This window comes from Mesoplodon densirostris, chromosome 10 (assembly GCF_025265405.1).
Source record: "Mesoplodon densirostris isolate mMesDen1 chromosome 10, mMesDen1 primary haplotype, whole genome shotgun sequence".
Lineage (NCBI taxonomy): Eukaryota > Metazoa > Chordata > Mammalia > Artiodactyla > Ziphiidae > Mesoplodon > Mesoplodon densirostris.
Genome location: NC_082670.1, coordinates 710958 through 855136, shown reverse-complemented (window position 1 = coordinate 855136; position 144179 = coordinate 710958). Strand labels below are relative to the sequence as shown.

The 144179-nt window shown below is 46.2% G+C and overlaps 3 long non-coding RNA genes and 3 pseudogenes across 3 annotated transcripts; 4 read left to right on the top strand and 2 right to left on the bottom strand.

Moving 5' to 3' along the window:
- The first annotated feature begins 63881 nt into the window (after positions 1-63881).
- On the top strand, positions 63882-69889 carry LOC132497274 (phosphoethanolamine/phosphocholine phosphatase-like; annotated as a pseudogene).
- Positions 69890-71705: 1816 nt separating this feature from the next.
- LOC132498036 (uncharacterized) lies at positions 71706-84351 on the top strand. Its single transcript, XR_009533664.1, has 3 exons — positions 71706-71793; positions 79612-79806; positions 84279-84351. It is a non-coding gene; the product is annotated as an uncharacterized LOC132498036 (long non-coding RNA).
- Positions 84352-84379: 28 nt separating this feature from the next.
- On the bottom strand, positions 84380-86993 carry LOC132498037 (uncharacterized). The gene is made up of 3 exons (XR_009533665.1): positions 86870-86993; positions 84912-84988; positions 84380-84497 (listed from the first exon to the last, which is right to left on the bottom strand). It is a non-coding gene; the product is annotated as an uncharacterized LOC132498037 (long non-coding RNA).
- A 6407-nt stretch (positions 86994-93400) lies between these two features.
- Positions 93401-100177, top strand: LOC132498031 (probable ATP-dependent RNA helicase DDX28; annotated as a pseudogene).
- A 1174-nt stretch (positions 100178-101351) lies between these two features.
- Positions 101352-103063, top strand: LOC132497273 (dipeptidase 2-like; annotated as a pseudogene).
- An 18997-nt stretch (positions 103064-122060) lies between these two features.
- LOC132498034 (uncharacterized) lies at positions 122061-139679 on the bottom strand. Its single transcript, XR_009533662.1, has 3 exons — positions 139502-139679; positions 138258-138354; positions 122061-122255 (listed from the first exon to the last, which is right to left on the bottom strand). It is a non-coding gene; the product is annotated as an uncharacterized LOC132498034 (long non-coding RNA).
- Between the last annotated feature and the right edge of the window lie 4500 nt (positions 139680-144179).

Genomic DNA, 144179 nt, shown 5'->3' with positions numbered 1-144179 from the left:
TCCAGAAGGAAGTCATATGCCATTTCCTATAATGAATTCATCACTATCAACCAACCTACACCCAGGACACGATTTTTACATGTGATCACAAACTTAAAGGGTAGAATTGAAAATGTCTTGGTTTATTACAATTTATGTGGTTTGGGATTTTCTTAAGATCGTAGCAGGCATAGACACAGACACTGCAGAGTGTTGTGGTCTGGAAAACACAAGCAGTTGAGCCCAGAGGAAAAAGGTCAAATACTCTCAGTGTCAGTTATTGACATTGAGCAAGTCATCTGCATGCCCCGACAGTTGCAGCAAGTAACTTATGGAGAACACTTCTCTTTTCAGGTATTTTTATTTCAGGATTCTTCGTGTGGTACATGATTTTCCAGCACAGTTCTGAGTTTTGTCACTGGAAAAGTTTGTGTTCTTCATTCTGAGGCCACCCTACAGGATGGATGAGCTGGGCCACCAAGTGTGTTTCTGGATTCCACTGTAGGAGCCCAAGTTCTTAATGAATTGCCTACTTCATAGCTTTCCTCTATCCTAGAACCAGAGGATGGCCTTCAATGAAGAGGCAAGAGGAGCCTTTTAGTAAAATGGAAAAATGTTAATTATATAATGTTAAGTGACAAAAAGCTGGTTACAAACATAGTATATACAGTCTGATATGATTTTATATGAATAGAATACTACAAAGACATATACCAAAATGTTAAAAGTTGGTATATTTTCTTCATGAAGTTTTATAGTTTATGTTTTATTCCTAGGTCTATGATCCATTCTGGGTTAGCTTTGGCATTGGGTATGAGGTATGGGTCGAGACTCATCTTTTTGTATATGGATGTAAATTATCCCAACACTGTTTGCTGAAAAGACTCTTCTTTCTCCATCAACTGTTTATGCACCTTTGTCAATTGTCAACTGACTATATTTGTATAGTTCCATTTCTGGATGGACTCTCTATTCTAATCCATTGATCTACTTATCTATCTCTAGATCAATACCACACCATCTTAATTACTGTAGCTTTATAGTAGTTCTTGGAATCAGATAGTGTGAGTCCTCCATCTTTATTGTTCTCATCTATTTATTTTAGTTTTGCTAAAATATTTCAGATATTAGGTATTTACAGACATCATGACTTTTCTTCTATTTTATTATGTAATGACACCACAAGCTACTATAACCCATAACAACGTTAATTCCTCTAGTTCTTGGTTCCACCTTCATATTTTCTAGGAGCTATTACTTTTTAGTCTTTTTTGTTTCTTTCTCTCATTAGGATCCCTACCTCCCTTCTAGAAGAAAACAGTGCTACAAAGCAGTCACCTGCCGTTACCCATCACACCTCTTCCCATTGCTTCTCATCACATGATATTGCATCCCAGAAAGCCTCAGCTAAGCACCTACCCCAGAGAGTACGGAAGGAGAATGTGATTTCTGATAACATATGAGTTTTAATTCCACCATAAGAGAATAACTGGGCCACCTTCTCTTTGCTGATATTTTGTTCTTGCATGAAATTCAATACATTAATCCTTTAGAAATCAAATCCCAATTTTATCTCTGAACTGCACTGTGGTCCTAAACACATTCTTTCAGCATCCAACTAAACTTAAGAGAATTGTACTTCCCTTGAATCCTGGCTTCAGATTAATAAACCACAAAATGTACCTCATAGATGTCAAATGACAAATACCCATTAATGTGACTGTGGTTTCAGAAAAAAAAAAAGCAACGGTGTAATTAATCACAGTCTATTTCTGGCATCACGGTAAGTCACATAGGGCAAGCACATAGAACTAGGTCCTTAAAAAAGGTCAAGAAAAACCACATATCCAGAATAAAAGAATGATCAGAAGTGTGCTGAATCATGTTGCAGTTAAAAGAGGGACTGGGGAAAATTTTTCGCTCTTGTTAATATGCTTAAAAGTTTAAATATGAAAAAAGGAAACAAAGAGGAGAGAGAGGAAGGAAAACCAAGCAGATGTGCATTAAGGAAGTTACTTTTTGAAACGTGCAAGGTGTCCCTCTGAGAGATAGCCGATCTGGAAGACTAGGCACAACGTTCTAGGGAAATCATGCCCCTCCTGTGTGAAGGAGTCATTCATCAGTGGGAATGTCCCCACTGTGCTCCACTTCTTAAAAATTCAGAAGGTAGAAAGTACAGACAAAATTGTGTAACCCTTCCACCTCCAGAGCTATCTCAGGCAATAATTTGACTTAGGAATCATGTCTTGCAGTAACTGTGATTTAGTCCCAATAATAGTAGGTGGCATTTGTAGAGTATTTACTATGTCCCTGGCACCTAAGCATAATACATGTATTAATTCATTTAATCCACACACTAACACCCCTTCAATGTGGATAATAATAGTAATAGTATCCACATTTAAGGGGTGTTAGTGGGGGGATTAAATGAATTAATACTAGAGAGTCACTGTGTGTCCCTGAGAAACCAAAAAAATGTGACAAACCTGGTACCAGTTGATTTTAGGACCACAGCGGTTTGCAAGGGAGAACTGGCTGGAGGAGATGAGTCAGAGGGCAGAGGTCACCTGAATATGAAGGTGCAGACTAGGGGTGGACATGGAGAGAAACAACAAAACTTGGCTAAAGATTGGGGTTAGGGAGCAAAGGAGGGAACACTGAAAGCCAGGTTTGAGACTTCTAGCTTGGGCACTGTTATGGGTTGAACTGTATTCCCCTCAAATTCATGTGTTAAAGTCTTAATGTCCAGAACCTCAAAATATAAACTTATTTGGAGACAGAATCTTTACAGAGGTTATCCAGTTAAAATGAAGTCACTAGGGTGGGCCCTTGTTCAACATGACTGCAGTCCTCCTAAAAAAGGGAGATTTGGAGACAGACAGGCACACAAGGAGGATCCATGTGAAGATGAAGGCAAGGACCAGGTATACCAACGATTGTCAGCCAGCCACAAGAAGCCCTCAGAATGAACCAGCCCTGCTGATACCTTGATCTCAGACTTGTGGCCTCTAGAGCTGTGAGAGAATAAATTTCTGCCTTTTTTTCTTTAAAAAAAGCAGAAAAAAAGAGCTATGTTCTGAAGTAACAAGAATTCACAGACAGGCCTCAGAGACTTGTTTTTTCTTCAAAAGAAACATAAAAGCAAAAAACCACCTTCAGAGATATGGCCAAGCCAATGTGAGAATCAACATTCAAACGAGAAAGAAAGGAACCTCCCCATGAGGACCCTTGTGTTAAATTTTATGGAAAGATCTAGAATTGTTACCTATACTCAAGTACTATTAGCAGACTCCAGTTTCATTTCTTGTTTTAAAAATATTTATTTATTTACTTATTTATTTGGTTGCATTGGGTCTTAGTTGCAGCAGGAGGGCTCCTTAGTCGTGGCTCCAGGGCTCCTTAGTTGCGGCATGCATGTGGGATGTAGCTCCCTGACCAGGGATCAAACCCGGGCCCCCTGCATTGGGAGTGCCGAGTCTTCCCCACTGTGCCACCTGGAAATCCAGTTTCATTTCTTACAGTAAGTAAGGGAAGTTACAAAGTTGCTCAGGAAGAAACATCCAGATTTATAGGATAACTGACAATACATACACAATGATTTGGAGTTGGGGATAACTCTGATTAAAACAAAAATGTTTTGTAAACGAGGAGTTGGACAAACATCAAAGAGGGTGCCTTACAACCTACGGAATGGGAGAAGATATTTACAAATGATACATCAAATGAGGGGTTAATATCCAAAATATACAAAGAACTGATACAACTCAGTATCAAAAAAAATCCAACTAAAAAGTGTGCAGAGAATCTGAACAGACATTTTTCTTTTTTTTTTTACAACTTTATTGGAGTATAATTGCTTCACAACGGTGTGTTAGTTTCTGCTTTATAACAAAGGGAATCAGTTATACATATACATCTGTTCCCATATCCCTTCCCTCTTGCATCTCCCTCCCTCCCACCCTCCCTATCCCACCCCTCCAGACATTTTTCCAAAGAAGACATACAGATGGCAAATGGGCACATGAAAAGATGCTCAACGTCACTAATCATCAGGGAAATGCAAGTCAGAAGTACAATGAGATATCATCTCACACCTGTCAGAAAGGCTGTTATCAAAAAGATAACAAATAACAAGTGTTGGCCAGGATGTGGAGAAAAGGGAGCCCTCATATGCACTATTGGTGGGATTGTAAATTGGTGCAGCCACTATTGAAAAACATATGGAGTTTCCTCAAAATTAAAAACAGAACTACCATATGATCCAGCAATTCCACATCTGGGTATTTACCTGAAAAAAACACCAAAACTCTAATTCAAAAAGGTATGGGCCCTGATGTTCTTGGCAGCACTATTTACAACAGCCAAGATATGGAAGCCACCCAAGTGTCCATTAATAGATGAGTGGATAAAGAAGACGTGAGATGCATATAGATATTATGTACATATATATATATTTGTATATATAACATGGAATATTACTTAGCCACAACAAAGAATGACATCTTGCCATTGGGAACACACATAGATGGAAGACTTAGACAGTAATATGCTAAGTGAAATAAGTCAGACAGAGAAAGACAAATATTGTATGATTTTTCTTATATGTGGAATCTAAAAAAACTAAATAAACAGAACAAAACAGAAACAGACTCACAGAACAGACAACAAACTAGTGGTTGCTGGGGAAGTGTGCTAAATGGGTACAGGGGATTAATAGGTACAAACGTCCAGTTATAATAAAAACAACTCATAAGGATATAATGTACAGCATAGAGAATATAATCAATAATATTGTAATAACTTTGTATGATTACAGATGGTAACTAGGCTTGTAGTGGTGATAATTTCATAATGCATAAAAATATCAAATCACTATGTTGCATACCTGAAACTAATAAAATATTTTAAGTCAATTATATTTCAATAAGAAAAAGTGATATAAAAATCTTAAAAATAATAATAAAGAGATGCCGTAAAGCTTGTTCCTTTCCCACAGTCATCTGGCTCCCTCTAGAGGAAACTTTGCCACTCAAAAGTAATGGAGAAACTTGTTACGGCTTCACCCACATTAGCTGACCTATCTTTGTGTCAAGTCCTGCCCAGAGCTGTGGGGAAAAGTAGTCACTGAATATGGTCTGTGGGCTGAAATTCAGATGAAGCTTTCAGAACAGGTGTCACCTCCTTTGTAAAGCCTTCCTGGGTCTCCCCACATGGTTTATCACTCGCTCATGTGTGTTGATGTGTTGTGGCATGGAATATATAATAATTTGTACATGTCTGTCTTTCCCTCTAGACAATAGACTACTTGAGTATATCTTTCCTTCCTTGTTCATTGTGTCTTCTTGGCACCTAGGCACAGTGTCTGGCACTTAGGAAGTAAGTGTTCAATAAATCAATGTTTATTCACTTAATAAATGATGACATGCTAGCTAATTCATTCAGTCTCCTGTCTACCACACACAGATAAAGGATTGGCACTTCCAAGGTTAATATCATGTATATCAGGGGACTTGTTTCTGATCTGAAAGAATGAATATATTTGGGAATATAAGCCTTTTACAACAGAGGTAGTTTAAGAGAGTCGAGGCATTAGATTTCCTGGAAGAAATGAAATATTAACTGGAGAGCCAAAATTCCAACTTATATGGTAAAATGCAAGTATCCTTTGTCATGTATAAGGACAGATATCAAAACTTTCCTGCCCTGTGGGAAGAAAATATAGGGCAGGAAAATTCTGATATGCAACTTACTGAGAAAGCCAGGAGGGGCGTAGGGTAGTCAAGGGCAGCAGGAAGGAACTGAGGGTAAGGACGCATCACTTAGTGGGTCTGATGGGGACAGAAAAAGCACAGGCCCTCCAAAGGGAGTCACAAATGTGTGCTGTGAGGAAATGGTGCAACAGATGATGTGTGAGAAGCAGAGTGAAGGACTTCAGAGTCCACCTGACCCAGGCCTGTCGTTGATGAGGATGCTCTGAGGAGAGTGTGACTGACTCAGAATCACACAGCTGCAGGGTCTCAGAGCCCCCATCTCCAAATCTTACCCTCAGATTCGGGAATACCAATGTGAGAACTCTGACCTCTTTCATGCTGCAACAACCAGCCCTGTGGACACGTCCAGGGATTCTGTCTAAAGTTTGTCTGAGGCCATGGGCCAGAGGGAGGCAAATCCATTAGCAGCCACCAGGCAGGCAGAGCTGGAAAGAGTCACCAGAAACCTGCAGTAGCTGGACTGTAAGGGCCCTCAGACCATAGAAAGAGGTCAAGGAAGCTATTTTGGGGTTGGTTATGATACTGGGTCTCGGATTTGGGTTCAGCTCCAACATTGCTTGTGGCTTATCAGCTGGCTGACCTCCACAAAGGAACTCACAACCACTCGCTTCACTCTCTTCTTCTCTGGGAAAATGAGCCCAGTGACTGTGCGCTCGGCCTGCAGCTTGACCATTCATTCAGCAGCAGGTTGACCGTGGGCATGTCAGTTACCACTCTGTTCCACAATTTCTCCAACTATAAAACTGGGCCAATAAAGGTATGTGCTCACAGAATAGATGTGATGGTTATACAAGTTTGCACACCTAATGAGCCAAGAAGAGTGTGTGGTGCACAGTAACTCCTCAGGCAGGTCAGCCTTTGCTCGCTATTCCTGTCAGCTTTCCTTTAGGGTCGACGATACACAAGGTGGTGCCTGGAAAGTGGAAGGTGTGAGCATTTAAATGTGATAGCTTTGGAAAATCACCCAGAAGAGGGCCTGGCCTCTGGTACTCAATAAATCATGGTGCTTTAATTGTTGCTGAACAATAGGGACATATGATTGCAAAATGTCATTCCAACCTTCAAATCCCATATTTGGGTTTGAATTCATTTTCAGAACTCGCTTCTTAGACACCTCTGCTCCTTGAATCCATCACCCAACAAATGTTTGCTGAAGCTTACACTGTGCCACGTTAACCTTCAGCATTGGGAAAACAGTTGTGAAAAGGACAGATGCAAATCTTATCCCCTAAAATCCATAGTTTGGTGGGAAAGAGAAATATTAAAGAAATGATTACAAATTGATTTTGTGATAATATTAAAGACTATTGGTCTGAGATTGGGTGTTACCCTCCTTCTAATCTATGTAAATCAACCTGTTACTACTGTTTAATGGATGTTGGCAGAAGGCTTGAGACTCCTGGACCAGGGACAAAGGACTGTATCACTCGCAGCACAGCAAGCAGCTTGAGTCCGTTCCCTTTGCCCTCGGTTCCCACACAGGTGACGCAAGGGGCTGGAAGAGATACTGTACACACAGTGGTTTGCACCACGGCTGAGGAACACGGAGTTCAGGGAATCCACTGCTTTTACAGCAAGTAGTGAGCAAACCTGCTCTTTGTCTGGGGAACATTGTTACATCTCTCAAGGTTACCAGCTATATAAACAATGCTGAGAAATGGCTAAAGGAACAGTCAGGGCCTTGTACCCTGGCATTCCCAGAAAGGTGTTTAAGGGGGCAAGAGGCCCACAGACGACTACCTCTTCCAACAAAGACATAAAAGACAAAAAATAGTACCCATAATCCTATTTTCTTTTTTTGGTTTTATCTTTCTAGAATCTATGTTCATATACACTTTTTAGAGTTGCAACCATGGCATATGTTAATGTTCTGCTTGATTCATTTAACTTTATATCATAAACAGTTCCCATGCTTCTACACAGTTTTCACATGACCCTGTACACCTCACTATGCTGCTGGGCCATAATGGTTACAGGTTTAGTTTGTTTCCACTTTTGTCCTTAGCTTGTCTTTTTGAAAAGCAAGGTCAAGCCCTAAGCCCAGTAAGGAGAACACATTGGAGGGGTTGGAGAAGACTCCACACCCATGTTTGCCTTCTAGACCTGCACGTGCCTTCCTCTGCCTCCCATCCTGCCATACCATTTGGCATCTTCACCCCAGGTACACAAGAACTCCTAGAGCCTTCAGGTACCCTTTACTCAGAGAAGAAAATATCTGGTTCACTGCATCACACTGTAGCACTAACTTCAACTGCTCTCCTGCATCTATGTAGAAGGGTTTCATTCGAAAAGAAAACATCAAGGGTAGAGGCAGTGACACAGCTAGAGAAGAGACTCGTTAGTATTGGGCTTATGGTCCTAGTTAGGACGCTTTAGGGAAACACGTGCTTCCCCTGGATCATGAATGACACGTCCGTGCATGGTGGCCTTTGGGGTCGGTTGAGGTCTTACAGCAAGATTCCTCATCAGTTTTTCCATCTCTGAAATCTACAGTTCTTACCAACATTTTTTTTTCTCTAAAATTGTTGTCTGCTTTATGTGAGTAAGACTGATTTTTTTTAGGGTTCTAGCAGAAAACAGGTGATTAGGATATTTTTAAATTAGAATATATAAGAAGAGTTTAATAAAGGAGCCTATTTATAAGTGTGGACAGGGAATAGGGAAACCACAAAGAAAAGTGAAGTTTACTCCTGCCCTTGTGACAGGGAAACACTTAACCACTTCTAAGTATACTGAGAGCCCAGAACCCAGGAAGAGAGGTGAGCAATGACAGCTGCACAAACACGGCTGGGCCTGAAGGGAAGCTCCTTCCCTCTTCACTTCTGGTCTCCCCCAGGATCCCCACAAGCTGACCCCAACAGGAAATCAGAGGGCGGGGCCATTGTGTGGTCCACTCTGGTCTGCCTTCCACTGCACCAGTCAGGGTGGAGAATGGGTCTGGAAGAACAAAGGAAGACATCTGGCACAAAATTCTTAAGGAAACACTAAGTTTCTCAAAGGGCAGATCATATTCTAAATGCGTACCCTGCTAGAGTTATGGAACACAGAAATGTTTCTCATCTGTAAATGGCGATAATAATAGTATGACTGGAATGAGGCTAAGGTCACTGCAGGAAGACCAGCTCTAAAAAGAGAAAAGATACTGGAAGAGGTTCGGATTGATGGGTAGGTGGCAGAACGTGTGTGGGAGATTTAGAGGTACTTTCCCTAGCGGTGCTCTCCCTAGTTCACCTTGCTTGATGGCGCAGACGCAGTTATAGCAGCTGCTGCCTCTGCAGAGCCACTGTGGAGGAAAAGGCAGCAGAGGCTACATGAAGCAGCCTCCTCTGGTTAATCTTTCCCAGTTACCCTTGCCCAGTTCCTCTTAGCTTCAGTTCTTGGAAACACCTTTCTCTCCACTGCTTTGTAATTGCCAATAGGAGGCTCCGAGCTACCCCGAAGTTTGTTCAGAATCTGTTTGCCCAACCAACCCTCCAGCTGTGGGCCACCCGGGGAGGGACAAGAACAAAACAGAGAGCACTCCTCTCCCCCATCTCCAGAGTCTGGGTCCCTGGCTTCCCACTCCTCATTTTTTTTAAATTTTTTTAAATGAAAGCTTATTTATTTATTTATTTATTTTTGGCTGCGTTGGGTCTTCGTTTGTGTGCGAGGGCTTTTCTCTAGTTGCGTCGAGCGGGGGCCACTCTTCATCACGGTGTGCGGGCCTCTCACTATCGCGGCCTCTCTTGTTGTGGAGCACAAGCTCCAGACGCGCAGACTCAGTAGTTGTGGCTCACGGACCTAGTTGCTCCGTGGCATGTGGGATCTTCCCAGACCAGGGCTCGAACCCGTGTCCCCTGCATTGGCAGGCAGTTTCTCAACCACTGCGCCACCAGGGAAGGCCCCCACTCCTCTTGAACTGATTCTTCAGGTGAGAGTGCAGAAGAGGTGGGCTTCAGGCAGCCTCTCCTGGAAGCAGGAAGTTGACTTTGAGAAGGAAACCTGGTGGTTGGTGAGGAGAGTGGTTCCTCCTTCACTACTAGGTTCTCTAGGCATACCTGTGTCACCAGGAAGGAGTAGGTAAGGCCCAAGTTGGGAGGACAGGCCAGAATCAAAGTCCTACATCCGTGTCTTGATCAACATTGCTATTGCCTTATGCACATTCTATGAATTAAGTGGCTAAGAGATACGCATTGTAATTCTCCCTAAATGCAGTTTCAATGGTACCCAATTACAAAAGGTGTGCCGGGGTGAAGAGGAGCAGTGGTAGGATTTCTGAGTCAACAGCATCTGAAAGTAAGGCCAAGGTCCCTTGCCAGTGTCTGTGGCCTGCACTTTCTAAATTTTTAATTGGATGGGATATAGACATCCTCTTCTCTGCCTTTGCGGAAGGCCATCTGTCACTTCCACTGAAGCAAACCTCATTACCTTCCAAGCAGCCTACTCCTCTGCTAACAGTTCTTTTTTTTAAAAAAACACTTTATCGAGGTATGATTGACATACAAAAAGCTGTACGTATTTAATGTAAACAACTTGATGAGTTTGGTATAAGTATACATCCGTGGCTGTCACCAGTCTGTGCCATTACATACCTGTTACCTCCAAAAGTGTCCTCTCGTCCTCTTATTAATATTGCTATTGTTAGAGAATGTTATTAGCCTGATATTAGGCTAAATAGTTGAAGCACTGTCTGATGGAATGTTCATGTCCAAATAAACTTCTCTACATCATTAAGGGGTTTTAGAAAATTATAAGGTTCTGATATCTTGAATTCAGCCTTGGTTAAAAATTAGAACGAGGTTTGATGCCTCAAACTTCAATAACAGGGACCTTAGAGGGAGCAGTTGCTTTGAGATTGTCAAGTACTTAACTAACCATGAGCCTGTGCTTAGAAAGATAAGTCTAGCAAATATTTACATACCCTTTACAATAAATTTTAAGTTAAATCTATACTTACTATGTATGCTGTCATTACAAAATGCATTTATCAGTTTGTTTAGATAGGGCAAAATCTTTTAGATAATGTTGAAGGGTTTGGGGTTTTTGTTAATTGTTCCACCTTGAGACCATGGATATTTATCACAGGAAATGTATCTGTTAGAGGGTTTTGTTGTAGAAAACTAGGATGCCCACTTCAGTTTGCCATTTGTTTGCCCCCGAGGTTTGGTCTAGTCCCCTAACTTTGCAGTGACTAGCCTGTTCATTGTCACCTTGCTGATCTGATGTGATGACCTAAGTGCTGAAGGACTGTATAGACCCTCATGGGGCTATCAATGTAACTAAGGGCTTTCTTCCTGACAAAAGTATTTTATAAATATAATAAAGTAACCATAGTAGATTATTTTTATAAGAAAATGTTGAATATCAATTTTCCTCAACAGACTAGCATATATATAAATTTTAATATCCTTTAAAATTGATCAATTGTCGGGCCTTCCCTGGTGGCGCAGTGGTTGAGAATCTGCCTGCTAATGCAGGAGACACGGGTTCGAACCCTGGGCTGGGAGGATCCCACATGCCGTGGAGCGGCTAGGCCTGTGAGCCACAACTACTGAGCCTGCGTGTCTGGAGCCTGTGCTCTGCAACAAGAGAGACCGCAATAGTGAGAGGCCCGCGCACTGCGATGAAGAGTGGCCCCCGCTTGCCACAACTGGAGAAAACCCTCGCACAGAAACGAAGACCCAACACAGCAAAAATAAATAAATTAATTAATAAACTCCTGCCCCCAACATCTTCTTAAAAAAAAATTGATCAATTGTTAGTAGAAAAGCCCATATTATTTATTACATCACCTTTGCATTTTTAATTTAGGTCTATATAGATGTACAACATTCAATGTACATTTTCAGGGACTGTTAAATGTTGACCTTTTTCCTAGTAAATATTCCACCTTTGTCTGGAATTTCACTCATAATATGCTAGAACCACATGATACTTCAGCAGATCATAGCATAATATCTTAAACCATAAATGACTATTTTCTCAATAAAAATAAGTGCTAATAAATATTGTGTCTTTGGTGTTGAATGGCAGTTAGTCTTCCCTCGCCAAAAAAAAAAAAAAAAAAAAAACTTGAAATTTTGCTTTCTGATACCAAGACTGAACTTTGCTGAGATTACTGTTTCACTCACCAAAGGTATCGTAAGAATACTCAGGGGAGTTTTTTTTTCTTAGTGTAGCTTTCATAAAGGAATTGAAAGAAATGTGGAAATTGAAACACAGTTCAGCCAGGTGTCTCACAGCCAGTACTGTGTATGAATTTGATTGCATTCTAAGCCAGTCAATTACATTATATATTTCATATTTTCTTGTATTTTATTTATGCTAAGAGGCCTTATGCCTTTACAGAGCAGATTTTTTATATTGATCTACATAGTAAAAATAAATTACAGACCCATTAACCTTTAAAACAGGAGACTGTTTCAAGTACACTAATCCAAGTACCCAAGTACTTTCTTTTGGCACACCTTTTGGGTTTTTTCTTACTGAAAATTTGATTTAAAAATAAACTTCTGTAGAACATTTGCCCCATAGCTCCAATTCCTGCTTCTATATGGATCTCTCCCTACAGGGGTCTAATCTCTCACTTATACTCAGATGTAGCATGGTGCCCATCCACAGGCCAGCTGCCTATGAATTTACTGATAGCCTCTCACACTCAACATGTCCAGATGTTAGCACATCTTCTCACAGAAGCTGCCTTCTACAGGCCTGTAGCTATCACCCTGGCATTTCTCTGGATATACCTTTCTTTTTCTTGCCTGGAATGTTTCCCCATCCTCTATTCCCGTGTAAGATAATCTGCTTCCCATTATTGTTCATGTCCTGGCAGAGGCTGAATGACATCACAAATGATATTGGATAGGGGGTTAGGTAGGCTAGATGATGAGTAAGGCCTCTGCCAACCCCTACATTCTGAGTGCCTAGATCTCCTGATCCCCTGAAATGAGATGCTCTCCTGGCCTCACTGTTAGATCTAAGAAGACTTGTGTCCTCCTCATTCTGCTTCTAACACCGCATAAATGACCCCTTCTCGTATTTAGCGCCTGTTGTATGTGGAGCTACAGTGAAATTATGTTTGAAATTGAAAAGTGAAATAGCATTTGAAAATTGCATAGAAATATTGCTAGTATTTGTGAAGATCGTTGAAGTTTTTAGACACTGAGGAACTTTAGCAATTGTTTTGCTGTTTTGCTTGCTCACTTCTTTTTAAAAGAGATATTGCTCATTCTAGTCTAGATCGCTCCCATCCTTTCTGTGCTCCTACATGAAATCCTAAGGGACCACGGACATACATGCTCATCTTTCTCATTTCTGGACTTCCGATACGTTCATAGTACTGAACAACTTGGTACTCTTTCAGAAATTTTCCTGCTTGAAGATGGGACAATACAATGAAAGTCATAACTTTTCTCTTATATCCCCCTAGTGTCCACTCCCACATCCAGGCAGTGATGCTATGGGTTTTTGAATGGCCACTGAGACACAAAAACTGATTTTTGCCTTTGTAGTGGGATATTCCCTAGTTTAGTTAGTTATTGTCATTCATTCATTCACTTATTCATGCAATAAACATTCATCGAGTGCCTGCTGTGTGAATAATACTGTGCTGAATTTGTCTCCAAGGGCCTTATCATTTAATAAGTAAGACATATAAATGTCTTTTGTGTTGCAGGAAAAAAAAAAAACGTGCCCAGAGCACAGAGGAAATGTACAAAGGAAGCTGTAAATTCTACCTGTGAGAAGAAGGATAGTTTTATGGGAGTATCACAGAAACTTTAGCTGAATCTTGAAAGACACGTGCTTTCAAGCATGGGCAAATGGGAGCAGAGGATTCCATCAAAGAGGGCAGCTTGAGCAAAGGCACCACACGCAGAGCCACAAAGACTTTCCAATGTGTGGGTGCACGTGTGCAGGCAATGCAGACAGGCAGAGATGAGGCTGGGGAGAGGTTGGCAGTTTCAGATCACGGAGCTCCTTGTGTGATATGCCAAGAGTTAAGATTTTACCCTGTGAGCAGATGGGAGTGGCACGATCAGATTGATTAAGAATAGAGGAAGAAACAAGGATGATGCAAAGGTATATAGCTGGGATGAATACCTTTTGGGGAGGCAGGAAGGATAAGTGAGTTTAGAGGGAGAATTATACAGTCTGTCTTGGACAAAGCCAACGTGCCTGTGGGACACAGATGTGGGGGTGTCCAGGAGGCAATGACTGGGAGAGAGGTCTGGAGATGAGTTCAAGAGTACATCCTCAAGGGAGGACGAGGCCGTGAAGAGGAGGTGAAAAGACAAAACAGAAGGAGAGGGAAGAAAAAGACAGGGAAAAGGAAGGGAGAAAAGAGGAGAGAAACAAGGAGAGAAATAGGACAGAAACGAGGAACATTGTCATTTAAGAAACTGTTAGAAAAAAGGGGTAATAGGAAGGAAAGACCAGAGATGAAGGAGAAGTAAGGAATGTATGACCAACAGCAAGTAAATCAGAATATTTAAATGTTTTAATGCAAATGTCATTGGCTTTGCTGTTGGAGAGAATTGACCAATGCAAATCAGTGTGCCAGCAGGATTTGCAGGAATGGAAGAGAGAATGGTGTGCCCCAGCCCTAGTTCCACTCTGATCCCTCTGGGCCATGAGGGCGAATTGGAGGAAGAAGCATATGGCCAGCTGAAGGGCTCAAAGGAAAAGGGCAGGGCAGGGATCCAAAACAACAGGCCGAGTGTGGTACAGTGAACCCATAAAAGTTGTTGGACACTGAACTGCTGGCTGGGACTTGGCCCACTCAACCAATGTGTGCAACTCTGTCTTCATCAACAGATTCTGCCTAATCAAGAGCACATCTGATAAAAGAGCTACCTTAACAGGGACTGCAACCATTACCTATGGCCCAGTGCCTTGGACCTGTGCCATCCTGGGTGGGTTCTATTGTCATTTGCTGCTGAGTATAACCTTGGTGCAATAAATCCCCCAAGTTCAGCAGTCTGCCCAGAAAAAAAAGTGATTGGGTGATGGAGATGTAGGGAATTTCCCCCCTAGGGGCTTGGTCTAAAAAGAAAGGTAAGGACAGCATATGGTAAAGTAAAATGATGCAAGGGGGTGGAGGGAGAACAAAAACTAGGGTCCAGAGGAGGTTTTGTTTTATTTGTTTGCTTTTTTGTTTTTTAAATTATGGAAAGAAGAAGTTTGGAGTAAGCTCTTATTGTCCCTAAAAGTCTGAAGTCTGTAGAAATTAGAAGTCTGACTAAGTAGTCGCTAGAATGGCTGCAGGGTTCTTGGTGACCAGGGGAAAGAACAATTCAGGAGTATGGGTAAAGAGGGTATATTATGAGATGGAAGAGAAAAGGTCCCAACCATTACTTGGGAATAAACAGCATTTAGAAGGGTTCCCCAATATTACATTAGATTTTATTAAAATATTTAATGCAGCAAGGCCATTTTGAGATGAAAGTAAAATTAAGAATGAACTGGAAAAAAAAAAAGAATGAACCAGAATTTCCACTGGTTCTGGAGAACCCTTGTTTCTGTAGTCTACACTCCCTATTCCCTACCACAGACCCCTATCTTGTGAGTTATTCTAAAATATGCCTTTACTGAGCTGAGGAAGCTGGTCATATCTCTAAGGCCCCTTCCAGCATCCACATCTGTGATCCTGTGGGTCACATGCAGTTTAATAACACTTTTTTTGTGTTTTTTTTTTTGGCTGCCTCAGGTCTTTGTTGCTGTGCGGGCTTTCTCTAGTTGTGGCGAGCGGGGGCCACTCTTCGTTGCGGTGTGTGGACTTCTCATTGAGGTTGCTTCTCTTGTTGTGGAACACGGGCTCTAGGTGTGTGGGCTTCAGTAGTTGCAGCACATGGGCTTAGTAGTTCTGGCTCACGGGCTCTAGAGTGCAGGCTCAGTAGTCGTGGTGCACGGGCTTAGTTGCTCCACGGCATGTGGGTTCTTCCCGGACCAGGGCTCGAACCCATGACCCCTGTATTGGCAGGCGGATTCTTAACGTGCCACCAGGGAAGTCCCCTCACATGCGGTTTAGAATAGACATGCCTAGGGGCCCTGGCTGCATGGGATTCTGTCATGGACAACCCATAGACTTCGTGCTTCACAATTTCTTGCTGTTTTAGCTTTAAAAAAAAAACTCTATTGATTTATACAGTTGCAGAAATAATGAACAATGATGGGATAAAACATTTAAACAATAAAAAAATAACTTGATTGATATGAAGATCTCTTTTTACCATGTCTAAACCAACTTCCCTGTTCAGATGTAAACAGTCCCATGTTTTCAGTCCATTCTCTGAATTCACATCAATGTACATATAGGTATTTATACAAATCTATTTCTGGTAGTTGAGGTTTTTAAAACAAATGTGTTCATACCATATGTATCTTTCTGTAAAATTTTCCACATATAATTATATGAAAGAAATATTTCCATAATGTTAGTGTTGACCATCAGCATTTATCACCTCAAGAAGCCCCCAGGAAGATGCATGGACTTCCCAAGACCTCAGAATGGGACCTCATGCTCCAGTGTTGGACACTTGCTGTCCACGCACCTGTCCATCCTTGCCCCCCTTCCCATGCCCAGCCCCTGTCCACGTCCATCCCTGTCTGTGCCCGTCTCCCTGTGGCCTTGTTCCCCACAGGAAACCCTCCTTTCTAGGCTCCAAATGGCCACACTTTCCCACCTCAACACCAACACTCTTTCTAATTAAGTTTGCGGGTTTCTCCCCCAGTGAAGATGAGGGTGAATACCTTACACTGGTGTTTTCAGCAGTGGGGACTTTGCTTCCCTTCTCTTCTGGGCCAGGGTCAGGCTGGACCTGAGGTGGCAGAACTGGGCCCTTCCTCTTCACCAACATCAACCCCAGCTCCACACCCCTTGTCTGGCCTCAGGGCTGACCCAGGACCCTCCCTGGGCTCCCCCACCTGCTCATTCTCAGTTGGTGTCCTTAATCCACCTGTGCTGACGGGTGAAGGCTCCTTCCAGATGCTCCCAAAATGCTTCACCTCAACATCCTTCCCGGGGTCAGCCCCATGTCATGCAGGGATGTCCCACCATCACTAATCCCCCACCTTCAGGGCAGAAGTAGGCATCAGGCCTGCTGCATGCACTGCTGTGCATCCTGCTGTATACACACGCGTGACCCTGTCCTAGGATGTAGGGAGGCATGACTGACCACAGGGTGGACATCAGGCCCTGGCTCACCAGGCAAGGGCAGCTGTGTTCTCCATTATCAGAGACTTTCTCACCCAGCCTGATGATGACCTGGGCTTTCAGGCAGTCAGTGTAGAGTGTGTACAGGGAGCCCTGGTGATGCTCCCACAGCCCCAGGGAGAGCACCTCGTCATGGTCCTAGGAAAGACGGGGAAGTCAGCCAGCAGTGTCCCCTCCCAACACCCACTGAGTTGCAACAAGAAACAAAAGACACCTCCATGCAGAAAGACAATGTCTCTAGCCTGACTGCTGTCCTGAGGAAGGTCAGTCAGCAAGGACGGCCCTCAGCTGGTGTCTGGGAACTGGGTTGCAGTAGTTGGTTGAATGGGGGCCCCCAAAAGTTATGTCTATGTCCTGACCCCCAGAACCTGGGAATGGGACCGTATTTGGAAATATGATCTTTGCAGATATAATTAAGGATCTCGAGATGAGGTCATCCTGCATGAGGGTGGCCCTAAGTCCAATGACTGTGTCCTTAAGAGACAGGAGAGGAGACACAGAGGAGAAGCCTCATGAAGACAGAGGCAGGGACTGGAGAGATGCATCCACAAGCCCAGGGACACCTGGGGCCCCCAGAAGCCAGAAGAGGCAGGAAGGACCCTCCCCTGGAGCTTCTGGAGGGAGCTCAGCTCTGGGACATCTTGATCTCAGACGTCTGGTCTCCAGGACTGGGTCTCCAGGTTTCTGCTGTTCTCAGCCTTTGTTTGTGGTCATTTGTTATGTAATAGGAAGCTAATACAGCTGGTGAGCAGCTCCCTGCCCTGATCTGGTGAGCAGCTCCCTGCCCTGATCCAAACCCTCACTCTGATTAGGGGCAGCCCTCTGCGTCTACACTGTTTGCACAAACCATGTGGTTCATGCTGAACACCAGCTCCCCTCCTGGGCACCGTCATTTTGGAGGGTGAGGGCAGACAACACCATGTGGCCAGCCCCAGCTGTGGGCCAAGTCTCTAATGAGCTTCCCTGGGGGGAAATGTCATGGTTTTACCCTTTGTGGCTGGGGGAAGAGGCACTCTTGTGACCCTCGTGGGAAGAAGCGGGCGGGAGGAAGCCGGCACACGGATGCCCCGGTTCATCCCTTCTGTGCACCGTGACCCATCTCAGCTGTGAGCACACTAGTGTGTGAGCCTTCCAGCAAGTCCCCGAAGGTGAGGGCGGCCCTGCCCACCCCAACCCTTCCCTCCACATCTAGTAGATGAAGAACCTCTTCTCCTTGCCATTCCGGGGGCCGTTCCGGGAGCTGCTTGGGGTTTCTGTGGGCTGGTCCCCTGCCTATGCTGCCACTCCTCCACAAGAGCGACCAGAAGGAGCTGTGGGCTCTGTAGCCTGAAGGCCCACATCCTGATGTTCTCAGGAAAGAATTCAGGGGGTTTCATAGCAGTGTCTGCCGGCAGCTCTGCATCTGCACTGACATTTACATCTTCCGTGTAAACACACAGAGAGCCTTCCTTGACCTCATGCCCCCTGCTGACCATTCTGCATGCCAGCCACAGGCCCCAGCACAGGAGTCAGACCAACCACCTGTCTCCGTCTCCTCGTCTATACGGGGATGGTGGTCTCTGCCCACGGAGTGACTGGAGGGCTCACCTACAGCCACAGCACCGGCTCCGTGGACAGTGTGGCCCTTCATGGGCCTGGACCCCCAGTGCCCAACACCACCTGACACAGAATCATGACACGGTGACACTGGATGCCAGGCATCCAGTCAGAAGGGGCCCAGAGACAACACCTGGCACCAAATCAGATGTACTTTTTCATGGGCAGTGGACATATTGGATATTAAGACTTTGCTTTGTGTCTAGCAAACAAACTGAGCCACTGGAAGCTGATCTGAGCTGTGGACATGAAACCCATGTGCAGGGCAAGAGCTCCCGCTGGACACTGGCTCCTAAGCTTCCTCACAGGTGATAACCACACCAGTGCTTCCTGCCCATCCTCTCCAGGCCTCTCTGGTGTGCACTGCTGGACCCCCACTCCACAGGCTCCCTGACCTAGAGCTTGAAGCACCGACAGGATGAGAATGGTCACTGCACCAACCCTGCTCAGCTCCTCCTGCCTGGTGATCAGGACAGGGAAGGCCAGTGGAGTCCAAGGACTGGCATAGGCAAAGCTCAATGCATCCCCTCCACGGGGAACCCCTGCTCGCTCAGACCCACCACCTGTACCTCCCAGTGTCCGCATCCCACCAACCCACATTACTGGTGTGGACATCACATATACAAGCTGCCACGTGTCCTCTTCCCACATGGGATGCTCCCCTGACATCCCTGTTTCTCCCTGATGTTGGCCTAGGCCCCACGTATTCTGGCAGGAAGGAGGCAGATGAGGAGGCTGGCCTGTCCTGCCTGCCTCTCAGAGGCCCAGACACAGGGCTTGGGGGTTTCTGGGTCTTGAGGTCCAGATGCTTTCAAGTGTGGGACGAACCTGGCAGTGTCCACTAGAGTCTTCCCTCTCCATCATTCAGGAAACAGGAGGATCCAGAAGACCAAGACCATCCCAGGTTCTGCTGGAAATATGCTGGGATTTGCTCTCCTGACCCTAAAGATGGACTTGTGAGTCACCTGCAGACGGTGTTCTGCGAGATTTCCACAAGACCTCTTTCTACCCTGTTCTGAGCAAATTACTAGTCCATCCATGCTGCCATCACCCCATGAGCAGACTAGGAAGCTGAGGCTCCGAGAAGCCAAGTAATCGAGCCAGAAGCACAGATGTGGGACCCCAGAGCGGGGTCTGCACCCACTGCCTGCCCAGGGGGACGGCCTGCTCCAGCAGGTTCCACACTTGTTCCCTTCAACCCCCTCCTGGGACCAGCTCACAGAGCCTCCTCTTAGGGGGATTTACTTTGCAAACCCTCCCTTCAGCGAGATTCCTGTTACAAAACCTTCCTTTAATGGGATTCATCTCAATCCTGTTTTGGGGGTCACCTGGGAGGCTTGTTACTCTGAAGCGGTTTCAGCCTCATGTCACCAGGGCAGCTTCCCTGGCTCACATTCACCTCCCGCCCATCCACTCCCAGCTCAGACCCAGAAAGGTCCCCTCGGGCTCCAAGCCCCATGGCTCTGCCTGGGTGTCCATTCCCCTCCTGCCTGGTCCTTCCCTCCCATGTCCCCTGCAGGGTCATCAGGAGCTCCCACCTGCCCCAGGCAAGCTGTCCACTCTGTCCTGGGGAGGCCTTTTTGGTGTCAGGTGGAAGAAACAAGAGGTATCCATGGGGCATCCCTCACACAGCATAGCGGTCAGCACCCGCCTACTGACCTCATCTCTCTGATGAGCCCAGCTTGGGGTTCAGGGGGCCCCACAGCATCTCCTGGTTCTCCCCTCATCCCAGTGCTGCCCACAGGGTCGTCGCTAAGTAACTCTGTGTTGGCTGCACTGAAAGGACGCTCATTCACATGACCCTCCCAGCGCACGGGGCTCTTGTGATCAGGCTTCTCTCAGGATAAAGAGTTCACTTGGACAAACACCCAGCAGCCCACAGGGCTCTCATGGGCAGGTTCCTCCCAGGATACAGAGCTCACCTGGGCAGGCACTCAGCGGGGCTCAGCACCCAGCAACCCTGCACATAGACTTCATTGCGGAGCACCCCCAGCCTGCCTGTTGGTCAGAGCTGACCCTGAGCCCCTCAGAGCAGGACGTGAACTAACAAACAGAAGCTCCGACAGGTCTGTAACCCTGGGCTTCACTCTGTGTGGCCTCCCTCCACTGGGTCTTCCAGAGGCTTCCACTACACCTGGGGAACTGGGCCTCTATCTCCACCCACCACCCCTCCTCTCCCTGACTCCTGGATTCCTCTCATGAGGAGAGGGTCTTCTTGAAGTTGCCTCTCACTCATGGGCCAGATAAAATGATTAAAAAACAAGCCAGAGCTGCAGCCCAATGTCCACCCTGATCCTCAGGGTCCCACACCTGTCCTTGGACCGGGCCAGTGCAGCAAGGTCCATTTCTGCAATTATGAGCCCCTGATGAGTGAGGATTGGCTGACCTGGGCAGCCTGACTCGGCAGGCCAGCCCTCCCCAGGTGTGCCTGGGTTGAGGTCTATATAAACACCACTCCAGGCAGCAAGAGTACCTGCAGCTGTGTCTGACGCCTTATTCTCTGCCCCACCAGCAGCCGCAGTGCTGGGATGGTGGGAGAGAGTGAGGGGCCGTGGCCTTGTGGGTGACCTCATCTGAGTGGGGCTCTGCTGGACCTTCTGCAGGAATTGCCACATACTAAGGAAGAGGATCTGTTGCCCATACCTGCTGTTGGAAGTTCTCCTCAGGCAGAGGTGAGGAAGGAAAAAAGCAGTGGGGGCCGGGACAGGAGGGGTAGCTCATGTAGGGAAGTGGAAAGCTTCCAGAAGAGCGCCCAGGGCCACGACCATCCTGCCTGGCCTGCAGGCACCAACTCGGCATGTGTGCTGTGACTGGGATGGCTCCAAGCCCTTTCCTGCAACCTGTAAGGTCCTTGCACACATTGAGGTGTTTTACCTGGGAAGGGTGGGAAAAGTTCAGCAGCAGTTGGCCTGGGGCTCAGCTCACGTTTGCTTATTCAGAGATGCCTCCCCACAGTCCCCTAGCTTTCCAATGAGGACGCTCATTGGGGGGGGGCTGCTGGCTGCACGTGAGAAAGACCCCACCTCTGACCAACTTCAGAGTTGTTTACCACTGGAGCAAGTGCCCTGATAGGGTTTTCATCTCTGTAACTAGTGGGTTCTTAATTAGCAACGTGAATGGTGTCATCAAAGCTCCTGAATCAGGTTGGAAATACTTATCCCCAACACGTACAGGCGTAAAAACCTGGGGAGGCCGTGTGCAGCCGGCACCCTTAGGGCTGGGCTTACAACTGACCCCTTAACGTTCTGGTGTCCAGCCACTGCTTTAGGATTTCTGGGGCCCAATGCTGACTCTAAGGGGTCTGCAATCCAGCCTCTGTTGGCCTTTAATGAGACCCGCACTTCCAGGATCCTACAGAGCAGGGTCGGTGTGACCGTTCTGTGGCTTCTGTAACAAATGACCACAAGCTGGGTTGGGTGGCTTAAGACAATAGGAATTCATCCTCCCCCCAGGCCTGGAGACCAGACATCTGATATCAAGGTGTCGCAGGGCTGAAGTCCCTCCAGAGGCTCCAGGATAGGGTTCTTCCTGCCTTTTCCAGCTTCTGGGGGCTCCAGGCGTCCCCAGGCTTGCGGCTGCATCCCTCCCATCTCTGCCTTCATCTTCATGTGGCTTCTCCTCTGTGTCTGTGTCTCTCCTCTTTTGTCTCTCATAAGGACTCTCTCAGTTGGATTGAGGGCCACCCTAACCCAAGATGACCTCACCTTGAAATCCTTAACTACATATACAAAGACGCTTTTCCCAGATATGGTCCTGTTCACGTGTTCTGGGGGGACACATCTTTTGGGACCATGACCCTCATTTTAGGAGATTACCAAGGTCCCGTATAGACTGGCACAGACAGCAGCCATGTGGGTGGGGGTCTGGGCAGAGTGAGGACCCTGGAATCACCTGGAAAGGATGAAGTCCTGGCTGCATTAGGTGAGCTCTTCCACCACGGGGCCCATGGAAACAGCCACTCCACTCTGTCCGTGGAAAGGGACCCAGTGCCGAGTCCAGAAATGGTTACCTTGCAAAGCTGTCTCTTCTGGGATTTCATCATCAACAGCATCATGTAACTAATAACTACGGGCTTGGGGGAATTGTTTTCTGGCACGTGATGACAGCAATGTCACTTTAGGCTCATCCAGCCTAGAATAGGGACGTCTGAAGGAGAAGAGTTTGGGAGATTGCGAAGCTTGGTTTTCAAGGAAACTGAGCAGGTTTGTCAAGGTTGTCAAGGAAACTTCTCCCTTAAACTGAAGGCAGAGCTGAGGGAGCTGAACTCCAGGGATCTTTTAAAGGGGCTGCTCTGAAGCACCATCACCTGAGTGGTGGTCTCAGCGTGAGCTGAGGTTTGAGAAAAGTGTGATGAGATTAAGCCTGACTTTCTGTGACAGCTGGGGAGGGCTTTGTAAAGCACCTTGGCTTTTAAGGCAAAGGTTTGTTGCTGGAACAAAGTGTCTCCCAAAAATGGGCCGAAGCTCAAGACGTCTCTGTCCCCTTCTTGTGAGAGTCCAGGGCAGGTGGGTGTCAGGGCCCAGGCTCTGTCCCCCTTGTTTCTCCTCCCTGCTTCCAGGTGAGGGCTCCAACAAGCAGGGTGGGGTGACCAGGTGGGCATCATGCCCACCGTCCTAGGATGCAGGCTGGACAGGGCCCTCACCACCTCCACCCCTTCCCCTTGGTAACACGAGACACTGCGTCCCAGCTCTAAGGGGTGGGAAGGCTAGGAGGTGCAGGGTAGCTGTGAACAGGAAAAAGGGAAATGGTTTCTGACAGCTCCATGGCTCTGCTGTGAGGGTCACCTGGACGGTAGCGCAGAGACTCTGGGTCCTGTGAAGCTTTGATGCTTTGTGGTTCTGGAAATCCTATAGGAGACGGTCCACAGCAGGTGCAGCTAATGCCCTGAGTGGAGGTGGTGAAGCCAAAGATCTTCAGTTCAGACTGAAGGTGCCGATGTGGGCGTACATACAGGACAAAACCATCTCGTGTGAATGGACTTCAGGCACGTTTAACATGAATGCAGTCATGTTAATGCCTAGCATCTTCTATCTTGTGCCTCCCATCAGGGACCCCCTCCTCAGTTCCTGGGGCTCCTGTAAGTCAGGTACAGGGGGATGGAAAGTGGGCTCTGTCCAGTGTGAGCCCTGAGTTACCCTGCGTGTCAGTCTGCTCAGGACCGCTGCAACAAACACCACAGACTGGGCAGCTTGAATAACAGGCCTATCTCCCAGTCCTGGATGCTGTCGGAGATCAAGGTGTGTGCAGGCTGGCTTCTGAGGCCTCTCTTCTTGGCTCGTAGACAGCCATCTTCTCCCCAGGTCCTCACATGGTCTCCCTCTGTGCCTATCTGTGTCCTAATCTCTTCTTGTAGGACATCAGTCCTATTGGATTAGGATCCAGCCTAGTGACCTCATTTTTACCTTGATCACCTCTTTAAAAATCCCATCTCCAAATACAGCCACGTCCTGGGGTCCTGGGGGTTAGGGATTCAGCATGTGGATTTGGGGGGACGTGGCTGAGCCTGTACCATCCTCCTTAGGAACCAAGGGTGCCTTGGTCCTTCCTTCCCTCAAGTCACACGAGGTGATGTAATGGCTCAAGGAGAGGCCACTCATGCAGAGTTTGTGTCCCAGCTGAGGAACACTTCTCTGCTCTCTTTGATCAGGCCGTGGCAGTGCCAGTCCCCTCCTGAGGTGAGCAGTTCTGGGGTTTCCTGCCGTGTCTCCTGGCCTGCTGAGGTGCTCATTGTCAGGGAACCCAGGAGCCAGCAGCTTAGTGGGGATGCCGGGGACCCTCAGGGCCTTGGCAGATGTCTCTCCCGGCAGATACCCTAGCGAAAGTGGGGAAACATTTGGGGGATTACAGGTGGGAGAGAGTCACAGTCTCGTTTGTGCTTCAGGAAGACCACGTTGGGGTGGGATGTGAGATGCACCGTGGGGGCAGGGAGCTTTGTCAGGCCTGATGGAGGAACCAGGCACAAGATCGGGCTTAGGCCAGGGCTGTGGGTGTTGAGGGGAATTAGTGTGGGAACTGGCCACAGACTGTTGTCGAAATATCAGCTTCCCTGTGCACTGAGGCCGAGCAGAAATACAGAGACAGGGATTTTGGAGGAAGAGAGAGATGGTTTTATTTTTCTGCCAGGCAGAAGGGAAGACACAGCTGGCTAGCACCTCAAGAACTTGGCACCCCTCCTTGAGAATCAGGGAAGATTTTATATGTGGGGCTCTCGCAGTCCGGGGTATAGGATGAGGATCAAAGTAGTGAAGGTCTTGCATTCCTCCTTTCCTTTGCATTATTTCAAAACAGTCACAGTTGGCATCAGACCGCCCGGTAATTGGGGTCCAGCAGTCTGGTAATTGCATATGTTTGTCTCTGGTTTATCGGCCTATGAACTTGTTTCTGAAATGAAAAATTAGGGGGTGATTTGTTAGGAGGGGCATATAGAATGTAAGTGCTGGACATAATAAGGTTAGGGAGTGAGAGGCAGGGGATGTAACACACAGAGTCAAGGGTGATGGGTGCCGAATGTAAATTACATAGTGTTAGGGAGTGAGGTGTTAGGGAACAGTTCCCTGCATTTGTAAAGTACAAATCTAGTTACTACAAATGAGTGACAAAGTAAAACAAGGAGTGATGAGCTCTTTCAGGCCAGGTTGTGTTTCTTCTCTAGCCTGTTCGCTGTTCCCTTTGTTTTCCTTGTTCTCAGGGGAGGGAAAACTTCATTTCTATTTTTGCTGCAAGAAGACTCTGGAGGAGCAGATGACAGTCACTGGGGCGCAAGGAGGGTGGGAGCCTGGGAGACCCCAGTGTTACCGAACGAAAGTGGGTCCGCTTGCCCGAGTGCAGTAAAGCCAGTCTACTGACACCGGGTGTGGTGAAGGAAAGTGCAGCTCTAATTGTACAAGTGCCAATACTAGGAGGCCAGGTGGCTTGTGCTCTAAAACCCCGAACTCCCTGAAGGATTTCAGCAAAGCAATTTTAAAGGCCAAGTGAAGGAGGGGGGTCGCAGGGTATGTGATCAGCTGGTGCACAATTCTCTGGCTGATGGTGAGGTAACAGGCGGTAAACATTGTAAATTCTTAGGCCCCAGAAGCTCCGGGGCTACCTGTTCATGATCATCAAGCAGTTAATTTCTTCCACTCGGTGGTGGAGGAAGCGTGCGTCAGACACTGTTATCCGGGTACTTCAGAGAGGACCTACATCAGAGGACGTGGGGGAGGGCTCTGTCCTGGGAAGGCCCCATAGGGTCCTGCTCGGTTATACCCGGTGCCTGGGCTCAGCAACCTGGGAAGGTGGGGCTGCTCCTGGGTGTGGGGAGCTGCGGGATCCCAGTCCTCTGAGGGGCCTGTTAGCTCCCAAGGTGAAATGGGGGTGCAGTGGCTGGACAGAGGCGTCTGGCCTGGGGGAGGGGTCCAGGCTGGAAATGTCACTGGAATCATCGCAGGGAGGGAGAGGGAAGGCAAAGTGGGGGCAGATGGGTCACAGCAGACTACGTGCAGGTGACTGCGGTCCTGTTGGAAGCAACTCAGAGCCAGAAAGGAGTGGCCGTCAGGGGCTCAGCTCCATCCTCTTGTTCCTTTGTAAAACCGCTGTGTCAGAGTTTGAGACACCGCCAGGGGACGTCCGGGCCCAGTGCTGCCGTGGCTTCATCAAAGGGGTCCAGGGGGAACGCAGGACCACTGCAGGCCCCGCCCATGTCCTCACTGGGAATGAACCCCACTGGGGCTCCTGGGATCACAGACTTGAGGGAACCTCTGTCCTCAGAACTGGTCTTCCTCCCTCCTCTCACCTGCTGGTCAGAGGCCCAGGAACCCCCAACCTGGCTCCACCACCAGGGCCTGGATTCAGAGGCCCAGGAACCCCCAACCTGGCTCCACCCCCAGGGCCTAGATTCTGGGACAGCTTAGGGGTAAGCAAGACCCTCATGCTCCTTTATCTGCCTGCGGGTGAGAATGTCTTAAATGCTGCAATTGACTGATTATGGAGGGCTGAGTGTTTCCAGCAGGTATGGGTGGAAAGATGGGGCGTGAAGTTCCTAGGTCTGCAGGGTCTTCCCAGCGTGAAGATGTGTGTGTTTCTCCCGGCCAGTCAGCAACCTCCCAGGAAGCCCAGATCCAGGATTATGAGGGCAGAGACTCTCCCCTTGCTTATCTGTAACTTCCCATGCCCACAGCAAGGAGCCTGGCTCCCACCATCTGCCATTTATCTGTGCATTGCTCCTTTCCAGGTTACGTGTGCAGAGGTTTCAGAATTGTTAGCTACTACACCCTGGAAGGAACTTCATAAAATAAAGCCCACTGTTTATATATGGGCCATTTTCCTTTAGTCTACAGATTCCATTCATTTCCAAAGGTAACGTAGGTCAGCAGCTTTTACCCCATCCCCTACAGTGAGTTGTTTCCATATATTTCTAACACAGTTAGACTCTGTGACATTATGTATTCCATCCTGCAACACTCCTACATCCTAAATAACTAAATCTGAATAGATTATGATTGGCCCCTTGGGCTATGCACATCTTTGGGCTTAGACAAATGTATAGTGACAGGTATCCACCCTAGAGTATCACGTGGACTACTTCAAACCCCCCACCCCATGATCTGCTATCATCTATGTAGGTTTGTCTTTCCCAGAATGTCATCAATTGGGTCATACTGTGTGCAGCCTGCTCAGACTGGATTATTTCACTTAGCAATATATACTGAAGATTTATCCATGTCTTTCCATAGGTTGATGGTGCATTCCTTTCTGCTGAGTAGTATTCCACTGCATGTGTATGGGAGGAAAAACAATTTTCCCTCTACTTTTCTACGTTCTTAGTTGAGGCCCCCTGCCCCTGTAATAAAAGACAGATTACCAGGAGACAAGCAGAAGTTTAATAACATGTATACCTTCTGAATCCAGGGGGGATACCACGGAAACTGAGTCACTCCCTGAAATGACCAAAACCAACCCCTTAGATACTGTCTTCAGCTAAAAACAGAAGAAAGATACTAGGTAAGGGGGGAAGGCCCGTTATGGCAGGTTATCATGCAAAGAACAGTAAACCAGAGTATGATTGTTTGCACATTAAAGTCAGGACTTCTCCATTGAAAAGAGTTACTTAAGATTTACTTATCCTTCTATTTTTGGTGCAAAGAGGGGCATACCCTTATAAATGGAGATTTCTCTATTGTAAATGTCCTTCATAAAATGGCAATCTCAGTTTTCTGAGATTTTTTAAAAAATAAATTTATTATTTTATTTTTGGCTGTATTGGGTCTTCGTTGCTGCGTGCAGGCTTTTCTCTGGTTGTGGTGAGCAGGGGCTACTCTTCATTGCGGTGTGTGGGCTTCTCATTGTGGTGGCTTTTCTTGTCAGGGAGCACAGGCTCTAGGCGTGCAGGCTTCAGTAGTTGTTGCTTGCGGGCTCTAGAGTGCAGGCTCAGTAGTTGTGGCACACCGGCTTAGTTGCTCTGCGGCATGTGGGATCTTCCCGGACCAGGGCTCGAACCCATGTTCCCTTCATTGGCAGGCGAACTCTTAACCACTGAGCCACCAGGGAATCCTTTTTTTTTTTTTTTTTAAAGCAGACAAATAATCCTTATGCCAGGGAGACATATTTTGGGGTGGCATATTCTACTCGCCTTGACATGGATGTACCCCAATTTGCTTATGCATTCATCTTTTGAAGGATATCCTGATTTCTTCAAGTTTTTAGCCATTATGAAAGTGCGGCTGTGCATAATTGCATCCTTGTTTGCATTTGGACATAGATTTTCAAAGCAGTTGCCTAAATACTGGAAGCATGATTGTTAGATCCCAACGTGAGACTTGTTTAGCTTTGGAAAAAACTGCCAAATTATCTTACAAAGTGGCTGCACATGCATCCCCCCAGCAAAGAGGGAGAGTTCCTTTTGTTCCTCACCCTCTAGCAATTGGTATTGTCCTATTTTTGGAGCTTAGCAGTCCTAACAGGTGTGCTGTGATATCTCATGATTTTAATTTGTGATTCCCTAATGGTGTATGATGTTGAGCGTGTTTCTGTATGACTTTCACTCTCTGTGTATCTTTTTCGGCGGGACGTCTGTTCAGATCATGCTGTCATGTTCATGCTGAGAGGAGCCCCGTCTCCTCAGGACCCGCTGGGGCTTTGGCTTCTGGGACATGCGGGGCTGAGTCCACACTGATGGCCGGGCTTTGGGACAACCCGGGGTTGAGTCCACACTCACAGAAGCTGGGTCTCCTCAGGACCTGCTGGGGCTTTGGCTTCTGGAACACGCTGGGCTGAGTCCACACTGATGGCCGGGCTTCGGGACAACCCGGGGTCAAGTCCACACTAACAGAAGCCGGGTCTCCTCAGGACCCGCTGGGGCTTCAGCTTTGGGACACTGGGGGGTCCAGTTCATGCTGACAGGAGCCTGGTCTCCTCAGGACCTGCCGGGAGGCGATGTCGCTGAGGGAAAAGGTGAGGAAAAGTGGGGAGAATGTTCCTGTGCGTTTTTGACCGCTGAGGGTGTCTGTCTTCAGAGGACCCAGGAGAGGAGGGGCTTGGTGTGGAAAACTGGGTTTTGGGGCCCTTTTAGACAGAGTGCAGTGTTGTTCTTTGGTGTGTGGTGTCTAGTTTTCCCAGCACCGTTTACTGAGGTGACCGTCCTTTCCCTGGTGTATGTTCTTGGCTCCTTTCTTGTGAAGGAACTGACCACATACCTGTGGGTTTATTCCTGGGCTCTCTGCTCTGTTCCTCTGGTCTGTGGGCCTGTTTTTGTGCCAATTCCACACGTTTTTGGGACTGTAGTTTCATAATGAAGTGTGAAGTCGGGGAGCAAGATGCCTCCAGCCCATTCTCCTGCCTCAGGGTCGCTTTGGCTCTTCTGGGTCCTTTGTGGCTCCACACACAACTTACAATAGTTTGTTCTGTTTCTATGGAAAATGTCATTGGACTTTTGGTAGGGATTGCATTGAATGTGTACATTAATTTGGCTAGGATGTATATATTTTTTTAATTAAAAATATTTGGGGCCACACCATGTGGCATGCAGGATGTGGGATCTTAATTCCCCAACCAGGGATGGAACCCATGCCCCCTGCAGTGGGAGAGCAGAGTCCCAACCCCTGGACGGCCAGGGAAGTCCCACCTTAGAATTCATATTTTCACAGTATTCTTTTCACTCATGAGCACGGGGTATCTTCCCATTTATTTTTGTCTGTTCAGTTTCCTTTATCAGTGTCTCCCAGTTTTCAGTGTGCAGGTCCTTCACGTCCTTGGTGAAATTTACTCCTAGTTATCTTTTTGGATGCAATTGTAAGTGGGATTTTTTTTTAAAAAATCTTTTTCTGATGGTTCATTATCAGTGTATAAAATCACAAATGATTTTTGTGCATTGATTTTTCTTTTTTTTGTATCCTGCAGCTTTACTGAATTCATTTTTTAGTTGTAACAGTCTTTTGGTGGTTGAATGTGGAAAACTAGAATTCAGAAATCCCACTGTTTCAGCTACATCCAGGTCATCCACAGCACCCAAGACATAGTGGCTCCCAATATAATCTTCCTGTGGTGCCTCTTATAGTATGTGGACTCCTACAAGGGTGATTAGGATCATCACTGTGGGTGAACTGGATCTGGGTAGGGGTTGGCCTCTATAACAGAGTTTGATGTCTGCATTTCTGGTGTGGTATGACATGGTTATTTTGATAAGTATTTTATTTTCTGATAAATTTCAAGTGTATAAAAACTTTAAATAGCAGTATAAAGTTTTCCACATTCATAAAATACTCCAGGTTGTTTTTACTCAACTTTCACCAGCTGCCCCAGCTTTGTGGAAATGTATTTTTCCATTCGAATCCACTTTTCTTTTCTTGGAACCATCACTGGGGCTTTTCCTCACTTTAAAAACTTTACTGGATTTAAAGTGTACAAGATGAGCATGATCTGAGTGGTTTTTCTATATGGCTTCTTTCACTTAGGATGTTTTCAGTATATATCCACATTGTAACATTGATCATTATTTCATTCACTTTTTCCATTGTGATTAAAAACACATAACATTTACCATTTAAGCCATTTTTTTTTTTAAATTTTGCGGTATGCGGGCCTCTCACTGTTGTGGCCTCTCCCGGTGCAGAGCACAGGCTCCAGACGCGCAGGCTCAGCGGCCATGGCTCACGGGCCCAGCCGCCCCACGGCATGTGGGACCTTCCCGGACAGGGGCACGAACCCATGTCCCCTGCATCGGCAGGCGGACTCTCAACCACTGCACCACCAGGGAAGCCCTTTAAAAGCTTTTTTAAAAAAATATTTAATTTTTTATTTTTTGGCTGTGTCAGGTCTTTGTTGCTGCACGCAGGCTATCTCTAGTTGTGGCGAGTGGGGGCTACTCTTTGTTGCCATGTGCAGGCTTCTCATTGTGGTGGCTTCTCTTGTTGCGGTGCACGAGCTCTAGGCGCACGGGTTTCAGTAGTTGTGACATGAGGCCTCAGTAGATCTGGCTCATGGGCTTAGTTGCTCTGCGGCACGTGGGATCTTCCAGGACCAGCTCTTGAACCCGTGTCCCCTGTACTGGCAGGCGGATTTTTAACCCCTGTGCCACGAGGGAAGCCCCATTTAAACCATTTGTAAGTATACAGTTGTATGGCATTAACTGCATCCACATTGTTGTAAAAATATACTCACCATCCATCTCCGGAACTTTATTTTCCCCATGTGAAAACGTAGCCATTAAACACTCACTCACCTCAACCCCTGGCAACCTTATTCTACTTTGTCTTTGAGTTTGACTTATCTGGATACCTCATACTAGTGGAATCATAGAACGTTTGTCCTTTTTGTGTCTGGCTGGTTTCACTTAGTATAATGACTTCAAGGTTCATCCACATTGTAGCATGAGTAAGAATTACCTTAGTTTTAAAGGTTGAGTCATATTCCATTGTGTATATACTACACTGTACTTATCCATTCATCTGTTGAAGGATGTGTTGTGTTGCTTCCACCTTTTGGCTAGTGTGAATAATGTTGCTATGAATATGGGGTACAAATGTCTGTTCCAGTCCTTGCTTTCTAATATATTCTGGGTGTACACCCTGGAGTGGAATCAAGGGATCACACATTTTCCTAGTTTTTGAGGAGCCACCATACAGTTTTCCACAGCAGCTGTATAATTTTACTTTATTCCTTTATATGACAGAATAATGCAGCTTATGGATCTACCTTATTTTGCTTATCCATTTACCTGCTGATGGACATTTAAATCTTTTCTACCTTGGGCTATTGTGAACAGTGCTGCTATGAATAATTGGTGTACAAGTTTTTGTTTGAACGCCTGTTTTCCATTTTTTTGGTATATATCTAGGAGTGGAGTTGTTGAACCACATGGTAATTATATTTTATATTTTTAAGTAAATGTAAAGGTTTGTACGCATAGACTGCACCATTGTGCATCTCCACAAGTAACTTTTAAGGGTTCCAATTTCTCTGCATTGCTGCCATTTGTTATTTTTATTTATATATTTTAAAATTGATTTTAAAGTTTATTTTTATTCTAGTGCGTGTGAAGGGGCATCACACTGTGGCTTTCATTTGCATTTTCATCATGACTACTGACGTTTGACATCTTTCCATGTCCTTGTTGACCGTTTGTATGTCTTGCCTGGAGAGCAGTCCATGCAGCCATTTGTCTGTTTCAAAAATGTTGTTGTCTTTGTGTTGATGAGTTGGAAAAGTCCTGGGTATATTCTAGGTAAAGAGTCTTATCAGATATAGAATGTGCCAATATTGTCTTCCATTCTGTGGGCTGTCTTCTTCTTTTCTGGATAGCCTCTTTTGATGCATAAAGGTTTGTAATTTTGAGGAAATCCAATTTATCTATTTTTTTCTTTCATTTCTTATGCTTTACTGTCAAATCTAAGAAACCATTGCTAAATTCATGGTCAGGAAGATTTAATTCCTTGGCTTATTTGAGAGTTCATACAGTCATCCCTCGGTAACCACTAGGCCAGGCTTTAGGCCTAGGTTTGAGTCAGTGTGAGGGTTCGGGGGTCACAGTTTAGGGTTAGGGGTCATTGTTGGAGCATCCTGGTAGAGGGCTGTGGCTAAAGGGTCGGGGGTTAGAGTTTAGGGGTCGGGGCAAGGGTCTAGGGGTCTGGGGCTAGGGTTGTTAGGGGGTTACGGTTAGAGGTTAGGGTTCTTGGGGTAAAGGTTAGAGTTAGGTTTAAGCACAATTGGCCCTCATTGCCCTCCCCTCTCTTTCTCTCTGAAGCCTCCAGAATGGATAGGACTTGCCCAGGGTCAAACAGGAGTCAGGGAGCTGAGGTCAATAACTGGTTTTCTGGCATCCCTTCCCCCAGTCCTGGGCTCTGAGAGAAGAATGAAATGTCTGTTCTTGTCTCGGACTGTTTCTTATCCAACTCAACCTCTGTCAAGGATTGGGGAGGGTGTCAGAAGTCATGCATGGTTTCCTTCTGCCCTCCTACCTGGGAAGGGTGATGCTGGCCCTACTCTGCCTGGGCAACCCCAGGTTCCAGCACAGCCAAGACAGGAGGGAACTCAGCGGACACGTGTGGATTTATACAGGACTGGGGGCAGTGACCTGCCAGCCCCCAGATGCCGCCTTCTTAAGGGCTGATGGGGCCCTCCTGGCCCTGGAGGCATCCTTTGTTCCATCTGAGTGGGCATGAATAGATGATCAAGTCTCAGGCAAGACAGCCTTTAACCTCTGACTATCCAGGCAGGCATCTGTGGTCCTCTAGCTCAGTCCAGCCTGGGCATTGTCAGGCCCTCATGTACACTTACGGAGCTGACCATGATGCTGGGCAATTCAAGAGCTACCTGGGCAGTGTAGACATTTCTTTGAGAAGTTTCAACTACTAACATGCATGTGGCTGAGAAAAAGGCCTCCCGCTCACAGCCTCATAGGCTGCCAAGAGAAGTAATAATCCTCTAAACATTGGATTGTGTCCCTGACACAACACCCATACAGTAGACCATGGCCCTGCAATCCTTTGTCCTTTCAGTCGTTAGAAACTTTTGACATGCATATTCATTAAGGATCAAAGATATGGGAGCACCTGGACCGCCCAGTGGGAGGTTTACACTGACACTGCCTTTGTCTTGGAGAGCCATATGCATCCATGTGGCCTCTGGAAGCCTGCCAATTATGGGTTCCATGGCATGGAATAATTCTTGAGCCTCCCGTTACTTCATTGCACAAGAGTTTCCTTACCACCCTAGCATTTGGTTTCTTCCCTTAGAAAAGGAGAGAGAAGAAACTGGAAAAGGAGCAGTATTGTTTTTCAGGGATCGGTAGTTAATATGGCCAGGGAGATGGCATAACTCACGGGATCCCACATCTCAGGGGCAGGAATGAGGTCTGTGTGTGTTCTGAGGGCACATGGGCTGTTCTGGGCCAGCCTCTGAGATGTGAGGACCTGATGCCCAAGGAAAGAGACTTGAGTTTACCACCACCAATGATCCTGACTTTTCAGCAAGTGAAAGAACTTCTTGCAGTCTTGGGAGGGACAGTGAGAGCACTGGATGAGTAGCTGCAGCCCCTGACCCTAAGTGAACCCCTTTCTTCCTTTTGTGTCAGATTCTGTGCTGTGCAGTGAGCTGTCATTGACTTAGAATCTGTTGCTTTCTCCCAGCCAACATCTGTTCTCAGGCCCAAGTGCCTCAGTTTTCCTTTGGGAATTACATCTCACCTGCTTCCAGTCCAAACAGTTGCAGAAGGATGACCCCATGTTCCACCCAGCTCGAAGAAGGGTTTACAACCCACATCTAGCCAGTCCCATTTTCCATCTTCTGGTGTTGGGTCAAGGATGAGAATGCAACCCAAGCCAGATCAAAGGCATTTAAAACCATGACTTTTTGGAATCCAAGAAAAGGAGAAACTCTTTCTCGGAAAATGGATGGTGAGTGGTTGTCAGCCTAGAACTGCTGTTGGCCAAAGGGGAGTGAGAGAGCCTGTGCCTGTGAATGGGGTCCCCCAAAGGCACTGAGCAGGACAAAGGTTTGGAGAGAAGCAAGGTCACACTGAGACAGTGTGAGCCGCTGGACCTGCCAGGTCCAAACCCATTCTTCAACTTGTCACTTGCAAGTATTAATGTATTTCTACCCTTACAATAAATACTAATTTATTTTACTTCCGTAAGTGTGTCCAGTCGCTGGGAAAAGAAAAAGTCCTGGTTGATACATCTGAGTCAATAATCCCTGACCCTTCCTCAGGTGTCCTCACTGGGTAGGCGTGGCTGGGGGAGGTGAAGACACTGGGTGGGGTCATATACTAGGGGAGCTGCCAAACAGCTCTGTCCCTGTTCCTTCCCTGTCCCAGGAGAGGAAAAGCCTGGAACAGTGATAGGATAACCAGTAGGGGAAGAGGTTCCTCAGTGATTAATTGGCCTTTTTGTGTTTTCCTTAATTTAGGGTCCATTTTGGTAATGTGTTTTTACAAAGAAATCCCCCTTTTCCTCTAGATTTCCAGTTTGTTACAGTAGATTTCTCTTATTTGACGTTCACTTTTTCCTGTCTAATTTTTTTACAGAATCATGACAAATAATGAACAAATACTGATACTTTACTATTAACTGAAGTTCCTATTCACGTTCCCTTTTTTATACCTTTCCTTGTTCCAGGGTCTCAAAGGACATGGGGTCATCATGTCTGTTTAGTCTCTTCTGGGCTCTGACAGTTGCTCAGACTCTCCTTGTTTCCATGACCTTGACAGTGTGGAGGAGGACTGGTCAGGTATTTTATAGACTGCCGGGCACTGGGATTTGCTTGGTGTTTTTGTCGTGGTTAGACTTGGCTTTGAAAAAGCAGATCACAGAGGTGAAGTGCTTCCTCTTCACTATATATCAAGAGGACAGGCTCTTAAGGAAACTTCTCACTTATATTCTTAACTTTGGTCACCTAGCTGAAGTAGTGTTTGTCAAGTTTTCCCACAGGTTATTTTTTTCCCCATGTCCATCCTGTGTGTCTTATTTAGGAGGAAGTCATAATGCAGAAGCCACACTTGAGGAGAGAGGTGTTACAGCTGAGTGTCTATATGAATTGTTTAGAAGCTTTGTGCATAGGAGATTTCTATTTAACACCATTCATCGAAAACTATGTAATTTCTTTTTACCAGTTTGGACACGTGAATGATTACTGTAAACTTTTGTTTATAATCCAGCACTACATTATTAGACTGCTTAGTTCATTCTTGCTTTGGCTGTTGAGAGCTTTTTCCATTTGCTCCTGTTTTCATTTTACATAATTTTCCTTTTGTGGGTTTTTAAAATTTTGGGTACTTCTTTACTTTCTGATATTTTAAGATTATGCTGCTTCATATATTTACTGTCTCAGTCCTAGCATCAGCCCTTTCTTCAAAGAGCCCTTGTTCCTTTTATTAGAGAATGGTATTAAAAACTTACATGTGGGAGCTCAATATGCTCAGCTGACAGTACATAGAAATACATGCATGTATCCCAGCCTATGCATATACACATAATTATAAAGATATCCATGTGGAACTATGTGTAGGCTAAAGATAGTTTATACCGATGTCTCCAACCGGATCTGTTATGACATGGATATCGTAACCTTTTCCCTTTGTTTGACTGTAACATCCCACTCCAGTGGTAAGAAACCTGGCTTCCACCATTTGTCATTTATTAAATTCAGTGCTTGTTCCATTCGATTACTGATATAGTAGTTTCAGTACTGTTAGCTACTACCCCTCATGGGAAAGAACTTAGAGTCCACTGTGTATGTATGGCACATTTTGTCTTTGGTCTACAGATTCTGTACATCTCCAAAGTTAACTTAGGTCAGCCCATTTGTCCCACTACCAACAGTGAGTTTTTCCATACATTTCTGAAACAGTTAGATTCTTTGTTACATTCTGTATTCCAGGCTTTGACACTCCCATATCCTAAGTAGCTAAGTTTGAATAGATTGTAAATTACTTGTTGTGTTGTAAAAATCTGTGGGTGTAGACAAATGCATAGTGACAGGTATTCACCACTAAAGTATCATATGGACTATTTCTACCACATATTCCTGAAACTGTTTACCAGTGTCAGTTTTACCTTTTCTAGAATGTCATATAAATGAGGTCATACAGTGTGTAGCACTTCAGACTGGATTCTTTCACTTAGCAATGTACGTGTTAGTTGCATCTATATCTAACTATATATATTTGCATGGGTTGATGATCCATTCCTTTATATCTCTGAATACTATTGCACTGCATGTGTATGAGAGGAAAAATAATTTTCCCTCTACACTTCTATGTTCTTTATTGAGATCTCCCTTGTAATGAAAAAGAGACGAACTGGAGAAAACAATCAGAAGTTTAATATATCCCATGCGTACCTCCTGTATACTTGAAAGATACCCAGGAAAACTGAGTCACTCCCTGAAATGGCCCAAGCCATTACCTTAAATGCTATCTTCTGCTGAGAACAAAAGAAAGATGTTAGGGAATGGAGGAAGCCATTTAAGGGATGTTATTAGTCAAAGCCCAGTAAACAAGGGTATGGTTGTTACACAGATTTACATCCAGGCCTATTTCATTGACAAGCTTTGTGTTTTTTTTTTAAACATTTATTTATTTGGCTGCACTGGGTCTTAGTTGCAGCCTGTGTAATCTTTAGTGGCGGCATGCAGGCCCTTAATTGCAGCATGTGGGATCTAGTTCCCTGACCAGGGATTGAACCCTGGTCCCCTGCATTGGGAGTGTGGAGTCTTAACCACTGGACCAGCAGGGAAGTCCCAGCAAACTTTTCTTGATATTTAGTCATCTTTCAATTCCTGGTCCAAAGAGGGACATACCCTTACAAATGGAGATATCCTTAATAAATGGAAATTTACCTCCTAAAAGGGCATTTTCTACTTTATTTATTTATTTATTTATTTGCGGTACATGGGCATCTCACTGTTGTGGCCTCTCCCGTTGCGGAGCACAGGCTCTGGACGTGCAGGCTCAGCGGCCATGGCTCATGGGGCCAACCACTCCGCGGCATGTGGGATCTTCCCACACTAGGGCACGAACCCGTGTCCCCTGCATCGGCAGGCAGACTCTCAACCACTGTGCCACCAGGGAAGCCATCTACTTAGTTTTGAAAGATTCTCCTGGGTCTGCTGTTTCTTAAATTAACCAGTCCAAAATAATCCTTTTGTCAAATGGGCATATTTTGGGATGGTGTATTCTGCTCCCCTTGACATGTATGTGCCCTAATTTGCTTATGAATTCATCTACAGAAGGACATCCTGATATCTTAAGTTTTTAGCCATTATGAATAGAGCTGCTGTGCATTACTTGATGCTAGTTTCGGTTTGAACACAGTTTTTCAAAGCAGTTGTCTAAATACAAGAGGTACACTTCTTGGATCCTAAGGTGAGACTTTTTAGATTTGGAAAAAACTGCCAAACTGTCTTCCAAAGTTGGTTGTACATGCATTCCACCAGCATCTTGAGTATATTCTTGTATGCTTATTTACTGCCTGTTTATCTTCCTGGGCTAGGTGTGTGTTTCAATCTTTACTAAATTTTAATTTTAATGGCGCTGGTGGCATAATTTGAGTACAAATCCTTTAACAGATATGTGTTTTGGAAATAGTTTCTTGCAGTTTGTGGTTTGTCTTCCTGTTTTCTGAATAAGGTCACCAGACCCAAAGTCATGTAGATTATCTTTTTTTGTCTAGGATTTATATAGTTTGGTAATTTAAATTTGTCTATGGGCAATTTTGAGTGAATTTTGGTTTAAGTTGTAATGTTTGTGTCTACATTCATTTCATTACATATGGTTTGTAATTAATTGCTCCTTAACCAATTTTAGAGAAGATACAGTGAGACACTTGGCTCCATTTCAGTTTGGATTTCCAAACTTAGTATATACAGCAGAACTGCCTTCCGGACGAGGCCTCTGGGTTTGTGAGTGCGGCACTCCCGGCACTTTTCTCACGTCCCACAGGGGGCGCCAAACCCACCTGTCTGACCCTGGGGGCACAGGTGCACCCTGCCCACAGACTTTGCTCTGTGACAAGCAGACGGGAGCTTTGTCTCCTGTCAGGGCTTAGGTTTCTGGAACATGAGGCATTGTCCACACTGACAGGAGCTAGGTTTTCTCAGGAGCCACTGGTGAGGAGACTCCGCAAGAGGAAAAAATGAGCAAGTGTGGAGAATCTTCCTGTGCAACTGACTGCTGGCTGGGTGGGTGCATCTTCAGGGGACTCAGGAGAGGAAGAGTTTAATGTGGAATACTGTGTGCTTTTAGTTAGCTTTATATGCAGTGTAGATGGTGACCACTGTCGTTCTTTGGAGTCCGGTGTCTAGTTTTCCAGGCACTGGTTGTTGATGGCTTTAGGTAGAATAAACATTTTTTTACAACTTTATTGGAGTATAATTGCTTTACAATGGTGTGTTAGTTTCTGCTTTATAACAAAGTGAATCGGTAAAACATATACATATGTTCCCATATCTCTTCCCTCTTGCGTCTCCCTCCCTCCCACCCTCCCTATCCCACCCCTCTAGGTGGTCACAAAGCACCAAGCTGATCTCCCTGTGCTATGCGGCTGCTTCCCACTAGCAATCTATTTTACGTTTGGTAGTGTATATATGTCCAAGCCACTCTCTCACTTTGTCACAGCTCACCCTTCCCCCTCCCCATATCCTCAAGTCCATTCTCTAGTAGGTCTGTGTCTTTATTCCTGTCTTAACCCTAGGTTCTTCATGACATTTTTTCCCTTAAATTCCATATATATGTGTCAGCATATGGTATTTGTCTTTCCCTGTCTGACTTACTTCACTCTGTATGACAGATTCTAGGTCCATCCACCTCATTACGAATAGCTCAATTTCGTTTCTTTTGGGGCCCGAGTAATAGTCCATTGTATATATGAGCCACATCTTCTTTATCCATTCATCCGATGATGGACACTTAGGTTGATTCCATCTCCGGGCTCTTGTAAATAGAGCTGCAGTGAACATTTTGGTACATGACTCTTTTTGGATTATGGTTTTCTCAGGGTATATGCCGAGTAGTTGGATTGCTGGGTCATATGGTAGTTCCATTTGTAGTTTTTTAAGGAACCTCCATACTGTTCGCCATAGTGGCTGTGCCAACTCACATTCCCACCAGCAGTGCAAGAGTGTTCCCTTTTCACCACATCCTCTGCAGCATTTACTGTGTCTAGATTTTTTGATGATGGCCATTCTGACTGGTGTGAGGTGATATCTCACTGTAGTTTTGATTTGCATTTCTCTAATCATTAATGATGTTGAGCATTCTTTCGTGTGTTTGTTGGCAGTCTGTATATCTTCTTTGGAGAAATGTCTGTTTAGGTCTTCTGCCCATTTTTGGATTGGGTTGTTTGGTTTTTTGTCATTGAGCTGCATGAGCTGCTTGTAAATTCTGGAGATTAATCCTTTGTCAGTTGCTTCATTTGCAAATATTTTCTCCCATTCTGAGGGTTGTCTTTTCATCTTGTTTATGGTTTCCTTTGCTGTGCAAAAGCTTTGAAGTTTCATTAGGTCCCATTTGTTTGTTTTTGTTTTTATTTCCATTTCTCTAGGAGGTGGGTCAGAAAGGATCTTGATGTGATTTATGTCATAGAGTGTTCTGCCTATGTTTTTCCCCTAAGAGTTTGATAGTGTCTGGCCTTACATTTAGGTCTTTAGTCCATTTTGAGCTTATTTTTGTGTATGGTGTTAGGGAGTGATCTAATCTCCTACTTTTACACGTACCTGTCCAGTTTTCCCAGCACCACTTATTGAAGAGGCTGTCCTTTCTCCACTGTACATTCCTGCCACTTTATCAAAGATAAGGTGACCATATGTGCGTGGGTCTGTTATTATAGGTCTTTTCCTTCTCTTGTGTTTCTTGCCTAGAGAAGATCCTTTAGCATTTGTTGTAAAGCTGGTTTGGTGGTGCTGAACTCTCTCAGCTTTTGCTTGTCTGTGAAGGTTTTAATTTCTCCATCCAATCTGAATGAGATCCTTGCTGGGTAGAGTAATCTTGGCTGTAGGTTGTTCTCCTTCATCACTTTAAATATGTCCTGCCAGTCCCTTCCGGCTTGCAGAGTTTCTGCTGAAAGATCAGCTGTTAACCTTATGGGGATTCCCTTGTGTGTTATTTGTTGTTTTTCCCTTGCTGCTTTTAATATGTTTTCTTTGCATTTAATTTTTGACAGTTTGATTAATATGTGTCTTGGCATGTTTCTCCTTGGATTTATCCTGTATGGTACTCTCTGTGCTTCCTGGACTTGATTAACTATTTCCTTTCCCGTATTAGGGAAGTTTTCAACTATAATCTCTTCAAATATTTTCTCAGTCCCTTTCCTTTTCTCTTCTTCTTCTGGAACCCCTATAATTCAAATGTTGGTGCGTTTAATGTTGTCCCAGAGGTCTCTGAGACTGTCCTCAGTTCTTTTCATTCTTTTTTCTCTATTCTGCTCTGCAGTAGTTATTTCCACTATTTTATCTTCCAGGTCACTTATCTGTTCTTCTGCCTCAGTTATTCTGCTATTGATCCATTCTAGAGTATTTTTAATTTCATTTATTGTGCTGTTCATCGTTGCTTGTTTCATCTTTAGTTCTTCTAGGTCCTTGTTAAATGTTTCTTGCATTTTCTCTATTGTATTTCCAAGATTTGGGATCATCTTTACTATCATTATTCTGAATTCTTTTTCAGGGAGACTGCCTATTTCCTCTTCATTTGTTAGGTCTGGTGGGTTTTCATCTTGCTCCTTCATCTGCTGTGTGTTTTTCTGTCTTCTCATTTTGCTTCTCTTACTGTGTTTGGGGGTCTCCTTTTTGCAGGCTGCAGGTTCGTAGTTCCCGTCGTTTTTGGTGTCTGTCCCCAGTGGCTAAAGTTGGTTCAGTGGGTTGTGTAGGCTTCCTGGTGGAGGGTGCCTGTGTTCTGGTGGATGAGGCTGGATCTTGTCTTTCTGGTGGGCAGGTCCACGTCTGGTGGTGTGTTTTGGGGTGTCTTGGACTTATTATGATTTTAGGCAGCCTCTCTGCTCATGGGTGGGGTTGTGTTCCTGTCTTGCTAGTTGTTTGGCATAGGGAGTCCAGCACTGTAGCTTGCTGGTCATTGAGATAAGCTGGGTGTTGGTGTTGAGATGGAGATCTCTGGGAGATTTTCGCCGTTGGATATTACGTGGAGCTCGGAGGTCTCTTTTGGACCCGTGTCCTGAAGTTGGCTCTCCCACCTCAGAGGCACAGCACTGACTCCTGGCTGCAGCACCAAGAGCCTTTCATCCACACGGCTCAGAATAAAAGGGAGAAAAAGTAGAAAGAAAGAAAGAAAGAAAGAAAGAAAGAAAGAGGATAAAAGAAAATAAAGTAAGGTCAAATAAAATAAAGTTATTAAAATAAAGAATTATTAAGAAAAAAAATTTTTAAGTAAAAAAAACAAAAAACAAAAAAAAAACGGGCGGATAGAACCCTAGGACAAATGGTGAAAGCAAAGGTATACAGACAAAAATCTCACACAGAAGCATACACGTACACACTCACAAAAAGAGGGAAAGGGGAAAAAAATAAATAAATCTTGCTCTCAAAGTCCACCTCCTCAATTTGGGATGATTCGTTGTCTATTCAGGTATTCCACAGACGCAGGGTACATCAAGTTGATTGCGGAGCTTTAATCCGCTGCTTCTGAGGCTGCTGGGAGAGATTCCCCTTTCTCTTCTTTGTTCGCACAGCTCCCGGGGCTCAGCTTTGGATTCGGCCCCGCCTCTGCGTGTAGGTCGCCGGAGGCCGTCTGTTCTTCGCTCAGACAGGACGGGGTTAAAGGAGCCGCTGATTCGGGCGCTCTGGCTCCCTCAGGCCGCGGGGGAGGGAGGGGCACGGAGGCGGGGCGAGCGTGCGTCGGCGGAGGCCGGCGTGACGTTGCGTCAGCACGAGGCGCGCCCGTGCGTTCTCCCGGGGACGTTGTCTGTGGAGCCCGGGACCGTGGCGGTGGCGGGTAGCACAGGCTCCCGGGAGGGGAGGTGTGGAGAGTGACCTGCGCTCGCACAGGGGCTTCTTGGTGGCGGCGGCAGCAGCCCCAGCGTCCCACGCCCGTCTCTGGGGTCCGCGCTTTCAGCCGCGCCTCGCGCCCGTCTCTGGAGCTCCTCCTTTCAGCAGCGCTCTGAATCCCCTCTCCTCACGCACCAGGAAACAAAGAGGGAAGGAAAAGTTTCCTGCCTCTTCGGCAGCTCCAGACTTTTCCCCGGACTCCCTCCCGGCCGGCCGTGGCGCACTAACTCCCTTCAGGCTGTGTTCACGCCGCCAGTGCGCTCTGACTGAAGCCCGAGCCTCAGCTCCCAGCCCCGCCCGCCCCGGTCGGTGAGGAGAAAAGCCTCTCGGGGTTGGTGAGTGGCGGTCGGCACCGGTCCTCTGTGCGGGAATCTCTCTGCTTTGCCCTCCGTACCCCTGTGGCTGCGGTCTCCTCCGCGGCTCCGAAGCTTTCCCCCTCCGCCACCCGCAGTCTCCGCCCGCGAAGGGGCTCCTAGTGTGTGGAAACCGTTTCTCCTTCACGGCTCCCTCCCACTGGTGCAGGTCCCGGCCCTATCCTTTCGTCTCTGTTTATTCTGTTTTCTTTTGCCCTACCCAGGTATGTGGGGAGTTTCTTTTCTTTTTCTTTTTTTTTTTTTTTTTCGGTACACGGGCCTCTCACTGTTGTGGCCTCTCCCGTTGCGGAGCACAGGCTCCGGACGCGCAGGCTCAGCGGCCATGGCTCACGGGCCTAGCCGCTCCGCGGCATGTGGGATCTTCCCGGCCCGGGGCAGGAACCCGTGTCCCCTGCATCGGCAGGCGGACTCTGAACCACTGCGCCACCAGGGAAGCCCCGTGGGGAGTTTCTTGCCTTTTGGGAGGTCTGAGGTCTTCTGCCAGCGTTCGGTAGGTGTTCTGTAGGGGTGGTTCCCCGTGTAGCTGTATTTCTGATGTATCTGTGGAGAGGAAGGTGATCTGCGTGTCGTACTCTTCCGCCACCTTCCCCCTCTCCCAAACATTTTAAAATAGTAATTTTTCTGACGCATGAGCATGGAATACTGTTTTCTATTGTGTCTTCAGTTTCTTTACCAGTGCTTTATAGTTTTTTGAGTATAGGTCTTTCGTGTCCTTGGTTAAATTTATTGCTAAATAGTTCGTTCTTTTGGATGGAGTTGTAAATGGGATTGTTTTCTTAATGTTTCTTGTTGGTGGTTCATTATTAGTGTATAGAAACGAAACTGATTTGTGTATATTGAGTGCATATTTTGCAACTTTACTGAATTTATTTTTTAACATATTTTTTGAAGTAATGTGAAAAATTGCAATACTAAAATCTCACCGTTTCTACTGCCCCCCAGGTGATCCACAGGACCCACGACATGGTAGCTACTACTACACTCTTCCCACGGTGCCTCTTAATACCGTGCGGACTCCTACAAGGGAAATAAGTATCACAACTTTGGTTGAACGTGGTCTGGGTAAGTCTTGGCCTCTATAAGAAAAATTTGATGTCTGTTTTCTCTGATTTTCTGGCATGATCCTGACATGGTTGTCTAGAAAAGTAACTTACTTTCCAGTAATTTAAAATGTACAGAAAAGTTGCAATAATGTCAAAAAGTACTCACATTTGCCACTTGACACAAAATGCTCAGTGTGTTTTGCCCAAGGCACCAGCACATAACCCCTAAATGAAGAAATCCTGATGTCCACATTATAATTTAATACTCAGCCCCACTTCAACCTTCACCTACTGTCCGAACGGTATGAAAATGTCTTTTTCCATCCTGATCCAGTTTTCTTTTTCTGGAACCATGACTGAGTTTCTCCCTCATTTGGACAACCTTGATGGATTTGAAGCAGACAAGATGAGCATGGGATCTAGGGGGCCTTTTCTATATGGCTTTTTTCACTAAGAATGTTTTTAACGTTCATTTTTGTAACAAATATCAGCGCTACACTTTTTTTTTTCATTGTCATTAAAAATACAAAACACGACTTTAGCATTTAATTCACTTTATGTATACAGTTTTGTGGTATTAACTACCTTCATTTAGTTGCACAAACAAGTTAACTAACCTGTGTACCTCCTCTGTGCGTGGCAGATACCCAGGAAATTGAGTAACACCCTGAAACGGCCCAAGACATCACCTTAAATACCGTATTCATCTAAAAGGGGAAAAAAGGAAGGCTATAGTTGTTTTTGTCTACATTCATTTGATAGTATATGGTTTCCAATTGATGTTGTATGACTAGTTGTGGAGAAGTCATGGGATAGGTGGCTTCATTTCAGTTTGAATTTCCAAATTTAGTGGATTCTGCAGGCTTGTGACAAGGTTTACAAACTTCATATTGGTTCAGGACATCCCATGGTGTAACTGGTATTCATGGTTTGTTCAACAGTTAAAGTTCTGTGTGATATGAGTTCATCCTGGAGTAATCCAGGTTAGTTTCTGTTATACATTTGTCCCAGGGTGAAAGGACAAGAGAACTAAGACCTAATTTATAAAAGTGCCTTCAAACTAATTGGTACTGAAGTATAGTTAACCTACAATGTTGTGTTAATTTCTGCTGCACAGCAAAGTGATTCATATATACGTACATACATATGTACATATTTTTCATATTCTTTTCCATTATGGTTCATTACAGGGTATTGAATACAGTTCCCTGTGCTGTACAGGAAGACCTTATGTATCCATCCTATATCTAATAATTTGCATCTACTAATACCAAACTCCCAATCCATCCCTCTCCCCTGTCTTCCCCTTGATAACCACAAGTCTGTTTTCTATATTTGTGAGTCTGTTTTTGTTCTGTAGATAGGTTCATTTGGGTCTCAGTTTATAATCCACATATAAGTGATATCATATGGTATAGGTTGTTCTCTGTCTGTCTTACTTCACTTTATACGATAATCTCTAGGTCCATCCATGTAGCTGCAAGTGGCATTATTTCATTCTGTTTCATGGCTGAGTAATATTCCGTTGTATATATGTACCACATCTTCTATATCCATTCATCTGCTGAGGGACATTCAGGTTGCTTCCAAGTCTTGGCTATTGTGAATAGTGCTGCTGTGAATGCTGGGGTGCATGTATCTTTTTGAATTATAGTTTTGTCTGGATATGTGCCCAGGAGTGGGATTGCTGGGTCATATGGTAATTCTAGTTTGAGTTTTTGAGGAACCTCCATACTGTTTTCCATAGTGGCTGCATCAATTTACATTCCCACCAGTAGTGTATGTAGTAGGGTTCCCTTTTCTCCACACCCCTTCCAGCATTTCTTTCTAGACATTTTAATGATGGCCATTCTGACCACTATGAGGTGATAGCTCACTGTAGTTTTGATTTGCGTTCTCTAATAATTAGCGATGTGGAGCATCTTTTCATGTGCCTATTGGCTATCTGTATGTCTTTGGAGAAATGTCTGTTTAGACCTTCTGCTTATTTTTTGATTTTTTTTTCTTTTTTGAGCTGTATGAGCCGTTTGTATATTTTAGAATTAAGACCTTGTTGGTCGCATCATTTGCAGGTATTTTCTCCCAAACAGTTAGCACAGGTAGTGGAACAACTGGATACCCATATGCAGAAGAGTAAAGTTGGACCCTTACCTCCCCCCACCCCATATACAAAATCAACACAAAATGAACCAAAAGCCTAGGTGCAAGAGCCAAAATTATAAAACTCGTAGAAGAAAACATGAGAGTAGATCTTCATGACCTTGGATTTGGTCATGATATCTTAGATCTACCAAAAGCACAAGCAACAAAAGACAAAATAGATGAATTAGACTTCCTCAGAATGAAAAGGAGTTGTGTATAAAAGGAGCAAGGAATAAGATAATCCACCATCCAAAATGGCGCAGGATGTTTGCAAACCATGTATCTGATAAAGGACTGTATGTAGCCCACCGGCCAAGCCCCCGGTGGTCCGGTGGAGTGTCTGTGCGGCCCCTCCCGTCCTCGGTGATCAGGGAATTTCAGGCCCCACGGCACCCGAGGGGTGGTCACTGGTCATCCTCGGCACCCTCAAGGAGTGAGTGAGTGCTGGATGGTTTTGAGCCCCGATGCACTCCCATTACTGCCCTCAAAGGCTGAAGCCTTCAGCATGCCTCCAGAAGGACACAGAGTATTTGCAAGTCTTTGAGAGCCAAGAGAACAGTCTTCACTTTTCTGAAAAGGGCATCTTACTGTCTCACAGCATGACCATTTTCAATCTGGCTCTCGGGGTGCCCTCCCACCTTCTTTATTTCTCTGAGAGTGGCCATGGTGGTTTGGCTGTCCCCAGTCCCCACACCAGGTGACAAGGCCAGTGGGGCCAGATCCTGGTGGCCCTTAGCTTCGTTGGAGATTAACCCAGACCCTCGGCCTGTGATTGAACGGGCATGCCCCTGCTTCTCCCCATCACCGATTCTCATCTCTTCCTCTGTCTCTTTTCCTCTTGCTTTTCAGTCTCAGATTTACCTGATGGTCACCACTCACAGCTCCCGCAGAGCCCAGAGATTTCTCCTTGAAGGAAAGGTTCTGGAAAATCAGAGGGATAAATAAAGGATGCAGCTGCTTCCCGCCTTGTGCTGACACCCAAGAGGGTGAGGAGAGTGAGTGTTTTCTCATTAGAATTTTAAATCCTGCAAGTAATAGATCATTGGGGGTGGGGGGCATCCAGTGTTTTCCTGCTCATTCTCATGATGTCATTCCTGAATTTTTATGTGGTAAGTAATTTATATTATTTATCAGTAATTTGATTATTGATATAATCAAATTATTATCAAATTATCCTGATAGGGATATCCATTTAAAACATGTTAGAGGTAACTCCAAGGGATTTACAACAAACAAGGACACAGAACCCGTTCTCCAGACACTGAGAGATTCCTACCCTGAGCCGCAGTCCCCTGGAGGGCGGAGTGGCCATGACTCTCCTCCCACAGGTGAGCCTACACAGGCACATCCCACGTGGGACCACTGCATCGCAGAATCTTAGAGTGGCCAATGGCAGGCAGCTGGCCAGAGATGCGGACAAGAGAAAACTGCCCAACAGCCTGGGACAACCCCGGGGTGAGGCCTTAGGAAGGGCCAGTGTGAGAGCCTCAGAGATAACCTGAAGAGAGTTCAGGCTGTTAAGGACATCGTCAGAGATGCACTTAGGGACATATTCAGGGCCTTAGTTGTGGACAGGATCAGGGCATTATTTAGTGACAGCTGAGACTATAGGGGACAGCATCAGGGCCTAAGTTAGGGACAGTGTCAGTGCTTCCGTTAGAGAGAACGTGAGAGCCTTAGCTCGACACAGTTTGGGCTGTTACTTAGGGGTCTCTTCAGGGCCTTAGAGCCAGCATCGTAGCCATAATTAGAACCAGTGTGAGGGCGTTAGGTAGGGCCAAAACTGTGGTGTTAGTTAGGGAAAGAGGTCATTAGTTACAGACAGTGTCAGGGTTTTAGGTGGGGACGGCGGCAAGTCCTTAGTTAAGAAGAGTGTCAGGGCCTCACTTAGGGGCAGCGTCAGGACGTTAGGGAGAGTCGGGACATGAGAATTTCAGATTCTGAGGTAGAGACAGCATCCGGGCCTTAGTTAGGAAGAGGGTCAGGGCCTTGGTGAGGGACAGGGTCAGGACAACGGTGAGGGACATCTAAGACTATTAGGGACATCGTCCAGGCCTTAGATTGGGCCAGCGTCAGGGCTGTGGTGTCGACCAGTGTCAGGGCATTAATGAGGGACAAAATGAGGGTGTTAGTTAGGAAAAGAGTCAGGTCATTAGTTACAGACAGTTTTAGGGCCTCAGGTAGAATGGGCATCAAGGCCTTAGTTGGGAAGAGCATCAGGGCCTCAGTTAGGTTCAGCATCAGGACGTTCGTTAGGGCCAGCAACGGGGCCTTAGTTAGGGACAGTGTTGTGAGGCCCTCAGAGATCACTTGAGGGCCTTCGTAAGAGACAGTTCAGGCCGTTAGTTAGGGACACTTCAGAGACTTTCTTGGGGATATATTCAGGGCCTTAGTAATAGAATCAGCGTGTTATTTTGTCACCGCTTAGGCACTAAAGGACAGCATCAAAGCCTCAGGGAGGGTGTCAGCGTCCTGGGGATAGTGTTAGGGACTTTGTAAGTTATAGCTTAGGCCATGAGCTAGGGACAGTGTCAGGGGCTTATTAAGGGCAGTGTCAGAGACTTCATGAGGGACATCTTCAGTGCCTTAGTTATGGACAGGATCAGGTCCATACTTGGGACCAGTGTCAGGCCGTTATTTAGGGGCAGTGTCAGGGCCTTCTGTAGAAACAGCAGCATACAGGTGTGAATGTCCATGTTGCCTTGCACAGATGCTTTCTAGGAATTGAAAGCAATGAGGAATGAACAAGTAGCAACAAGGTGCAGGATTTTGCCAAAGAATCATTTTTTTTAACATCTTTATTGGAGTCTAATTGCTTTACAATGGTGTGTTAGTTTCTGCTTTATAACAAAGTGAATCAGTTATACATATACATACGTCCCCATATCTCTTCCCTCTTGCGTCTCCCTCCCTCCCACCCTCCTTATCCCACCCCTCTAGGTAGGTGGTCACAAAGCACCAAGCTGATCTCCCTGTGCTACGCGGCTGCTTCCCACTAGCTAGCTATTTTACGTTTGGTAGTGTATATATGTCCAAGCCACTCTCTCACTTTGTCACAGCTCACCCTTCCCCCTCCCCATATCCTCAAGTCCATTCTCTAGTAGGTCTGTGTCTTTATCCCTGTGTTAACCCTAGGTTCTTCATGACATTTTTTTTCTTAAATTCCATATATATGTGTCAGCATACGGTATTTGTCTTTCTCTTTGGGACTTACTTCACTCTGTATGACAGACTCGAGGTCCATCCACCTCATTACAAATAGCTCAATTTCATTTCTTTTTGTGGCTGAGTAATATTCCATTGTATATATGTGCCACGTCTTCTTTATCCATTCATCCGATGATGGACACTTAGATTGTTTCCATCTCCGGGCTATTGTAAATAGAGCTGCAATGAACATTCTGGTACATGACTGTTTTTGAATTACGGTTTTCTCAGGGTATATGCCCAACAGTTGGATTGCTGGGTCATATGGTAGTTCCATTTGTAGTTTTTTAAGGAACCTCCATCCTGTTCTCCATAGTGGCTGTGCCAATTCACTTTCCTACCAGCAGTGCAAGAGTTTTCCCTTCTCTCCACATCCTCTGCAGCATTTACTGTTTCTGGATTTTTTTTTTTTTTTGCGGTATGCGGGCCTCTCACTGTTGTGGCCTCCCCCGTTGCGGAGCACAGGCTCCGGACGCGCAGGCTCCGGACGCGCAGGCTCAGCGGCCATGGCTCACGGGCCCAGCCGCTCCGCGGCATATGGGATCCTCCCAGACCGGGGCACGAACCCGTATCCCCTGCATCGGCAGGCGGACTCTCAACCACTTGCGCCACCAGGGAGGCCCTGTTTCTGGATTTTTTGATGGTGGCCATTCTGACTGGTGTGAGATGATATCTCATTGTAGTTTTGATTTGCATTTCTCTAAAGATTAATGATGTTGAGCATAGTTTCATGTGTTTGCTGGCAGTCTGTATATCTTCATTGAAGAAATGTCTATTTTGGTCTTTAACTAAGACCGTAATGCTGATCCTACACAGGCCCTGATGCTGCTCCTAAGTTATGCACTGACAGTGTCTCCGGCTAAGGGCCTGATGCTAGGCCTCACTCGGGCCCTGTCGCTCTCCCTACGTCAGGCTCTGACGCTGTCCCTACCTGAAGCCGTGACACTGGTTCTAAACAAGGCCCCGATATTCTCAGTAACTAAGATATTGACACTATACCTGGGTCACTTCCTGACAGTACACCTAGATCATAACTTATCCTTGTCTTTAGCTAAAGTCGAGCCTCTCACGGCAACTAAAGCCCTGATGCTATGCATAACTCAGGCCCTCAATTTAGCCCCAAGGCCGTGATACTGTCCTTAATTAAGGCCTACGTGGTGGTCCAACGTCAGGGCCTGATACTGTCCGTAACAAAGTCCCTAACACTATTCCTGACTCAGGCCCTGACAGTGTTCCTAACAGAAGGCCCTGACGCCAGTCCTAGCCAAAACTCTGACACTGTCCCTAGTAAAGGCTCTGATGGTAGTCATAACCAAGGCCCTGACACTGTCCCTAATCAGGGCCTGAGACTACGGCTAGCTCAGTCCGTGATACGTTACCAAACCAAGGCTCTGATGCTCGTCCTCAGTAAGGCCCTGGCACTGGCCTATCTTACGCCCTGACACTGCACCTAACACAGACACTGACACTGTTCCTAAGAGAGGCACTGATTCCACTCCTAACTCAGGCCCTGACGCTGTCCCTCACTAAGGCCCTGACACGACTTCTACCTCAGGCCCTGACTTTATACCTCACGAAGGCTCTGAGGCTAACCCAAACTAAGGCACTGACAGTGACCCAAATTAAGGCCTTGACGCTATTCCTAACTAAGGCCCTAGCCCTAGCCGTAGCCCTAGCCAAAGCCCTATCCGTAGCTCTAGCCCAAGCCCTTGTGCCAGCCTCAGCCTCTGATTCTACAGAGGCCCTCATGATCCTACTAGGCCTTGCCTGACACTGTCCTTAAGTAATGCCTTGACACTACTAATAACTCAGGCTGTGATACTGTCCCTAACTAAGTCCCTGACAGTATCCCTGACTCATTGCCTGACCCTCCTCCTAACTCTGGCCCTGCCATTATACATAACAAGGGCTCGAACACTCGTCCTTACAAAGGAACTGACACTGTCCCTCACTACGGCCCTGACACTACTTCTAACTCAGGCTTTAACATTATACCTAACAAAGGCTGTGATGCTAACCCTAACTAAGGCCCTGACAGTGACCCTAACTAAGGCCTTGACACTATTCCTAACTAAGGCCCTAGCCCTAACCATAGCCCTAGCCCTCCCCTACCCGATCCCCAGCCCCAGCCCCAGCCCCAGCTCCTGCCCCAGCTCCTACAGAGGCCTTTATGCTCCTCCTAGTCCTTGCCCTGACACTCTCCTTAACTAAGGCCTTGACACTGCTACTAACTCAGGCCGTGATACTGTCCCTAACTAAGTCCCTGACAGTGTCCCTGACTAATTTCCTGACTCTCCTCCTAAGTCTGGCCCTGCCATTATACATAACAAGGGCTCGAACGCTCGTCCTTTCCAAGGACCTGACACTGTCCCTCACTAAGGCCCTGACACTACTTCAAACTCAAGCTCTGACATTATACGTAAGAAAGGCTGTGATGCTAATCCTAACTAAGGCCTTGACACTATTCCTAACTAAGGCCCTAGCCCTAACCCTAGCCCTCCCCTATCCGATCCCCATCCCCATCCCCATCCCCATCCCCATCCCCATCCCCATCCCCATCCCCAGTCCCTGATGCTGATCCTACAGAGGCCCTTATGCTCCTCCTAGGTCTTGCCCTGACACTGTCCCTACCAAAGGCCATGATACTGGTCCCAAAGAAGGCCCAGGTGCTCTCGATAACTAAGGCCTTCCAAGTGTCCCTTGCTCCGTTCCTGACTTTATCCCTAGTCCGTAGTTAATGTCCTGCCTCTTACCCTACCTGAAGCCCTAATACTGTGCCTAATTAATGCCCTGACTAGTCATCACTAAGGCCCTGACACTGTTTGTAAGTAAGGCCTGGAAGGTGTCCCTAATGCAGGCCCTGCTGCCGGCAATAACTAAAGGCCTAACACTATCCTGAGCTAATATACTGACCCATCTTGAACCAAGGTCCTGACACTATCCCTAAGTGAGCCCTGATGCTGGCCCTAAATAAAGCCGTGAGGCTGTCCCTAACACAGGCCCTGAAGCTATCCGTCACTGAGGCCTTGACCCTCCACCTAACTCAGGCCCTGATCATGTCTTTAACTAAGACCGTAATGCTGATCCTACAGAGGCCCTGATGCTGCTCCTGAGTCATGCCCTGACAGTGTCCCCAGCTAAGGACCTGATGCTAGGCCTCACTCGGGCCCTGTCGCTCTCCCTACGTCAGGCTGTGACGCTGTCCCTACCTGAAGCGTACCCTGACACTGGTTCTAAAGAAGGCTCCGATATTCTCAGTAACTAATGTGTTGACACTCTACCTGGGTCATGTCCTGACAGTATACCTAGATCATAACTTATCCCTGTCTTTAGCTAAAGTCGAGCCTTTTATGGCAACTAAAGCCCTGATGCTATACTTAACTCTGGCCCTGAATTTAGCCCCAAGGCCGTGATACTGTCCCTAACTAAGGCACTGATATTGTCCCTAAGTAAGGGCAGTACTCTCTTCCTAACTCTGGCCCTGCAATTATATCTAACAAACCTCTGACGTTCGTCCTAACCAAGGCCCTGACACTGTCCCTCACTAAGACCCTGACACTACTTCTAACTCAGGCCCTGACATTATACCTAACGAAGGCTCTGATGCTAACCCTAACTAAGGCCCTGACAGTGACCCTGACTAAGGCCTTGACACTATTCCTAAGTAAGCCCCTAGCCCTAGCCCTAGCCCCAGCCCCAGCCCCAGCCCCAGTCCCAGTCCCAGCTCCTGCCCCAGCTCCTACAGAGGCCTTTATGCTCCTCCTAGTCCTTGCCCTGACAGTGTCCTTAACTAAGGCCTTGACACTGCTACTAACTCAGGCCGTGATACTGTCCCTAACTAAGTCCCTGACAGTGTCCCTGACTAATTTCCTGACTCTCCTCCTAAGTCTGGCCCTGCCATTATACATAACAAGGGCTCGAACGCTCGTCCTTACCAAGGACCTGACACTGTCCCTCACTAAGGCCCTGACACTACTTCAAACTCAAGCTCTGACATTATACGTAAGAAAGGCTGTGATCCTAATCCTAACTAAGGCCCTGACAGTGACCCTAACTAAGGCCTTGACACTATTCCTAACTAACGCCCTAGCCCTAACCCTAGCCCTAGCCCTCCGCTACCCGATCCCCATCCCCATCCCCAGTCCCTGATGCTGACCCTACAGAGGCCCTTATGCTCCTCCTAGGTCTTGCCCTGACACTGTCCCTACCAAAGGCCATGATACTGGTCTAAGGAAGGCCCAGGTGCTCTCGATAACTAAGGCCTTCAAAGTGTCCCTTGCTCCGTTCCTGACTTTATCCCTAGTCCGTAGTTAATGTCCTGCCTCTTACCCTACCTGAAGCCCTAATACTGTGCCTAATTAATGCCCTGACTAGTCATCACTAAGGCCCTGACACTGTTTGTAAGTAAGGCCTGGAAGGTGTCCCTAATGCAGGCCCTGCTGCCGGCAATAACTAAAGGCCTAACACTATCCTGAGCTAATATACTGACCCATCTCGAACCAAGGTCCTGACACTATCCCTAAGTGAGCCCTGATGCTGGCCCTAAATAAAGCCGTGAGGCTGTCCCTAACACAGGCCCTGAAGCTATCCGTCACTGAGGCCTTGACACTCCACCTAACTGAGGCCCTGATCATGTCTTTAACTAAGACCGTAATGCTGATCCTACAGAGGCCCTGATGCTGCTCCTGAGTCATGCCCTGACAGTGTCCCCAGTTAAGGACCTGATGCTAGGCCTCACTCGGGCCCTGTCGCTCTCCCTACATCAGGCTCTGACGCTGTCCCTACCTGAAGCGTACCCTGACACTGGTTCTAAAGAAGGCCCCGATATTCTCAGTAACTAATGTGTTGACACTCTACCTGGGTCATGTCCTGACAGTATACCTAGATCATAACTTATCCCTGTCTTTAGCTAAAGTCGAGCCTCTTATGGCAACTAAAGCCCTGATGCTATACTTACCTCAGGCCCTGAATTTAGCCCCAAGGCCGTGATACTGTCCTTAACTAAGGCACTGATATTGTCCCTAAGTAAGGGCAGTACTCTCTTCCTAACGCTGGCCCTGCAATTATATATAACAAAGGCTCTGACATCGTCCTAACCAAGGCCCTGACACTGTCCCTCACTAAGGCCCTGACACTACTTCTAACTCAGGCCCTGACATTATACCTCACGAAGGCTCTGATGCTAACCCTAACTAAGGCCCTGACAGTGACCCTAACTAAGGCCTTGACACTATTCCTAACTAAGGCCCTAGCCGTAACCCTAGCCCTAGCCCTCCCCTACCCGATCCCCATCCCCATCCCCATCCCCATCCCCAGTCCCGGATGCTGATCCTACAGAGGCCCTTATGCTCCTCCTAGGTCTTGCCCTGACACTGTCCCTACCAAAGGCCGTGATACTGTTCCCAAAGAAGGCCCAGGTGCTCTCGATAACTAAGGCCTTCCAAGTGTCCCTTGCTCCGTTCCTGACTTTATCCCTAGTCCATAGTTAATGTCCTGCCTCTTACCCTACCTGAAGCCCTAATGCTGTGCCTAACTAAGGCCCTGAGTAGTCATCACTAAGGCCCTGACACTGTTTGTAAGTAAGGCCTGGAAGGTGTCCCTAATGCAGGCCCTGCTGCCGGCAATAACTAAAGGCCTAACACTATCCTGAGCTAATATACTGACCCATCTCGAACCAAGGTCCTGACACTATCCCTAAGTGAGCCCTGATGCTGGCCCTAAATAAAGCCGTGAGGCTGTCCCTAACACAGGCCCTGAAGCTATCCGTCACTGAGGCCTTGACACTCCACCTAACTGAGGCCCTGATCATGTCTTTAACTAAGACCGTAATGCTGATCCTACAGAGGCCCTGATGCTGCTCCTGAGTCATGCCCTGACAGTGTCCCCAGCTGAGGGCCTGATGCTAGGCCTCACTTGGGCCCTGTCGCTCTCCTTACGTCAGGCTCTGACGCTGTCCCTACCTGAAACCCTGACACTGGTTCTAAACAAGGCCCCGATACTCTCAGTAAGTAAGGTGTTGACAGTATACCTGCGTCATGTCCTGACAGTATACCTAGATCATAACTTATCCCTGTCTTTAGCTAAAGTCGAGCCTCTTATGCCAACTAAAGCCCTGATGCTGTGCTTACCTCAGGCCCTGAATTTAGCCCCAAGTCTGTGACACTGTTCCTAACTAAGGCCCTGAATAGTCCTGTTAAGGCCCTGACACTGTCTGTAAGTAAGGCCCGGAAGCTGTCCCTCATGTAGGCCCTGCTGACAGTAATAACTAAAGGCCTGACACTATACTGAGCTAATATACTGACCCATGTCTAACCAAGGTCCTGACACTATTCCTAAGTCAGCCCTGACGCTGTCCCCAAATAAAGCCGTGAGGTTGTCGCTAACATAGGCTCTGAAGCTATCCATAACTGAGGCCCTGATGCTCTCCCTAACTCAGGCTCTGATCATGTCTTAAGATCGTAATGCTGATTCTACAGAGGCCCTGATGCTGCTCCTGAGTCATGCCCTGACAGTGTCCCTAGCTAAGGGCCTGACGCTAGGCCTCAGTCATTCTCTGACCGTCTCTCTGTCAGGCTCTGATGCTGTCCCTACCTGAAGCCCTGACACTCGTTCTGAACAAGTCCCTGATACTCTTAGTAACTAAAGTTTGACACTATCCCTAGGTTATTTCCTGATACTATACCTAGACCTTAACCTAACCGTTTCTTTATCTAAAGTTGAGCTTCTTATGCCAACTAAAGCCCTGATGCTGTGCCTAACTGAGGCCCTGACTTTAGTCCCAAGGCCGTGACACTGTCCCTAACTAAGGCCTAGATGCTCATCCTAAGTCAGGGCCTCATACTGTCCCTACCTAGGGCCCTGACACTATTCCTAACTGAGGCCCTGACACAATCCCTAACAAAGTCCTTGACACTACTGCTAACTCAGGCCCTGACAGTGTCCCTAAATAACGCCCTGATACTACTCCTAACTCAGGCCATTGCATTGTTCCTAACTAAGGCTCTGATACTACTCTTAACTCAGGCCCTGACATGATACCTAACAAAGACTCTGATGATAGTCCTAACCAAGGCCCTGACACACACTGTCCCTATCTAAGGCCTTGACATTGCTCCTAACTCAGGCCCTCACACGATTACTAACAAAGGCTCTGTTGCTAGTCCTAACTAAGGACCTGACACTGTCCCCAACTAAGGCCCTGACACTACTCCTAACTCAGGCCTTGACATGATACCTAACAAAGGCTGTGATGCTAGTCCGAACTAAGGCCCAACACTGTCTCTAACTAAAGCCTTGACACTACTCCTAAGTCAAGGGTTTTAGTTAGGTCCTGTTTCAGCGCCTTAGTTAGGAATAGCGTCAGAACCTTTGTTAGGTATCGTGTCAGGGTCTAAGTTAGGAGTACTGTCAGGGCCTTAGTTAGGTACAGTGTCAGGGGCTGAGTTAGGAGTACCGTGAAGGCCTTGGTGAGGACAGTGTCAGGGCCTTAGTTAGGACTATTCAGGTTCTTAGGTAGGGACAGAGTTAGGGCTTCAGGTAGGCTAATTATTACTTACTTAATAAGTAAGCCTTGTTAGGTATCGGGTCAGGGCCTAAGTTAGGAGTACTGTCAGGGTCTTAGTTAGGGACAGTGTGAGGGCCTTGGTTAGGACTAGCATCTGAGCCTTTGTTAGGGAGAGTGTCAGGGTCTTAGTTAGGACTAACGTCAGGACCTTCTGTTAGGTACACTGTCAGGGCCTGAGTTAGGATTAGTGTTAGGGCCTTTGTTAGGGACAGTATCAGGCCCTGACGTTCGACCAGCATCTAGGCCTTAGTTAGGGACAGTGTCAAGGCCTTGGGACTAAGTCAGGGCCTGAGTTACGCACAGCATCAGGCCTTTAGTTGGCATAAGAGGCTCGACTTTAGCTAAAGACAGGGTTACGTTAAGGTATAGGTATAGTGTCAGGAAATGACCTGGGGATAGTGTGAATACCACAGTTACTGAGAGTATCAGGTCCTTGTTTAGAACCAGTGTCAGGGGTTCAGGTAGGGATCGCCTGGGAGCCTGTCTTAGGGAGAGTGACAGGGCCTGAGTGAGGCCTAGCATCAGGCCCTTAGCTAGGGACACTCTCAGGGCATGACTTAGGAGCAGCATCGGGGCCTTTGTAGGATGAGCATTAGGGTCTTAGTTAAAGACATGATCAGGGCCTGAGTTAGGAGTACGTTCAGGGCCTTAGGTAGGGAGAGTGTCAGGGCCTTAGTTAAGACTAGCATCAGAGCCTTTGTTAGGTATCGTCTCAGGGCCTGAGTTATGAGTAGTGTCAGGGCCTTAGTTAGGGACACGGTCATGGCCTGAGGTAGGTGTAGTGTCAGGGCCTTAGGTAGAGACAGTATCAGGGCCTGAGTTAGTGGTAGTGTCCAGGCCTTAGTTAAGGACAGTGTCAGAGCCTTAGGTACGATTAGCATCAGAGCCTTTGTTAGGTATCGTGTTAGGGCCTGAATTAGGAGTCGCACAAGGCCCTTCATTGGGGACAGTGTTAGGGCCTGAGTTAGGAGTGGCATCAGTGCCTTTGTTAGGAACAGTGTCAGGGCCTTAGTTAGGACTAGCATCAGAGCCTTTGTTAGGAATCGTTTGAGGGCCTGAGTTAGGAGTAGTGTCAGGGCCTTAGTTAGGGACAGTGTCAGTGCCTTAGTTAGGAACAGCATCAGAGCCTTTTTTAGGTATCGTGTCATGGCCTGAGTTATTAGTCATCTCAGGCCTTACTTAGGGACAGTGTCATTGCCTTGGTTAGGACTAGCATCAGAGCCTTTGTTAGGGACAGTGTCAGGGTCTTAGTTAGGACTGGGGTCAGGGCCTTCTGTTAGGTACTGTCAGGGACTGAGTTAGCCATAGTGCTAGGTCCTTAGATGGGGACAGTATCAGGTCCTGACTTTGGACCAGCATCTAGGTCTTAGTTTGGGACAGTGTCAGGGCCTTGGTTAGGAGTAGCATCAGAGCCTTCTGTTAGGTACAGTGTCAGGGCCTGAGTTAGGAATAGTGTTAGGGCCTTTGTTAGGGACAGTATCAGGCCCTGACGTTGGACCAGCATCTAGGCCTTAGTTAGGGACAGTGTCATGGCCTTGGGGCTAAATTCACGGCCTGATTTAGGTACAGCATCAGGGCTTTAGTCGGCATAAGAGGCTCGACTTTAGCTAAAGATAGAGTTAGGTTAATATCTAGGTATAGTGTCAGGAAATGACCTGGGGATAGTGTCAATACCATAGTTACTGAGAGTACCAGGGGCCTTGTTTAGAACCAGTGTTAGGGCTTCAGGTAGGGACAGCGTCAGAGCCTGATGTAAGGAGAGTGACGGCCTGAGTGAGGCCTAGCATCAGGCCCTTAGCTAGGGACATTCTCAGGGCATGACTTAGGAGCAGCATTAGGGCCTTTGTAGGATGAGCATTAGGGTCTTTGTTAAAGACATGATCAGGGCCTGAGTTAGTAGTAGGTTCAGGGCCTTAGGTAGGGAGAGTGTCAGGGCCTTAGTTAAGACTAGCATGAGAGCCTTTGTTAGGCATCATGTCAGGGCCTGTGTTATGTGTAGTGTCAGGGTCTTTGTTAGGGACAGTGTCTGACCTGAGTTAGGAGTAGTGTGAAGGCTTTAGTTGGGCCAGTGTCAGGGCCTGAGTTAGGAGTAGTCAGTGACTTAGTTAGGGACAGCATTAGGGCTTCAGTTAGGATAAGAGGCAGGACATTATCTACAGATCGAGTCAGGTTATAGGCTAGGGAAAATGTTAGGAAATGAGCGAGGGATAGTTTGAAGGCCTTAGTTATTCAGAGCATCAGGGCCTTATTTAGGACCAGCGTCAGGGCCTTATCTAGGGAAAGTGTCAGGCCAGGCTTAGGAGCAGCACAATTGCCTCTGTAGGATGAGCATCAGGGTCTTTGTTAAAGACATTCTCAGGGCCTGTGTTAGGGACAGCCTCAGGGCCTCACTTAGGGACAGCATCAAGGCTTACATCAGGAGAGTTCTAGGACGTTATTAAGACATTTGTTAGAATATATTCTCAGGATAGTGTCAGGACTTTAGATATTGACGGCAGCAGGGCCTTAGTTAGGGCCAGTGTCAGGGCCTGAGTTAGGTGTAGTGTCAGGGCCTTAGTGAGGGACAGCGTCAGGGCCTTAGTTAGGACTAGTGTCAGAGCCTGAGTTAGGAGTAGTGTCAGGGCCTTAGGACTAGCGTCAGGGCCTTCTGTTACGTACAGTGTCAGAACCTGAGTTAGGAATAGTGTTAGGGCCTTAGTTAGGAACAGTCTCAAGCCCTGACCTAGGAGAAGCATCTAGGCCTTAATTAAGGACAGTGTCACGGACTTGGGACTAAATTCAGGGCCTGAGTTAGGCGCAGCATCAGGGCTTTAGTTATCATCAGAGGGAGGACATTAGCTAGTGACAGGGTCAGATTAACATCTAGGGGTCGTGTCACGACGTTAGTTACTGAGAGTACCAGGGCCATTTTTAGAACTAATGTCAGGGCTTCAGGTAAGGACAGCGTGAGAGCCTGACTTAGGGAGAGTGACAGGGCCTGAGTGAGGCTTAGCGTCAGGCCCTTAGCTGGGGACACTGTCAGGTCATGACTTCAGAGCAGCATCAGGGCCTTTGTAGGATCAGTATTAGGGTCTTAGTTAAAGACATGTTCAGGTCCTGAGTTAGGAGCAGGTTCAGGGCCTTAGTTACGGAGAGTGTCAAGGCCTTAGTTAGGCGTAGCATCAGAGCCTTTGTTAGGTATCGTGTCAGGGCCTGAGTTAGGACTAGTCAGGGCCTTAGTTAGGGACAGCATTAGGGCTTCAGGTAGGATCAGAGGCAGGACATTAGCTGTGGATCGAGTCAGGTTAAGGGCTAGGGATAATGTCAGTAAATGAGCAAGGGATGGTTTGAGGGCTTTAGTTACTCAGAGCATCAGGGCCTTATTTAGAAGCAGCGTCAGGGCCTTATCGAGGGACAGTGTCCGGGAAAGGCTTAGTCGCACCACAAGTGCCTCTGTGGGATCAGCATCAGGGTGTGGGTTAAAGATAGTATCGGGGTGTCTGTTACGGACAGCCTCGGGGCCTCACTTAGGGACAGCGTCAAGGTTCACTTAGGGAGAGTTTCAGGACTTCAGTAAGAGATGGGTCAGGATATAAGCTTAGGATTGTGTCAGGATATAGATATTGACAGCAGCAAGTCTTTATATAGGGACAGGGTCAGGGCCTGAGATAGGAGTAGCATCGGTGCTTTTGTTAGGGTTAGGGTTAGGGTTATGGATAGAGGTTTTGGGTTAGAGGTTTAGGGTTAGGGTTAGGTGTTAGGGTTAGGGTTATGGATAGAGGTTTTGGGTTAGAGGTTTAGGGTTAGGGTTAGGTGTTAGGGTTAGGGTTAGCGTCAGTGTTAGTTATGGGTAGGGTTAGTTAGGGTTAGGGTTGGGGTAGGGTTAGGTTTAGTGTTAGGGTTAGGGATTAAGGTTTAGGGTTTAGGGTTAGGTTTACGGTTTTAGGGTTTTAGGCTTTCAGGGTTAGGGTTTAGGGTTAGGGTGAGGGTTAGGGTTATGGATAGAGGTTTTGGGTTAGAGGTTTAGGGTTCGGGGTTAGGGTTAGGGTTAGCGTTAGGGTTAGATATGTGTAGGGTTAGTTAGGGTTAGGGTTGGGGTAGGGTTAGGTTTAGGGTTAGGGATTTAGGTTTAGGGTTTAGGGTCAGGGTCAAGACTAGGGTTTTGGGGTTAGGGTTTATGGGTTACGGTGAGGGTTAGGGTAAGAGGGTAGGCTTAGGGTTAGCATATGGGTTACGGTACAGGTTAGGGTATGGCTACGGCTTAGGCTTAGGGTATGTGTTAGGGTACAGGTTAGGTTTAGGGTATGGATTAGGGTTAGGATACAGGTTAGGGTACAGTTTAAGGTTAGGGCACAGTTTAGGGTTGGGGTATGGGTTAGGGTCAGGGTCAGGTTAGGGTTAGGGTTTCGGGTTTCGGGTTTCGGGTTAGGGTTAGGGTTAGCGAACGGGTAAGGTTTATGGTAAAGTTGAGTGTTAGGGTAGCTTTAAGGTTAGGTTTAGGGTTAGGGTAAGGTTTAGGGTTAGGGTTATGGGTTAGGGTTAAGGTTAGGGTTAGTGTTAGTGTTGGGTTAGGGTCAGGTTCAGGGTTAGGGTTAGGTTAGGGTTAGGGTATGGGTTTGGGTGTAGGTTAGGTTATGGTTTAGTGTTAGCGTACGGGTTAGGGTTAGGGTATGGGTTAGGGTATGGTATGCCTTAGTTTCAGGATTCGGGTATGGGTTAGAGTACGGTACGTGTTAGTGTTAGGGTCTGGGTTAGGGTACAGGTTAGGGTATGGGTTAGGGTACGGGCTAGGGCTAGGGTACAGTTTAGGGTGTGGAACAAGGGTGTCCTGAAGGGAGTGGCTTGGGGTCAGGAGGCGGTGGAGACTGTGTTTCGTGGGAGAGTCTTGCTCACCTGTGACATTTCGTTCTCGGGGTCAGCACGGCCGTGCGGATCCACCATCTGCCCATTTCTCTGTTCCTTCATCGCTCACTCATTCACTTGCTCATTCATTCATTTTCCCTCTCGATCCATGACTTGAGCAGTTACTAAGGGTGTACTGTCTGCAGCAAAACACAGGACGCAGAGGGCCCGAGAGATCTGGCTGTCGGTAAGACTAAGGCCTGCTCAGCGTGTCACTCACAGTGAGCCCGGGAGTGAACTGTGCACCACCAGGGCAGGGGCTCCAGGGGGACGAGAAGACCATGGAACTGGGGTGCCGCCGCTTCCCGCCTCTTCTCCCTCAGGCTCCCTGGCCTGCCTGCATCCCTGTGGCACAGCTCTGTGTTTGGTCACCCTTTGTGTGGTATAGGCCTGGAGGAGATGGTCAGTGTCCTCATGGGAGGATCCTGCTGCCCACAGAGTACCTGGGACTCTGAATCCAAGTTCAGCAAGGGGAATACTCTGGAACTTTCTGACCCTCCAGGCCCCAAAAGCCTGGGAGCTTGGCTGGGCTCCCATACCCACTTATGCAGTCTCCCTGGATCCCCCATCCCACCACAGTGAGGATCCAGAAGGTGCTATGTGAGGCCCTTTCCAGTCTGGGCAGCACCAGGGCCCTGGGGCTCTTCCAGGCCCAGAGCATCTCTGAGTGTGTTCCAGTGTAGTGAAAAATTGACAGTTTTCACACAGTGTAGAACAGGCCTGGCTGTTATTTATGGTTTGTGTTGTGTGTGATTTTTTATGGTCTTGGAGAGTCCTATCATTTTTTTTAATGCATCAGCACATTTTCCCACAGCACGTGCTTGAGTCCACAGGCTCAGGGGGTATTCCCTGGGTTCTCTGGTCAGGAAGGCCCAGTCAGACTGGAGGGGAGACTGACCACACCCAAGGCCTGGTCCTTGTCAGGCAGAGGGCAGGAGAGAGTCCAGTTGAGGCAGGATTGAGGCTCATTCCAGGGAGGGTCATCCTGACTGTGGTCTAAAGAGATGCTGCTGCTTCTGGGAATATTTTTTTCTAGAGGAGAAAAACAGATGTTGTATAGAGCATGACTTGGACTAACAGGCAAAGGCAAGTCCGTGCAGGCCTGCAAGAGGGGGATCATGTCTCCCAGATCTTCATGGACTGTAGACCCAGCACCTCCGCAATCAGCCCCAGGTGGAGCAGCATTAAGACATAGAAGAAGTGGACTTGGGTCAGACTGCAGCTTTGTGACTGTGCACAGAGATGGCTGACTGTTTCCCAACTCCAGGGTTCTAGAACTGGGGCCTCTGGAGGGCATAGGCATTCAGGAATATGGCGAAGTGCTTATGGAAGAGTAGATAGCAAAATGTAAGCCTCAGCGCAGAGCAAGATACCATGCAAGATAACACAAGACCTCCTGTCAGGAAGTAGCACAGACATGACCTGCAACTGACACTGAGACTTGCTTCTCCCACGAGCGGCTGGGGCAGCGGAAGGCTCGGCTGAGGCAGCTGAGCAGGCTGGGTCTGTACCCCACGACTGGGCAGGGCAGAGCGTGCTTGAGCCTTCAACGAGCCTCAGTGACAGGTGCAGGGCCGTGACCATCTTTATTTCCCAGGGACCATCTTCTGTCTCCTCGTTCTTGGGGAGGCTGAAACAAAAACAAACGTTGTGAAATTTCCTGAGCTTTTGTGTGTATGTGTGTGTATTATATGAGTGTGCGCAAGCATGTGCATGTGTGTGCTGTCTGTGCACAGGTCTGTGTACATCCGAGGGCATGTGAGTGTGTTTATGTGCAGGCAGGCACATGTGTGTATGCACGTGTTTTTGCATGCGCAGCACGTGTGGTTGTATGCCTGTGTGTGACTGCAGTCCATCTTTGCATGTGTGTGTGTACATGTGTGTGAATGCAGGTATGCTTGGGCGTGTACGTGCACATGTGTGTGTACAGATGCATACTGTGGGGGGATGAGGAAGGCACGGGGTTGTTGCTTTCTGGTGCTGCCTTCCCCCACCCTCCCTTTTGCTGTTGCCTCAGCACTTTGTGGTGAAGTGTAGAGACTCAAAAGGAGGACCACTACCCGCTACCGTGAGTGATATGCCTGCTCATCCTCATGGTCATCCATCTGTCCAGTAAACATCCCTGAGCCTGTGCCATGTGCTGGGGCCTGGGGTCCACAGTGAAGCAGGCGCATGCTCTCAGCTCTGCTCAGCCCAGCCGTGCACGGGACAGAGAAGCTGCAGGCCAGGTGTGTCTGTGGAGGGAGAGGTTACCTCTGGCTGGTGGGTCAGCGGAGGTGGCAGCTGAGCTGAACTGAAGGAGCGGGATGGACGGAGCTCGCTCTAGAGGAGGGTGGGGGCAGGGGGCAGGGGAAGGGGCTGGGTTCCTGGCTCGCGGGGAGGACGCATCGCAGAGGGGCTGCAAGGGTGGCCCGACAGCTAGCTTTGACTTCGTTTTATAGACAGAACAGTTTTGGAACCAGAGTGACAGGATTAGGCCCACATTTTTCCTCTGGTGGCGGCTGAGGGGTTTGATGGCAGAAGAGAGGAGATGGGCCGAGGAACAGGGGTGACGGTGGGGGCTGTGCCTCCGCCAGGCTTCCAGCCTCTTTGTGGTGGTCCCTTGGGTCCACAAGGTTAGCACACACCTTGCGTGAGGCCGGAATGTGGCTTCCTCTTCATTCCCTCTTTCCCAGAAGTAAACGCAACACAGTTTGGAGTTGGTGAGACTGAGGGGGCCATCTTTCAGGAAAGGCAAGCATCAGCGTTGGCTGGGGTGCCCACCCGGGGACAAGGGGGACCCTTAGCCAGACCCGCAGACCCCGGGGAAGGACACGGTGTGCTCAGAGAGGCAGGGATAGTCAGGAAAGCCAGGTGTGCAGAGAAGGCTCGGCCAAGGGGGCCCTGGGGGCTCAGAGACTCAGGAAGTGAGGGGAGGGGCGGCCAGACAGCCGTGAACTAGGCCCAGGGGTCGACGGACCAACGGTCTTGCTGTGTGCAGGGTGGACACACAGGGCCAGAGGCTCTTCTGTAGGGAACGTCTCCTGGCTGCAGTGGGCTCTGGAAATAGTCTGCGGGTTGCCACACCTTCTGGGGGCTCTCTGGCCCAGGCCCAAGCTGGGAGCTGCCTGTCCAGCCTACCCTGGCTCCACCTCCAGACTGCGCAAGCCTGGGCGGGCAGGACGGGCTCCTCGTGCCTCGGTTGCCATGACCTGTAACGTTTCCTTTCCAGTTTCCAGATTCATTGTAAGTATATATGTACAGCTTTTTGCGTTGTCTTGGGCCACCCGTTGGCTTAGGGAAGAACTGCCCTAGTAGGTTGGCCTGCAAGGTGTGCTACTTCAGAGCCTCCATCTGACATACTCTTCCCTGTCCGAAATGCAAACACAGCACACACTCCCTGCCTGGTTTGGGAATGATGACACCTCACCTCTCGCCCCTCCTACCCTGTCCTGCCCACACTCCAACCTCAAGGACACTTCGGTTCCCCATCTGACTCCCGACCCCTCCAGCTGGCTGGGGACAGGCAGCCTCATGACACAGTGTGCACAAAGGTTTCTGGCCGGGCCATGAGGATGGGGACCAGGTCCCACCTGTGCCAATGAAGCAGGCGTCTCACCTGGATTAGTCTCCAGGCTGTTGAAGGTGGACTGAAGGTCAGACAGTCCAGAGGCCAAGGGCCCCAGAGGAGGGGGCTGTGGGCACAGGTAGACCAGGAGCAGCTGCCCATCTGGTCAGGAGAGTCCAACAACCCAGGGCTTTCTGGTTCCTGGGGGGAGGAGAGGGCAGAGGCAGTGGGGGCCCAAAGACACGTCTTGCTTCACCTCTGGATGGAGCCACTCAGGTGAGCCCAGGTTTTGAGGGATGAGTTAAAGGATGCAGGCTAGAGGGTCAGGGTTAGAGGATCAGGTTAGACGGTCTGAGTCAGGGTCAGGGTAAGGGTTGGGAGTTTACAGGTCAAGGTCGAGTATCTAGGGGCTAGGGGTTAGGAGCCTTAGGGTTTAGGATTAGAGATTAGGAGGTTAGGGTTAGGGAGTGAACAGTAGAGATTTGGGCGTTAGGGTTAGTGGGTTAGTGTTAAGCACAGCTGACCCACGGCCCCCCTAACCCCACACGTCTGAGTCCTGTAGGGTGGACAGGACTTGCCCAGGGTCACTCACGAGTGGGGGTTCACCTGGACCGCTGGTTATCTACCCCCATCCTGGAACCTGATGGCAGAAGAATGAAATGTCTGCTCTGGTCACTGACTGCTTCAAATCCAACTCAACCTCAGTCAACGGCTGTTAGGGCCTCAGAAGCCCACAGGGTTTCCTCCTACCATCTGAACTGGAGAGAGTAGTGCTGGCCCCACTTGGCCTGGGCAGCCCGGGTCCAGCAGAGGCCTGACTGAGCTCACTCCATGGTCATGTTATGAATTTATACAGAACTTGGTGCAGCGACCTACCAGCCCCCAGGTGCTGCCTCCTGAGGGCTGCTGGGGCCCTCCTGGGACTGCAGGCATCCTTTGTCCCATCTGAGTGGGCATCAATAGACATCAAGTCTCCGGACAGCCCTTGACCTCTGACCATCCAGGCAGTCACCTATGGTCCTCCAGCTCAGGCCAGTCTGGTCCCTGTCAAGCCCCTGTGGCCAATTGCTGAGCTGACCTTGCTGCTGGCAATTGAACAGCTACCTGGGCAGCACAGACAGCCCTTTGGGATGTTTCAGTTACTAACATGCATGTGGTTGAGAAAAGGGCCTCCCCCTCACAGGCCCATAGCCTTCCAAGTGAGGTAATAACCGTCTAAACATTTGAGTGTGTCCCTGACACAACAACCATACAGCAGACCATGGCCTTGCAATCCTTTGGGATTCCAGCTGTAACAAACTTTTGATATTCATACTCATTAAGAGTCAAAGATACGGGAGCAACTGGGTCACCCAGTGGATAGTTTCACACTGAGGCCGCATGGTCCTGGAGATCCACATGCACCCATGTGGTCTCTGAAAGCTGCCAATGACGGATTCCATGATACGGCATAATCCTTGAGCCTCCCACTGATTCATTGAGCAAGAATTTGCTAACCACCATAGCATTTAGTCTCTGCTCTTTGTAAAGGAGGGAGGAGGCTGGATAAATGAGCAGTATTGTTCTTGGGGGATGGGTGAGTCATGTGGCCAGGGGGCAGGGGTGACTCCTGGGCTCCCGCCACCAGAGACATCAAGGAGGGCTGTGCCTTTTGCAAGAGGAAGAGGTTCTTGCTGTTGTGGACGGACAGCAAGAGCACTGGATGGGTGGCTGCAGCCCCTGACCCTAAATCAGCCCCTTCCTTCCTTGGCCTTCAGATCCCACAGCTGTGCAGTGGGCCGTCAGTGATGTGGAATCTGCCTCTTTCCCCTATCCAGCATCTGTTCTCATGCCAAAGTCCAGAACCTCAGCTTTCCTTTGGGAACTTCTTACCTGTTTCCAGTCCAAACAGTTCCACACGGCTGACGCTGTGTTCCACCCACCTTGAAGATGGGCATATGATCCACATCTAGCCAATCCCATGTTCCATCCTGTGAGTGCTCTGATGGGTTCAAGGACGATGCTATGATCCAAACCAGGCCAATGACGTTAATTTTATTTTATTTTTTCGCCATACTGTGCACGCAGGATTTTAGTTCCCTGACCAAGGATTGAACCTGTGCCCCCTACATTGGGAGCTCAGAGTGTTAACCACTGGACCACCAGGGAAGTCCCATCCCCTCATTTTCAAAACTGCTATGGATTTAAAGCACACAAGATGGTTGTGATATGAGTGGCCTTTTCAGTATGACTTCTTTGACTTAGAATGTTTTCAATGTTTATCCATGTTGTAACATGTATTATGTGTTTCATTCATTTTTTTATTGTGGTTAAAAATACATAACATGGGGATGGGGGGCAAGTGGAGGGAACGGCCCAGATGCACACCATTCACGGACCCTCTGGACTGGAAGGACTCGTGAGAGCCGGAGCCCAGAAATCCGGGGATGGATAAGATGCAGCGTCCCCTCCAATTCCCATAAGCGCCCCTTGCTCCATCCTGCACCCAAATACCTCAGCTAGGCCCTCACCCCACTCTTGACACTCCAGACTCAACCGGGACAGACCTCTGCAGCCGCCGCTCCCCACCCTGCAGGAGAAGCTCAGAGGTCCTGTCCCCCTTTCCTCTGAGGGACTCTTTTTGGTGACCACAAAAGGATTTGGTCGCTCAGGACAAAGCTGGTAGAGGACAGTGGGATGGCTGTGCCCGGCGCGCCACGCTTCCTCCTGACCTTCGACTTGGACGAGAGTATCGTGGACGAAAACAGCGACGACTCCGTCGTGCACGTGCCGCGGCGGGCCAGCGGCTGCCTGAGAGCCTGCGTGCCACCTAGCGCGAGGGCTTCTACAACGAATACATGCAGCGCGTCTTCCAGTACCTGGGCGAGCAGGGCGTGCGGCCGCGGGACCTGCGTGCCATCTACGAGGCCATCCCCCTGTCGCGCGGCACGGGCGGGCTGCTGCAGTTTGTGGCCAAGCAGGGTGCCTGCTTTGAGGTTATTTTCATCTCAGACGCCAACACCTTTGGCGTGGAGAGTGCGCTGCGCGCCGCCGGCCACCACGGCCTGTTCTGCCGCATCTTCAGCAACCCGTTGGGGCCCGACCCTTGGGGGCTGCTGGCGCTGCAGCCCTTCCACGCACACAGCTGCGCTCGCTGCCCCGCCAACATGTGCCAGCACAAGGTGCTCAGCGACTATCTGCGCGAGCAGGCCCACGACGGCGTGCCCTTCGAGCGCCTTTTCTACGTGAGCGACGGCGCCAACGACTTCTGCCCCATGGGGCTGCTGGCAGGTGGCGACGTGGCCTTCCCGCGCCGCCACTACCCCATGCACCGCCTTATGCAGGAGGCGCAGAAGGCCGAGCCCAGCTCCTTCCCCGCCAGGGTGGTGCCCTGGGAAACCTCCACCGAAGTGCGCCTACACCTGCATCAGGTGCTGAGGATGTGGCCTGCAGGGGCCACCCGGGCGGGGAGGGGGTGGGGCGGTGGGGGTTGGGAAAGAGAAAGCTAGTTTTATTATTCCCTTTCCCTTTCGTTTTGGTATATCCCTCCGGGATTTCCCGGAATCCCAGGTTGGTCCATTTGGGGACTGGAGGAGGGAGTTGGAAGCTGTCCCCATCTGTGCAGTTAACCCAGCTCGGCTGCCTCCCCCAGTTCCACTGCAAGCGAATTCTGGAGTCTGGCCGCAGCAGCGTGGCACGCATATCTGAGCAAGCGGCAGTGTTTCCACAAACCTTGTCCTCTCAGTTGGGAGGACGGGGTTCCCTGTCAGGGTAGAGAAGGAACATGTCCCGCCGCGTTGCGGTTAACTGTTGCCTTGGGCTGCATGGCCTCCCTCCTCCAGTCTTCTGTCCAGAGGACCCAGGCCCCGAAATGTTTCCCCCACACCTCCCCGCACCAGACTCCCCACGGAGAGAGGTGGCGCTCCTTGCTGATGGTCCCAGGCCTAGATCTTGCTTTACCTACTGTGGCTGTATACTACACTCCTTGCCTCCCCCAACCCCACCCTGTTAGCATCCCCACAGGATAGATAAAAAGCTCGAGGGAACGGTCACCTCCTGTTGGTGGAAAGAGGTAGCACACTGTCCCGGGGCTCGGGTCTGGCCAGCCAGGGACCTCACAGAGCCCGAAGATGTCTCCTTGCACCCCAGCCTCGTCTATGCAGCAAGAAAGCAGGGACTTAACCAAAGTCGCCCCACTGACTGGGCCCTTTTGAGCCCCCCTCCTCCCGTATGGAACAGAAAGCCATGATGCTGTAAAGCAGAGCCAGTGGAAACCCAAGGCCCACCTCCTTCTTTTGGAGTTTCAGAGCTGTGAAGGAGGTGAAGGGGCAGAGGTGAGCGAGGTGTCTCACGCTGCCGTCTGGGGGATGAGGGCGAGGTGAGCTCTGCTCTCAGCCCCACCTAAGTGAGGGAGCTGGTTCCCACTCTTGGAGGAGTGTCCAGCCTGGGGCACCAAGACTGAATACACAACAAAGCAGGCAACAGGCAAAAGAGCAGGGTGCGGCCCACCTTCGCAGAGGGGCACAGGGATCTAGTGTGGAGGGCTCAGTGAGCACCAAGGAGATGGGAGATACTGCTGCTTAGGGCAGGCAGAGGAGGCTTAACTAGTGGGAGCCTTACAAGTGTGTTGCCTTTCAGTCCCTCGGCCCGCTAGCCCTGCAGGGCAATCATCAGGAGGTCATCAGAATTTTATTCAAAGTTGGCACTTGCAGCTGGAGACCCGGTCTTGCATGGCGTAAGGGTCCCCTGTGGGTAAGGTCACCAAACTTCTTGGCTTCCAGTTCTTTTTCCTGTCTCCAGCAGGCCTCTGGGTGCCTCCTCTTTCTTTACCCGGATGCCTTCCCACTGCAATGGGGGAAAGGAAGAGACGCAGCTCACAGCCCAGGAGGCGTGCTGGTCTGGTCCAGTCTTGACTGGAGAAGGCTTTGGTGTGGGACTCAAGAGGCTCACTCAAGGCGGTGCTTGGGTCAGCATCCCAGAGATCCCAGGTTGTCAGCAGCTGGGCTGCGCATAGTTCCTGGAGAAGAATCCAGACCCCTCTGAGCCGATGCCCTCACAGCAGCCATCGGAGTAGTGGCGGGTGATGCAGATAATGGTGCCCTCAGAGAAGGAGAGTTCATTGTCCTTCTGGCGGGTGTATGGGTACAGTGTCATTACTGCAGGGCGGGAGGCGAGGGGTGCCATGAGACATGCCTCCTGCCCCGCCACAGGGATGCTTGTGCCCACATACTGGACTCTAGGGGGCAATGTGGGGAGTGGGGCAGGAGATGCCTTCTTCAAAGCCCCAGGACTCCTCCGCAGCTGAGCTAATATTCAGTATCAGGCCAGCTGCTTCCCTCCTCTGGGGGGGAGCGGTGGCGTGGAATAAAAGGCTCCACAAGTGTGACACAAGCCATCCCCTCCACTCCAAGAAACTTCAGTGTTTGAGAGCAGGGCCCCAGGATCTACCCATGTTTTGTAATCTGCTTTCAGCCCCCGTTCATCCTGGTCTTCCCACAATGGTCTTCCCACCTCTGGCAGGTGCTGGAGGTATTGCTCAGTAGGTGCTCTAGTAGGTGCTCAGTAAATACAGCAACATTGAACAGTGTAGACTTGGCCGAGTGAGCCTTGGGCAAGTCACTTAGTTTAACCTCTCAGGCTCAGCTTCGTCTGTTAAATGGGAGTGTGAAGATCCTAGGAGGTTAAGTAAAAGTGAGAAAATGGATGAGAAGCTTCGACTCTGGGGTCTGGTATAAAGCAGGGGCTAAATTATGTTAAAACCCCCCACATTTACCATTTAAATCATTTTGAGCATACAGTTCTATGGCATTAATTACATTCACGTTGTTGTACAAATATTCTCAGCATCCACCTCCGGAAGTTATTTTCCCTATGGAAAGTTCTGTATCAGTTTCTCTAAATTTTTGCCAACATTTGTTATTTTTAGCTTTCTTGATTGTAGGCTTTCTAGTGTGTGGAGGGGTCGGCGTTGTGGTGTTAACTTGCATTTCATCACGACTAATGACGATTAACATCTCTTCATGTGCTTGCTGACCATTTGTATGTCTTATCTGGAGAAGGGTCTTTTGAAGCCCCTTTTCCATTTAAAACATTGGGTTGTTTGCCGAGTCCCGCCAAGCGCTCCTCCTGGCGGCGTTGGTGTCGGTGAGTCCAGCCTGGAGCCGTCTCCGCGCTGCAGGGGCCCGCGCCCCGGGGCATCGCTAGCTGCCTCTCAGGAGAGGAGACGCCCGCCCCCCGGCGCCCGTGCCTGGAGCGCCGAGATCGTGCTGCGCCGCGCGGACGCGGCGCCGGCGGGGCGGGTCTTGCTCGGCATTGGCTGTGGGTCACCTGAGCGCGGCGGTGGTCTGCGCACCTCTGCCGGAAGAGAGTGTCTTGGAAGTGGGCGTCCCGGCCAGAGCGCACCTGGCGCGGGGCGTCCTCGGGGCTCCTCGCCGTCGGCGCCACGCGAGCTGGCGGGGTTCTACGGAGCCAGCGCCCGGCTGCTGGGAACGACCCGTTCCGTGGGTCCCTGGCACCCCAGCGGCATCCGAGCGCGGAGCGGAGGGCTGCGGACCGCAGGTAAGGGGACAGGGGTTGGTGGGGGTGGGTGGAGGAAGGAACGAGGAATTACACCAGAGCTGTTTGGTACAGGGGCAGAAACAGAAAACTCAGACGTAGCACTGCAGAGGCCATGGGAGTTAAGTTGTAAATGCTGCTGGCTTTCAGTAGCCTGCAGCCATTCTCTTCTGTAGCTGATGGGATACAAAGCTCTACTGGGTTCTTTGCACGGGATAGTCTTGTTTTGCAGAAATTCAGCTCAGAGCCATCCTTGATGTGTAAGTGTAAGGTCGGATCTTAACAAACGGCATTGCAAAACAGAGGAAAGCTTCAAGTGAGCTTTATTAGGAGGCGCTCCCGGGCGAGGTTCACTGGTCCGAGAGAAAGGGACCAGAGAAGTCGCCCCCGGGCGAGGGCTGGGCAAGATTTTATAGGAGAAGGGAAAGGGGTGTGGTGAATCTGGGAGGGCATAGGGAATTCCTTATCTGGTTGTCTCTTCGGGTGTCGTGGCACTATCTGGTGCCGATTACATCAGTCTTGGGACCGCTAGTCCCGTCCCTCGAAAGGCGGGAAGGCTGGGCCGGGTGGAAATCCCCCAGGTCAGTTCCTGGAACTGGGTGGTCCGGAATGTCTCCAGGTCAGTTTCTGGAACTGGGTGGTCCGGAGAGTTTCGGTCTGATGCAACCTGTGAATCTGATTGCGTCCCCCTGCCTCGGGCCAGTTGGCCTTACATCCCGACATCTTTGGTGTAATGGGGCGGCGTTCCGATCTCTGGCTACTTCATGCTGAATGCGGGCGTCGAAAGGGGAGTCGGGCGACCAGAGGTCCGAGGCTTAGGGGAGACCAGTGGGGGTTTCTGTAGGAAGTAAGGTGTAAGGACCGAGGAACATTTGGTTTGTGGCCACCCGAGAGACTTCCTCCATGCGCCGGCGAAGGAACCTAAGAAAACGGGGGGCAAACATGAGCAAGATACAGATGAGAATTAAGGGGCCTCAGATTGGTGTTAGCCAGGTATAGAGAGTGGATCGCCACCAATCGGGAATTGGGGAGGCGGATTGTTGGTGTTTGCGTTGGAGTTCTTCTCTTAAGCGATGGAGGGCGTTTACAGCAGCATTCCTCCTGTAGGAAGAGGCAGGTACCTCCTTTGTCGGCCGTGAGGAGATCCAGGGCTCATCGATTCTGGAGAGCGACTCGGGCTATGGAGGTGATTTGGCACTGGAGAGAGGAGATGGAGGCGGCGGAGCCTTCAATGGCTAGCTGGAGTTTATGTTCTAAGTCGCGGGATGTTGAAACACTATGTGTTAGAGCTCCCCCCCGCCCCCCGAGGCCTGCAGCGACCAGGGAGGAGGCGAGAGAGATGCCTGCGACCAGAGGAAGAAAGATAGCTCTTTTTTGTCGGGTAAAGGGCGGCGTGATTAGCGAGGAAAATTCATCTTGGCTATACAGTGTGAGTTGTGGGACGAGAGTAACGGGGATACATGGGAAGGGGGAGGAAGAATTGATCTCTTTTGTGAGGGAACCATTGCACCACAAAAACATGCCTGGTGGTGCTTCAATTGATGTGTTTACCGTGAGGGATGTGTTGCAAAGAAACCCAGTATCAGGTAGATTTGGGCGGCTGCCGTAACAGATGGTGAGATATTTTTGAATCAAGGAATATGGGGACTTTTAACGGGGAAGAAGGTGGGTTTTGGGATGTGTAGGAAGTAGAATTGAGGGGCTGGTCGAGTGGGACAGCAGCCAAGGGTGGACGGCCAAGCGAGGCACATAGAAAGCAGTCGGAGATGTTGCCTATTCCTGTGTGGTTGAGTATCTGTAGTGTTTGGTCAGTTCGGCTGCTGCTGCTAGGTCCCGAAGGCATGGTTGCCATCCCTGAATGGTTGGGTCTAGCTGTTTGGAGAGGTAAGCCACGGGGCGGTAGGAAGGCCCTACAGGCTAGGCAAGGAGTCTAGTGGCTATTCCGGCCCGTTCATCCACAAAAAGGTGAAAAGGTCGGTTTGGGTTGGGCAGAGAAAGGGGAGAAGATATCAGAGCGTTACGGAGGGTGAGAAAGTCCTGTTGAACGGCGGAAGGAGAGGTGAGGGGTCCTTGAGGGGTTTCCTTAGCGGCTAGATATAAGGGTTTAGCGAGGAGAGCAAAGTTAGGGATCCAGTGTAGGAAAAATCCTGTAAGGCCCAAAAAGGAGAGAATTTGTTCCGCTGTTTCCGGAGGCTGGAGTTCACAGATAATCCGGGTGCGATCGGCTGTTATATCTTTTGTGGTAGGGGTAAGATGGAGCCCCAGGTAGGTTACAGAAGATACAGATAACTGAGCCTTGGCTGGGGAGACCCGATAACCGCGAGAGCCAAGGTGATTGAGGAGATCTGCAGTATGTTGTCTTGAGAGATGGGCTACAAAGGAGGAGGTCATCTACATATTGAAGGAGTGTGCTGGGGGTACGGGAGCAGGAAGTGAAGTCTTGTCCCAGCGCCTGACCGAAGAGGTGAGGACTCTCGCGGAAGCCCTGGGGAAGAACTGTCCAGGTGAGCTGACTGGAAGTATGAGTATCCGGATCCGTCCAGGTAAAGACGAAGAGGAAATAGGAGTCGGGATGTAGGTGGATAGTGAAAAAGGCATCTTTGAGATCCAGAACCGTAATGTGGGTTGTGGATGGGGGGATATGGGAGAGCAAGGTGTATGGGTTTGGTACTACTGGGTGGAGAGGGATTATGGCTTCATTGATTAGTAGGAGGTCCTGGACTAGGTGATAATCCCCAGAGGCCTTGCAGACAGGCAGGATGGAGGTGTTTCAGGGAGAGTCACTGGGGATAAGGAGTCCCTGGTTTAGGAGTCCTGTGATAATAGATTGTAGGCCCCTAAGGTGAGTCTCAGAGATGGGAAACTGGGGCCTTGATGGAAATTTGAAGGGGTCCTTTAGGCGGATGAGGACGGGGGAATGGTGTGTTGCTATTATGGGCTTAGAAGCATCCCAGACATGGGGATTGATTGGGTTCCATGTGATTGGAAGAGGGGGATAGGAGGGGGAGGGTTCTAGAGACAGGCCGAGAAGAGGAAGCAGGAGTTGGGAGGAGGGGACCTTAGGGTCAAGTCTATCCAGCTGGAGGGAGGCCCCTAAGTGGAAAAGGACATCTCGGCCTAGCAAGGGAACTGGGCAGGATGGTATGACTAAGAAGGAATGAGTAAAAGGGAGTCCTTTGTTATGACATGGGAGTCGACCGGTCTGGAGTAGGAAGGATGGTTTGCCATCAATACCCATGACCGAGATCTGGGAAGGAGAAACTGGCTCGGAATAAGTAGGCAGGACCGAAGAGGCAGCCCCCGTGTCCACCAGAAATGAAATGGACTTATCCGCTACCTGTAGCGTTACCCTGGGCTCGGTGAGGGTGATGGGGGTCTTCGAGTCCGGGTGCCGTCAGTCGTCAGCCAATCCCAGCAGTTCGAGTGGTAATGCCATTGGGTTGGCCCGCCCCCCCACGTGGAGATGCTGAGGGAGGGCCAGTCGTAGGGCAGTCACTCTTCCAGTGGCCCGTTAACCCGCAGCTGGGACAGGGCTTAGAAGGAGGTCGGGGATTGGGACATTGGCGAGCCCAGTGGCTTTCTTTTCTGCATTTGAAGCAGGCTCCCGGCGGGGTTGCCTTTTGCGGACCCCATGGATGCTGTGATACATGGGAGATGGCCGGCCTTAGGGCGGCTACAAGAGGTTGGGTTTGGAGGGCCATCTTCTGGTGCATCCGAGCCTGTCAGCTGGATCCTGCCAAATCCTCAGGGCCATTGTAGACTTTAAAGGCCATCTTTACCAGATCTCGAATAGGGGTTTGAGGGCCGTCTTCTGCCCGTTTTAATTTCTTTCGGATGTCCGGGGCTGATTGAGTGATAAAATGGGTGGCTAGGACCGCTGCCCCTGCCGGGGTGTTGGGATCCAGTTGGGTGTAGAAAGTTAAGGCCGCTGTAAGGCGATTGAGAAAGATAGCTGGATTTTCGTTAGGTTCTTGGATTATCTCTTTTAGTTTTTCAAAATGGACTACCTTATGAGCAGCAGCCTGCATGCCAGCCAGGAGGCACTGGATCATGAGGTCGTGTTTATGACGGCTATCTTGGCCATCCTGATAAGTCCAGCCTGGATTGGTACCAGGTACAGCAGTCACTCCGACAGGCATGGAGTTGTCGGTAAGGTGAACCTGATCTGCATGGTTTCGGGCAGCAGTTTGAATTCTCTTTCCCTCTCATCAGGGGTCAGAGTAGAAGATAGGATCACAGAGATATCATACCAGGTTAGATCGTAAGCTTGAGAGAGGTAGCGAAATTATTTGATGTAGCAGGAAGAGTCCGCCGAAAAGGAGCCTAATCGCGTTTCTATTTGAGAGAGAACTTGGAGGGAAAAGGGAACATGAACTGTAACTAATCCTTCCGCTCCTTCTACCTCCCTCAGAGGGCAGAGATTTGGATCTTGGGAGTCGGGAGAGCGTGTATGTGCACTAATTGGTGAAGCAAGGGGCGTGGCAGGAGAAACCGTTGAGGGAGGCGAGGGAGCGGTTGGATGGGCCAGAGCGGCTGCGGGATGAGGAGGGACCGCTTCAGGGTTGGGTGGAGGCTGGAGAGAAGCTCTGGAGCGGGGAGAGGCGAGAGATTCGGGTGGGTCGCCTAGTGGAGAGGAGTCATCATCAAAGGAAATTAGGGGCTTGGATGTAGATGTCTGTTTGGCAAGAAAGATCTGGGAAGTGGAACAATCGACGTAGAGGGAGGGGCGGGAGCGTAAATACCAGAAGGCCTGAACATAGGGGACCTCGGATCATTTGCCCATCCTGCGGCAGTAATTATCTAGATCACAGAGGATGTTAAAATTGAAAGCCCCTTCAGGAGGCCATTTGGATTGATTGTCTAGAGGATATTGTGGCCTGGCCACAGTGGAATAGAAAATAAGCCGTCGGCAACGGAGAACTTGGGAGAAACCGAGGGCTGTAAAATTGGCTAGGAGACACCCCAGGGGTGTCTTAGAATCTGGTTTCGATTCTGAGGTTCCCATGACCCCCAGTCTGTCCCTGAGTGAATGGAGGAGAGAGGCGTGCCTGGTCTCAGTCTCCAATTCACGGCAGGTCGGAGGGCAGTCAGGTGATTGGGACGTCTCCACAGTTCCATAGACCTCACTTGCTATATGGTCGGTCTTTTGATATATGTATTTAATAGGTATTTGTACACGTATGGTAACCCTAATCTTAATTTTTCCATTCACCCCACTTATCCTTTTAGATAAGCATACTTCTAAGTCTGTGAGTGTCTTTCTCTGTGGAAATATGTTTATTTGTGTTAGTTATTAGTTAACACCTCTAAGTGATACCATAGGATATAGGTTTTGGCTTTCTGACTTACCTCATGTTCTGTGATTATCTCCAAGCTCATCTATGGTGCCTCAAATAGCAGTGTTTCATTGTTTTCCATGGCTAATATTCTGTTGTATAAATAGACCACTTCTTCTTTATCTGTTCATCTGTTGATGGACCTTTTGGTTGCTTCACTGTCTTGGCTATTGTGAATAAGGCTGCAGTGCAGATTTTTCAGCCTGGGTCTTCTCGATTCAGGTCTCAGGTGAGAGGCCCAGTGGTGTGACTGCTAGATTGAATGGTACCTCAATTTTTATTTTAATTGCAGCTCCCTTCTGTTCTCATTATTGGCTGTTACCACTTTACATCTCACCAGCAGCTAGAGGGTACACAGTTCTCTAAAATCCCTACAATATTTATTGTTTGTAGTCTTTTTGCTGATGGCCAGTTGGCTGGTGTGAGTTGAAACCTTTTTGTAGATTAGATTTGCATGAGTCTAATAATTACTGAGGTTGAGCTTTTATCCATTTTCCTTTTTTTTAAAAGAGAGTGAGCCAAATTAACCTCTTCATATTATTTTCTTGAAAAATTTGCAGTTTTGAATTTTTTTGGCCATTCCCTACCTCCGCACAGTTGTTTAGGGCAGGTGTCCTTTACAGCCCTGAGTCCTTCTGAATGTTAAGTGACCATTAGCTGTGGGTTTAAAGCCGCTCTTGTGGGAAACGGCCACAAGGCGGCAGCTTTTCTACATTTCCAACTCTGGGTTTTTGGGCAACAGAGCTTTCCTGGAAATTGTGTTAGTAAGCAGCAAATTAGAGTGGAATGTGCCAGCGAAAAGCCCCAAGAGCATATATATCCTAAATTGTTTGCTTTTTAAATTTAATTTTTATTAATTATCAGAGCAAATTTGATAAAAATGTAGTTCTCCTAGGTGTACAGTTTCTGATTCATCCTATCAATGTATCTGTCTATTCCTCTTTGGATCCTTTCCCGTGTATATTATAGAGTGTTGAGTAGACCTCTCTTCGTATCCCATAGGTATTGTGTGATTATATATTTCATATGTATTAGTACATGTCTGTTAACCCCCATATCCTAATTCATACATTCCTTACACCTTTCCATTTGGTTAAACATAATTTGGTTTTCTGAATCTACGTGTGTCCTTCTTTTGGAAATTATTTCATGGGTATCAATTTTTAGGTAACACCTATAAGTGATGTCATAGGATGTCTGTCTTTCGGTTTCTTTCTTACTTCATGTTGGGTGATTATCTGTAGATCCTTCTATGGTGGTGCCAACGGCACTGTTCCATGCTTTTTCATGGCTAATATTCCATTGTGTACATGGACGACTTCTTCTTGGTGCATTTTTCTGTTGATGGATATTTTGGTTTCTTCCAGGTCTTGGCTATGGTACATGTTGCTGCAGTGCAGGATTGCCAGCCTGTGTCTTTTTGATTCTGGTCTACTCATGTGACAGGCCCATTAGTGGGCCTACCAGATCACATGGTAGCTCCATTTTTACCCTTAAACGCATCTCTATTCTGTTCTCACTACTGGCTGTTTCCAGGTTACATCCCACCAGCAGCTAAAGGGTACACAGTTCTCTAAAACCCCTTCAGCATTTATTCTTTGTAGACTTTTTTTTTTGCTGATGATCATCCTGAAGGCTGTGAGGTGAAAGTTTTTGTACACTGGATTTGCATGGCTTTATTAATTCCTGATGTTCAGCCTTTTTCCATTCCTGTTTTTTTAACAAAAAAAGAAAAAGAAACAAAACAAATGTGCGTAAAATAATGCCTCTTGAAACTGTCGTTTTGAAATGTGGACGTCTTTTGAATTTTTTGTTCGATATACGACCCCAGGATTTGTTTTCAGGGCAGGTGTGATTTACAGGCCTGCACTTATTTTGAATATCAACTGACCATTAGCGCTGGGATTAAAGCTGCTGTTCTGGGAAACGGCCACAAGGCGGCAGCATTTTTCCAGTCCCAAATCTGGTTACTAGGGCAGCAGAGCCTTTCTGGAAGTCCTGTGCCTAGGTTGTAAATTAAAATGGAATGTGCCAGGAGAAACCCCCATAAGTTTATCTTACATTAATTCTTGTTCGTTGTTTTAGTTTTTTAATCAGGGTAATGATTAGAATATTGTTTGTCCTAGGTGTACACAATCTGGTTCATTTGTGCATTTTATATATATATATATATATATTCCTGTACAGAGCCAATTCCCATGTAAATTATTGCAGAGTGTTCCATATACCTCCCTTGCTATATGGTCGGTCTTTTTAATATATGTATTTAGTAGGTATTTGTACACGTATGGTAACCCTAATCTTAATTTTTCCATTCACCCCACCATTCCTTTTAGATAAGCATAGTTTGTTTTCTAAGTCTGTGAGTATCTTTCTCTGTGGAAATATGTTCATTTGTGTCAGTTGTTAGATAACGCCTATAAGTGGTATCATAGGATATGTCTTTTGCTTTCCGACTTACCTCATGTTCTGTGATTATCTCCAGGATCAACTATGGTGCCTCAAAGAGCAGTGTTTCATTGTTTTCCATGGCAAATATTCCATTTTGTACATGGACCACTCCTTCTTTTTCCACTCATCTGGTGATGGACATTTTGGTTACTTCCATGTCTTGGTTATTGTGAAAATTCCTGTAGTGCAGCTGTTGAAGCCTGTGCCTTCTCGACTCTGGACTTCTCAGGTGAGAGGCTCAGCAGTGGGCCTGCTGAATGGAATGGTGGCTCAATTTTTACGTTTAAATGCAGCTCCTTTCTCTTCTCATTATTTGCTGTTACCACTTTACATCTCACCAGAAGCTAGAGGGTACAGAGTTCTCTAAAACCCCTTCAGCATTTATTGCTTGTAGACTTTTTGCTGATGGTAGTTGACATGTGTGAGTTGAAAATTTTTGGAGGTTAGACTTGCATGAGTCTAATAATTCCTGATGTTGAGCTTTTACCCATTTTCCTCTTTTTTGAAAATGAGTGAGTAAAACTTACCCCTCCATACTATCTCCTTGAAAATTTGCCAGTTTTGAATTTTTTTGGCCATTCCCTACCTCCGCACAATTGTTTAGGGCAGGTGTCCTTTACAGCCCTGAGTCCTTGGGAATGTTAAGTGACCATTAGCTGTGGGTTTAAAGTTGCTCTTGTGGGAAACAGCCACAAGGCGGCAGCATTTCTACATTTCCAACTCTGGGCTTTTGGGCAACAGAGCTTTCCTGGAAATTGTGTTAGTAAGCAGCAAATTAGAGTGGAATGTGCCAGCGAAAAGCCCCAAGAGTTTATATCTCCTAAATTATTGTTTGTTTTTTTAATTTAGTTTTTATTAATTATCAGAGCAAATTTGATAAAAATGTAGATTCTCCTAGGTGTACAGTCTCTGGTTCATCCTATCAATGTATCTGTCTATTCCTCTTTGGATCCTTTCCCGTGTATATTATAGAGTGTTGAGTAGACCTCTCTTCGTATCCCATAGGTATTGTGTGATTATATATTTCATATGTATTAGTACATGTCTGTTAACCCCCATATCCTAATTCATACATTCCTTACACCTTTCCATTTGGTTAAACATAATTTGGTTTTCTGAATCTACGTGTGTCCTTCTTTTGGAAATTATTTCATGGGTATCAATTTTTAGGTAACACCTATAAGTGATGTCATAGGATGTCTGTCTTTCGGTTTCTTTCTTACTTCATGTTGGGTGATTATCTGTAGATCCTTCTATGGTGGTGCCAACGGCACTGTTCCATGCTTTTTCATGGCTAATATTCCATTGTGTACATGGACGACTTCTTCTTGGTGCATTTTTCTGTTGATGGATATTTTGGTTTCTTCCAGGTCTTGGCTATGGTACATGTTGCTGCAGTGCAGGATTGCCAGCCTGTGTCTTTTTGATTCTGGTCTACTCATGTGACAGGCCCATTAGTGGGCCTACCAGATCACATGGTAGCTCCATTTTTACCCTTAAACGCACCTCTAATCTGGTCTCACTACTGGCTGTTACCAGGTTTCATCCCACCAGCAGCTAAAGGGTATACAGTTCTCTAAAACCCCTTCAGCATTTATTCTTTTAGACTTTTTTTGCTGATAATCATTCTGACGGCTGTGAGGTGAACGTTTTCATATACTGGACTTGCATGGCTTTAATAATTCCTGATGTTCAGCCTTTTTCCGTTCCCATTTTTTTAACAAAAAAAGAAAGGAAAAGAAACAGAAGCCAAATGTGCATAAATTATGCCTCTTGAAACTGTCGGTTTGAAATATGGACGTCTTTTGAATTTTTTGGTCGATATATGACCCCAGGATTTGTTTTCAGGGCAGGTGTGATTTACAGGCCTGCACTTATTTTGAATATCAACTGACCATTAGCGCTGGGATTAAAGCTGCTGTTGTGTGAAACGGCCACAAGGTGGCAGCAGTTCTCCCTTACCAAATCTGGTCACTAGGGCAGCAGAGCCTCAATGGAAGTCGTGTTCTAGGTTGTAATTTAGAATGGACTATCCCAGGAGAAAGCTCCTTAAGTTTGTCTCACAACTTCTTGTTCGTTTTTTTAATATCATTTTTATTTTTTATCACAGCAAGTTTGATTTCAATATTTGGCTTGTTCTAGGTGTGCAAGATGTCGTTCTTGTACACATAAACATATGTCTATTCTTCCTGGGATCCTTATCCCATGTACGTTATGACAGAATGTTGAATAGTCTTCTCTTGGTATTCCGTAGGTCTTTGGTGATTATATATTTCACCTGTGTTTGTATACGTCTGTTAACCCCAATATCCTAATGTATCCAATCCTCACACCTTTCCATTGGTGAACCATAAATTTGTTTAATGAATCTCTGATAGCCCTTCTCTGTGGGAATATCTTCACTGGTATCAATTTTTAGGTAACACCTGTAAGTGATATCATACGATATGTGTCTTTCTCTTTCTGACTTACTCCAGGTTGTGTGATTACATCTAGAATCATCTACGGTGCTGCACAGGGCAATGTGTCCTTTTTTTCCTTGGCTAATATTTTGTCTGTACTTGTACCAGTTCTTCTTTGTCCACTCATCTGTTGCTGGACTTTTTGGTTACTTCCATATCTTGGCTATTGTAATACTGTGCAGTGCACATTTGCCTTCCTGTGCCTTTCCAATTCTGTCTTCTTTGGTTATAGGTCCAGGAATGGGCCTGCTGAATGATACTGTAGCTCAATGTGTACCTTTTAAAGGCATCTCCATTCTGTTCTCATTAGTGGCTCTTTCCAGGGTACATCCCACTGAAAGTTGAGGGTATGCATTTCTCCACAACACCTTCAGCATGCATGCATGCATTCACTCATTCATTCATTTATTTATTTATTTTCGTTTGTTTGTTTTGCGGTACACGGGCCTCTCACTGTTGTGGCCTCTCCCGTTGCGGAGCACAGGCACCCGCGGCATGTGGGATCTTCCCAGAACGGAGTATGAACCCGCGTCCCCTGCATCGCAGGTGGACTCTCAACCACTGCGCCACCAGGGAAGCCCCAGCATTTATTGATTATGGGTTTCGTGCTGAAGGTTATTCTGAGGGGTGTGAACTGATACCTCTTTGTGGTTGAATTTCCGTGTGTCTCATAATCCCTTGACATTAAGCTTTAAGGCATGTCCTTCTTATTTTTCAAACTGTGATTACAGCTTAGCTCTTCAAAGTGTTTTCTTAAAGTATGTGTCACATTTTGAAATTTTTTGGCCATTACCTCCCTCAAGACATTTTGAGGGCAGGTTTCATTTACAGCCCTGCAGTACTTGTTCACATGAAGTGACCATTAGCACAGGCTTTAAAGCTGATTTGCAGGTAACAGCCAGAGGGTGGCAGCCTTTCTAAGTTCCCCACGCTGGTACTAGGGAAACAGACCTTCCTGCCAGTGGTGTTCCTCGGTTATAAATTAGAGAAGAATGTGCCCAGATAAACCCCCAAATGCTTACGTCTCCTTACTTATGTTTGTTTTTAAATTTAATTTAAACTTTTTATTGGAGTAATATTCCACTGTGTACATGGACCACTGCTTCTTGGTGCACTCCTCTGTTGATGGACATTTTCGTTGCTTCCAAGTGTTGGCTATGGTAAGTATTGCTGGAGTGCAGAATTGCCAGTCTGTGAGGTTTTGATTCTCATTTTCTCAGGTGACAGGTCCAGCAGTGGGTATGACTGATTGCCTGGTAGCGCAATGTTTCCCTTTTCAAAGCACCTCCATTGTGTTTTCATTAGTGGCCCTTACCACATCCCCCTTAGAACGGAGGGTACGCACTTCCCCACGATCGCTTCAGCATTTATTGCTTGCAGCATTTTTGCTAATGGCCATTCTGACTGCTGTGAGCTGATAGGTTTTTGTAATTTGGGTTTGCGTGTCTTTACAAATACCAAAAATTCATCATTTTTCCAAGCCGTTTTTGTTTCTGTTTAAAAAAAAGGAGAACAAAGTGTGCATACAATATACCTCTTGAAATTGTCTTCTTGGAAGGTTGCCCTCTTTTGAATTTCTTATACGGTTTTCGACCCCAGAAATTTTTTGGTGGACAGGTGCCATTACAGAACTGCACGTTTGGTGAATAGTTAGTGACCCTTAGCAGTGGGTTTAAAGCTGCTGTTGTGTGAAACGGTCACAAGGAGGCAGCATTTCTTCATTCCCCAATCTGGGTAGTAGGGCAGGAGAGCCTTTCTGGAAGTCGTGTTCCTAGGTTGTAAATTAGAATGGAATGTGCCAGGAGAAACCCCCATACGTTTACGTCTCATTACTTCTTACTGGTTGTCTTAATTTTTGTAATCGGGGTAATTATTAGAATATTGTTTATCCTAGCTGTACACAATCTGGATCATTTGTACATAATATATGTCTATTCATATACAGATCCTCTTCCCATGCAAAATATTACACAGTGTTCCATAGACCTCCCTTGCTATATGGTCGGTCTTTGTGACACATGTATATAGTATGTATTGGTATATGTAACACTGATCTTAATTTATCCATTCCTCCCACCTTTCCTTTTAGATAAGTATAGTTTTTTCCTACATCTGTGAGTGTCTTTCTCTGTGGAAATATTTTCCTGTGGGTCAGTTATTAGATAACGCCTATAAGTAATATCATAGGATATAGGTCTTTTGATTTCCAACTTACCTCATGTTCCACGATTATCTCTAGGCTCATCTGTGGTGCCTCAAAGAGCAGTAATTCATTGTTCTCCATGGTGAATATTCCATTGTGTACATGGACCTCTTCTTCATTATCCATTCACCTGTTGATGGACATTTGGGTTGCTTCACCATCTTGGCTATTGTGAATAAGGCCGCAGTGCAACTGATACAGCCTGTGTCTTCCCGATTCAGGACTTCTCAGGTGAGAGGCCTAGCAGTGGGCCTGCTGCGTCGAATGGAAAACGTAGGGAGTAACCAGGCAAAGTCAGTTACCATGGCAGCCCTGGGAAAAACATTACCAAGTGACACTAACACTCCCAGGAGCCTACATTTGTTTCCACAATAGGTAAACCTTTCTCATTTCTAAAGTACTATACTGTGAAATATGCATCTCAGTCACAACTAGAGGTTACTCATTGTCTGCTGTGAGTGGGAGGAAAACAGAAGGGCCTTATACAGAACCTAAAGCAATGACAAGAAGAAACTAGGGTCCACGGGCAGAGACACACAGGCTCAGTCAGGCTCCTATCACTATGACATTCTGAGGAGATTCACTTTGTAAGGGCTCGAGCACGAGAAAGCAGCCACTAACCAGCTACCCTGTCTCAAATATGTGGAGAAAGTCAATGCAAATGCATACCTATGTATTATTCTTTTCTGATCATTCTTTCAGCATAGCCCTTCTGGCTTTGTGCAAAGCGATTCTTTGTTTTGTACCTGAAAAATGAGTGGCACATGTAAATGGATGAAACTTGTCAGAGCAGACATCCAAGGAGCTCTTCAGCTAACGAACGAGGAGCTCCGAGTTCTGGGAGAGAATCGTAAAAGTAGTGTAGAATCACAATATCTTAGAGCATCCTTTATATGAAATCCCCTCTTGCATATCACCAGTCACTGGTCATCAGCCTATACATGAACTTTGCAGTGACAGAAAACCCAGCACTGTCTAGACAGGTCTAGGCACTTCTAGTTGCTACAGCAGTCTACATCAAGTTCAGAATCTGACTCCCTGTCACGCATCAGTCCCAGTCTGCCTTCTGCAATGGTACACCCCATGGCACACCTCATCTCTTTTCCATCTGGCACATTTCCCAAACACAGGAGGACAATTTTGTTCTTCCTAAAGCTCTCTTCTCCCACATCACCCTCCTAAATCACTCCTTCCTTCCTGTGTTTATGACTTTGAGGAGCCCCCAAGGTTTTCTCATCCCAAGGCCATGACAAGCAATGGCATCAGTGTGCCTGCTACAGATTCTAGGAAAGGGGCAGGGCCACACAAGGGTCTGGCAAATGTGACTGACAACCTGAAGGGAGAGTACATGTGAGAACCTCAGCCTCTCTTCAGTCCTCAGCCTCTATCCAAGGTTTCTCCATAGCACACTATTGGCATTTTGGGCCAGATAATTCTTTTGGGGTGGTGGGGAGGGCTGTCCTATGCCTTGTACGATATGTAGTAGCATCCTGGCCACTACCCACTAGATGTCTGCAGCACTGCCGCCCCCCCCCACACCCCGGATGTGACAAAGAAAACTGTCTCCAGCCATTGTCAAACGTTCTGGAGGACGGGTGATGGCAAAATCACCCTCACTCAAGAGCCACTGCTCTTTCCAATGACTCTGTTCACCCATGAGGACTCAAAACCCTCTCCTCTGCTGGCTTAGCATTCAACTCTCCAGAACGTCCATCGTGTATCAAAATGCTATTTGAAATTTGATAGTATTTATCTCTATAACGGTGTCTGATGAAAGTAAAACTCTTTCGCCAGATGTTAAGAACCTCCCAGGTGATTAATCCACGTTTACCTTATCTCCTACCCAAGACACTGGAAATTACAGAAGTGATCGGACACCCACTTTCGGTATCCGTTCAGGAAGTACCTGTTGTCTAAGGCTTTTCGGCAACCTGAACAACTGAACTAAAGTAAAATATTCTGCCTGACCGTGGCTTTGTGAGACAAGACACAAACCTGTAGCAGGACCCTCCTCTCTGCCGTTTACGGAATTGAGGTATCTGACTGGAAAGCCGTTGGAGGTGAACTACCCAAGAAAGCAGTGGGTTCAGGATGAGAATTTGGAAAGGGTGACAAGGGAGGGGAGAATGAACCTCAGCTGAAAAGAAAGGGGAAAAGTACCAAGAGATGAGTTCTCTTGACTGAAGAGAAGATACGCTGAAAGCCATCAGCTTGCCCTCGGGGCCCTCAGCTCTCTGGGGAGCTCTAAGGGAAGGGTGAGCCTGGACCTACGACTCCGGACTCCTGGTCTCGGCCCCCAGGCCTGACCCATTCACTCAGACTCTCAATAAATACTTGTATTCAAAGACCTTACACGGGGACCACATCTGGGAAAACATCGCCGCACCCTCATCATAAGTCACAGGGGGAGACCCGAACTGGCCAAGCCATGACAGGAGCTGTGAGGGCGACAAAAGAGCACGGCAGGGATTGGACATCGGATCGCCAGAAGCCCTCCGCCCTCCTGGTTCGTAATGCCAGGGCCCCATCGCCGCGCATCGCCGGACCCCGGTCCTGCCTCCGTCGCGCACCCTTCCCCAAGGCTGGCGGGGGTCTGGAGTCACCATCCCCGGTTCGGACCTACACACCTCGCCGCTGCTGAGCTCTACACATCCCGCTCCTTCCACACAGTTCGCCGAGTCCGCGGGCCTTACTGAGCCGCGCCGGCCACCGTCCGCGAGGCCTTGGCGCGCCTGTGACGTCACTGTCGTGCGCCTCTCCCGCAACGAGGGGTGTATGGCTCTCGTACGGCGGCTGCGGCTGTTGTCGCTCGCGGCTCGGTTGCTTCTGGCGCCTCGCCGCGACCTGACGGTCTGCGGTCCCATCGAGCCCCTGCCCGTGGTGCGCATCCTGCGGGCTCTACAGCGGCGGCAGGAAGAGCGGCAGAGTGGGCAGCGGGGCCCCCCGCGGCCGATGCTGGCGCGACCTGGGCCGCTGCCACAACGACTGAGCTCACGTGCTGCAACTACTGAAGCCCACGCGCCTAGAGCCGGTGGCCCCCAACAAGAGAAGCCACCACAATGAGAAGCCGGTGCACCGCAACGAAGAGGAGCCCCCACTCACCGCAACTAGAGAAAGCCCACGTGCAGCAATGAAGACCCAACACAGCCAGAAATAAACAAATAAATAAAATGAAAAAAGATACAATACAGTATTGTTAACCATAGTTGCCATGCTGCACATTACATCCCAGAACGTATTTGTCTTGTAACTGGAAGTTTGTATCCTCTGACCACCCTCACCCATTCCTCCCCCCCCACACCTCATCCCCATAGGTTAAAATTTTAAATAGAGGAGCCCAGATAAACTTCAATGAGCAGGTGACATCTGAGCAGAGATCTGAGTTAGCCAAGTTCGTATGTAATGGAAGAGCGCACAGGAGAGGTAAGGGCCGGTGCAAAGACCCTGGGGCAGGAGCTTGTCTGGTGGGTTAGAAGAACAGGAAGGAGGCCACTGTGGTTGCAGCACAGAAAGGAGAAGAGGGTAATGGAAGTCAGATACACAATGGATGGAGAGCAGTGAGCAGGTAGGACACAGTGGTCGGATCCCGAATGGCCTTGTCGGACGCTCTGCGGGCTGTGTTAGCGCTTCACGATAGGAGCCAGTGAAGGATTTTAAGGAGAGGAGTGGCATGACTGATCACATTCCCCATGATCACGCCGACTGCTGTATGAAAAACAGACTGTAGGGGCCACGGTAGACACTGGCAGATCATCAGAAGGCTCTTCTGCCACCGATGTCAGAGATGATGGTGGCTCAGGACGGAGAGATAGTAGGGGAGGTGGCAAGAAGTGGTCACATTCTGAAAATATTTTGAAGGGAGAGCAACAGGAGTAAAACGAAGAAAATCCAAATCCCGTGGCCCAGAGATAACTGTTAACTTATTTATTCTAAGCAAACTCGGTCCCTCCTAAAAACCACAAAGCTTGCCAAGGATGCTCTTCTCAGAGGTACTACCTTTGTACTACTCAGCCCACTCCGGCATGCCCTCCCCCTCTGCCACATTCCCAAAACCGCTCTGATTCAAGTCACCAATTACCTCGAAGTGGCTCAATCTATGAGACACTGACGTGTCCTCAATCGTGTTCTGCTAGCAGCACATGGCACGGTGAAGCCTCCCCTCTTGCTTGATCTCTCTCCTCCCTGGGTTCGTCGACCGCACACTCTCCCAGTTTTTCTCTCTACCCCTGCTTTGCAGTCTCTTTTCCTGGTTTCACCTCCTGCCCTCACATGTTGAGGTTGCTCCTCAGTCGTGGGCCCTCTTCCCTGCTAATTTCACACATCCTGCCCCACAAATTTATTCACTCCCATGGTATAAACTACTGGCCACGATCATCTCCAAAGGCATCCCAACCTCACACCAACTGCTCAAAACACATCCCCACTCGGATGTGTTAAGGGCATCTCCTACTCCACGTGTAGAAGACAAAGCCTTGATCAACCTTCCTAAGCCTCGTACTCCGTCTCCAATTATTTATTCAGCGGACACTTACTGAGCCCCTAAAATATGCCAAGCACTGCTAGGCACTAGAGACAGAAAGACGAGGCAGGAGGGTAAGGTTCAATAGAACAGAGGGTTATAGAAAGGGAACTTACAGATACGTGTGAAAATAAAAGTGTGCATGGTGCTATGATGGAGCACTTACGTAAGGCTGTAGGAGTCTAGCTCAGCAGCGAAGAGACTGATGGGGGTTGAGGAGGGCCTCCCTCAAAAAATAATCTCTGTGGACTTCCCTGGTGGCGCAGCGGCTCAGAATCCGCCAGCCAGCACTATTTACAATAGCCAGGACATGGAAGCAACCCAAGTGTCCATCGACAGACGAATAGATAAGAAGGTGTGGCACATATATACAATGGAATATTACTCAGCCTTAAAAAGAAACGAAATTGAGTTACTTGTACTGAGGTGGATAGACCTAGAGTCTGTCATACAGAGTGAAGTAAGTCAGAAAGAAAAACAAATACCGTACGCTAACACATATGTATGGAATCTAAAAAAATAAAATAGTTCTGATGAAGCTAGCGGCAGGACAGGAATAAAGACGCAGACGTAGGGAATGGACTTGAGGACACGGGGAGGGGGAAGGGTAAGCGGCGATGAAGTAATAGAGTGGCACTGACATATATACAATACCAAATGTAAAACAGCTAGGTAGTGGGAAGCAGCGGCATCGCAAAGGGAGATCGGCTCAGTGCCTTGCCACCACCTAGAGGGGTGGGATCAGGAGGGTGGAGGCAGACTCGAGAGGGAGGGGATATGGGGATATACGTATGCATAGAGCTGATTCACTTTGTTATACAGCAGAAACTAACACACCATTGTAAAGCAATTATACTCCAATAAATATGTTTAAAACAAAACAAAACAAAAACAAAAACAAGAATCCACCTGCCAATGCAGGGGACACGGGTTTGCTCCCTGCTCCAGGAAGATCCCGCATGCCTCGGAGCAACTAAGCCCACGAGCCACCGCTACTGAGCCCGTGCGCCACAACTTCTGAAGCCCGCGCACATAGAGCCCGTGCTCCGCAACAAGAGAAGCCCCTGCAGTGAGAAGCCCGTGCCCCACGACGAAGGGTAGCCCCTCCTCGCCGCAACGACAGAAAGCCCACGCGCGGCAACGAAGACCCAACGCGACCAAAAATTGATTAATTAAAGCTTATATTAAAAAAAAAAAAAAAACAAAGAAAAAAATCTCTGCTGGGAATTCCCCGGTGGTCCTCTGGTTAGGACCCTGTGCCTCCAGTTCAGGGGGCCTGGGTTCAATCCCTGGTTGGGGAACTAAGATCCTGAAAGCCGGCACCACAGCCCAAATAAAAATGAAATAAAATAAAATAAAAAAAGAAAGGATCTCTGATTCAAGGTCTAAAGGGTGAGAAGGTGTTTGTCAGGCCAATACCTGGGGAGAAAATTTTTCCCATTTCAGTAAGTAGCACCTCCATTTACCCAATTACACACCATTAACCCACATTCCCCACATCCAATTCATCGCTTACTCCTATTCGCCTCCAAGCCATCACTAACCTTCCAAATATGACTCTAACGTGCCTGCTTTACTCCACCTCCAAGGCCACCACTGTGCACAAAGCCAGTCTCCTAATGAGTCTCCCCAAGTCTTCTCCCGCCCCCTCCTATCCATTCTCTTACAATAGCCAGTATGGTGTCTGAAAAAGGCATCTCTGCTAACACCACTTCCCTGTTTATACCCTGCAATGGCTTCCCACCAACTTTAGGATAAATCCCAAACAGATGATGGACTGGAGGTTGGAAGACCAGAAGGAGGTAGGGTGTTAGGTTAGAAAGAGGGATAAAGGGTCTAGGCAAACAGCGAAAAGGGCTGAAAAGAAAATGATCGGCACTTGTACAACAGTCCGGATGCAGGCAGGAGAATGCAGGAATAGCGAAGGAATACGAATAGCCAGCCACTTTTTATTTCTGCAATGCCTTTGCAATTCCCAAAGTGCTTCACTTATAACTGTGATTCTCAAACCTAGCTGTACATTGGAATCATCTGGAGAGATTTTTAAAACTACCAATGGCCAGCCCTCACCCCATTTTAATCAGAATATACACTTCACTAGGGCAGGAATTTCGTCTGTTTCACTCACTGTCCATATGAAAAGTACCTGGGACATACATGGTGCTCAGAAAATATATACTGAATGAATAAATGAAGGAAGGAATGTACCACTATCACCTGAGATCCAAGGAGACATTCTTTTCAAAACTTAGGGAGTAACCAGGCAACGTCAGTTACCATGGCAGCCCTGGGAAAAACATTACCATGTGACACGAACACTCCCAGGAGCCTACATTTGTTCCCACGATAGGTAAACCTTTCTCATTTCAAAGTACTATAATGCGAAATATGCATCTCAGTCAGAACTAGAGGTTACTCAGTGTCTGCTGTGATCGGAGGAAAAGAGAAGGGCCTTACACAGTATCTAAAGCAATGACACGAAGAAACTAGGGGCCACGGGCAGAGACACACAGGCTCAGACAGGCTCCAATCTCTATGACATGCTGAGGAGATTCACTTTGTAAGGGCTCGAGCACGAGAAAGCAGCCACTAACCAGCTACCCTACCCTGTCTCAAATATGTGGAGAAAGTCAATGTAAATGCTTACCTATGTATTATTCTTTTCTGATCATTCTTTCAGTGTATCCCTTCTGGCTTTGTGCAAAGCGATTCTTTGTTTTGTACCTGAAAAATGAGTGGCACATGTAAATGGATGAAACTTGTCAGAGCAGACATCCAAGGAGCTCTTCAGCCAACGAACGAGGAGCTCCGAGTTCTGGGAAAGAATCGTAAAAGTGGTGTAGAATCACAATATCTTAGAGCATCCTTTATATGAAATCCCCTCTTGCATATCACCAGTCACTGGTCATCAGCCTATACATGAACTTTGCAGTGACAGAAAACCCAGCACTGTCTAGACAGGTCTAGGCACTTCTAGTTGCTACAGCAGTCTACATCAAGTTCAGAATCTGACTCCCTGTCACGCATCAGTCCCAGTCTGCCTTCTGCAATGGTACACCCCATGGCACACCTCATCTCTTTTCCATCTGGCACATTTCCCAAACACAGGAGGACAATTTTGTTCTTCCTAAAGCTCTCTTCTCCCACGTCACCCTCCTAAATCACTCCTTCCTTCCTGTGTTTATGACTTTGAGGAGCCCCCAAGGTTTTCTCATCCCAAGGCCATGACAAGCAATGGCATCAGTGTGCCTGCTACAGATTCTAGGAAAGGGGCAGGGCCACACAAGGGTCTGGCAAATGTGACTGACAACCTGATGGGAGAGTACATGTGAGAACCTCAGCCTCTCTTCAGTCCTCAGCCTCTATCCAAGGTTTCTCCATAGCACACTATTGGCATTTTGGGCCAGATAATTCTTTTGGGGTGGTGGGGAGGGCTGTCCTATGCCTTGTACGATATGTAGTAGCATCCTGGCCACTACCCACTAGATGTCTGCAGCACCGCCGCCCCCCCCCCACACCCCGGATGTGACAAAGAAAACTGTCTCCAGCCATTGTCAAACGTTCTGGAGGACGGGTGATGGCAAAATCACCCTCACTCAAGAGCCACTGCTCTTTCCAATGACTCTGTTCACCCATGAGGACTCAAAACCCTCTCCTCTGCTGGCTTAGCATTCAACTCTCCAGAACGTCTATCGTGTATCAAAATGCTATTTGAAATTTGATAGTATTTATCTCTATAACGGTGTCTGATGAAAGTAAAACTCTTTCGCCAGATGTTAAGAACCTCCCAGGTGATTAATCCACGTTTACCTTATCTCCTACCCAAGACACTGGAAATTACAGAAGTGATCGGACACCCACTTTCGGTATCCGTTCAGGAAGTACCTGTTGTCTAAGGCTTTTCGGCAACCTGAACAACTGAACTAAAGTAAAATATTCTGCCTGACCGTGGCTTTGTGAGACAAGACACAAACCTGTAGCAGGACCCTCCTCTCTGCCGTTTACGGAATTGAGGTATCTGACTGGAAAGCCATTGGAGGTGAACTACCCAAGAAAGCAGTGGGTTCAGGATGAGAATTTGGAAAGGGTGACAAGGGAGGGGAGAATGAACCTCAGCTGAAAAGAAAGGTGAAAAGTACCAAGAGATGAGTTCTCTTGACTGAAGAGAAGATACGCTGAAAGCCATCAGCTTGCCCTCGGGGCCCTCAGCTCTCTGGGGAGCTCTAAGGGAAGGGTGAGCCTGGACCTACGACTCCGGACTCCTGGTCTCGGCCCCCAGGCCTGACCCATTCACTCAGACTCTCAATAAATACTTGTATTCAAAGACCTTACACGGGGACCACATCTGGGAAAACATCGCCGCACCCTCATCATAAGTCACAGGGGGAGACCCGAACTGGCCAAGCCATGACAGGAGCTGTGAGGGCGACAAAAGAGCACGGCAGGGATCGGACATCGGATCGCCAGAAGCCCTCCGCCCTCCTGGTTCGTAATGCCAGGGCCCCATCGCCGCGCATCGCCGGACCCCGGTCCTGCCTCCGCCGCGCACCCTTCCCCAAGGCTGGCGGGGGTCTGGAGTCACCATCCCCGGTTCGGACCTACACACCTCGCCGCTGCTGAGCTCTACACATCCCGCTCCTTCCACACAGTTCGCCGAGTCCGCGGGCCTTACTGAGCCGCGCCGGCCACCGTCCGCGAGGCCTTGGCGCGCCTGTGACGTCACTGTCGTGCGCCTCTCCCGCAACAAGGGGTGTATGGCTCTCGCACGGCGGCTGCGGCTGTTGTCGCTCGCGGCTCGGTTTCTTCTGGCGCCTTGCCGGGACCTGACGGTCCGCGGTCCCAACGAGCCGCTGCCCGTGGTGCGCATCCCGCGGGCTCTACAGCGGCGGCAGGAAGAGCGGCATAGCGGCCAGCGTAGCCCCCCCGCGGCCGATGCTGGCGCGTCCTGGGCTGACGCTGATGTCAGTGCGGCGACCCGACTTGAACCAGCCGGCTCACCTCACGCTAGGCTCTTGGAACCCGCGCCACTCTCTTCGTGGGGCTGGAGGAAGCGGTGCACCCACGCGGACCATTTCTCCATCGAGTGCGTGCAACATGAGGCTCCAGCGCTGCGGAACCTTTCGCCCAAGGGCAGCTGCACTGAAGTGTGTCTGGAGCTCCCCGTTCTGAGCGCGCTACAGGAGGCTGCTCCCGAAGTTGTTCGGCCCACAAACGTGCAGTTGAGTACCATTCCCCCACTTCTTCGCGGCCGCCACATTCTCTTCGCCGCAGAAACCGGCAGTGGCAAAACTCTCAGCTACATGCTACCTCTCCTTCAACGGCTGTTGGGCCAGCCAAGCCTGGACCCCTGTCGTATCCCTGCTCCTCGAGGCCTGGTTCTCGTGCCTTCTCGAGAATTAGCCGAACTGGTGTGTGCCGTGGCCCAGGCCTTGGGCAGCTCCTTGGACTTCCAGGTGCTGGAGTTAGGGGGAGGCCATGGCATGAGGAGGATCAGGCTGCAACTGTCCAAACAACCTCCAGCAGATATTCTGGTGGCCACTCCGGGGGCTCTGTGGAAGGCCCTGAAAACTCAACTGATCAGCCTGGAGCAGCTCTCCTTCTTGGTGTTGGATGATGCAGACATGCTTTTGGATGAAATCTTCCTGGAACTGGTGGATTACATCTTGGAGGGGAGCCATATAGCAGAAGACCCAGCTGACTTAAAAGACCCCTTCAATCCCAAAGCTCAGTGCTGGTGGGTGCCACATTTCCCGAAGGTGGAGGCCAGCTGCTGAGTAAAGTTGCCAGCTTAGACTCTCTAACCCCCGTTACCAGTGACAAGCTCCACTGCATCATGCCTCATGTCAGACAGACATTCATGACCCCGAAGGGAACAGAGAAGGTGACTGGGTTGGTACAGATCCTTAGGCAGCATGACAGAGCATATAGGACTGGCGCCGCAGGAACTGTTCTGGTGTTCTGTAATTGCTACAGCACTGTGAACTGGCTGGGGTATATATTCTGGATGACCACAAAATCCAACACTTAAGACTGCAGGGACAAATGCCAGCCTCAATGAGAGCAGGCATCTTCCAGTCCTTCCAGAAGGGCTCCCGAGACATTCTTCTCTGCACAGACATCGCCTCTCAGGGCCTGGACAGCACCCAGGTGGAGCTAGTCATCAATTATGATTTCCCTCTCACCCTGCAAGACTACATCCACAGAGCAGGGAGGGTGGGCCGGGTGGGGATCGAGGTGCCAGTTACTGTCATCAGCTTTGTGACCCATCCCTGGGACGTGAGCCTGGCTCAGAAGATTGAACTGGCAGCTCGCCAGAGGAGAAGCCTTCCAGGACTGGGGTCCTCAGTGAACAGAGCCTTTGCACCAGCAAACCTTATTGCAGCAGGCTTATATATGATGCCATAACAGGGACCTTTCCCTCTGTGCTGGATGGGTGAGCACACTTGTCAGTAGGGTGCTCTGGGCTGCCTAGTCACCTTCTGAAGACCCGGGCTGCTGTCTGGCTTCAAAAGGTAAGTTGCTGGCCAACACTTGAGGGTGAACTACTGAGCTTGGATCTCTGTAGTCTTTCACGTGAAGAATAATATCGATCTTGGCTCTGTATTATGTCATGGTTTCTAACAATAAGCGATGTTTCTATGGGTGCCCCTTAATAACAGTGTCCACTGGGGCAGAATTCAGTAGACCCTGAGAAGATTCACACTCCAAACTACCACACTTAGGACGAAGGCTCTTTCAATTGATGTTTTAGTTTAAATTTCGTTTCCTGCCCCCAAACATCCATTAAGCCTCCAGGAGAAGGAAAAGGGGATGTGACTAGCAATAAAGAGAAATTTTCTTCACAACAATGGCCATGGCAAGCTTAGGCACTTTTGGTGAAATCTCTCTGGGAAGTACTGGCAGAGGAATAAAAGGCAAACTGACACAGAAATATTGCTTGGTGTGCATTTCCAGGCTCTGCCTTCTTTCTCATCTCTTGGTGGCAGGTGGAGGAAGAGAAAAAAAGGTTAAACTTTTTTATAAACCAGCAGAATAAGCTTATAACATCCTCTCACTATCTCTGCATAGGTTCTAGTCTCTGCAGCATTATATAAGCTTTGCCCAAAGTAATCAACTGTTGAAAGTCAAATGTAATACTTCACCAAACAACTTAAAAATGCTTGTGCACTGGAAAGGGTTAAGTTGCAGAGAACACAAATGGACCCAGAGCAACCTTTGCCGAAAGAGAATATTGTGCTAAATGTACAGTCATAGCTCTTTTCCATATGAAGAAACAGTCAGAAGGATAAAAGAACTTGGTCAAAATCACACAAGTCAGTAGGAAAGAATCTGGTTTGTCTGTCCTCAGGGTTGTGTTCTTTAACCACCAGGCTAGCTTTTCTCAAATCTGATTCATGCATAGAATAACTATACACCTCTGCTTGCCTTGAATATTCCCTGTTTATACATATGCCTGCTGCAGTTTTTTATATTGACCACTTTGACTCCCAAAAGCAACCGAGAATACACAATAATTTGGTCTCTCTATCCATGGACCACTGTGGTGGGACTGCCCAGGAAGCTTATGAAAAGTGCAGCTTCCTGAGCCCTACTCCAGATCTAGATAAGTTTTCTGAGGGTTGGCTCAAGAATCCAGGTACAAGGCTTTTTAAGTGGTTTGGTGGAACCCCCCAGGTGATTCTCTCGCTCTCTTAAGTTAATAAACCGTTTATTCTGCCTCCCCCAGATGCCCAGCCAGGTCCTGTTAAGGTAGGAGTCCCCACACCACATCAGAGGGATGCTCCCAGCAAAGTAATCTCTGGAGCCTTGGAGATTCTGAATGGTCTCATGCTGGCCCACCTGCCGTGACAAACCTCCGCCAGAGCATTCCCCTTCACATTTTACCTTCTACCACTCCCAAAGGCAGTCTGCTCCAATGAGGCCTGACTTCGTCTGTCCTAACGGGCACCCACTGATTCAAGCAGTTTAGGGATAGAAGGTGCTGTGGTTCTCAACCAGGGTGGCCCAACCTCTAAAAGGGTAGTCCAAGCAGTCTCTACCTCCTGGGCACATCCCCTCTGCAACAGCCCCAGTAAACGAAGGTCCCATCTTTGCTTTTTCAAGGTTGGCAACAGGGAGTCCCCTCCTAAAGAAGGTTCTCTCTCATTGCCACACTATCAAAAGCTGCCCCAAATGTGGTTCCTTCCTGTGGGCCTGATCAGGCTAAGGGCAGAGTTGTCTCTTTCCTTCTCTGAGTCGGACCAAGTTGTCTTACTAACCCCTCTTCACAGTGTTGACCATGATTTTCACGGGGGCTGCTGCTGAGCCTTTATCTCATCCTTTCATGGTGGAGAGAGAGAGGATTATAATGATTTTTACTTCTAGGGGAGAGGGGAGTGTAATGATTATGTTGTCATTTTGTATTATGTCCTTTTGTCATGAATTTGTTTTGAATTTCATATTAAAATGGGCCCACCATTCCCACTTTGTGAGGTCATTCAGCACCCTCATTTTGCACCTTTAACATCTCTCTCAGTATCACTTGGAAATGTTTGAAACGGCCTGAGCTTGTCCTCACATTCCTATCAGCTGTAAATCCGGAGCCCCGACATGAACGTAACCATTGAGCAGAACCCCTCTCCACTAGCTGTGTAACACTGGGTAGGCTCCTTAACATCTTGGTTTTTCTAAGCCCTCAGGTGTAAAAATGTGAGGGTTCTATGAATTTATATTTGGGGCAGGACAAGGTCGAGAAGAGTGTGTCTTTGCTTGTATTCTTCCAAACTGGAATGTCTTCCCTCTCTTCCCCATGGGTCCAAATCTCACTTGTCCTTCAGGCCCACTGCCAAGGAGCCTTCCCTGATTCCCCAGTCCACACAATTCTCTGCCTCTTAGGGTCAGTGCCATACAACCTAGCTGTCTCTTAACGTTAATCTTGCCTCTCAAGCCAATTTCAGAATGTGGGTCTCTCTTGCCCTCCTGGGGCCCCTGGGGCTGTACCAGCCCACCTGCACGCCCCACGTGGGGTGTCTGCTAGACTAGGGCATGGGTGGGGAAGCCCAGGGGTGAGGGACCAGGCAGAGTACCTCTGCCTCCACCCTGCTCTCCTCCACAAAACTGCCCCTCCTCCTGAAGCCTGACCCGCAAGTCACAGGTTCCTTATTATGACCTCACTGGGTAGTGATGACCTCACAGGCCTTCTCACAGTTTCCATGGCAGCATAACTATGGAAACGTGCTGCCCTCAGAGAAACTGCCCTACCAGTTCTCCACCAGATACCAATCTCTTTGGTTGTCTGAGAGAGAATGTCTGACCGGATCGTCTATATTTACTCAAACCTGTGCTCTGTTCCCTGGCTGGGCAGTGCAGCAGGTACACCGAGACCGAGCACCTGTAGAAGAGGCATGGTGTACACACAATCTCACCTGGCTGCCACATGTTCCTGTGGGGCTTGCCCACTACGTAAACCTCAGCACTTTCCCAGCTGTAAGTAATACCAGTGACCTGGGACACCTTCAGGGTCCCACAGTGCTCACTGCTGAGGACAAGTGAAAGGTCATCCCTGAACTAGTGTTCAGGAAGCTTCTGATCTTTATAAATGTTGCCTTCTGCTTTGGGCTACAGGATGCTTCCATTCAGACCCTTTCCTGATTGGCCTCTTAGCAAAAGGCAAGTGCATTTTTCTTGGCAGACAGTAAACGGAGCAGTTTGAGGAAGAGGGCCACTCTTGAACCGCACCTTCAAACCCAGGCACCTCTGTGCTGTCATGTACACATCTATATCGGTCCCCTCAGACACATCCCATACTGAGCTGCTGAGTACTAGGGGAGAGGGTGGTGCCTTATTCATGGGAAGACCGGAAGAACCAAGGGGGGTGATGAAGTGCTAGTGAGACTGGAGGGCTGAGCAGATGGTGTCCCAGGAGGCTGGGTGGATGTGAGCCTACACTTGGTACCCAGAACCCGGTTCTGAGTCTCCTGATCACTCTGCCTCAGTATTTGGCCTTGTTCTAATCTAGATAAAAGTATCAGAGGGCTAGAGTTCAGTGTGGTTGTAACAGGCATTATAAATGGGGCCCAAGAGGGGTTGCCAAAGGGGGAGGGGTCCTTAACCAATTTATATTAGATTATCTTTTTCCAAAACTTGAAAGACGTTTCCATTAAAGCCTCAGAAGTGACACACTGCAAGAAATGTTTTCTCTGTTGTGGAAGGGAGAGATGGAGAGGATCATGATTGCAATTTCTTTCGGGTTCTACTGTTTTCCCTGGCAACGGTGAAGAGACTACCTCACCTGATGCAGCCGTAGGCTCTAGGAATTGCTTTTGCAGCCAGTGTCCCTTCTCTAGGGACTCAGAGAGGTGATGGGCCAAGTCTGTGTTTTGGATGTCAAGTAGATTAAAGGTCTTCAGCCAGAAACTGGGAGAGACATGAGAGGGAAATTCTGGCAGGAGACTGTGTACAGCAGAAGTGACTGATCAGTTCTGATTTTCTTTGCAGCAGCTGTGGCTCCCATTTCTCCTCCTAAACCTGGTCACTACCATGTCCTCAACCGAGGGTGTGGAGAAACGCAGTTGGGCCGGCATGGGGAGACATACTGCCTGGTTGGTGGCTACCCGGCCTACGGGGATGCTCCTTTGGCCATGCCAGCAAAGGCGGAAGCCGAGAAGCCAGTCCCCAGATGTGCTCCCGAGAGAAAGCACACTCCAGAAGAGTCGGACGAAGATCTCGGTTGCTCCAGACCCAAAATCCGGCGACTGTAGCATGGTGCCAGGAGGCGGACTCCACAGAATCTTGCTGGCTGAACCATTCTGAAGACAGGGCAATGGTTTAACTGCCTAAGACAGCGAATGCCTCTTCCTGCAGTGACCCCTCCCGCCCCCCCACTGCCCACTACCACAGATTAGAACCTGCGTCGTTCTGTCTGAGCCTTCCTCAGCCAGGAGCCTCCCTGCACACTAAATGGCCATAAGCCAGGAGCCTCAGAAAGTGAGGTTTGAAATGAAAGTCTGCCCTGAACATCCCAGGGCGGAAGCTGGCCTGGAAGAAAACCTGACATTCCTCTGCTCAATCCTCACGGGCCCCTTTGTGAGCTGGAGAAAGTGAAGTCTGCCCTCTGCGAGCCGAGGAGGATGCAGGAGCAGAGACAGGGTGCAGAGAAGCCTTAGCAGTCTACCACATGGGCTCCTGCCCTGAGCCATTGTCAGCGGCCACCACCACAAACCAGTGGGGAGCTGGGCTTTTTGAAACTGAAAGCAGCAATCTGTGGCTTCCCAAAGAGCCTCCTGCCTGGGGTCTCAGGAGGCAGGACAGAGAGGCCGAGGAAGCCCTGCTCCCTGAAGCAAGAACAGGATGGAGAGTCAAGCAGCACGCACCCCGCCCCGAGGTTCACATGCTCCTTTATTGCCAGCCCTTTCCGTCCCCAGTGGCGTCCCTTACTGCTCAATAAAATGTTCTTCTGTAACAGATTTGTAGGGTCGCCAGTGCTCAGACTTAGGTCACTAGCCCTGTGCTAGGCACTCCTGCCACCTGGGGAAGGTTCCAAAGGTGGAACAGCTCCAGGGGGTGCCAGGGATCAGAGCAAAAACTTGAGAGGCTGGGGATGCAGGAGTTTGGGCACAGTCCCTAAATCATCTCAGTGGTTGAGCTGCTGTGAGAAGGCACATCCCCAGTGTGCGTGTGTGTGTGTTGGGGGGGAGGGGGTCCCTAGAGGAGGCAGCTAGCGGGAGGGCCTGAGGCTGGAAATGGGGAATGGCGTGCGGCCTCTGAGCAAGCACAGGCACTTAGCCCTTGAGGTTTCTGGGAAAGCTAGAGCCACAAGGGCCACGAGATAAGGCAAGTGTAGCAGCAGAGCCCAGGTGCCAGGTCTTTCTTCAGAACCTACACTTCTCCACGAGGCCGGGCCTTCCACGCTGAGGTAGGAGGGATCCTGGCCAGAAGGTCAGCCAGCAGCTCTGGGACGAAGGTTGCTGCGGCGGGGGCTCTTCTGCCATGGAAGCGACTTCATTTCCTTCCACACAAATAGCCTACTGACTGAGTTCCTGCTCTGTTGAGTAAAAGGGTGTTGACTCTCCCCAGAAGGTTGTTCAGTTCACATCCCAAAAGTCCCTCTATTCAGGCCCTGGGGAGGTGTAGCAGCTCCTGAGTGCGCTCTCCTGAGGCTGGCTGACAGAAGTGGGGGAGGTTCCTGATAGTTCCCGGGCGCTGGTTCAAGTCCCCAGAGAATGGTCATGGAGGTTGGGGAGTCAAGTAGGAGGAGAGAGAAGGTCGGGGGCAGAGGGCTCCCTCCTGAATCCAGAGCTCACAAGGTTACCCCCCCATTTCCAGAAATTATCTCTTCCCCCACACCAGCCCCCATGGCCCAGTACCGGGAAACCGGGAGCCCAGAGCACTTGTGGCCACAGAGACCCTCGCACGCAGCCCTCGGGGTGGGCGGGGCCGGCTGCAGGCAGATGGGGACGAGGTGTGCTCCCGGGAGGCCACGGGCTGCAGGTGGCCCTCTGAGAGAAGCACCCCATTTTGGACAGGAAGGTTAGAGGCGGGGGAGAGCACCCTAGGGCGCCCCCTCGGAGCAGTGGGTGTGGGAAGAGGGGCGGGGGCGGAGGGAACCCGCGATGGGAGGCGAGTGGGCTCTCAGCAGAGGCCAGCTTAGCCCGCGGGAGCTGCCTCTGAGCAGGGGGCGGGAGGGCAGTGCCGCCCTGTGGCTGCCGGGCTTCCCGGATCCGGATCGCGGCTCTCCGCACACGGGTCGCAGGGTCCTGTGACTCTGTATCCCCTCCCTCACCCCGCCCCCCTCGCGAGGCCGCACCGCTGGGTGGCCTGTGTCGACGGGCAGAACCCCATCGCCCGCCCCTCTCAGACCCGCCTCTGCCCGCCTGCCTTGCCCTGCGCAGCTTGCGGCCCGGGGGCCTCGAAGGTCCCCGTGCACGCAGCCAGCGGCCTCTGCTGTGCCTGCTGCTCCTGCTGGGTCTGCTGCTGTGACCGGTAACCCTCGTGCAGACCACGCTGGGCACCTCCAGCACCCCAAGTCCGCGGGAGCGCACGCGGGCCCTGATGCGGGACTTCCCGCTTGTGGAAGGGTGGCTGCAGTGTGTGCGGGCTGCTGGGGGCCGGTGGGGGCCTAGCCTGGCCCTGGGCAGAGGAGGAGGTCCAGAGCATGTAGCGCTATTGGGGAGGCTCCCTCACACCACCCCTGGATGTCCTCTCCATCATCTATGGATGCCCTTCCCCTTCTCTGTCATCCCCTCCCTGGTGGGAAACCCTCAGCCCAGGCCTCAGCTGCTCCTAGTATAGTCTGTGTGACAGTGTGAGGTGGGGGACCCCCAGGCTGGCCCAGGCCAGGCAATGTGTCCTGCCCGATCCCAAGACCTAAGGAGCCCACCCATTTGCCTTGACCTCCCTCCAGCCACAACAACATGCCCCTGGTCCTGAGGCAGTTTTACCACAATGGGCTATACCATGGTAATCTGCGCAATTTCAGCCATGGCTAGACCAGCTTGGACAGGCTGAAAGATGGTCTCGTGGGTGGCCAGGTACCAAAGGGACACACAAGGTGCCACCATGGCTGCTGGGGAATGTGGGGCAGTTTGGGGGCCACAGAGGCCACAGGTTAGTCACATTGGAACGAAGTTACCATAGTGACCTAGAAAGTGCCATGCCATGGATGCTGGGGGCTACAGGGGTCACAGTGAGCCCACCTGACGGGCTTCCAAGTACCACAGAAAAAGCAACGCATTACATGTGACTTCTGGGCACAGTAAGTGCTGTGCCAGCTGAGGAGGCTATGAGAAGCCCAAGGAGTTCCAAAGCCCAAACTAAGCCCTGGCCTTCCCTCAGTTCTGGTCAGCCTACGTCCCATGCCAGACCCACGAACGGGATGCTGTGCACCTCATCCTGGAACAAATTGACCTCATCCGCCTCATGTGTGCCTCCTATTCTGAGCTGGAGCTTGTGACCTCAGTTAAAGGTAGACGGGGGACTTCCCTGGTAGTCTAGAGGTTAAGACTCCACGCTTCCACTGCAGGGGGGTCGGGTTTGATTCCCGGTGGGGGAACTAAGAGCCCTCATGCTGCGTGGCACGGCCAAAAAAAAAGGTAAACAGACTGGTGGTAGTGGGTGTTAGGGACTTCAGTAAGCTACCCCTGCCTCTGAAAATGATCATCTGACCTATGTGCCCCCAGCTCTCAACAATACCCGGAAGTTGGCTTGCCTTACTGGTGTGGAGGGCGGGCACTCACTAGACAGTAGCCTCTCCATCTTGCGTACCTTCTATGCGCTGGGTGTGCGCTACGTGACACTCACCCACACCTGCTACATGCCCTGGTGAGCACCTGAATATATTCAGGAAAAAACGCATTCGCCCTTTTTGGCCAACCAAAGAAGCGAGCAATGCAAATCAACACTGCAAAGAAGTCTCACTAGGCATTGGTCAAAAGGGCCATGCTGAAAAAGTGTAAAAACCAGAAATGCAGGGCAAGTCAAGGAGAAAAGGGAGCTTTTTTTCGCTGATGGGCATGATATAAATTGCCAACGGCCACTCTCGAAAATTGTATGGTGTTTCCTAAAACATCTAAAAAACAGAGCTACAGAGCACAGGGCACTTCCACTCATGGGCTTATATCTTGAGAAAACCAAAAATCGACAGGACACAGGCACCCCAAATTTTAGGGCTGCTGTGTTCACAAAGTCCTCGACTCGGGTACACCTTAAGTATCTCATGAAAGAGAAAAATGGATAAACAAGTTGTAGTACTTATGTACAATGGAATATCACTCAGCCATGAAATCAATGTCCTAAGGCTAGTAGCAGCATAATGAGTGGATTTAGGTATGATGATTCTAAGAGAAATACATCACACAGATAAAGAAACTTATCATAAGATATCAGTTATAGACGGAATGTAAAAATCGCTACATGAACTAAATTACAAAACAGAACAGAGTCACACATTTAGAAAACACGCTTATGGCTGCTTAAGGGGAAAGGTGAGGTGGGGTGATGCATAAAACAACAGTTTGAAATTAGCACAGATACCGTTCAATCAACCAAATATGTAATAGAGAAGACATACTCATTGCTCAGTGAACTGGACTCAACACACCTTATTCACCACAGAAGAATATATCCGCATAGTAAGAATCTTAAAAAGTATTTATTGATATTTCTTGGTAAGTGAATATAGTGGGTGTAAAGGGGCACAAACACAGCATTGAAAATCAGCTAAATCCCATTATAAATACAAATTACAAAAAAAAGCAAAGATAGTGAAAGAGAGAGAAATTCTTACAAAATTCATTCAGTGGCTGTGGTGCATCCTGGATTGACCACATCTAGACCCACAGCTGGAAGAGACATAAGGCTGGACACTCTTGGGGGCGACCGGATTGGTGAGGTTGCGTGAGCAAATGCAGACCCTTTAAAGTAATACTTCGTGCTACCCATTCCATGGGTCAGAAATCTCCAGGTTCAAGGGAATCTTCCTACAGCTAAAACATGCATGGGAAACCCAGAGGATGGTACACCATATGATCAGGAAACGTTTCTAAAACGCACCTCATTTTTCATCTCGTGGTGCTTGGGTTCGCCATTCCAGCTGCTTTACCAACAATCTCCCCACTTGGAGAATCAGCACCTTTAACCTCCTGTTTCGTACAGTTTGCAATTTGTCCAGAGGTTGAACGGGTAGAGGGGGAACCAATGAGAGATGAGCTCTAGGTGTTTGGACAGACACATGTCACTCTAATTTCCAATCAGGAAGAAGAATTAACCAAAGGCTCTGCCTGCCCCCCGGAACCAGAATAGGGCCTGAAGCAATCCTGCGGTTTGGAGGCCAGCTCCCAAAAAGGCGAGTTGAAAAATGAATCTCAGAGGCACTAAAATTCACAAACCTGCAGGATAATAAATGATAACTTTCGTACCTTATTGAGGTAAGGCAACAAAGAGGATTTGAAAACAAGGCAGAATTGCAGGAAACCGTTTTCAAGAGGTAGATCGGAGTCGCCTTTAAAGCACATGAAAAGCGGCAGAACTTCGACAATGATGCAGTTGGCCAAAATGGGCATACGTTTTTTTTTCCTGAATATATTAAGGATAAAACACGTAGGCCCTTTTTGGCCAACCAAGCAAGTGGGCAATGCAAATCAGCACTACAAAGAAGTCACAATTCGCATCGTTCAAAAGGGGTTTTACCATATTTGAAATTCCAATATTTTAGCCTGACACGTTTTTGGATTTTAGAAAAAAAATATTTTAAATGAGACAAAAAAATTTTTTTATGACCCAAAAAGACAGCAATAGTTTTATATTTTTATCTATTTCACTTGCACACAAAAGTCTCATGGGTTTATGTAAAGCAGTCCTGTTGGATGCTGTGCATGGTGCAAATATGGATTAAAGCTTTGGAATCTTAAGCTTCACTCACCTGAAACTTTTAAATTAGGATGCAAGCAATCCTTTCCAACATATGAACAGAGAAGGACACTGTCTTTATTTTATTTGTCAGGTAATTAATCTGTCTTTTGCCCCAAGGAGAGAAACACCTGGCACTTCTATCACTGTGTTGTACAAAAATCTTTGAACACAGAGTGCAAGCAGAGGCTGATACAAGATGTGAAAGAAAAAAAAAAAGAGAGAGACCCCTGTGGCATTTTCTCCTAACTTATTGCAATCTCCCATTTAAAATGTGGGAATAATCAATCTTCTGAGGAAAAAGGCCCAAGGAAGCTTTTTGCTTTTGTGGAATAATGCAATGCCTAAAGATTTCATGAGGCAAGAAGAATTAATGAGAATGACCATGAGAAATCAAGAAAAGTCAGATCCATGGATGAAGTGATGTTTACCTCTGTGAATCAATGAGAAGTAGGAGCAAATGAAAAGAAAGCTGAATACAACATTTTCTGAATAAATGTAACCTTTCAGCTGTCACAGACAAATTAATGCTCACTATGATACAACATATTTAGTTCAGAAAGTTAACTTAAATTTAAAGCTTAACAATTAGATTTATTGAAGAAACGAAAACATATTTGTGGTTTAGAATATATAATGTGTTCTGCAACAGATAAGATTACATAAATAAATAGAAATAAGACTAAATAGAGGAAAATAACAAATTAGATGTTATTAACATTAAAAACTGACACTCATCTAAAGAAAGAGGAAAGACAGAAAGACAGAAGAACTTATATCAAGTATATATTTAAAACTCCTAAATAGGAAGTCTTCAGATGTTAAAAAAAAAAAGTCTTCAATAAGAAGATAATGTAATAGCAAAGATGGGAAAAATATACCAAAAGATATTTCAAGAAAGAGAGTACAGAACGTTAAGTAAACATATCAAAAGATGCTTGGCTTCTTAGTAGTCAATTAAATGCAAAAAAGTCATACCTGGAATTATCACTCACCAACCAGAAAGTTCAAATGAAAATGACAGGTATTATCAAGTTTGACAAGAATGTGTGTAATCCTTGAATCTCATTCACTGCTGCTGAGGATGAAAAATCATACAAATGTTTTGAAAATATTTAGAAGTATCTTAAAAGATAAACAGATGAAAGCTATGAGTCAAAAATTTTACTACTACATGTATATTGAACAATAATTTATACACATACCACCAAAGCTCAAGTTCTAGTATGTATATACCAGTGCAATTCTCAATAGACCCAAACTGAAAATCACTCATATTGTAATACATTTTGGAAAAAATTAATTAATAGTTAAATATTTACACTATGGAATCCTTTGCAACAGTGTCAGTGCATGACAACAACAACAGGCAACCATATAGGCGCATTCATAAACAACATAAAATAAAAAAGCCCAATCCAAAAGTGATTTTACTGTGCCATTACATTTATATAAAATACAAAATACAGGTAAAGTGATCTTTTTGTTAGATACCAGAACAATATTAAACCTTAAGGGGAGTCACTAGAATTGGACAAGGGGGGCTCTGAGTATCTGGCAATTTTCTGTGTCTGTATCTGGAAGCTACGTATAGAGTGTATGCAGATTCTGAATTTTCTGAAATTTGTCATTTCCTTACAAACCATGCATATTTTTAGTTGTTTTTTATACATAACAAAAAGTAAAAATGATAGACTAGGGAAGGTAATTATATTAGCACTTTAATATCCATGCTTTTCAAGGTGGAAGTGAAAGGTATTAAATACTTGACACTGTGATTACTTCTTAAAAGTAAGGTGAAAATTTCAGATTAATAAATAAGACATACTTCTTCATATATCATCCTCAAAGAGGAGGGGTAGAAAAGAGTATTATTATTCTTTATTTAATATAGAACAGTTAAGACAGAAAATAATGAAAACAGACTAGGTTTAAAAAAGAGCACACTGGACTTCCCTGGTAGCTCAGTGGGTAAGAATTTGCCTGCCAATGCAGGGGACAGGGGTTCAATCCCTGGTCTGGGAAGATCCCACAGGCTGTAGAGAAACTAAGCCCATGTGCCACGACTACTTGGCCTGCGTTCTAGAGCCTGCAAGCAACAACTACTGAGCCTGCGTGACACAACTACTGAAGTCCATGCACCTAGAGCCCATACTCCACAAGAAGAGAAACCACAGCAAGGAGAAACCCATGCACCACAATGATGAGTAGCCCCTGCTCGACACAACTAGAGAAACCCTGTGCAGCCTCGAAGACCCAACACAACCATAAATAAATAAAATTAAGTATTGTGACTTGTGAGATGACTCACTCATGTGGCTGTAAGTAAGAGGCCTCAGCTCCTTGCCACATGAATCTCTCCTTAGGGCTGCTTGAGTGTCCTCATGACATGGCAGCTGGCTTACCCCAGGATGAGTGATCTAGCAGAAACCAAAGCAGAAGCTTCAATATCTTTTATACCTTTGGAAGCTGCACTTTGTCATTTCTGCAATGTCTTATTAGTTAAAACATCAGCCCTTTTCAACTGTGAGGAGGCACACAGGTGCATGATGACTGGGAGATAATTAGGGTATGATTAGGGCCTTGGAGGCTGGCTACCAAGGTGGCTGACTCACCGAACACTGAATTTTGTTTTCTTCACTGATGGAGAGAAAATGGTGAGTGACTCTCATTGGTGTTCTTTGAGATGTACCAAAGCTAGCTCTTGCTCTCACCCCCAGCTGTGTGGCTGAGAGGGTCTTGGTGCTCCAGCCAGGTGTCAGGCCTGTGCCTCTGAGTTGGGAGAGCAGAGTTCAGAATATTGGTCTACCAGAGACCTTGGGCACCTTGTAATATCAAAACGGCGAAAGCCTCCCAGAGATATCCGTCTCAATGCTAAGACCCAGCTCCACTCAAAGACCAGTAAGATCCCGTGCTGGACATCCAATGCCAAACAACTAGCAAAACAGGAATGCAGGCCCACCAATTATCAGAGAGGCTGCCTAAAATCATAATAGGTCACAGACACCCCAAAACACAACACTGGATGCGGACCTGCCCAACAGAAAGACAAGATCCAGACAAACCCACCAGAACACAGGCACCAGTCCTCTCCACCAGAAAGCATACACAACCCACTGAACCAACCTTAGCCACTGGGGGCAGACACCAAAAACAACGGGAATTACGAATCTTCAGCCTGCGTAAAGGAGACCCCAGACACCGTCCACAAAGCCAAATGAGAAGACAGAGAAACACAGAGCAGATGAAGGAACAAGGTAAAAACCCACCAGACCAAACAAATGTAGAGGAAATAGGCAGTCTACCTGAAAAAGAATTCAGAGTAATGATACTAAATATGATCCCAAATCTTGGAACTGGAATGGAGAATATACAAGACATGTTTAACAAGGACCTAGAAGAACTAAAGAGCAAACAAACAATGATGAACAACACAGTAAATGGAATTGAAAATTTTCTAGAAGGAAACAATAGCAGAATAACTGAGGCAGAAGAATGGATAAATGACCTGGAAGATAAAATAGTGGAAATAACTACCACAGAGCAGAATAAAGAAAAAGGAATGAAAAGAATTGAGGACAATCTGAGACACTTCTGGGACAATGTTAAACACACCAACATTCGAATATAGGGGTCACAGAAGTAGAAGAGAAAAAGAAAGAGACAGAGAAAATATTTGAAGAGATTATAGTTGAAAACTTCGCTAATATGTGAAAGGAAATCGTTAATCAAGTCCAGGAAGTGCAGAGAGTCCCATACAAGATACACCCAAGGAGAAACATGCCAAAACACATATTAATCAAACTATCAAAAATTAAATGCAAAGAAATAATACTAAAAGCAGCAAGAGAAAAACAACAAAAAACATACAAGGGAATCCCCATAAGGTTAACAGCTGATCTTTCAGAAGAAACTCTGCAAGCCAGAAGGGACAGGCAGGACATATTTAAAGTGAGGAAAGGAGAAAAGCTACAACCAAGATTACTCTACCCAGCAAGGATCTCATTCAGATTCGACAGAGAAATTAAAACCTTTACAGACAAGCAAAATCTAAGAGAATGCAGCACCACCAAACCAGCTTTACAACAAATGCTAAAGGAACTTCTCTAGGCAGGAAACACAAGAGAAGGAAAAGACATACAATATCAAACCCAAAACAATTAAGAAAATGGTAATAAGAACATACATATCAATAATTACCTTAAATGTAAATGGAGTAAATGCTCCAACCAAAAGACACAGACTGGCTGAATGGATCTGAAAACACGACCGGTATATATGCGGTCTACAAGAGACCCACTTCAGACCTAGGGACACATACAGACTGAAAGTGAGGGGATGGAATAAAATATTCCATGCAAATGGAAATCAGAAGAAAGCTAGAGTAGCAATTTTCATATCAGAAAAAAGAGACTTTAAAATAAAGACTATTACAGGAGACAAAGAAGGACACTACATAATCATCAAGGGATCAACCTAAGAAGAAGACATAACAATTGTACATATTTATGCACCCAATATAGGAGCACCTCCATACATAAGGAAAAGGCTAACAGCCATAAAAGGGGAAATCGAAGGTAACACAATCGTAGTAGGGGACTTGACACCCCTCTTTCAACAATGAACAGACCATCCAAAATGAAAATAAATAAGGAAACACAAGCTTTAAATGATACATTAAACAAGATGGACTTAATTGATATTTATAGGACATTCCATCCAAAAACAACAGAATACACTCTTTCTCAAGTGTTTGAGGAACATTCTTCAGGATAGATCATATCTTGGGTCACAAATCAAGCATTGGTAAATTTAAGAAAATTGAAATTGTATCATGTATCTTTTCCGACAACGCTATCAGAATAGATATCAATTACAGGAAAAAAATCTGTAAAAGAATACAACCACATGGACGCTAAACAATACACTACTTTATAACCAAGAGATCACTGAAGAAATCAAAGAGGAAATTAAAAAATATCTAGAAACAAATGGCAATGAAAACATGACGACCCCAAACCTATGGGATGCAGCAAAAGCAGTTCTAAGAGGCAAGTTTATAGCAATACAATCCTGCCTCACGAAACAAGAAACATCTCAAATAAACAAGCTAAGCTTACACCTAAAGCAATTAGAGAAAGAAACAAACAAACAAAAAAACCCAAAGTCAGCAGAGGGAAGAAATCATAACGGTCAGATCAGAAATAAATGAAAAAGAAATGAAGGAAACAGCAAAGATCAAAAAAACTAAAAGCTGATTCTTTGAGAAGATAAACAAAAGTGATAAAACCATTAGCCAGAGTCATCAAGAAAAAAAGGGAGAAGACTCAAATCAATAAAATTACAAATGAAAAAGGAGAAGTAACAACTGACACTGCAGAAATACAAAGGATTATGAGAGGTTACTGCAAGCAACTATATGCCAGTAAAATGGACAACCTGGAAGAAATGGACAAGTTCTTAGAAAAGCACAAACTTCCAAGACTGAACCAGGAAGAAATAGAAACTATAAACAAACCAATCCGAAGCACTGAAATTGAGACTGTCATTAAAATCTTCCAACAAACAAAAGCCCAGGACCAGATGCCTTCAAAGGCAAAGTCTATCAAATATTTAGAGAAGAGTTAACACCTAACCTTCTCAAACTCTTCCAAAATATAGCAGAGGGAGGAACACTCCCAAACTTATTCTATGAGACCACCATCTCCCTGATACCAAAACCAGACAAAGATGTCACAAATAATGAAAACTACAGGCCAATATTACTGATGAACATACATGCAAAAATTCTCAGCAAAATACTAGCAAAAAGAATCCAACAGCACATTAAAAGGATCATACACCATAATCAAGCTGGGTTTATCCCAGTGATGCAAGGATTCTTCAATACATGCAAATCAATGTGATACACCATATTAAAAAACCTGAAGGATAAAAACCATATGATCATCTCAATACATGCAGAAAATGCTTTCGACAATATTAAACAGCCATTTATGATAAACCTCTAGAAACTAGGCATAGAGGGAACTTTCCTCAACATAGTAAAGGCCATATATGACAAACCCACAGTCATCATTGTTCTCAATGGTGAAAAAGTGAAACCATTTCCACTAAGATCAGGAACAAGACAACGTTGCCCACTCTCACCACTATTATTCAACACACTTTTGGAATTTTTACCTACAACAATCAGATAAGAAAAAGAAATAAAAGGAATCCAACTCGGAAAAGAAGAAGTTAAGCTGTCACTGTTTGCCACTAGATGACATGATACTATATATAGAGAATCCTAAAGGTGCTACCAGAAACCTACTAGAGTTAATCAATGAAGTTTGTAAGGCTGCAGGATACAAAATTAATGTACAGATATCCCTTTCATTCTCATACACTAAAGATGAAAACTCTGAAAGAGAAATTAAGGAAACACTCCCATTTACCCATGCAACAAAAGGAATAAAATACCTAGGAATAAACCTACCTAAGGAGACAAAAGACTTTTACTCAGAAAACTATAAGACACTGATGAAATAAATCAAAGATGACACAAACAGGTGGAGAGATATACCATGTTCTTGGATTGGAAGAATCAACACTGTGAAATGACTATACTACACAAAGCAATCTACAGATTCAATGCAATCCCTATCAAAATACCAATGGCATTTTTCAGAAAACTACCACAAAATATTTCCCAATTTGTATGGAAACACAAAAGACCCCGAACAGACAAAGCAATCTTGAGAAGAAAAACAGAGCTGGAGTAATCAGAATCCCTGACTTCAGACTATACTACAAAGCTACAGTAATCAACACAGTATGGTACTGGCACAAAAACAGAAATATATATCAATGGAACAGGAGAGAAAGCCCAGAGATAAACCCAGACACATATGGTCACCTTATTTTTGATAAAGGAGGCAAGAATATAGAATGGAGAAATCACGGCCTCTTCAATAAGTGGTGCTGGGAAAACTGGACAGCTACAGGTCAAAGAATTAAATTAAAAGACTCCCTTACACCATACACAAAAATAAACTCAAAATGGATAAAAGACTTAATGTAAAGCCAGACACTATAAAATTCTTAGAGGAAAACATAGGCAGAACACTCTATGACATCAATCACAGCAAGATCCTTTTTGACCCACCTCCTAGAGAAATGGAAATAAAAATAAAAATAAAAACATGGGACCTAATGAGACTTAAAAGCTTTTGCACAGCAAAGGAAAACGTAAACAAGATGAAAAGACAACCCCCAGAATGGGAGAAAATATTTGCCAATGAAGCAACTGACAAAGGATTAATCTCCAAACTTTACAAGCACCCCCTGCAGCTCAATATCAAAGAAACAAACAAGCCAATCCATAAATGGGCAGAAGACCTATTAGACATTTCTCCAAAGAAGATATACACATTGCCAGGAAACACATGAAAGAATGCTCAACATCACTGATCATTAGAGAATTGTAAATCAAAATTACAATGAGGTATCATCCCACACAGGTAAGAAGGGCCATCATTCAAAAAATCTACAAACAATAAATGCTGCAGAGGTGTGGAGAAAAGGGAACCCTCTTGCACCGTTGGTGGGAATGTAAATTGATACACAGACACTATGGAGAACAGTATGGAGGTTCCTTAAAAAACTAAAAATAGAGCTACCATATGACACAGCAATCCCACTACTGGGCATATACCTGGAGAAAACCATAATTCAAAAAGAATCATGTTCCACAATGTTCATTGCAACTCTATTTGCAATAACCAGGTCATGGAAGCAACCTAAGTGTCCATCAACTGATGAATGGATAAAAAAGATTTTGCACGTCTTCAATATAAAATGGAATATTATCAGCCATAAAAATAAATGAAATTGAGTTATTTATAGTGAGGCGGATGGACCTAGAGTCTGTCATGCAGAGTGAAGTCAGTCAGAAAGACAAAAACGAATACTGTATGCTAACACATATATATGGAATCTAAAAAAAGAAAAAAAATGGTTGGGAAGAAACTACGGGCAGGACAGGAATACAGACGCAGACGTAGAGAATGGACTTGAGGACATGGGGAGGGGGAAGGGTAAGCCGGGACGAAGTGAGAGAGTGGCATTAACTTATATATACTACCAAATGTAAAATAGATAGCTAGTAGGAAACAGTTGCATAGCATGGGGAGATCAGCTCAGTGCTTTGTGACCACTTAGAGGGGTGGGAAACGGAGGGTGGGAGGGAGATGCAAGAGGGAGGAAAAATCGGGATATATTTATATGTATAGCTGATTCACTTTGTTATACAGCAGAAACTAACACACCATTGTAAAGCAATTATAGTCCAATAAAGATGCTAAAAATAAATAAATAAATAAATAATTTATACCTCCCCCAAATTAAGTCTCTTTAAAAATAAATAAATAGGGCTTCCCTGGTGGCGCAGTAGTTGAGAGTCCGCCTGCCGATGCAGGGGACATGGGTTCGTGCCCTGGCCTGGGAAGATCCCACATGCCATGGAGCAGCTAGGCCCGTGAGCCATGGCTGCTGAGCCTGCACGTCTGGAGCCTGTGCTCCGCAACGGGAGAGGCCACAACAGTGAGAAGCCCGCGTACCGCAAAAAATTAATTAATTAATTAATTTAAAAAAAGGGTACTCAATAACATGGTAACTCTAAACCTAAGTATTTTCAATACTACAGCAAAGGTAAATGGATTAATGCCTCCTATTAAAGTGTAATTTTTTATATTATGTGCAACTAAAATTTTTTCCCAATATACAGGTAAAATAAAATAATTACTTTAGAAAGGTGAAAACATTCCATGTATTTAAAAACACTAAAATGATAAGCATATGATATGCATCTTAGATAAAGTAGTGTTTAATTTCAGAACAATTTGTCATTATTGTAACTAGTACTATTATCCCAATTTCTTAAGAATATTTCAATACATTTTCTTTTTGAAAAAATACTTTAATATTTTTTTCTCTGCTCTTTTGTGGTCTAATACATGGTAAGTATTTAGCTGCTAACATAACTTAAAAATATATGTTGTTTTTTACAGCCAAACAAAACTGAATCAAGAAGAAACAGATAACTTGAACAGACTGATCACTACAAGCAAAATAGAAACTGTAATTTACAAAAACTCCCTACCCACAAAAATCTAGGATCAGATGGTTTCACAGGCAAATTCTACCAAATATACAAAGCAAAACTTACACTGATTCTTCTCAAACTCTTCGAAAAGATTGAAGATTAAGGAATACATCCAATGACATTCTATGAAGCCACCATCACCCTGATATCAAAACCAGATGGGGGGGACTTCCCTGGTGGCACAGTGGTTAAGAATCCATCTGCCAATGCAGGGGACATAGTTTCAAGCCCTGGTCCGGGAAGATCTCATATGCCGTGGAGCAACTAAGCCTGTGTGCCACAACTACTGAGCCTGTGCTCTAAAGCCCACGAGCCACAACTACTGAGCCTGATAGCCACAACTACTGAAGCCCACGCACCTAGAGCCCATGCTCTGCAAAAAAGAAGCCAGTGCAGTGAACAGCCCGCACACCACAACGAAGAGTAACCCATACTCGCCACAACTAGAGAGAGCCCGTTCACAGCAACAAACACCCAATGCATCCAAAAATAAATAAATAAAAAAATTTACTGAAAAATAAAAAAACACAGATGGGGACTTTTCTGGTGTTCCTGCAGTTAAGATTTTGCCTTCCAGTGCAGGGGGTGTGGGTTCAATGCCTAGTGGTGGAGCTAAGATCCCACATGCCTCACAAATAAGAAACCAAAACATAAAACAGAAGCAATACTGTAACAAATTCAATAAAGACTTAAAAAAAAACAACACAGAGAAAGACACTAGCAAAAAAGAAAATTGCAGGCCAATATCTCTGATAAATATGGATGCAAAAATTTTCAACTGAATATTAGAAAACCGAATCTGACAGCACATAAGAGGATCATACACCATGATCATATTTGATTCACCCCCGTGTCACAAAGTTGTTTCAACATATGCCAATCAATCAACATGATACACTCCATCAACAAAGGAAGAACACAAAAAAATGATCATCTCAATAGATGCCGAAAAAGCATTTGAGAAACTTCAACATCCATTCATGATAAAAACGCTTACCAAAATGGGTATAAAGGAAACATATCTCAACATAATAAAAGCTATTTATGACAAACCCACAGCCAATATAATATTCAATGCTCATGACAAAATATCAAAGAAGCACGGAAAAGTGATGGAGGAGATGGAGAAACTTCTCAGTGTGCAGGTGCAGGATCAACATCAGCGCTAAATCCTGCTCAGCTTATGGTGATTCAAGAAAAAGCTAAAAGCCTTTATGAAGACTTGAAGAAGAAACACGGGAAAGAATCAGAGGGCATATTTTTTAATGCCAGCCATGGCTGTTTTCATCGGTTCAAGAGTAGAGCCAACCTCAACAAGGTAAAAGTAAGTGGAGAGGCAGCAGGTGCAGATAGGGTAGCTGTCCAGGAACTTCCTGAAACACTTCGAGAAATTATTGATGATGGTGTGCATTTACCCAACCAGGTGTTTAATGTGGATGAGACACAACTGTACCGGAAGAGGATGCCAGACGGAAGTTACATCAGTAAGAAGGAAAAGTTGATGCCGGGCTGTAAAGCAGCAACGGATAGGCTAACTGTTGTTTGGTGGCAATTCTTCCAGTGATATGAAGCTGAAGCCTCTCTTAGTTTATCATTCAGAGAACCCAAGAACCCTTAAAAACATAGCCAATGACTCTCTTCCTATTGTGTGGAAGTGTAACCCCAAATCCTGGATTACACAGGCCACGTTCCAGGACTGGTTTTGCCAACACTTTATCCCAGATGTAGAGGAATACTGCTCGGAGAAGGACGTCCCAGAAAAACATTCTCTTGCTGCTTGACAATGCTCTGGGCCACGCCCCTTTCATGGATGACTTTTCCCAACGTCAAAGTAGTGCATCTGTCACCGAATACTGCATTGCTCATCCATCCTATGGACCAGGAAGTTATAGCGACTTTCAAGAAATAATATTTATGTCACACTTTTTGTCAGGCAGTAAAGGTAAGTGAGAAATCAGGAAGAACCTAGGGACAATTTTGGAAGGACTATAACATCTACAAGGCCATAAAAAACATTGACTTTGCATGGTGTGAGTGTATGTTGGTCACCATGAATGGGGTTTGGAAGAACCTTTGCCCACAGTTTGTTCATGATGTTTGTGGACTTGAGAAGGCAGATCAGAAATCTGAAGAGGTCTTCAGCAACGTAGTGACCCTCAGTGAGAAGCTGGAGCTAGATCTGCAAGAGGACGATTTCACTGAACTCCTTGCTGTGCAACATGAGGAGCTTACTGATGGAATTGGAGGTGCAGAGAAAGGATGAAGAGGGACAGGAGGAAGAAGAAGTAACTGAAGAACTGAAGAGATTCACGACACAGAAAATGCCAAGGGCATCTTCTAAATTTGAGGAGGCACTGTTAGTTTTGGAGGCACAGGGCTCGAACCTACAATGGTACCCAAAGGTGGCAGCAGCCGTTCAGAATGCAAACCAGTGCTACCATGTCATCATCTATGATGAGAAGAAACGAGCTACAACCCAGACATCAATGGATCATTTTTTCAAGAGGGTAGATAGAATTAAATCCAGCAAGGAACCAGAACCTGTGTCATCAATGTCAGGCATGAGTGAAATTGGAGCTTGCCCCCTGTCTCCCACTGCTGATACTCCTTCACCTCTACCACCTCCCACCTCCTCTCCCTCCTCCAATCAGTAACTCTTCTCGCCTGTTCCCTTGATGCCAGCCTTAGTATCCCAGCTGTTGTACTGTATTACTGTACTTTTCAAGTCACTGTACTGTAAGACTAAAAATGTCTTCTTTGTTTTTGTGTTTGTTTCTTATATACTGTTTGTGTGAAAAGTATTATAAACCTATTATGGTACAATACCATATAGCCGACTGTGTAACCTGGGTACCTCGGCTAACTTTGTTGGACTTACAAACAAGATGGACTTACAAACGCACTCTTGGAACAGAACTTGTTCATACGTAGCGGACTTACAGTAAAAGCAAAAAAGAAACAGGAACTAATCAAACTTATAAGCTTTTGCACAGCAAAGGAAACCATAATCAAAATGAAAATACAACCTATGGGCTGGGAGAAAATATTAGCAAATGATGAGACTGACAACGGCTTAATTTACAAACTATACAAACAGCTCCTACAACTCAATAACAATATAACAAATAACTCAATGGAAAAATGGGTAGAAGACCTAAATAAACATTTCTCTAAAGAAGACATACAGATAGCCAATAGGCACATGAAAAGATGCTAATCATCACTAATTATTAGAGAAATGCAAATCCAAATTACAATGAGGTATCACTTCACACAGATCAGAATGGCCATCATTAAAAAAAATCTACAATTAACAAATGCTGGATGGAGTATGGAGAAAAGGGAACCCTTCAGCACTGTTGGTGGCCATGTAAGTTGGTGCAGCCACTATGGAAAACAGTATGGAGGTTCCACAAAAAAACTATAAAGAGAGTTGCCATATGATCTAGCAATCCCACTTCTGGACATATATCTAGACAAAATTATAATTCAAAAAAATATATAAAACCCTATGTTCATAGACGCACTATTTATAATAGCCAAGACATGGAAACAACCTAAATGTTCATTAAAAAATGAATGTATAAAGAAAGTGTGGTATACGTATACAATAGATATTACTCAGACATAAAAAAGAATGAAATAATGCCATTTGCAGCAACATGGATGGACATAGAGATAATGATACTAACTGAGGTAAGTCATAAAGGGAAAGACAAATACCATATAATATCATTTACATGTGGAATCGAAAACAGGACACAAATGAACATGTCAGCAAAACAGAAACAAACACACAGATATAGAAAACAGAGTTGTGGTTGCCAAGGAGAGAGTGATGGAAAGATTGGGAGTTTTGGAATAGCAGAAGCAAACTATTCTACATAGGATGGACAAGCCACAAAGACCTACTGTACAGCAGGGGAAACTATATTCAGTATCCTGTGATAAACCATAATGGAAAAGAATATATATATATATATACATATATATATATATATGACTGAATCACTTTGCTGCACAGCAGAAATTAATACAATAATGTATAAAGGCTGCAGAGGGTGTGGAGAAAAGGGAACCCTCCTGCACTGTTGGTGGGAATGTAAACTGATACAGCCACTATGGAGAATATGGAGGTTCCTTAAAAGCTAAAAATAGAACTACCATATGACCCAGCAATCCCACTACTGAGCATATACCTGGAGAAAACCATAATTCAAAAAGATACATGTATCACAATATTCACTGTAGCACTATTTACAATAGCCAGGACATAGAACCAACCTAAATGTCCATCGACAGATGAATATAGAAAGAAGATATGGCCTGTATATATAATGGAGTATTACTCAGCCATAAAAAGGAATAAAATTGAGCTATTTGTAGTGAGGTGGTTGGACCTAGAGTCTGTCATACAGAGTGAAGTACGTCAGAAAGAGAAAAACAAATACTGTATGTGAACACATATATATGGAATTCAGAAAAATGGTACTGACGAACCTAGTGACAGGGCAGGAATAAAGACACAGATGTAGAGAACGGACTTCAGGACACAGGGCTGAAGGGGACACAGGGACGTAGTGAGAGAGTAGCACTGACATATATACACGACCAGATGTAAAAGAGCTAGTGGGAAGCTGCCGCATAGCACAGGGAGATCAGCTCGGTGCTTTATGTCCCCCACAGGCGTGGGATAGGGAGTCTGGGAGGGAGCCTCAAGACGGGGGGATATGGGGATATACGTATACATATAGGTGATTCACTTTGTTGTAAAGCAGAAACTACTACAGTGTTATAAAGCAATTATACTCTAATAAACATGTATTTTAAAATACCACAACGTTGTAAATCAACTACACTAGAAAATACTTCTTAAGTGAAAAAGATTTTTTGAATGTATGTTTTATTGTGTGTGTGTACCACAGGTTCAATATATATGAATTATGTCAAATTGATTACATTGTTTTTCAAAATAAAGAATTTTTGATATTCTATATCAGCTGCATAATATAAATGCAGAAAAACTATATTTTTTTTTCTAAAGTTCAGAAATACCCATTTTGCTCATTCAGTATACTATAAACCACTAACTGTTAAAAAGGGATTCATGACCTCTTTCTTCCAAAGAAATATTTCTGCACTCACACAAGTTTAATAGAATGTTCCACCATGAACTGGCTTCCCACCTTAGAGACACGAGATTTACATCCTGAAATCTCTTTCTTGCAAAAATGTCCAAATAGCATCCTAGCATTACAGAAAAGAAATGCTTTTTGCCAGATCTCAAATTACATACAACTTTATCACGACATCATGTATGTTTTTTTTCCACACACACAGACTGCATTTTATTTTTACAAGAGAAAAATCAACTGACACCAAACATTGTAAATGGATGACCACAGCAAAAGCAACAATGATTGTAATTACCAAACATGAAACACACTCATACTATTGTCATAATATTGACATTCATACCAGGAATCCTCCACAGCTCCTTTATTTTGCAGTGAAAGACACCATTTTTTTTTTTTTTTTTTTTGCAGTACGCGGGCCTATCAGTGTTGTGGGCTCTCCCATTGTGGAGCATAGGCTCCGGACGTGCAGGCTCAGCGGCCATGGCTCACGGGCCCAGCCTCTCCGCAGCATGTGGGATCTTCCTGGACTGGGGCACGAACCCGTGTCCCCTGCATCGGCAGGCGGACTCTCAACCACTGCACCACCAGGGAAGCCTGACATCATATATATTTAAATTATCAGCACTCACCTGAGATCTTCAAAAATCAACAAAAACATAATTTTGTGCTCTCTTTCATTTATTCTGGTTCTAAGTGCTCATTTCTAAACGAAAGTATTTAAGTATGTTAACGTCATCTTATAACATCATATTTCAAATGACTACCGTCTCTCCAAAGATGCAATATGAGGAACTCATAATTAGGCTCTCCAAAGTTTTACTCTTTGAATCTGTATTACACTTCTGCTGAACTTCACACTGTTCATTATTCTCTGAGTATATTCTTTTTCTTGTATGCCCATCTCACATGCTCTTTCATTTCATGAAGTTTTTTCCTACAATTTTATGCCTAGTTTATTTCTGAGAAAATGCATTATTCCAGATTGATAATTATAGACACAAAGACTTCTATATAATTCCCTAAGAGTTTCAAAAACTCCTTCTTCTTTTTTTTTTAGATACCTAGATTCTGAAGCTCTCCACAAAGCATTACTAAAATTGCATTTACATAGTATCTACATATTAATCACACATTAATGCATTTACAATTGTATTATGCTTTATTGCTAATTTTGGAGCATAAACGTAGCTGTCTTATTTACCACCCTCTAGGAAATCACTTTAATATTTGCCCTTAGGACTTGAAAGAGAATGGATAAATAAAAACCTGAAGAATATGCAAATACAATTTATATATTTCTCATAAAATTAGGTGATTATCTAACCTTTATCCAGAAAAAAGAAGAGCCCACATACTCTGCAGTCATGATACTCGAGAATGTGTGGTCTTCCAGCAGGAAAACATGCAGTAATCCACGTGGCAGAGTTTACCTGTGACCAGCTGGGGTTAGTGTCCTATGCATTCCTTACATGCAACATATCAGGAGTGGCCAAACTGAATTTGTCAGTTGTGGCAATAAGTATAATGAAGATTTGTAGCAGGTCATGCTCATATATGCAGCACAGGTACAATCAACATTTTGCTCAATTCTGGTAGATCTAAATCTGTATCTGTTACCTTGTCTTTAACGAGGAAATGTCAGAACTGACTTACCAAAAAAAAGTGTTTTGTTTGTTTGTTTTAATTACAGTCACAGTGAGTAAGACATAGCTCAGAACAACTAATGTGACTTAGTGATTCTCTCATCAGGAAATGCAGTTTCTACTTCCCTGTTTATTCTCCACATCTTGTAGTAAGTTAAGTTTCAGTGAAAGATAAATCTACAGGGTGAAAAGAAAAGAAAACTTACATGTGTTGATAAGATCATTCTGACAGGTTTTACCACGTATGTCAGTGCTTCTGGTGATGGACACAAGCTAGAGCTCCCTACTCTGACATTTTCACTGATGTCATTCCCCTTGACCCTCAATTTGAAAGTGGATAAAAATGTTTTCTATGTTTTCTTCTTTAAGAAATTAAATAAAGAATGCTGTCTAGACATGATCCTCTAATGACTTTCAGTCAGTGGTCATCAAGAGAAGAAAAGCACAGAATCTCATCCCCACAGAAGGGTGACATTCAGTCAGGTAAGAAAATTCTCCCCAAAATCAGAGCTTCATCTTTAACATTCAATCAAAGGCTTTCACAGGTTCTTCATACTCTGCACTCAGCTTTACCATACGGGATTGGCTCTGAGAATCTCACACCAGATGACTGACAAACATGTCATAGTACACTGATCTGGGACCAGATTCTGCCTCTCTTAGTGATCTCCCGCAGGGACATTGCAATATTCTAGGATATTTCCTGGAGCCCTCTACTCTATACAGGTACACTTCCAAGTAGAAACAGAAGCTTTGATTCTCACTGGGACCCCTGCTCTGTCCAACCAACCTCTCTAGAAATATGATGTTCTAATCTCTCCTGATTAGAACATTGCACGGTCTCTCACTGTGCTAATTTAGTAAAGGTAAAAGAGAAACAAGAAAGAGCAAACTATGCAGGGAGCAATATATAAGATTCCTTTACTTCATGTATTTATCTGATATACACAAATATTGAGAAATATAGATTCATTTCATAATGGTCAAGAAAAGAGGAGGAGGAACCTCCATGCCAACAGTATATATAAATTGGAATCAATCCTGCATAAGTTCCAGCTAAAGCTTAGCTACGAGGTACTAACTCTTCTCATAAAGCAGCAATAGTTCTCCATCATTTGAAGCACACTGAGGACTCAGACAGCTGGATGCTGAGGGTGTAGTCTCCTCACTCGAATTCTGTACCTGCATCACAGAGCAATGAAATATTCCCAAAGAATTATTAAGGATGAGGTGGGGAGCCGAAATAAAAAAGATGAAACCACAGTCTGCCCTACCATCTGTACTGCTGGATGTTACCACCATCTTGGCCCAGTATGACCTTCCCACTTTTGTCTGGGCCTCCCTACTTCCCACCTCCATCCTCTCATTATATCTTACCTACACTTGGAAACGACTCTAGTTTTTCCACTGATCTTCATCAACAAGCAATCCAAATAGCAACTGTGTATATAACTCCTTAGAAACCTCAGGTATGACTCAGTAATACATGACCTTCGAAGTCAAAAGTTTTCCTAATTCCCTTTATTATTATTTTTTCCAATTTCCATGTACTTACACTCTCAGGACCTCCACTGTTCTCAGGTTCGTCTTCCCTGCAAAATCTGTCAACTTAGACATAGACTTAAGTACCACCCTCTAATTATCTCCTAGGGAATCCAGTTTTTAAAAAAGCCTCAGCAAGCCTTATGGACTTTAGTAAAGACTCTTAAAGATAACCCAGGGGAGATAGCAGTACACCCACAAATATCTATTTAATACACCCTCAGAGGAATTTTGTTTCTTTTGTATAAAGTCTCTTCTGTCCAATGAAGACTCTCAGCTCTTCTTCTTCAACATATGCAGTGTCTCACCCTTCTGATTACTCTCTGCTGTATCCCAGGGCCACTCCCTTTCCTGATATTACATTCTTTCCCAATTTTGTTAGTAACATCAAATAACATAAAGTATAACATGTTAATTATTATAAAGTGCACCGTTCAGTGATATTAAATACATTCATATTATTGGACGATCAACATCGCCATTTATCTTTCTAATTCTTTTCTACGTTTTAAAACTGTAACTCTATATCCTTTAAACATAACTTTCCTTTTTGTTCCATAACCACCTGAAAAGCATCATTACCCTCCCAATTTCTATGGTTTTGACTACACTAAGTACCCCATATAATTGAAATAAGTAGTTGCATTGTTATGACTCACTAAAAGTCACAAAAATGGCATATTTGGTAGCTAAATTTCCTCAGGATTCATCCATGTTGTAGCATATTCCTAGATGTTTTCCTTCTTAACACTGAATAATATTGTATTATATGGGTATACCACACTTTGCTTATCCAGGAACTAGTGGATGAACATTTAGGTTGCTTTCATATTTTAGCTACTGTGATTATTACTGCTCTATACACTGCAGTACAAATATTACTTTAAGACCCCGATTTCAATTCCTTTGGGTATACCTCATAGTAAAAATTTCCTGGATCATGTAGTAATTCTATTTTTCAATATCTGAAAAATTGCCATACTCTTTTGCAAAGCAGCTGTATCATTCTACATTCCCACTGACAGCACAAAGCTTCCAACTCCCTCACATCCTCACCAATACTTGTTTTCTGCTTGTGTATGTGTCTGTGTGCTTGTGTGTGTATGCATGCACACAAATATATAAACATGCATTTAATGATATGGAGCATCTATTCACGTGCTTAGTCATTTGTACATCTTTTTGAAGAACCATCTATTCAAGTCTTTTATCCATTTTTGAATCAGGGTGTTTGCTTCTTGTTGAGTTGTAGGAGTTCTCTGTATATTCTGAATAGAAATCTCTTGTCAGATAGATGGCTTTCAAATATTTTCTCCCATCTTGTGGGTTGCCATTTTATTCTGTTTACATTCCTTTGATACACATTTTTTTAAATATGTACTGCAAATTGTTTATTTTTTTGTTAGCTGTACCTTTGTTGTTCCTTCGTTTCAGATTGAGGAAATCACTGCCAAATACAATGTCATGAAGCTCTTCTCCTGTGTCTTCTTCTAAGACTTTTTATTTTATTAGGTCTTATATTTAGTTTTTTGATATGTTTTCATTAATTTTTGCATATGATGTTAGGTAAGAGTCCATCTTCCTTCTTTTGCATGTTGACAACAAGACTTCTCAGCATCATTTGTTGAAAATACTATCCTTTCTACTTTGAAAAGACTTGGCAACTTGTCAAAACCCATTTGGCCATATATCAGGGTTTATTTCTGGGTGTTCTATTCTATTCTATTGGTCTTGAATAAGGGAAAAAATAGTATAACCTATCCAGGTTGATAAAGAACATAAAGAAAGACCAGGACTGAGATTAGGAGGGCAATATAAAAAAGCAGGGAGTAAAAGACAGTGTGAGAGAAGATCTTGTACTTGCAAGTTCATGGAAATATGATCATGTTAAATCACTAAACGCCTGACTTTGAACAATACCGTAAATATGCTAGCAAGAAACGTAACACTTACCCATCTCTGGGAAATACAGTATGGGCAAAAAGATAAACTACACACAAATATATTAAAAAGGGAAGGGTTTTCATGGTGTGAGAATATTGTGGGATTTGAAATACAATTTACTTCTGTTCTACCATTGTCTCTAAAATTTATCAAAGTGTATATACAAGCAATTCCAATTCTGGTAATGTGCTTGACAGGTTTAATATGAACTTCAGCAGACCAGTAAATGTACATTGATAGTAGGACTGTTCCCTAATCCAAAAAACAAAACACAAAAACTGGAAAGACTTAGAGTTCACTTTGTCAACACACATACAGATGCAGCGATGGTTAACGGTCCAAAAAAAGAAGGTGAGCATGGGTGCAAGAGGTTAATCCCCAGTCTGGTGTGGGGTGCAGAGTTTGAGGGTAAAACCGGTAGAAAATGCTTTTGTTCTACCCTTGATTTTTTGAGGTATGGAAATTCACAGGTCACTACCTTCATTTCAAAATGAATGAATGCACTATTCAATTTTTTTTAAAACAGGAGAAGTAAACATGAGTGATAATAAATTTTAAACTGTCGCTAGTCAAATAAGATACTAAGAAAAATTAAATCATATGATTTAAGAATGAAGTGGAGAGATTGTCTAAGATGGTAGCATTCAAAGACCCAGAGTTTGATGCCTCTCATGGGCACACCAAAGTCACAACTGTTTACAGAACAGCAATTGATGAAAAAGGCCGAGACCTACCATAAAAGATGTTTTAGAGCTAAAGATATAAGGAAGGCACCTCGGCAAGACAGGAAGGAAGGGCAAAATCTCAACAGAGTCAAGACCCATCCCCCCAGGTGGGTGGCCCACAGATGGGAGAATAATTACAATTTCTGAGGTGCACCCAGGTGGCAAGGGGTATGAACCCAACATCAGGCTCCCAAGCCCAGGGACCCTGTGCTGGAAAGAAGGGTTCCTAGAAAGTTGGGCTTTGAAGACCAGTGGTGCTTATTTTCCAGAGAGCCTGAGGGTTGTGGGAAATAGAGATTCCACACTTAAAAGATGCTCACAGGGCTCCCCTGGTGGCTCAGTGGTTGAGAGTCCACCTGCTGATGCAGGGGACACGGGTTCGTGCCTCGTTTTGGGAGGATCCCACATGCCGCAGAGCGGCTGGGCCCGTGAGCCATGGCCGCTGAGCCTGTGCGTCTGGAGCCTGTGCTCCGCAATGGGAGAGGCCACAGCAGTGAGAGACCCATGTACTGCAAAAAAAAAAAAAAAAAAAAAAAAAAAAAAATGCTCACAAAATCCCACATGACCCGAGAATCAGAACAGAAGCCGTCATTTGAACGGATCCTGGGTCACACCTGCCTCCTGATCTTGGCGAGTCTCCCAGAGAGTCCAGAGGCAACTACAGCACAGCCTCAGGGACACAGACACTGGCAGCAGCCACTTGGGGTAGCTCCTTCTACCTCGTGGCCACTGGTACCAGCAAGCATAATTTCAGAGTCCTCCCTCTATCTTTTTAGCCTCAGGGTCTAGCCCTATCCATTTCCACCAGACTATAGACGCAAGTACTAGGATGCTGCAGGCCAAGCAACTGACTGAGCAGGGGCATAGCCCCATCCACCAGCAAACAGGCTGCTTTCAGACCCTCTCAATGCACAGCTGCCGCTGGACATGGGCCCAGCCACCAAAAGCCCCAGGACCAGCCTCCACACCTAAGTGGAGAGGCACCAGCCCCAGAGTCCTTGGCCCCTCTGACAAGTGAGCCTGCTCTGGCCTTGGAATCAGTCTCACCGTCGGCAGGTGATTGCTGCACAGGGACTGGATGGAGCTTGGACCTACCCAACAGCAAATCTGCTCTAGCAGTGGGATCAGCCTCATACACCAACAGGCACACACCAGCTCCAGGAATACCACAGCCCAGCAGCCTGTGTGACCAGAACACTCACTTGCAGGCCAGAAGCAGCCATGGACTCACTTGCATCTTGACCCTGCCCATCAGAATGACAGCACAAGATTAGGGATACCCCAGACCCTGCAGATAGCTGTGTCAGGAACAGTGATCCAACACCAACTCTGAGACTCCTGGGCCCTGCAGCCAGAACTCAGGACCTGTGTCTTCCTCCCAGTAGCCAGCATCACCCCAGTGACTGGGCACTAGCCCTGATATCACCTGGACTGCAATTCTACCCATAAGTGAACCAGCACTAGATTTGGTGTCCCACAGAGTCGTGCAGCCAACTGCCTTATGATTTAGCCTCACCAAGCAGCACAGACAGCCTCCATACAAGGCAGAGTCTGTCAAACAAGCCGTCTGGGGGCAGCCAAGCCTACCAGACCACCCACAGCAGTCAGCCCACCACAATAGAAGAGCCCAAGTAGCCCACATAGGGGGTACACCTAGAACATATAGTTCTAGTGACCAGGGGACAGTGGGCTTCTGGGACACATAGGACCTCTCCTACAAAAGGCCACTTCTAGAAGGTCAGGAAATGTAACGAACCTACTACATACACAGCAGTAAAAACAGCAAGTTAAGAAAAATGAGGTGACACTGAAACACGATCCAAATGAAGGAACAAGGTAAGAGCTCAGGAGAGGATCTACGTGAAGTGGAGGTAGCCAACCTCCTCAAAAAGTAGTTCAAGGTAATGACTACAAAGATGACCAAAGAACTCAGAAGAGGATCTACGTGAAGTGGAGGTAGCCAACCTCCTCAACAAGTAGTTCAAGGTAATGACTACAAAGATGACCAAAGAACTCAGAAGAGGATCTACGTGAAGTGGAGGTAGTCAACCTCCTCAACAAGTAGTTCAAGGTAATGACTACAGAGATGATCAAAGAACTCAGGAGAGGATCTACGTGAAGTGGAGGTAGCCAACCTCCTCAACAAGTAGTTCAAGGTAATGACTACAAAGATGACCAAAGAACTCAGGAGAAGATCTACGTGAAGTGGAGGTAGCCAACCTCCTCAAAAAGTAGTTCAAGGTAATGACTACAGAGATGACCAAAGAACTCAGAAGAGGATCTACGTGAAGTGGAGGTAGCCAACCTCCTCAAAAAGTAGTTCAAGGTAATGACTACAAAGATGATCAAAGAACTCAGGAGAGGATCTACGTGAAGTGGAGGTAGCCAACCTCCTCAAAAAGTAGTTCAAGGTAATGACTACAGAGATGATCAAAGAACTCAGAAGAGGATCTACGTGAAGTGGAGGTAGCCAACCTCCTCAAAAAGTAGTTCAAGGTAATGACTACAGAGATGACCAAAGAACTCAGAAGAGGATCTACGTGAAGTGGAGGTAGCCAACCTCCTCAAAAAGTAGTTCAAGGTAATGACTACAAAGATGACCAAAGAACTCAGGAGAAGATCTATGTGAAGTGGAGGTAGCCAACCTCCTCAACAAGTAGTTCAAGGTAATGACTACAAAGATGACCAAAGAACTCAGAAGAGGATCTACGTGAAGTGGAGGTAGCCAACCTCCTCAACAAGTAGTTCAAGGTAATGACTACAGAGATGATCAAAGAACTCAGAAGAGGATCTACGTGAAGTGGAGGTAGCCAACCTCCTCAACAAGTAGTTCAAGGTAATGACTACAAAGATGACCAAAGAACTCAGAAGAGGATCTACGTGAAGGGGAGGTAGCCAACCTCCTCAACAAGTAGTTCAAGGTAATGACTACAAAGATGACCAAAGAACTCAGAAGAGGATCTACGTGAAGGGGAGGTAGCCAACCTCCTCAACAAGTAGTTCAAGGTAATGACTACAAAGATGACCAAAGAACTCAGAAGAGGATCTACGTGAAGTGGAGGTAGCCAACCTCCTCAACAAGTAGTTCAAGGTAATGACTACAGAGATGATCAAAGAACTCAGAAGAGGATCTACGTGAAGGGGAGGTAGCCAACCTCCTCAACAAGTAGTTCAAGGTAATGACTACAAAGATGACCAAAGAACTCAGAAGAGGATCTACGTGAAGGGCAGGTAGCCAACCTCCTCAAAAAGTAGTTCAAGGTAATGACTACAAAGATGACCAAAGAACTCAGAAGAGGATCTACGTGAAGTGGAGGTAGCCAACCTCCTCAACAAGTAGTTCAAGGTAATGACTACAGAGATGATCAAAGAACTCAGAAGAGGATCTACGTGAAGGGGAGGTAGCCAACCTCCTCAACAAGTAGTTCAAGGTAATGACTACAAAGATGACCAAAGAACTCAGAAGAGGATCTACGTGAAGGGGAGGTAGCCAACCTCCTCAAAAAGTAGTTCAAGGTAATGACTACAAAGATGATCAAAGAACTCAGGAGAAGATCTACGTGAAGTGGAGGTAGCCAACCTCCTCAAAAAGTAGTTCAAGGTAATGACTACAAAGATGACCAAAGAACTCAGGAGAAGATCTATGTGAAGTGGAGGTAGCCAACCTCCTCAAGAAGTAGTTCAAGGTAATGACTACAAAGATGACCAAAGAACTCAGAAGAGGATCTACGTGAAGTGGAGGTAGTCAACCTCCTCAACAAGTAGTTCAAGGTAATGACTAGAAAGATGATCAAAGAACTCAGAAGAGGATCTACGTGAAGTGGAGGTAGCCAACCTCCTCAAAAAGTAGTTCAAGGTAATGACTACAAAGATGACCAAAGAACTCAGAAGAGGATCTACGTGAAGTGGAGGTAGCCAACCTCCTCAACAGAGAGTTCAAGGTAATGACTAGAAAAATGACCAAAGACCTCAGAAGAGGATCTACGTGAAGTGGAGGTAGCCAACCTCCTCAAAAAGTAGTTCAAGGTAATGACTACAGAGATGACCAAAGAACTCAGAAGAGGATCTACGTGAAGTGGAGGTAGCCAACCTCCTCAAAAAGTAGTTCAAGGTAATGACTACAAAGATGACCAAAGAACTCAGAAGAGGATCTACGTGAAGTGGAGGTAGCCAACCTCCTCAACAGAGAGTTCAAGGTAATGACTACAGAGATGATCAAAGAACTCAGAAGAGGATCTACGTGAAATGGAGGTAGCCAATCTCCTCAAAAAGTAGTTCAAGGTAATGACTAGAAAGATGACCAAAGAACTCAGAAGAGGATCTACGTGAAGTGGAGGTAGCCAACCTCCTCAAAAAGTAGTTCAAGGTAATGACTACAAAGATGACCAAAGAACTCAGGAGAAGATCTACGTGAAGTGGAGGTAGCCAATCTCCTCAAGAAGTAGTTCAAGGTAATGACTACAAAGATGATCAAAGAACGCAGAAGAGGATCTACGTGAAGTGGAGGTACCCAACCTCCTCAAAAAGTAGTTCAAGGTAATGACTACAGAGATGATCAAAGAACTCAGGAGAAGAGTGGACGACCAGAGCAAGAAGGTAGAATTTTTTAAAAAGAGTTAGAGCACTAAAGAACAACAAAACACAGATGAGGAATACAATAACTGAAATGAAAAATACTCTAAAAGGAAACTACTGTAGACTAAATGACACAGAGGAATGAATCAGAAAACTGAAGGACAGAGTACTGGCAATCACTGAAGATGAACTGTAAAACAATAGATTAAAATGAAATGAAGAAAGTTGAACAGACATGTGAAACATCAAGTGTACTAATATTTGCATTATACTGGTCCCAGAAGCAAAAAGGAAAGAGAAAGCAGTGTAGAGCATACCTGAAGACATAAGAGCTGAAAACTTCCATAACCTGGGAAAGAAAACAGACATCCAAGTCCAGTAAACACAGTAAGGCCAAAACAGGATCAACCCAAACAGGACCACACCAAGACTCATTGTAATTAAAATGGCAAAAAAATAAAGATAAAAAGACACTATTAAAAGGAGCAAAGGAAAAGCAACAAGTTACAAACGTGCGAACTTGCATTAAGTTATCAGCTGACTTTTCAGGATAACCTCTGCATGCCAGAAGGGAGTGGCATGGTATATTTAAAGTCATGAAAGGGAAAAGCCTATAACCAAAAATACTCTACCCAGCAAGGCTCTCCTTCAGATTTGATGGTGAGATCTAAAGTTTTACAGAGAAGCAAAACTAAAAGAGCACAGTATCGCCAAACCAGCTTTATGAGAAATCTTAAAGGGGCTTTTCTCAGTGAAAAAGAAAAGGCCATGACTGAAACATAAAAATTAGAAAAGGAAACTTACTAACGGAAAAACCTCATTGGATACGGCAAATATTCAACAAAGGCAGTAAATCAACCATGTACACAGCTAATAGGAAGGATGAAAGAAAACAGTAATAAAATCATCTATATTCACAATAAGAAGTTAAGGGACACACAAAACAAGTAGATGTAAAATATAAGGTCAAATTCAGTAACTGTGGGGGAGCAGGGTAACAATGCAGGGTTGTTAGTGTCCATGTAAAATTAAGAGCTCAGCAACTTAAATAATCACACACACACACACACACACACACACCTGAAAGAAATCCAAACATAATATTAAAGATAGTCCTCACGTCACAGATGAATAAAAGGGGAAGAAAGGAACAGTGAAGAAATTAAAGAGGGATTCTAAAAATACCCAAGAGAAATGAAAATGAACACACAGTGATCCAAAATCTATGGGACACAGCCAACGCAGTTCACAGGGGGAAGTTATAGTGATACAAGCTTATTCTTAGGAAACAAGAAAAATATCAAATAAACAACCTAACATTACACCTGAAGGAATTAGAAAAAGAAGACAAAAACAAAACTCAAAGCTGTCAGAAAGAAAAAAATTAAGAAAACAATACCATATGCAATCACACTAAAAATAATAAGATACCTAAGAACAAACACACCTAAGCAGGTAAAAGACATGTACTCAGAAATGTATCAGCCATTGGTGAAAGAAGTTGAAGGCAACAGAAAAAGATGAGAAAATATAGCAGGTGCATGGACTGGAAGAATTAATACTGTTAAAATAACCATACTGCCAAAGACAATCTACAGATTTAATGCTATCCCTATCAGAATACCAAAGCATTTTCATAGAACTTGAAAAAGTAATTTTAAAATTTGTATAGAAACACAAAGACCCCAAATAGCCAAACAATCTTGAGAAAGAACAGAGCTGGAGGCATCAGGCACCTTTACTTCAGATTATACTGCAAAGCGACAGTAATCAAAGAGCATCGGACCGGAGCAAAAACAGACACAAAGATCACTGGAATAGAATAGAGATCCCAGAAATAAGCCCACACGCGTATATTTAATTGATTTATCACAAAGCAGGCAATATGGAGAAAGAACTGTCTCTTCAATAAGTGGTACTAGGAAAACTGGTCAGCTACATGGAAAAGAATAAAATTAGAGTATTTTAGCACACCGTATATAAAATTAACGCAAAACTGAATAAAGACCTAAATGTAGGACCACAAAACCCCGAGAGGAAAATACAGAACATTCTTCAACATAAATGATAGCAACAGTTTTGCGTTCAGTCTACTAAGGCAAATGAAACAAAAGCAAAAATAAACAAATGGGACTTCACTAAACTTAAAAGATTTTGCACAGCAAAGGAAACCAAAGACAAAATGAAAAGACAACCTGCTGAAGGAGAGACAATATCTGCACATGATAAGAGGTTAACACCAAAAAGATGACCAAGCAAGGGTTCATATCTAAACTACAGAAACAGCACATACAACTCAATATCAGAACTGCACCCAAAATATTTTTTTTAAAAATGAGAAGACCTAAATAGACATTTTTCCAAGGAAAAAATACAGATAGACAGCCAGAATGCACAAAGATGCTAAACATAGCTAATAGGCAATAAAATGCAAATCAAAACTATGAGATATATCACCTCAGTCTTGTCAGAATGGCTGTCATCAAAAAGGTCACAAATAACAAAGGTTAGTGAGGATGTGGAGAAAGGGAAACTCTTGTAAACTCTTGATGTGAATGTGAAGTAGTGCAGCTACTGTGGAAAGAAGAATGGAGGTTCCACAAAAAACTAAAAATAGAACTACCATAATATCCAGCAATTTCCCTCTTGGGTATATCAGAAGAAAACAAAAACACTATTTAAAAAAAAATAATAACTGCACACCAATGTTCATAACAGCGTTATTTGCCATAGCCAAGATATAGAGTCAAACTAAGTGTTCATCAATAGGTTAGGGGATAAAAAAATGATATTTATGATGACTTCAGCAAAAAATGAAATTTTGCTATTTGCAAGAACATGGATGGACTTGGAGGGTATTATGCTTAGTAAAATAAGCCGCAGAGAAAACAAGCCTGGTAGGTTATCACTTACACGTGGCATCTAAAACATTGAATACAACAACAACAACAATGAAACAGACTCACAGATTAAAGAACAGACTAGTGGTTACCAGCAGGGAGAGACAGGGTGGAGGAGCAAAATAGTGGTAGGAGATTCTGAGGAAGAATCCACTATGTATAAAATCAATAATCTACAGTGACGTTCTGTATAGCATGGGGAATAGAGCCACTCTTTTATAATAAGTATAAATGGAGAAGAACCTAAACATTTATGAGTCACCATGTTGTACCTCTGAAACTAATATAATAATGTAAATTAACTATAGATCAATAAAATATAAAGTAAGAAACAATAAAGGAGAGACAGATTATTAGATAGAAATCAATTAAATAAACACAAGTTTTGGAAATCAAGGAATTAAAAAACAACATGTAAGACAACATTGGCCTTTAAAGTGTATGATCTATTCATTTAAAAGAAATCATTTAAGTGGTGAAAAATGGTACCCATTCTCACAATTTTGTATATCTAGGATAAATTATTATCTACAAAAATATGTTACAAATATTCACTCAAAAAGAAAGAGAAAATTTGGATTAACCCATTTTAGTATACAAATTTAATATCAAAGTCTCTATGTAACATTGATGTGAATAAGTTCTGTTAGCCACTTCTAGTTTCTTTGTGATGTAAAATCTTTTAAAGCATAAAAATCAGCCTTTCTACATCATTCCATTAGACATACCTAGAAGTTAAAAGAAATGAGAAGACAGAAAAATCAACCAGGAAGGTGAATTTACTGAGAAACAGCCATTCGTTCTCCCTCCTCCTTTGCTTTTCCTCCTTTCCCAGGTCTCTTTCGGTTCCAATCAAGAGAAGTCTTGAGAATTCTGAGAATATTTCTTTGAGGGCTTCAAACCACCATACCTATGTCCTCTGCCACAACTACACACATGGGAACAAAAATAAACCTCTGCTATCTACTCATGTAGGAGAGATTCATGCAAAATAAACTCCTACATGGAGACCAACAGGTGAGTTTTCTACCTGTTCTTTAAATGTCCTTCCATTATAGTAAATCCCACACATTATGAGGCAGAAGGGGTTATGTGAGCTCTTCCTTGAAGTCAAAAACCTTGCATTCATTTCAAGTACCTGGTGATCATAGGGTACAGCCAGGGAAGGTGCCATCACCCTCGGAGTGGGGGGGGGGGGCGGTGAATGGGCTTCCGCAACCATGCACCTCCTGATGAACAGATTCTGAAGAAACAAAGGGCGGTCACACCGCAGCCAGCCTGTCAGACTGTCGGGCCACTGGGCAACCCCACCAGTCTGGAAGTGCCCCATAAGTTGCTCAAAGCAAAACTCTGCACCCCCACCGTGAAGCCAGGTAATTTGGGCCAGAGAGTCAGAGGAGACCGGTAATCAACTCCTCCTCTCTGCTCACCTCCTCGGGGTTACAGCAACCACATCTCCAAACCCAACTCTGATCCTGGAGTGCCAAGGTGGGAGCACAGGTGGGCTCTGCCGGTGCTTCAGCGCCTTCTGGGAAGCCCCCTAGTTTGAATATGATTTGAGTTTGATCCTGAGAAACCATCAGAACTTCCCACCAGAGATAAATGAGGAGATTCTGGCCTTTATTAGTGCGCACAGTGAGCCCGGTTGTCTTGGCTGTACTTGCCAACCCTCCTATTTTACGCACCTATGTTTATCCACCTTCCTCCCTGTGAGTACCTTTGATTAACCCTGAGCTCAGACTCCTGACCTATTACAGTGACTTTTTCAGTCTTTCTTTAAAAATGTACAGGTAGGGTTTCTCTGGTGGCGCAGTGGTTGAGAGTCCGCCTGCAATGCAGGGGACACAGGTTCATGCCCCAGTACGGGAGGATCCCACATGCTGTGGAGCGGCTAGGCCCATGAGCCATGGCCGCTGAGCCTGTGCGTCCAGAGCCTGTGCTCCACGACGGGAGAAACCACAACAGTGAGCGGCCCGCGTACCGCAAAAAAAAAAAAAAAAAAAAAAAGGACAGGTAATAAAATGAATTTAACCTAGAAGCAGCAGCTCAGTAAGGGAAATAAAATCATCAGAAGTTATCTAATCACAGCCACAGCCATCCAGGGCCCTGTCTTATCTGCTGGGGCATAAGAATGGGACCTTCCTAAACTTGAAGGGCATCCAATCAGATAAGTTGATTACGCTCACCTCTGGCTCTTAGAGGGACTGCTAGGCAGTCTACCCAGTGTATACTGACTGCAAAACACGGTCATGGTTTTGAAACACCTATGCTCCAGGAAAGATTTTTGCGGTGCATGGGGAAGGTTTCTTTTTGACATCAAGCAAAAAATAAGTCACCAAGCCCTTTGAGCACAGGGCTTCTTAAGAGGGAAGTAGAAGGAAGGAATGGGCAGAAAACATGATCTCCTCGGAAGTGCAGGGCGTTTTTCCAAAAGAGTAGGATTTAGTCTCAGTTTAAGGAGAACACCTTTAAATAGCTGGGACAGCTCCAAACTGCAGTTTAGGGAACGAGTGCTCCAAAAGAACAGTGCTTTACAAGTCCTGGCCAGGCAGCAGGAGGATGAAGAGTTGGTTTTGCATAGTTTTGAACGCAGGAGTAAAGAAACCGAGCATCCCTGACTAAAAGGGCCTGAGATCCTATGGCATCAGTGGGTCAGTCAGTTGCAGGGGGCAGGGGGTGTGGGGGGCGATATTTCTATCTCAACGTCTCCCAGGGCAGCCACCCCTCCCAACCCCACCCCCCTACTCCCTTCACCCTTCCTCCCTCCACTGTTGGGTCCCCAGGGACAGCACTTCTTAAGCTGGAGCGCTCAAGCACCATCTCTGCAGTCTGGATTCTTCCTGGAGCCTGGCAAGTTCTGGGACAGGAAGCCAGGTCTGCAAGGCCGCTGGGGTGCAGTCAGCCCTGGAGGTCTGGAGGGGAAATGGAGCCCTGAAGCCCACCCACGTCCTTGAAGGCGAGGGAGGAACACATCCTCCTAACAGTACTTCTCAGGGGTCAGCGTGCTCCCCACACGACGGTGATCCATACTCACTTGAGGCAACAAGGACTGCCTCTAACTGGCCCCCTCGATTGCGCCTTAAGGGTCCTCGCACATGTGTCATAGCGCAGGCCCTGGATCTCTTTAGTCAGCCTAGGCCAGTGCTGCCGGGGTCCCTCCAGTCCCATCCCCCAGCCCCTCCCTCTGGGACTGTATCTAATAGAAGAAAGAGCACAGAGGAATTGGCTAAATCAAGGGACCTGGGAGCCTGGGTATGAGTTTGAAGACCGAGAACCTAAGGCACAATTACATATTATTGGAGACTCTTGTGGGGTGTGTGGGGTGAGGTTAGGAGGCTGAGAGGCTGAGTCGACCTGGTGAGTCCAGCCCCAGGACACCACACAGCCCCGTCCCCACTTCCCTGCCATCAGACAAGCGGTGCCGCAACTCCAGCCGGGACTCTGCACTTCCCCCTCGCTGGTTCTCCGCCAGAAGAGCAGGTGGTCCCGCTCTGAGGGCAGCGGCAAGACAACGGACCAAGTCCCCCTGCACTAAGGCGCTACTGGAAGCTCTTCCTGCACAGCAGTGCTGGCTTGGAGCAAACCCGAGCACCGCCAAAGTTGGTCTCGTCCTGCAGCGGAGGGACGCAGGGTTTAAGCCAGCTGCCCTGGCTTTAAAGCAATCAGCCCCCCCTTTAAGTCAGGTGACCCGACTTTACATCACTGTGTGCCCCTCAAGCCTGCAACTTCAAAAGTTGGGAACTTCACTTTGATCCCAGCACCTCACATAGCTGAATGCACACTAGTCACCCCCAAGCCTGGCTTAGAGGCAGGATATAAGGTAAGGGGATGGGCGTGCACTCATGGTGATGAGGGTATACTTCATGTACCAGAAGGGTCTAGGCACTCTGGGGTACAGCTAGCAGTGCACAATACAGCAGCTCCCTGGCAAAGCTGGTGAGGCCCAGGGAGAGCAGACACACCCATGCGTGCAGAGGTTCCAGGACAGGAGCTGGAGCACAGCCAGCCAGGAAGGTGTGAAAGTGGAGGATCTGAGCCTTTTGTGAAAGGCAGACACAGAGGATGGATGAGAAACAAAGACCAGATGAAATATGGATTTGAAAAACACACCCTGCTCTTGAAATTGGGGTGGGGGGGCACCCCAGACTTGAGACTTCTTACTCCCCAGTACCTAGTGCTTTGGCCTTTGCCCAATTACTTATAAAATTTACTGATAATATCTAACCCATAGAATACTGCATTTGTAGTGGTATTGCATGTTAATGTTTCTATAGTGGAAAAATCTTTTCTACAAGAAACATGTACACTATCTGAAATCAACTAAAACCCCTCTTTATAAAGTACTATATTGGACTTCCCTGGTGGCGCAGTGGTTAAGAATATGCCTGCCAACGCAGGGGACATGGGTTCGAGCCCTGGTCAGGGAAGATCTCACATGCTGCGGAGCAGTTATGCCCATGCGCCACAACTAGTGAACCTGCAGGCCACAACTACTGAAGCCCGTGGGCCTAGAGCCGGTGTTCCACAACAAGCGCAGCAAGAGAAGCCACTGCAATGAGAAGCCCGCGCACCACAGCAAAGAGTAGCCCCTGCTCGCCTCAACTGGAGAAAGCCCGCGCACAGCAACGAAGACCCAACACAGCCAAAAATTAATTAATTAATTAATTAATTTTAAAAAGTACTATATCCTTCTATACATCTTCTCTGGGAAGCACAGAGATGGCGTGGGAGAGTGAGAAAGACCAATATTTAGTGCACATCTCTCATGCAGGTGCTCTGCTGGCTCAGATACATTTATCCCCACTTTACAAAGGAGGAAATAAGCTCAGAGAGGTTTAGTAATGTTCCCAAAGCCAAACAGCTATTGAGTGGCAGAACCAAGATCTGAACCAAGTCTGTTACCTCCAAAGCCTAAGTCCTCATCACAACAAAACTCAATTAATATTTACATTTATCGAATTACATTGCAGCCTGGGGAGTTCTTGGCACAATCCTGAATAAGAGTGAGAAAGAAAAAAATAGCATTGTTCCTACAGTCAACCAAAATTTTTGGAGCAGCGGCTAGATGCCTGGTCCTTTTTGGGGTTCAGCAGTGATCACGACAGGAAAAGTCGTGCTTTCATGAACCATGTAGTGGGGAGGAGAGACGGGTGCAACTTGGGTGAGGGATTTCACCTTGCTGGGCCTCTGTTTTCTCATCTGGAAAATGGGATGGGTGTTCCTCATTTTCTGGGATTGTCCGGCTGGACATTCTCTGATTCCATAAGAAGCATTTGTTTTCCTGTTTCTTTAAAATTCATTCAAGCCATGAGCCGTGATGCATGTTGTTAGCTGCTCCCCAAATCACTCTTCCCCACCCTTTTCCTGTGATCAGGTCTTTCCCGAAACATGACTCACAATCAGTCAAGTCACAGAACCTAAGGGGCACCCAGCAGAAAAATTCCAACCCTTGCTTCTCAGGAGCTCTGTGGTCTACCTGCCAGGTAAACTTAACTCACCTGGGACAAGGTGGCCATCCCTGGTTTCACATCAACATGATCTCAGGCACAAACCTCCTTTTTTTCCATTTGGTCTTTAAGTTACTTGTTGAAACAACTGTACAAATATGACAAAGGTATAAATCAGGCATCTTCTGCCCTCAGCGCCTACTAATACATGATGTTCTGCCACTTTAAGGATAAAGATAGAACATTTCAACATTCTGCTGCCCTCATCATTTGTCATTTTTGTTGATATTTCTATTGAATACATCTTTCAATATTTTAACAATGGAACATTTATTTAGGTTGCTCCAGACCCAGCCTTTAGTGGTAAGGGATTTGTTGTCATATTTCAATTATGTTTCCTTTAAAAACCATTATCCTATTTAAATGGATTAAGTCAATTCTATAGGCATGTATCTTATGATATTCATGAAGTTAATACATAGAGGGCAGTAGTACAAGTTGATCACACTTGAGAACCTCTAGTAGCACAGTTAAGTGTACATATTATCTATATGTAAACCAAAGTACATGCCGAGTGAGATTCTCCTACCCTTTTCACTCTGTGCCCCTCAAGCCTGTGAGAAATGGAATATTTCTTGCCATCTCAGTAAACAAAGGATATCACAGTCATCAGCCCTTGCAGCCCTCCAGTGTGAGCCGCGAGCCCTGAGGATCTCAGGATATGCAAATACAGAATGCAGGCCCCAGAGCGCTGAGGTGCATATGAAAGGAAGGAATTCAGGGAGCCCAGCCTCTGGCATCTCCGCAAACAAAGAAAAGCGCTGCATTCCTCACGTTGGGAGAGCCGGTTTTCCTTAGTTAACAATCACCTGCTGATGGTCCCCATTACCCGCGCCAGTGCCCTGCCCTATCCCCTGCCCCGGTCCTTTAGCTCAGGGAGGAAGGAGGGCAGAGGGACTCCGCTGAATAAGGGGCCTGCGAGCCTCGGGAGGAGTTTTTAGCCGCCTTCCCCGCAGTCGGGGGGAGGCGCGCTGACGCTGCAGCCGGGCCCTGCGCCTCCCTTGCCCCGTTTCCCCTCAGGACACTCAGGCCGACCCCCTCCCCACGCCCCCCAGGCCCCGCGAGCCAGGCCGAGGGCAGGGGCGAGAGGAGGGACCGAAGTTCCCGGGACCAGACGCTGGGGGCCGCCCTTTCTGCACAGCAGCGGCGGGTGGCAGCGAACCCCTGCCCCTCAGAAGCTGGTCTTGCCCTGCCGCCAGGGCACCGTACCAGGCGGAGGGTCGGCGCCCACTTACCCGGCCCGCCGTCCGCACGACTGTCGCGGCTTCGGCCTCCGGGGCCCCTCCAGAGCCGGCAGCGTCAGTGAGGCCGCCCTCGCCGCGGGCTCCGGGACAGTTCCGTGAAGGCGGAGGGAAGAGACCCCGAGCCGGGAGCTCCAGCTCTGCGGAAACGCGGGCTCCGTTCTGGGCGCAGTGGGTGGGACCGCTCTGCCCCGAGGCCTTCTGGGAGGGACGGAGGCGCCGGGGGAGGGAGCCGCCAGGAGCGCAGGGCCCCGTCGGGGGTCCTGGAGGGGCGGCCCGGCCTGAGGGCCCCGCCCACTGTGACCGCAGCCCAGGCATTTTTCCTGGAGTCCTACACTACAAAGTTAGAAAGATACACGGTCTATAGTAAATATTCACAAATGATTGTTGCTGCTGTGCTTACTATCCTATTAAAGGTGTAAAATCCATAAAACACTTTAAGCTCAAAATTAAATATGAATTTTTACCTTTCTAATTATGTCTCTGCTATTCACAATTGTCGTTAATGAATCAGAGACTGTGGCATCACTAGTTAAAAGTGAGCTTGTTAAAAAAATAGAACTCAGGCCCACCGGACCTACTGAATCACAATCTGAACTTTTACAATCTCCCCAGTGTACTTGTGCACACATGAATAGTTGAAAGGTACATTTCTACCTCGACACGTCTTTTCTGTCTGAGAAATACACACATTTTATCCAATTTGATATAAATAAAACACTCAAAAATGCATATGCCTGTGTTGAAACCATCATTTTATCATTTCTTTTCCAGATAAGTATAGTCTCTATACTGGTTTTGTGGATCACATGCCACACTCTTTTCTTGTAGTTAGAAATAAGATAGAGAAACTTACTTTGTAAAAAAAAAAAATATATATATATATATATATATATATATATATATATACATTAGTGGGTAATTGAAGACACTCTTCTAAATTAAAACCAGTTCTCTTAACTTGCTCTTTTCTTCTTGGGTCACATAATGAACTCTTCCCGTGGCCACACGGTATGTGTACTTTTAATTTCAGGGACTGCTGACATTCCAGGATATGGCCATAGTTTTCTCTCAAGAGGACAGGCAATGCCTGGACCAAGATCAGTGGGAACTGTCCAGGTATGTGATGTTAGACAAGTATAGGAACCTGCTCTCCTCGGGTGAGGATACCTTCCTTCCAGAATTCCTTATCCAACCACAGGGTTTAGAGTCCTTCATTTGTAGAATGTCTCCTGGAATCTTCTGCTTCCTACAATAGGGTTCCAGATTGCAACGTTTCAGGAAAGATTGGGAGTTTGTGGGTATAATTTATCTTATTCTTTTAACATTGCAGCCTCCCTCAGCCGCATAGCACAGGGAGACCAGCTCAGTGCTTTGTGACCACCTAGAGGGGTGGGATAGGGAGGGTGGGAGGGAGGGAGATGCAAGAGGGAAGAAATATGGGAACATATGCTTATGTATAACTGACTCACTTTGTTATAAAGCAGAAAATAACACATCATTGTAAAGGAATTATACTCCAATAAAGATGTTAAAAAATAATAAAAATAATAAAATAAAATTGCAGCCTCCCTTTTAATATACTTTGTAACTGCTTGGGCTGTGTCTATATGAACTGTGTACTATATGCTTCTGTCACAGTCCTTACAATATTTTATTGTCTTATTTTCTGTAACAATTCTCCATGGATTCTTTGGGCTTAAGGTATACTAAAAGGGAGACTGCGATTCTGGGACTTCCCTGGTGATGAAGTGGTTAAGAATTCGCCTGCCAATGCAGGGGACACGGGTTCGATCCCTGGTCTGGGAAGATCCCAGTTGCCACAGAGCAACTAAGCCAGTGGGCTACAACTTCTGAGCCTGTGTGCCACAACTACTGAAGCTGGTGCGCCTTGGGCCCGTGTGTCATTTATTTTTTGGAGAATCAACCACCTCTGAGTGATCAAAATTTAGACCAGCTAGTCAAAATGCTTTATCACCTGTTCTTCTAAAACACTGATCAACGGAACAAGTTTTACTAGGGATAACAGTGTAATTGTATTCTGGAGTTCATAGCAGCAATATGGTTTATGACCTTGATGCTGGATCACGACATTTCAATGCTATAACTGCTTTTAATTGTTCAACGATTAAAGTCTCACGTGATCTGAGTTCAGACTGGAGTCATCCTGGTTGCTTTCTGTCTATTGCAGATTTCTGCCAGTAGGAAAGGACAAGAGCATTACGGCTTACTTTACAAAATGTCTGGAAACTAAATGATGATATACTCTACATTCAATTAATTTATACATACCCTACTGTAGAACCATGTTTGTTAAGGTGGCAGAGCCCGGTAATTATGTAAAACTGAAACCTTTATCTGCACTGGTTCAAGTCCTCTTCCTAAGAATATGTTTATAATCAACATTCTTTCACAAATGACCCAATTTAATTCACCATAGCATTCCTCATATTAATTAAATGGAAAATCCTAGGCTATATACAAATCCAGAAAGGGCCAACAATCCTCAGCCCCCATGGATGATTACAAACCATTGCTGAGGCATACAAATTACTTCTTAAAGAACCACTATGTCCATCAACATCATCAATTTATATATTATTGCCCCAATGCTAACCTTAACCCTGGCTCTCAAAACATGAATTCCTCTTCCCATATCTTACCCACTAATTAATATAAATGTTGGCATATTATTTATATTAGCCATATCACCCCTAGCCATTTATTCCATTCTCAGATCTGGATGAGCTTCACATTCAAAATACTCACTCACTGGAGCCCTAGGGACAGTAGCACACACACTCTCATATGAAGTAATGTAGCAGTTATTCTACTCTCAGTCTTACTGATAAATGGATCATTTACACTTTCAACAGTAATTATTACACGAGAACGCCTATGACTAGTTTTCTCCTGACCCCTACCCAGAATTTGATTATCTCCGCGGTAGCAGAAATCCAATGAAGCCCCACTTGAGTTAACAGAAGTAGAATCAAAAACTGTATATGTCTTCAATGTAGAAAATGTAGCAGGCCCATTCACCCCGTCCTTCCTAGAGAATATGTCAATTTCCTTATAATAAACGTTTCCACAACAATCTATTTTTAGGAGCATTCAACAATCCCTAGGTGCCAGAATTATAGATTCTTTCATCTTGTGAATATAGTTTTTTTTTAAAAATGATTTTTTATAGTTTTACTGCTTTTAAACAAAATGTACTCCATTGCTGTGGAATATTCCTTCATAGGAGCGTGCATGGTTCATTTCTGCATCTGCTTGTGATGGTCTTCAGGTTCTTTCAGGTTTGGCTCCTGTGGCTGCAGAGTCCATGTCTGTGTGTCCTGGTGCAGGGCTGGGGGGGTTGTGTTCAGCTGGGAGGAACACTGTGGGTCTGTGTGCACGGACTTCACTCTCTGAGGCCTGATTGTTTCAGAAGTGGTTGCACCCCCCGCTGCGCACCAGGCTTTCCATTGCTCCACATCCTGCTGATATTTGATACTGTGTCTTCATGTCTGCCATTCTGGTAGGTGTGTGCACAGTAGTTTTCTTACGGTTTTAATCCCTCGGTTGTTAGTGAAGTTGTGCATCTTGTGTTATTCACGGACTACTTCCTGTTGTTCTTTTTTTTAAGTTTTAAAAATTGTGGTCCAATACACAAAACATAAACTTTACTATCTTAACCATTTTTAAGTGCACATTTCAGGGTCCAGAAGTAATTCGCACTGTTGTGCAAACTTGACCGCCATCGCCCTCCAGAATTTTTTCATCCTGCAAAATTGAAACAGTCCCCATTAAACACTCAGTCGCCATTGTCCCTCCCTCAGCCCCTGGCACTCACCATCCTACTTTCTGTCTCTATGTTTCCGACTGCTCTAGGGGCCTTGTATGAATGGATCAAGCACTGTTTGTTTGTCTGTGTCTAGCTTACATCACTGAGCATTAATGCCCTCAAGGTTCATCCCTGCTGCAGCCTGTGTCAGAACTGCCTTCCCTTTTAGGCTGAATAACATTCCCTTGTATTGATGGACCATGTTTTTCTTCTCCATTCATCCATTAGTGGACACATGTACTATCTACATTCATTTCTCCTGTCATAATATTTGTGGAATAACGTCAGAAAGTCCTATGAATCAAAAGTCATTTGCCATTAACTTTTTCCTTAAACTTTTTATTGTGAAAAACATCAAAGCTAAGAAAAGGGAAAAATACATGTCAGCTTCACTTGTGTTCAGGACTTAATGCTTTACGGACTCACTTTATGGATTCACTTTATTCCCTGTGTATGTGCTATGTACATGTGTGTGCATGTGCCTGTTTGCATACCTATGCTGTGCATGTACATAGGTATGTGCACTTGCACACGTTCGTTAGTGTGCACTTGCTCACGTTAGTGTGTGCATGGGCATATGTGTGCATGTGTGTTCATATGCTAGTGTGTGAATATATTTGTGCTGTGCACCTACATATGTTTGTGTGTGTGCTATGCCCGCCTGTGTGCACAACTGTGTGTTTGCTGGAACCACTTGCAGATATATCCACACGCAGCTGCTCTAACAATCCTGCGTAGCCACGTAAAGGTCACAGATCTCAGGGATTTAAATGGATGGAGCAGGATGTCCTGACACAGAGTCTGTCTTCCAATGACTGTCACGGTCTCAGTAACATCCTTCAC